At 36.2% G+C, this 144179-nt stretch overlaps 1 protein-coding gene and 1 long non-coding RNA gene across 5 annotated transcripts; one reads left to right on the top strand and one right to left on the bottom strand.

Moving 5' to 3' along the window:
* Positions 1-51070: 51070 nt before the first annotated feature.
* SLC16A7 (solute carrier family 16 member 7) lies at positions 51071-135228 on the bottom strand. Of its 4 annotated transcripts, none has more exons than XM_068998159.1 (5): positions 135035-135228; positions 86231-86474; positions 64170-64313; positions 61910-62722; positions 51071-59560 (listed from the first exon to the last, which is right to left on the bottom strand). In XM_068998159.1, the coding sequence occupies exons 2-5, from the start codon at positions 86442-86444 to the stop codon at positions 59289-59291; spliced, it is 1443 nt and encodes a 480-aa protein (XP_068854260.1). In that variant the 5' UTR covers positions 86445-86474; positions 135035-135228; the 3' UTR covers positions 51071-59288. The 4 variants fall into 4 exon arrangements, with proteins under 4 accessions (XP_068854260.1, XP_068854284.1, XP_068854268.1 ...); XM_068998183.1 differs by lacking the exon at positions 135035-135228 and adding an exon at positions 112962-112980; XM_068998167.1 differs by lacking the exon at positions 135035-135228 and adding an exon at positions 102201-102224.
* LOC138104633 (uncharacterized) lies at positions 123368-130982 on the top strand. The gene is made up of 2 exons (XR_011148178.1): positions 123368-123515; positions 130249-130982. It is a non-coding gene; the product is annotated as an uncharacterized lncRNA (long non-coding RNA).
* Positions 135229-144179: the final 8951 nt, after the last annotated feature.

Raw genomic sequence — 144179 nt, 5'->3', positions numbered from 1 at the left:
GATATTAACACAGGCATATATGCAGTGTCTTTATGGATGAATAATAGGCAAGAATAAAATTTAGAGAATTATGTAAATTTCTTTGAGATATTTTAAGGATGGATGACCATTTCAAGATAAAAAAGAATCTTCCTAGACAAAAGCACATCTGCTTGGAAACACTCTCTCTTGAGAATGCATCTCCTCTTAGCAATTTTAAAAGGTCTGAGCTAAATTTACCTTGAATTCAAATGACCTATAAAAATCTTCAAAAGGAGCTTCCAAAATACATTTTGAATGTTTTTATTTTGCTTGCACTACTTTCAGTTCTAACTAGAAGATATATAGAAGCATGAAGGTGCTTTGGGAAATATTCTCTCACCATTACTTCCTGACATAGTTATAAGCACATGTTTTAATTTACCCAGAAAAGCATATTATTGATTGGTGATGGACCCACAGTCCTTGACCAGCCCATCTTTTGAAGTATGACTATTGGAATTTTTTCATGTTTATCTGATTTTATATGACAGTGAGTACCATAAAGATAATGTTTTGGAGTGACTTGAACATTGCCACAGTAGCGACCTTCACAGTATTCTCTGTAACTAGATCTGCAGCTCAATAATTTTTGATCAAGAGTATGAAACATCACAAAGGATATGTTTGGGCCACAGCATGAAAGAGCTGTTGTGTTCCTCTCTATATGCCTGAATAAAATACCTGGTCCAAACTGGATTTGGTATTGGACAAGGACTAATCTTAACTGTACTAAAGGTCTTTGAGGCTGTAAGCCAGGAACCTTCAGAATGAAAACAGAAAAATATTTACCTCAAACTAAAGAGTTAATTCTGCAGATTGGAATGCAAGCAAACAAGTGCTTTCTCCTTTGTGAAACTGTGTGGAGCCAATTCTATTCTCATATCTAATTATTATGTCTTGACCTTGGTTGTCCACCAAGACATTCTATCACTCCCCTCCTCAGCAGGACAGGAAGGGGACAAAATAAGTTGAAAAAATTTCATAGTTCAAGATAAAGGCAGTTTAATAAAGCAAAACCAAAGGCTGCATATGGAATCGAAGGAAAACAAAGGTTTAGTCTCTACTTTGCATCGCAGGTGATGTACAGCCACTTCCCGGGAAGCAGGGTTTCAGTACATGTAGTGGTTGCTCTGAAAGGCGTCATGGCCCAACCCACCTCCTTTGTTTCCTCCCACACCCATGACACACATTTTCTCTTTGTTTTTATAGCTGAGTGTCACTGTTATACTGAGGACGGCGAGAAGAACAACACAGAATTCAAGTTCAGGAGAAAATGGGCGATTTAATTAATTATAAATCTCGTTATATACCTTGGTTCGCAAGAGTGGCATGACATTATTGGTGCCTTGATCAACCACCCCCAGGATGATTGGCTGAGATTCCACAACACCCATTTCAAAATAACCTTCCAACGTACCATAACAAAAACTGGAAAACAAGTTAGCAGGTGTTAAAGTCTCGCTTTACAAAAACCTCAAACTGTTTCCAGCTAGCTTGCATGAGAAAGGAAAACTTCACAGGATGCTGCAGAAAGCTGGAAAATTCCTCTGCATCTAGCTTTTTAGTATCCACAGCTCAGCAGGCATCACATGGTGTGGAATATTCCTTTGGACAATTTGGGTCAATTATCCTGGCTGTGTTACCTCCCAAGATCTTGCCCATCTCCAGGCTACTGGTGAGGGGGAACATTGGAGACACAGGGCTGCTGCTGTCCCAGTGCTGCTCAGCCAAAGCACTGGTTGTTGTCAACACCTTTCTAGCCACCGATGGAAAGCACAGCACTGTCAGGGCTGCCATGGGGAAAAGTAACTCCATTCACAGCCAGACTCAACACACTGTTTTGCTATCAAAAAGAGGAGAAATATTAGGAGAAGTAAACTCACCTCTATAACAAAAATAGTTGAGGAATTTTGCAGCTATTCACATTACATGAAACACTACCTTATTTTTGGTTACCTGGTTTTAAATTTGCTGATTATCAAGCTGATTGTTTCTTCTGACTTTAGCCCTGGCTGCTTGGTCAAGTCAGCAATATGTATGCTTTGCTAAATGTACTAAGTCAAGGAAGACTCAGTATAAAAATCCACTGACTTCAGCACACATACAAAAACAACCCCTTTCAAAAATAAACCTTATAGAATTATGCTAAAATATTTTATTTAGACAACTGAAATATTTCATTTTTTTCTTGACCTTTCTGTAGTTTCTAAAAACTTAATATATGCAAGGACATAAAATTGGTAATAAATAGAGGCATTTATTAGAATGTGATGAGACTTCAAAGTGCTCTTGATAGCATGGTATTCTTCTCTTAAATAAAATTCCAACAAAGAGAAAACTTTCAAAACATTCAGGATATGGTATTTTTCAGTCATCTGTTCTAAAAGATCCTATTTTACTATGATGTAGAAAAAGTTGTCACATAATAAAAAGTTCATTATTTTTATTTTCTTTTTCATAACTATTTATTCTACCATGACAAGCCAAGTAGTTATGCTGGAAAAAGATGGATGTGGCATTGCCACATAGAAAGATATTACTTCTCCCAATTATTTCTGTTAAGTAGCAACACATGTAACATATGTTTTATTTTCCTGCAGTTAGTCATTTCCAGATGCTTTTATTTACTAGGAGTCATATTCAGAACTCTTAGTTTTGCAATCCAGACAGTGTCCCAGTCCTTAGTCCCAGTAGGGTATAAATCATAAAGCAAAAATATAAATAATACATAATAATATTAGAAGCTAATTTCTCTACCCCAGTCAAATATCAGAATGTTTCTTTATTCTATTAAGATGTTCAAGTTCTATTGATGTAACTTTAAAAAGGTGGTCCCAGGAGTAATTTTTAACTTCCTGATGTCAAGTGGACCTTAGCTATATTTTGACAACATATTGTGCAGAAAACACAGGTGTGCACCAGTACAGGTTTCTTTGGGAGTTGCAAGTGAGCACTGCAACTTAAAACGGATTTCCACGCACTCACTGATAAATAGTGCAACCTCTGGAGCTCTACAAAAGTATTGTATTTTGTAGGTTGTTAACAAGGGAATATTCTTGGGAAGTGAGAGGGTTGAATCTTTACATGGAAAAGAGGGAAATGAATCCATACTTTCACTTTCAGGGTACTCTATCCACTGGTGAATTGTGAAAAAGGTATATGGTGGTGTTACTAAAATCACATATACCAACCAACACATTTATGTCCTTTTACCCTTTAAATGCATAAACTTAAAACTAGGGTGGAAAACAGACCTAAACCCACAAAAGTGTAGTATTCCTCTTTGATGTGGATTATGTTGGTTGGGTTTGCTATATCCTGCAAAAGAACATAAGCGCAGGAGAGCAGAGTGACTGCTGGTTTTGTCTTTTCCACCAGAAAAGATAAATACCCAGCCCAAAATGCAGAAGCTTGAGATAAGCCACTACCTGCTCAGTCTCTGTGGCACCACTGTAGCTGTCAGACTTATTTAAATTTCTCCATACCAGTGCTTGTTTTAGCTTTAGTAGCACTACTGTTTACAAAACACTATATATGAGGCAGATGCAGCTTCAGGTTTTTAAATTACAACAAGCTTAATCCTATTATGCACTGAGGACATACAAAAGGGGTGCTTAGGGCTGTTTTATCCCCTGCCTGTCATGACAGCAGAGGAGCAATTCAGCACCTGAAGAAGCAAAATCACATATAGCTCTATGACTGTTAGTTTGACCTAGAAAATAGCAGACCATACATTTATTTAATATTCAGTTCTACTAAGCAGGATTGCAGTGTGTGGTTACTGATATTCACCCATTCAGCTGCATAAGAAAGGAAATAATTAGATTCAGTAATAATACACAAACTCAGTTCGTGGCCAGAGCTGAGCTGATGCTCTAATTCTACTCCCCTCCATCTGAAATAATTCTGGGACTTCACCTTAAACTAACTGGCACTTGTCAACAAGAGGAGTTCAATTTGCCTGCTTCTATGATGTCTAATTAAAACGCCTTGCTCAAGACTTGTCAAAGGTTGTTAAACAATTGAAGGAGTTGCTGGCATTAACTCCATTTTACTGGGAAATCCTGCTTCAGTTGAAACACTGTAAAATGTTTTTCACAAAAAAACCCAAAAAAAACCTATCAAATCTAAATCTGGAAATTTCTATTAACTTCTGTATTGTTATGTTATCTAAATTTAAATATACCTGTTAATATAACTCTTTACTGTCTGCAAAACACATTATATATTTCCTAATATGCCTGTTAATAAAATTGTTTACTGTCTGCAAAACACATTATAGATTTCTTCAGACAGTTAATTTATTTAATTTCCTACAACTGATATACCTGATCTGAATGTGATCTTATTCCTCTGATAAGTTTTTAGCACAGATTTTCAGATTCCTAATAATTTTAGTTTCCTATACTAGGTGCAATATAGCACTTGTGATTTTCTATGTGATAGTACCGGATCTACTCCAAACATATGGGTTTTGAAATCTGTCCTAACTGTGTGAACACAAGAGATTCCAACAGTTTGCACTGGTAGTCTCAGCTAGATAAATCATTGGTAATTTGTCTTAACCTAAGGGCAAGGCCAAAGTTCAAAAGAAGCATCAAAGAAGTCTAAAAACGCCATCCACAAACCTCCATACCAAAATCTTTCATCATCAGAGGTAACAACTTTTTTTGGATTCTCAATCCCATACTGAAATTACCAGGTCATCACAGTGGTTTGGTCTGCCTATTACATTAATATATATTGAATTCTGCAAAAGACATACCTTTATTTGGCCAATTATTTTTAAAGCTCCTTAGAATATAGAAAGTAATGAAAATAAATGCACTACAGACATGTTGTGCTATTAACAGGTTCCTGTCCCACAGACCCATACCATCCAATATAATATACAGCTCAGAATAATAGAAGACAAAAATTGTCATCACAAAACCTCTCTTCATGATTTTTGAGCCGTCTTGAGAATCCAGAAAGATCCCAACCAACTGGAAGCTGGCAAACATTGATTTTCAAGAAGGGCAAGGACCCCAGGAATTACAGGCCTTTTAGTCTCTTTTCAGTCCCTGGTAAAGAAGATTGAGGAGATTATTCTGGGAGGTACTGAATAACACCTGAAAGACAATGCAGTCATTTGTCACAGCCAGCAGGGCTTCATGAGAGAAAAGTCCTGCTTATCAATCAATCTTTTTATGACAAGGTAATCCACCTAGGTGATCAAGGGAAGCCTTGGATTTCAATAAAGTCTTTGATACTGTCTCTCACAGTAGCCTTCTGGACAAAATGTCCTGCACACAGATGGATAAACACTTAACACAATGGGTGAGCAACAGGATCATGGTTTGGGCACAAAGGGCTATAGTGAATGGAGTGATATCAGACTGGTGACCTGTCACTAGCAGGGTTCCACAGGGCTCTTCACAGGTGACTTGGATGCAGGAATGGAAGGGGTACTAAGCAGGTTCACAGACAATACAAAACTGGGAGAAGCTGTTGACTGCCTTGAAGGCAGGAAGGCGCTACAGACAAACCTCGACAAATTACTTGGACTGCTCAGCCTGGAGAAGACTGAGGGGACAGCTCATTGTGGTCTTCAACATCCTTACCGGGGGAAGAGGAGAGGCAGATGCTGATCTCTGATCTGTGGTGACCAGTGACACACAGAGGGAAGGGCCTGAAGCTGTCAAGGGAGGTCTACGTTGGATATTAGAAAAAGGTTCTTCACCCAGAGGGAGGTGGGGCACTGGAACAGCTCCCCAGGGAAGTGGTCCTTGCACCAAGGTTGACAGACTTCAAGAAATGTTTGGACAATGCTCTCAGGCACATGGTGTGATTCTTTGGGATGATGCTGTGGGTCCTGTCAAGGGACCTTCAAGGAATCCTTGTGGGTCCCTTCCAAATCAGCATATTTTGTGATTCTTTCTTCCTTTTGTCTGAAACAGAACTCTTCTGCTTTTACCTGAATTCTGAAAATTCTTGAAGAGAGCACAATATATCCCAACCAACATCTGATACACATAAATGTAGTTTTCAGCATGGGTAGCAGATAAAATCATAAATATTGTGAAACTGCCTTTCAATCAATTTTTAGACTGTTACCAATACAGCTTCTATATTATGTCCCCTTACTGTTACTGGAAAATAAAATCATAACAATAATGTATGCAAAAAAAGTCTGCTTGAACAATCTTCAACAAAAGAATATATGTCCTTTCATAAGTTTTATTGGAAAAAATGATGTAGAACTAAACATCGAGCTCCATAGTTATTTTTCAAATGCCTCATCTTCCAAATAATGTAACTCATTCACCTAATTCCGTTATAGAGCTAATTTTGATGCCACTGTATGAACCATGAAACAGCATTTCCAAGAAGTCTTCATAGGTACTTTGGCACTGACAATTTTTTTTTTCCTTTTTATTCATGATAACAGATTGAAGTAAATACTTGATTTGGCAGCAGACAGTAGGTATCTCAGCAGTAAATAAATAAAATCCATGAGCAAGTGAGCATCTTTACAGAGAGAATTTTGCTGGACCTTTTTTTACAATTAAATATACAGACATTTTCATTCTAAGATTCCAATTTACTAAGTTAGAACAACTTTTATGGCTATCTTATGTAGAGGAAAATCTGAAGTGAAAATTTAAAAAATTTTTTAAAGTAAAAGCAATGCTACTTTCTATTGCCATATAATTAATTACATGTAATACAGCTAAAATATGTTTATAAATTATGAAATATTTGTAGAAATGTTTTCGTAGGAAACATTATAAAGTAATGGATTATCCTGCCTAATTCTGTACTTGTTTGCTCGTTTAGTTTTTGTTTAAAGAAATGTTTCTTGATGGCACGTTGTAGGGCTGTTGGCAATGCCTAAAATCAGCATAGGACATACCAGGACAAGGAATGCCCAAGAAAGTCAGGCCATTTGGACTTATTCCTACAAAACATTTTAAAAATAATATATTTTTATTGTTTAATTGTTTAATTTGATGACATGAATTCTACTCATTTACTTCTGTAATCTAATTAACCTGTTATTGTGTAATTTTCCAAAGCAGCACAAGTGAAAAATAAATAAGATAGAATAAATACGTAAATTGGTTTATATAAACTAATCACCTTACTACAGATAACATTACACAGTTGAATAATCAACATTTCTGTTTTGGTGGCATACATATTCTTTTTCTTCTATTTGTTACTATTTGAGGAAATTAATACCTTATGCTAAAATTTAGCTTTACTCATAATTTTTATACTAATTTACTGGAGCAACAGCATACAGCTTGCAGACTACAAGTGTGAAAGTGTTATAGCACTTCAGAAAGGTTTAAAAGTCTAAGTCTTAATTGAAGAGTTTAATAAAGGAGAATTTATAAATTCCTGGTTACATTATTTTAAGACTTATAAATCCTGATCCTGGGGCAGTCAGGTCTAAGAGGGATGAAGGGATAGCTAATTATAATCTATATATTTAGACTGTGGCAGCATGACTAAGTGGCCTGGAAGTGGCAGGTATGTCCTTACAGGAACCCCAAATTAGAGGAATAGCAGCCACATAAAACCAAATAATTCCGACTTGAAGATGGATTTGAAAAATTCACCATTTGTGCACCATGGTGACTTCTAAACAGCTGTGGTGTCCCCTGAGGATGTTCCTGGAGCTGCCACCTTCATCGCTTGCCAAGTCTGGTTCTGTTTTATCAGCTTGACACATTGCATGACGATAGTCTTGAGCCTTGGGTGTCTGAATTCCATCTTTCAACATATTGCTTCGGGCCTGTTGTTTCTAACTTCCCATCAGGTGCTGTCATTTTTCAGTAGTCAGTTCTGGAGAAGTACCCTTTGTTCTTACTTAGCACACTATAGTTCCTGCTTGCATTAAATATATCTCCACCACCTACAAGAACAATGACCTGCCCTCCTGGAAGAGTTTTTTATAAAGGTGAGCTGTAGAAATAAAAGCCCACTCTGGAATGAAGGCAAGAGATTACATTAGGTATTTCTACCTAGGAATTTTTATCAATTAGTTTATATGTGTGAGTTCTTACCAGAATATCTGGTTCACTCCTTAACTAATTTTCTGTCATCAAAGATGGATATTACACTACAGTACTGTGCAGTGCAGCTTACTTAATTCCCTGATGAGAAAATGAATAACTTCAAGTTTAAAAATTGAGTGCATAAGCACTGAAAATCAAAAAATATTGCATCACTATTTGTTCTGAAATAATTTATTTTTGATGTGCTTATGAAATTTTAGTAATTTGTAATTTACTGGTATATGCAGACAAGAAGTGTTTGTAAATATTGTAAGTTCTGAGTAATGTGATTTCATTCCTATGAGATCTTCCATTTTTATAGAGTAATAACTTTGCTTTACAACTAAGCATTGGTTTTGAAAACCTATTAGCTGCCATCTCCCTTTGTATACATCTCCAAAATTATAATTTCAGCTTGAAATGGAGAGATGATAAAATGGCTTATATTTTTACACTTGTCTAATTACTACTATGTCTTGATCTTTTAGCCATGTGCTAAGTGAATAGATATATATAAAAGTGCAAACGAATTAAAGAAGTGAACAGAGATCTGCCTGTAGTGGCTATTAAATCCAGTGTCTGGAGATTTACCAAGAGATAAAATTCAGTGCCTGTCTTGCTCTGGAAGGGAAATATTTGGTGAGGTGACCCCTTCTTAGGCCACAACACAGCTTAGACAGATTCTCTTTATTCCTTATTCTGTTCAGTCAAGAAAATATGGATCATCTTCCACATATCTGCTACCTGCCATAGTGGGAAGCTGCACAGCAAATTTGCTGGGGGTTTCATCTCATCTCCTACTTCATTTTTTGCTTATCGGTTCCTCAATGTTCTCTCTAATAGGGTATAAAAGCCCAGGAAAGTTCAAAATTATTTCTTTTGCACACCTCCTTAAACGACTTGGTTCATCTACCTTGGACACTTTAAAGGATTACTGAGACTCTGCATAAATAGCAACGACTAATCTGAAAAATCCTCCACTGATGGGAGTGACCCCAGGCCAAGAAGAAGGACAAAATCAGGGCTTGTTCTCCTGTGGACTTCACTTCTGAAGTAGGTCAACAGTGCCCACACTCACAGGGCTCTGACCTGCATGTCCTCTGGGTTTTCCATGAGACTTCTGTGTCCCTAAAACATAGTTAACAGACATTTAGAATACTGAAGCTCAAAATTCCTGAAATTATGGGAGGATTGTGTTGCTGCCCACATGAGTACTGTTGCAGTCATGGTATCACAGCAAGGCCTCAGCCATGGCATCATGGGGAGTGAAAGTTCTCAAAAGTCCTTGTGAATAATCCTGGAGGATGAGGAATGGCTAAGTAACTCTACCTTTCTCTACTTACACCATGCACAGTCTGTGGTCCCAGAAGCATGCTATGCCACAGGTTGCATCTGGGCTTTGTCTCAAAGGGAAGCACACAATTAATTGCCAAAGAAAATTAAAAGATATGTGAACTTGCAGGATGGACTTCCAAGGACCAATCAGGATTTGGGAGCAAAACAAAAGGCTACATTATTTGGCAAAAGGCACTATCTATTATCTGATTCTCATTAAAAAATACATTGCTAATAATTTCTGAAAAGTCTTACTCTGTATTTTTAGTTTGTGGAAGGTTATTTTTAGCTGCCCTCCAGAAGTTTTGTTGAAATCACAATTGGAGTGCTGATACAGCTTTGAGGATGCAGTTTAACATGTCTGTTGTTGTATTGAATGCAAACCCCATAATTCTTGACTGCTAACATTTTGTTTCCAGATGCACATTTTCTTTCTGCACCGAAATGAATAAAGAAACCTTGGTCATCTGCCTTCTATTCATGCTTTATATGTATACATGTATGTGTTATGAAGAAAGAACCAGTGGAGCAATGAGAATTGCACAATGCTTTTTGTCTGTAAGTCTGAGTCCTCAATAAACAATGAGAGGCAGCAAGACTGATTTAAATCAACATGCTCTCTACTGGGTTTTCTTTGGGTACTGGAAATGAAATATGTAGAATCAGTTTGTTTCTTCTATCCCTTGATGTCCTTCTAACCACAGTTTTTTTTTATTGAAGAAAACCAAACCAAACCAAACCAACCGAACAAAAACCCCCACAAAACAAACCAAACAACAAGAAAAACAATAAACAAACCCACAAACAAAAAAAACTTCGCCAAAAACCCAAACAGAACAGCAGCACTATAAATAATATGTTTTCTAGTTCTGAAGGACATTCCTTAAACAAATCAGAAAAGAGAACATCTAGCCTCTAACTGAGATATTAACTTCTCATTTAGGGATAAGCAGGGTAATTCCTAAATCAGACATCTACCATTTTTAGCTGTCAGGGTTCAGATACTTCGGCCTCCAAAGCTTGCTTGTTTTGTATCTGAATATCTACATATTGTTACTGTTTGAATGACAAACAGTAAATGGAAGCATAACTCTATTTAGAATATGAATTATAATGTTCTGAGATCTAAAATAGAGGGTACTAAAATAAATAGACCAAAAAAGAGACTATGAAGTTGCAATATTTATAATTTTAAAGAAATAACTTTAATAATATGCATTTAAATTAATATTTATAATAAATACAAAATTATATTTTTATATAATGAAGATAATTTAAAGAAATAATAACATATATTAATATATAATTTTATAATATTTGAACAGATATTTATAATTGTAATATATATTCTGAAATAGCAGAGACCTAGAAACAGCTGATGTAGTTGCAAAACAGGTAAGTGAACACTTTCTATTAGAAAAATATAGTCAGATAGGCCAGAAAGTATTTTAAAAATGTTATTAATAATTTCACCTTTTAAGGAAAAAAAGTATTTCATAGCTATACTATGCTACAGAATATATAAAGATTGTTATTTTTTAATGATTCATATTTTCCTCAATATATGGAACAAATTATCAAAAATGCATCTTTTTATTATTCACTGAAAGTGTAAGAAGCACTTTCCCTTACAGAATGGAGCTCTTCACTGGCAAGATGACATAGAATGCCATGGTTTTACATTTCTCACAATTGCTCAGAATTTTAGAATGTCTGGCTCACTTTCTCATGCTATAGAATGATTTTAAGCCTAATCAGGATTGGAGAATAAAACCATCCTTCAGTCAAAGCCCTTCTCCAATCATTCTGACTTTTTGGGTTAGAAATTAGCTCCTAATGTTCTTAAATAAATTGCTTCTGGCTGGTCTTATGTTTGGTTTTGCGTTTTTATTTTTCTTACACAGAACCATCAAAGGTAACATAGATTTCAGGGGATCACAATCCTCATCAAGAGAATCACTACACTAAAGTTATTCTTACATGAGTCAGCTTCATATACCCTCACATTAACTTCCTAAAACATTTAAGGAAGTACATTGATGGCTGAAAAGACTGGGAAACTAATTTTCCTCTTTTATGCAACCTTGTGTGCTGCTTCCCTCTTTCACAATTCCCAGACTTGGAAGAGAGGAAAGGCTGAATGCAACAATATACAATAACAGAGCTTGCATAAGCTAGTTGGGTTTACTTCGTATTTAAGACAGGAACCATTTGTGAAGCCTGGGTCTCTTAGCAACCTTCTAAAGTCAAGAATATTTTTTTTTTAAGCTAGAATAGCCTGTGATCATGCAACAAGAAGTTCCATGAGAAAACAAAACAAAAAAAGACCACCAAGAAAACAAGGAAACAAACAAGAACCTCCTCATCTTTTTGTTCTATTTATGAACAAAGTTGATGCACATGGTGGTAGGATTTACACAGATACACTATAGAGAATATAACACCCAAAGCACCTGAATTTGTTAGAGAAAATTGTTGTCATTTTGAGCAACAAAACAAAAGCTCTACAATTCACAGAATAAAATCTCAAATATAAAAAAATTAAGCAGTAATGTAAAGCCATTTTTATTGTTTTGGGAAAGCCTGTTAAATGTTGAATGAAAGGAGAAAAAGTAGTAGTACTTTGTGAGTAAAAATACAACTTTTTGTTTCTATTAAAAAATTCTAATATAAGGATGTCTAAATTCTTTATCATTTTTTATTAGTAATACTTATACTAATATGCATATTTTGATTTACATAAATTTATAAGAACAACAGCTATTAGTTTTTTTCGGTAGACATTGTCCAATAGACTATTTTCAGTGATCTGGCTAACATTTTATGCTTTACTATTTCGTCCCAGGGCTTAGCAATCCTCTTGAACTGAAGGCCATGCTGGTCTTGTGGAAGAATGTGAAAATGAAGCAGGAAGAATTGCTTGAGCAATTTTGCTGTGTGAGGAAACTCATCAGTGTATAAAACCGGTGGAGAAATGCCACTGTCTCTTAGCTGCTTTCTTCACCAGCCACAGCTCGTGGCAGGAACTCTGCTAACCAGGTAAAAAGAAGAATGCAAGCTGCAGACTGAGGAAGGAGAATGAGAAGATGACATAGAAACACACATCTCTATTGAAACTGGTGAACAAATATGTATCCCTTGGATACAAATCTGGATTTTCAGCTGAAAGGAGTTTGCTAACCTTTCAATTTTTTTAACTGCAGAGAATGGGAGGTTGGGGTGGGTTTTTTGGGTTCTTTGGTAGCAGTTATTTTTGATTGGTTTGTAGGGGTTTTTTCACTATTTGGACATATTTTCTTTCACCTTAGATCCCTAGTAGCAGCTACAGCAGTACAAGAAATATTGATTAATCAAATGGAAGGCGCAGAAAAGAAGTGGCAAGAAGACTGCTGCTTAAATAACATTTTGCCAACAGAGAAATCATAATTCTGGATCACAGTGGAATTTTTTGAATAAAGTGGAAAAGAGAATTTTGCACTTGAAAGAATGAAGTTCTTTCTAGTAGTTTTTCTGACAAATTATGTATTTCTGTAAGGTTAAATAAACAGATTTTTTTTTTAAAGGGGGGAAAACAGCTCATAGGCTTGTCTAGGAGATTCAGAGCACCTCCTTCATGAAAAAGAACCCACCTTGAAATCCTCAGATTCCTCTCCCCACCCCCAAAAGTTCAGGGTAAAAACAAAAGCCAAATACTACCTCAAATATTTGTTTAGAGAGCACTGTAACCACTAACCCATATTCTAGGCTAAAAAGAAATTGAGATTCCATCTTACTTATGGTATATGGACAAAGAGGGAGGTAGATTTTTGGGTTTGATTCTAATAAGGGCTCATTTGCTTCCTTTTATGTCATATAAATTACTCTATTTTGTTTCCTATTCCAAGTTTTGGAAATAAATTAAAAAAAAACAAAAAAAAACAAAACAAAACAAACAAAACAAAACAAAAAAAACCAAACCAAACCAAACCAAACCAAAACAAAAAACACACCCAAAACCCCAGAGATTAATCCTTATTTTCCCTTGTCTTGTGTTATGTGTGGTTGCAAGCTAAAATCAAAGCTCTGCATGCCTTTGAACACGTTCAGTGAGGCAAGTGGGTTATTCTGGCAGTTTGAACCCTCTCCAGTTTATGGCTTCAGAGAACCTCCAGGGTAATATTTTTCTTCTCAGTCATATTGCCCAAAAGGTAATGAAATAGGAACCTTGGGGGGGACAAGAATTTTGCAATCACAATAGCAAAAGTGAAATAAAAATCCTCCTAGAAGAAAACAGGGCAGTAAAGAACAAACCTGCATCCTTAGGCTCCCAGGCAAGCTGGTGAGCCTTGTATTGTGAATTTTTCCCTTTTTATTGTCACTGAATTGCATGACCACAGGGGGAAAATCACTCTTATTAAGGACTTTTTACCACTGTCATTAAAATTAGTGATAAGATTTGACAGAAAATTTCAACAGACTGAGGGCAAGGCTGACATCTGTTAAAAAAGACTTGTCAAACTTACTTGGAAAAGGAGCAGAACCCTGGTGTTCTTGTCAAACTTCTTTTCCTTGTCTTCCAGAGGAAAAAAACCACAAACACACAATCCTCCTATGGCCGCACCCCCCAAAAACCAAACTCACAACCAAATCCATAAAATTGTTCACTATCATACATACAAAATATCTGCAGTTTCTCATAAAAATTATTTTCTCATTTCAAATCTTATTCCATAATTAGGTGATCTAGTGTTACATGTATGAAAAGGCCCCTTGTTTGATATGGTCCTGAAAACCTAGCATACTTTCTCAGAACTCAAGATTTAAATTCATACAGCAGATCAGGAAAAATCATAAGATGCATTTAAAAATCTTCATGGTATTAAAGAATGATGGGAAAGCCTCCACTGGAATTATGTTACTATTAAAGTGGAATGCTATCAGTTTGGTTAAGTCTGGCTTATAGAATTAGTCTTCTCCTGAAATCACTACAGTTTAAGATCCATTTTGCCCATACTCACAATTTTTGGTAGAATTTTTGCCATCTGCAGAAAAAACAAAGTTGAATGTTAGCATGATCTAGATCCCTCAGCAATGCCCATGTGCAAGATTTCGATATGAAAAAATATTTTCCTTCAGAGAAAATGGGTCCTTAATTTTTAATATATATTTAAATTACATAAACCAAAGATTGCCTTCATGCAGTATTTATGGGTAAAAACACTCGACTGATAAATTCACCATAACCTGAAGTTATAAAGTCAAGACCAGATTTCTGGAAGACCTGTTTTTAGTCAAAGGCAACTTATGGGATTTATTAAAGGAGAAAGTGCATTAAATTTTCCAGTTCTGTCATATAAAGTGCAAGGCTAGGTGGTCTAATTGTTGTGTCCAGGGTAAAATATATGAATTTGTTAATGTTATTTGTTAATATGATTTGTAACTAATTTACGCGTGTGCATAAGTGATTTTCTGTACCAGGTTCTAAGTTTTAAAATTATTTTTTTTTGCAAGTGGAAAATTCCAAAGAGAGGGGAACACTATTTTGTGAATCCAAAAAAAAAAAAAAAAAAAAAATTAAAAAAATCCATACCAACAATGCATTTGGTTTTAATCATGGGTAGTAAGGATTTTTAGAACTTATTCTAAAGACTTTTAATTATGGATTCAGTTGTGTGATGGAAATATTTTTACTCAGATTACTTAAAAATAACTTTACAAAGTTAGAAATTCTGCTGAGCAGATAGTTATATAATTGGAAATATGTCAGCAAATATACAGTGAATAAGAGAAAGGACCTAAGAGAGAAAATATCTTCCTTTTATTTGAATTTTATGGGTTTAAAAAAAGTAATCAATAATTTTCTCTTGCGAATAGGTGCTGGGCTTCCTCCCCTGTAATTTATACCAAATTGTCCTCTGACATTTCATTCTGCTGTTTTAAATTGTTGCAACTTTGAATAAAACATTTTTATGCTCTGTGTATTGTAAATTAATTGCTTCTGTCAGATTAATAGCCCTTCTTGGGAATACAGGAAATCATGGTACACTTGACAGTGGTTTTTCAGTGCTCCCATGAAAACTGAAGGAAACTGATGCAAAAGAATAATCCAAAAAAATAAAGCCCTACTCTTCCCTAAACAAATAAAATAATAAGCAGAGCTTATTTCATTTCAGAAAGTGCCTGCAAGCATTGTCATGTCAGATATTGGAGAGTAGAGTACATTCACCCTTCAAGGAAAGGCATTTTAAAATTCATTTCAGTCATTGCTCGTAATTGAGTTTAACAGCTGAAAATCCTTCAGTTGACCTCCTGTCTATCTCTGTTTCTTCTTCTAATACAGTTACTCAGAGAGCAAAATGTCTACCTGAACAATGTGGAATGAAAACAACAGTAAATATATATATATATGCACATAAACATATATACATGTATTTGTTGTATATGCACAACAATTTGTATCTTGTATTGTTTTCATATACATATATATGCACAATATAAGTTGGTGTTGTTAAATGCAAATGACATATTTATATTTATATATATCACCCATACCCCTACATAAAGAATAAAAAAACTGTCAAAGCCATCTGTTTTTGGAATGTTAGAACTGATGCAGGCAAATAATTGCGATTGCTTAAATTGTTTGGGTTTTTTCCATGCACAAAGAAAATTTCAGAGCCACATGGTACAAAAAGATCACATATGGAAACTAATTAAAATCTTGTCAAAGTGAGCCTGTCATCTGAACTGAAGTGAGTGAGCAAGAATATGGAACAACTCTGCTATAAAATTTGGCACAATAAGTTGTTTTTATTTGAAAATACCTTGAAAGAATTTAGAAGCTGAAATATGCTCTTGAAAACACTATTTTAAAGTTGGTATTCTGCTTTTTCCCTACTCTTCCTTCAATACCTTGATTCTAGCTATAAAATCCTACAGCCTGACTGGAACAGTATCCTAGCATCACAGCTTCATCTGGTTTTGACAAAACTTGTATTACCTTGTTCTATAGAAAAAAAGATATGCAAGGAAATAGAGTATGGACAGCACAAACCAGATGAAAATGCCAACAGGGATTCTGGATTTGCTGCCCTTTAAAGGAGGGCCTCCCAGAGGGTCCATCCCACTGCTCCATTAAACCTTTGGAAAAAGTACCAGGAATTATCTAATTGACTAAATGGTTGACAACTCTACCTGTCTAAGGTTTTCTTAATTTATTTTGATAAATTCCTTAACAGTATTGGTTTTGCACGTAGCAAATAATTTCACTTCAGCTTTGTCCCTGTCCTATCAGTATTTGTTCTTGAAATATGACCTGTGTGTTTGACTAAGTTAACAGCTAAACTAAACACTTCTGAGGGAGGCACTTAACACGGCACCACCTTTCAAATATAAAAAGGTGAGGAAAAAGCAGGTTTTACTAATTTTTTACAAATATATTTTCTCAGACAGTGGACAAATTACATTTCTGCTTATCTTGTTGCCTCATTTCTTTCTCAGCTAGAACGGCCAAACTCTTGCTCCTAAGGAAAGACCAAATAAAGTTTGACATCTCTCTATTGATGTTTTAATCATCCTCTGTATACCTCAGATTTGTCCTACTGGAAGAAAAAAAGATTTCTGCCTAGGTTTCCTGTCTGTTCTACTTGAGTACTTCACCCAGCTTCACTTCTCATACAACAACCACCTCTCTAAATATATCTCCACCATAAAGGAATTTAATAACATGAAGTTTCTCTTTCATCAATATTTGTCTCAGGTCCTAAACAGACTCACCTGGAGCTTCCACCCACACCAGTCATCACAGGAGCTCTATTTAACCTCAGCCTGGGGCACACCAGAAAATTGTAGGCTCCAGCTCAGTTATAACTTGCCTATAGGCCTTGCTGATACTGATCCTGACCTACAGACTGCTTTTCTAGCTCTGCCTTGTCACAGTTTATCTGTTAGTAAATTGATGCATCTCATCCTAAACTTGTCCTTCAGACAGACTTAATGGCTTGACTTGGACCTGTGTCATTACCATCAAATAGCCTATTGATTAGAACTCCTGACTGGACCTGACCACGATCTCCAGGTCTGTCCTGCTACCTTGCTTGGATATTTTGGGATGGGCCTTCATTGTTAAGTCCTCTGGCCTAGCATGCTGTGCAATTTCTGTCCCTTAGCCAGTAGCTGGTTCATGGTACTCCCAACAGCTTCTTCCCTCTGATAATCCTAGTTGCATCCCATACATCAAAGTAAGATTGATCTTTTCCTTATAATTTTTATATAGAAATGTACAATATGTTGAGGTATTGCTGTTTCCTCTCTCTTCTTCCAGACACTTGGAAATGTGCTTCCTGATGGTATTCCTGACTGTACTTACAGTCATGTTAGAATTGTGACTAGCTTCAGTACAAAAAGATTGAGATTTTTGTGAGTACCTTCAAAATACATAATTTTTCCTCCTTCCAAGTCACATCCAGGCTTCATCTCTTTAATAACTGGAATTGTCATTATAGATGAGAAAACGTTAATTGTTGCAGCCTCCAGTAGCCACTGGTATGCAGTCCCAGACAAATATATCATTAAATGGTTTGAGTTGGAAGGGACCTTAAAGATAATCTACCTTCAACACCCTTGCCATGGGCAGGGACACCTTCCACTACACAAAGTTGCTCAAAGTCCCATCCAACCTGGCCTTGAACACTTCCAGGGGTGGAGCATCCACAATTTCTCTGGGCAACCCCTTCCAACATCTCAGCATTCTTATATTGAAGAATTTCTTCCTAATATCTAATCTAAACCTACTTTCAGTTTAAAGCCATACCCCCTTGTCCTGTCACAATATGCCCTAGTGAGAAGTCCCTATGTACAAGATGGAATATTTTTTAGTATAACGTCTTATAAACTTCTATGAATCTAAATTTCTTCAAATACAAGGGTCTTCAAATATATTTTCCAATTCTCTGTCTTTATTATAATGATAGCAAATGATCTTACTGCAATTCACTTGTCCATTGCTTCAGTTAGTGACTTGATTTTTTCTCATATTATTCTCTATAGAGTTTCTTCTAATTTCTCTGCTTCCTGAGTGTTGACTCTTCTGGATACCAATTGCTCATGATAATCAGTTTGCCTAAAAATAAAACGATTTTACATCTGCAGACCAATTGCATTTTTTCTGAGATGTTTTCTATAGTATTAAATTGTTTGTGTAACAATACAAAACACAAAAGTTAAGTATTGCTTAATGGTTATTTTCCTGGCACGTTTTCTCTGGATTTTGGTATTCTCTCCATTTTTGCTGCTTGCACTAGTTTCCCTGAGTAAACGTGTCAAGGGAATGACTTGATTCAGTAGCATTGAATTACTAGAGTTTTAATTTGGTGTACCACGCCACATATATTTATTTACAGACTGAAAATTATACCTTGCATTTGAAATCATAATTCTCGGTGCCCAAATGTCCCCAGGATGTTCTATCTCCAAATTCCAAAGCTGTGCTAATTTTATAATTGTTTTATAAGAGTAGCCCTTGAATACCTTAATTTCTGCAGTTCAAGACAAATCTACTTCAGGGCTCAGCATGGCTTGCTATTGACATCATTGCTGCTCTTTTCACTTCAGTTTTGTTGTTTCAATAGTGATGGTCCCCAACACTTCACAGCCAAAGCTTGGACCTGCTCATCTGAGAAATATTTATGAGATATAGCTCTGAATAATTTGGAAAAGCTGTTATAATAAATATTTTTAATGGAAGCAGCTGCAGTATTATAATTTTGATTTCATTAAATTTCAGAAGTACCTTCTAGAACTGAGCCAGAAAGAGGCAGAAAAGATGCAGAGGAAAACATACTCAAAATAAAAAAAAAAAAACAATAAAATGTGCAATAAACTAGTACTCAAGTACCTAGAAACTGATTTTCTGATTAATATTATGATTTTTTTTTTTTACTAGCTTGCACTGACTTTTTTTTTAACTTAGAACATTAAATGTAATATTCCTTGCCTCAATAATTTTCTATTTACAATCATACTGTATTGTCAACTATGTGTTTCAATTAAATAAACAACATTTTTTATTATGTATTTATTTACGTATTTTATTTTAATATTTATTTATTACGTATTTATTATGTTTGAAAGTGGTTTTGTCACAATTTGAGAAAAAAATGGACATGTCAGGGTAGAATAAAAAAATCTTTAAGTACATTTATTTTACTTGCAAGATGGAGAAGTGGGAGGCAATCCTGTGAGAAGAACCAAGTAAAGGAATGCTGTCTCTCCCGTGATTATGTAGGAGAGGATGCTGTAGCAATGCTAACTTCAATTCAATCAAGGTCCAACTTATTCTTAGGTAAGTTTTGCAGGTTTCTGTTTCTTTCATGTTAATAATGAGCACAGAAGGGAAAGTTTTGGTTACTAAACTTTTCAAATTGTGGATTCTATGTGGGTAATTTCTGCATCATGATTTGTTTGCTGACTGAGTAGCAGAGTTTGGAATCTGGCTTTAGTTCCTGCAGAATAGTTGCACATACACTGTTTATGCATAAATACTTTGGACACTGTTTAGAATAGAAGAAAATATATTTTCTTAAATAGTATTGACTTATGAATTGTGACTGGAAATCAATAAGTGTGTGTTTAGATTATTTCATATGTGAAATCTGAATGGTGGGTTTGTTTTTGCAAACTGGGTTCTCTCGTCCCATTTATCTGTTATTAAAAATATGGTAATATTCCATTTTTCTTCCTTGGTTGCAGGGCTTCTGGACACCCCCCTCCTCCCCTCCCCCATTAACATTTTAAGCACTCTTTGTGGTTATAGTAGAAAGTTTACACAACAACATGAAGGATACAGTCATACACTGCTGCCAATGTATTTTTAATGTAAACATTTCAAAACCTGTTTCTAGTAGTTAATATATAAAGCCTGACTATGAGCAGGAGCTCTGGTCTAGAACAAAAATGATTAATTGGTCTGTACAGCCTACACTGAATTTGAATATAGTCCACTGAAAAAACTGTGCGTCCTGCTACCTTGTAAGATTTCTCAGATCCAGACTTTGTTCAGCAGTCGCACCAAAGCAGGACCAAAATAAATCATTGAAGAGTCTCTAAGCCAACAGATCTCATTAGACTTGGAGTTACAAGCTTAGACAGATGTCCTGAGACTGCAGTATGCATCCATCTGTAATCAGTGAGAATGAAGAAGAAAAATTTTACTTGTATCTCTGCAGTGAATACAGACTGAATCCAAAAAGCTGAGGCACTTCTGTCCACCTCTTTTGAGGACCTTTGATATTGCTTTATGCAGTGGATGTAGACCTGTGTTTGCCTATTTACAAGTGATATACAGATATTAATCCAGGAGGACTATTTAGAAATCTGTATCTCACACACAACAGTCATTCAGTACCACCCTCATATTCAGAAAGTGTGAAGGGGAAGGAGAGAAAGAAGATTTTTATCCTTTCATTACTTTGTGACTGCAGAGTATCAGCTGAAACCTTTCAACAGCTGTCAGAGTTTTTCCTCTGTGAAAAATCTTACAAGAAATAAAAGTTCAAGTAGCTTTGGATTTCCAGTTCTTCCAGTAATGGGAACACTGGAAGACCTGCCAAGTCAGTACTTTCATGGCATTTTTATCTGGTTGCAGAACAAAGACACTCAGAGTATAGATACACATATGTAGATTTTGTCCTTCAAATTAAAATTTCAATGCCTTTGAATGTCACCCAATCAGTATTACTGATTTTCAGAGCCTTGCCTTGTAACCTTCCTGTGGCAGTTTCCTGACACCTCTTGCTGTCATCCACATTCAATCAAGATTCAGAGAGAGTGCTTGTAATTTATATTTTAATTTTATTCTTTTGAAAAGTAACTCTGTCTCTCAGAAGGGACTGGCACATTAAGCAAAACAAAAACAAACAAACAATCATTAGAACAACTAGTGAATTTGAATTTCTATCATTTTTATTTTGTTGTATTTGATTTGTTGCCCTCATTTACAGAGTCAGACAACATATCCATAAAATTTTATTCTTGACTCCTCATCAAGGAGCAAGTTATTGCTCCATTCATATGTTAAAAAAGCTTTAGAAAGCTTTCATATCTTTGTAGAAGAATGGATAAATTAACTGACACATTACAGTGAATATATTTATGATGAACTCATCTTGTTGCTGAGTGTATCTGCCCAATAATTGTATTCTTTCACTGGATAGATTAAAACGGTCATTAATTCAATTGCACTATTATAATATTTATACTGCAATCATACCTTTTGCAAATAAAAACAAGCAGCCATTAGAATAGTCTTTCTGGGGAATTGGTAGATTTCCTTAACAGTGGGCACCTTTAAGATTCATCTGGATAGGATGCTGGGTCATTTTGCCTAGACCATGCTTATTGAGATGATCCTTGAGGTACCTTCAGATCTGATATTATATGAATACTAATATTCCATTAATACAATTCTGTAAATTATTTCTGATCCTTGATTGGATGAGAGATCAAGCACCTTCAGCACAAGTGTTAAAATAATTTAACTATGATTTCCATAGCATTCATGCCAATAAACAGCATTTATTTAATGTCTGTGGAAAATAAATATTAAAAAACTTGGAACTTGTCTAAATGATTAATTTATAATACCAAAGAGGTAAAAATGCTCCTAAGAGGTTTTGTATTGTTCACCATATAGTCTTTAATATTAAGAACTGAGGTTGAACCTGGAGATAACGATGCTATACTGGGCAAGGAGACTAAGCTAGAAAGAAGACATCATATTGCATCTTGTGGCCATACCTTTCAGCTTTCATTGCACAGTAAGAATTTTAAATAAACATGAAAAGAAAGAAGTTGTTCCTACAAATGTCTCTGGCAAATCATTCCAAATATTTAGAGCAAACAGACAAAGTTGCATAGATTTTTGGACTTAATATGGTTGTACAGGAATGACATGACATTCCTTTCTGGTATTGAACATTGAATTTCTATACAGATTTTTAGGTTTTTTTCCCTTCTAGTAAACTTTTCTTCAAATAAAATGAAATAAATTAGGTTATTGAAACTTCTTTTTGAAATGTCCTAGGTAGGTTATCTTTCATTTTGATAGTGTTAAACAAGAATTTTCTTCTATAACCTCATGTGAAAGAGAGAACATAGAGTGTGTTGACTAAAAGAGAAATAGGCTTTATTTTTCATGTTTATTGTATTGCTGCTTAATTGATGGATGGAACATATGGCACAGAAAGCATTAAATAAAAATTCTGATACAAACTTTTAGAATTGACACTCCAAGTTTACAAAACTACCTTTAAGAAGGAAGGAACTGGTTAAGGAATGAAATGGTTTCAGTGGTTTTTAGACCGACTCATCAGTATGAATTCTTACTGTTGTTGCAAATCATACTCTTCCAGAGAATTTAAGTCAATGGTTTGTAATTTCCCCATAGAATCAGTAGATGCATACATACCTTTATGTCTCATGCAGTTTAACAGAGTGCAATTCATCTCTTACTTCAAATTGCCTTTCTGCCTCTACTTATAACATTAACAATTCCCAAGCAGACCAGACAGGACTGTAGAAATTAAATGTAGCTCTGAAAGCACTCAGGTGGTTTGTTTTTTTTTTAATTTGGTTTGTTTTCTCCCTTCATCTGAGAGAGTAGACATTTGAATATATCATGGCACTGGAATAAAAGAGGAACAATTTCTGAAGAGAAGTTGTAAGCAGAGCTGGTGATCAGCTGAGGCAGCTGTCAGTTCTTGGAACAGGGAGCAGATAGAAGTACTGAGCAATTGCTGAGATGAATAGCAAACAAAAATGTTAACACGTTAGAGTCAAGAAGAAAAGAAAAACATACTTTGAAAATTACAGTAGAAGAAAAAAACTTCTTATTTACCCAAATTCATTCATGACAGTCTAATTTCCTAAAAGAATAATTCCTGGTTCTTATGTTGCTACTCAAGATTACAGTGGTGTCTATAAATTATCCTGGAGGATGGTATTTCTAAACTCTGCTCTGCTGAACTGGAAGGGTCATGACCTTTCAGTGACAGACATATTTACATATTCACATATATTTTGTCATTTATACAAGAATTTTCATGCACTGCTATAATAGATTTCATAAGCCAATCCATTCCTCCCAGGAGAAAGTTCCTATTCTAGCTCAGTTTTTAATCTGATACAGAACTTGAAAATAGATCAGGTATGGAGATCTGCTCAGAAATCTCAGCAAGCAGTCACATTATCTGCCTAAACAATGCCATCTGACATTCAAAATAAACTGCTTTACTCTGGATATTCTTCCCTTAATCTTAATTTCCTTTTATTGTGTGTTAAATATTTGCATACATATGCCCAGCCCACATGCATATATATGCATATCTAAGGGGTTTTTTGGTTTCCAAGCACTTTGGTTTAAAGAAACACTTGGATGACTGTTATGCTATTTTCATCACATTACTTCTGAAATGTCTGTCAGGCTTGGTTTTGATGATGTCATCTATTTTGTCCTGTGTGCTTCGGGCCAAAATCCAAACAAAACCTGAGAAAACTTTGTCATCAAACAGTCTAAGAATGAAGTAAGTAGTATACAGCAAGACATCCAATGTGGAAGTGGGAAATCAAACCTCCCCGTCAGCTCCTGTTCAGGATCTTTACACGTATACAAGTATAACACTACCTCAGTATTAATCCAGCCTTTAGTCTTGAAGCCTCACGACATTTTTTAAGTATCTGATGCTATTGAATTGACTTAACGACAGTTTTGTAATTTGCTCACTATTGTAAGTTTGCTCTCAACATTATTAGTAAGCAGTTGCATGCAGTATTTTCTAAATTTATCTTAAGAAAGAACCAGAATGTGTGTTACAGAACAGCTTTCTTCATTTTTTCATTAATGAGTTATGCCTCAGATGTTGTATCACAGAGGCTTGAATTTACACTTACCACTTTTGTATCACAGGATCACACCTGCTATTTTTATGAAAACAAAGAGGAAAAAATAAAATAATTTAAAATAATACAGTTCTATTCCTTGCCCCTTCTGCAAAGAAAAAAAAAGCAAAAGATAAAAAAAAGAGGAAAAATTCCTAAGAAAAATCCTGCAGTATAAGTTGTGATATGGTAGTGTAAGAAGCCAATGAGTGAAAGTTGGCTAGTTTTACCTCAATTTAACAAAAATATACATTGTATGTTCTGAGAGAAATCCTTTGAGCTATTCTTGCAGCCTAACATATCTCAGCTTCCCCTGTACATTATTTTTGTCAGTGTAGCTCCCTCTTTTGCTTTGTGTTTTGCTAGTATATGGGGGAAAATGGGGAATTTGCTCTAGAAAATGAAGATACTGTTCTTCCAGTCCTAAGTAGCCCATGATATGACCTATTTTTTCTCACTCAGCTGAGGGCTCTAAGCAAGTACGACTCTGGAACGTGCTAAGAGATTAAATTCTACTCTAGATCTGCAATGAATGACAAGCGACTGGTGAAATACCCTCACTGTATTTCTTACACATAATTAAGTGTTGATTCCATTGGGGAAAGGGAATGTAAATAGATGTATATGCATTTGTGCACCTTACGTATTTTCTCAAGGATCTCTTTTTAGATTACTGAGAAAAAACATGGCTCTACTGTTAATGCTGTTAAGTCAAAACTTGAAAAAAACCCTGAAGCTTTGGTTTTTTTCTCTTCTGACTCATGGAAGCCTAGAACTGCTAAATTCCATTTGGGGAATATATTAGCATATGTAGTGCCTGCCAAAATTGTTTCTGGGACTTCATAATAAACCAGTCTTTTTAAATAAGTTCTTCATACTTCATGTTGAATGGTTGTACAAAAAGAAGGGAAGATACATGAAAAGTGGTACAATAATTAAGAAATGGTTGGGTTTTTTTAACCCTGAGCATTTTTATCATCAGTCTGCCTTGCCATCTCTAAAATTAAGCAGCAATATTAATTAATTAATATCATAAATACATCTAAGACAAAACACATAGTACACAAAATTTCCAAGAAGAATTCCTTCTTCTCCATATTACTAAGTATTCCATTTTTTAGGTATAGTAATAAAGCTGAAACAAAGTATGTAGCAATGGAAAAGTCAATCTGTTAATTTGAGACAAATTTGGTGTTTCATTTTAAAATGCAGAAGGAACTCTGATATAGAGTTTTCATTGAAACTAATAACATTGGTCTCTTCACAGAGATTTCTTAATCTCTTCAAAGTTTAATAAACAGAAGTAATGAAAGAGCTTCAGACAAGTTCATCTTCTTTTAAAAATTCTAGATAACAAAAAATTGTTGAAATTTTTAATTTTCCCATGTTCGGTGGCTGAAATATTGATATCTTTTATTTCAGTGAGATTAGAATTTCATCTGTAAGTTATGAGGTTGCTGCAATAGTACTTCTAGCACACAGATACATTTTGGAGTTCTCCACATACCTACTCTGAACTATTTCCATAGGTTATAAAATCCCAGTCGATGCATATTTAAGAGTTTATATATTTGAAATTTTTATTTGAAATTTTACAAAAATCTGCGATAATAATCTCTTCTAAAAGTTTGTACATACAGCTTTTTAGAACTATAGGCTGCAATTAATACCAGAAAATCTTATAATAAGAAAACAAATTTTGTAACTTTGCAGATCTTACTGGTTTTGCAGTATTCCCAAGTTTATGCCTATTCAATACTATTGTTAGCACACATAGACAGAATAAGATGTAACAGCCATGCATTATTTAAAATTTATACCTTGACAAGTGATGAAAATTGAGCATGACAATTTTGGTGATTCTTATTAAGATTTCACCATAATCACTTCTCAGACTTCTTCCAAAATTCCTGTTGAATAATAGTTTGAAGCAGCTCAGCAACAGTACTTTATTCTATTAAACTAGAAAATTCTTCCCCAAACCATCTGGGCTGGCAGGTGTTCATCATCATATCTAGGTTGCTATGAGACAAGATTTGCTTATACTAATTAGTCACGTAGCATGAAACTCCAATTTTGCTCATTTGAAGCAACTTATGTCTGCAAGGGCGTATTACCAGTGCCTGTAAAGCTCAAAGACCCAAGTTAATAATGTCAGAAAAAGAGAAGACAGGGGCTACTCATACATGTAAAACCTTCCAGGTTTGCCCCTAGCTCTCTGACCCATGGAGAGTAGCTTAATATGAATGATGTGTTTGCCTCTGTGACACAGATTAAGTCACAAGGCCAGCTCAGTCACTGTGTTTAACTAACAGAAATTCGGAGTGTCTCTCTGAGTTAGAGCCCTTGCAGTGTCAAATTTTTCTCCTAAGAACCTTCCTAATGGTTTCAGATCTGCGAGAGGAGAAGACAGGAAATACTATGCAGTTCAAATAAATGAGTTATGACTTTTTTATTATTTGTATTATAATGGAGCCCAGAAGATTAAGGTAAGGTAAATATTGCATTCAGTAGCCAACATTATAAACAGCCAATAGACATGTTACAGAATTTTTCATATTAGAGTTGAGATAACCAAAGGATAAAATTGAGACAATATAAAATCATTATAATTTGAGATAAATTCAGGCAATATACTCTCCCACCCTGGTAGCATTCTAAGTAAAAGAAGATTCCAGTTTTGAATCAAAAACTTCCCCATGCACTTGCTCACAAATACTCCATAAGACCACCTAGCCACTTAGCGAGTGTAAACAACATCAAAATTCAAAGATAGATTGGAAGAGGTACACAAGCACTGATTATGTCCACACAGTTGAAGACTCTGAAAAGGGACTGAGTTAATTCTAAAGAACATTTGTCCAGGATTTCACAGTCATGGTGGTTTCATTCCAGTCTGTGACAACCACAGGAGCCAGCATAATAAATAATTTAATTCAATGGTTTAAAAAACAATTTCTTATCCCTCTGTCCAGGGTAGCATACACCTATTTTTTTTTTTAATACAGTAAACATAAAGGTTTCTAAGAGACTGGAACATAGGGAATCCTCAGGCCACTGGGATATGTTTCAACATGGTCTTCCTTGTCAGTTTTTTTGTCCCATAAATCTTACAGAGCTTGCAGAAGTGCCTTTGACAGGGAAAAGGCAGGTTGTCATAGTTTTATCCATAACTGGACAACACCATAAGTGGGGCTTTGAATTATCTCTGATCCATTGAGTCCCCATTACTCTTACCCAATACCAGTTTCTCTGGGTTTTTTCAAATACTCAAAACCAAGTTATTTTTCCCTTCAATGTTCGTATGCCTGTACTGACACCCAGATAAGAGATTCCTAATCAGCAGCCTTTAATCAATTGTCAAGGCATCAGAAATCACCTTAGACCTGTTCTTCGCCTACCCTTTTGCATTGTATGCTTGTAGCTGCTCTATGCCAAGCCTGCAAGAGCACTGAATCACTCTCAGGATCTTGCTGGATGTTAGAGTACTGACCCTCACATAACTGAAATTGTCAGATCCAGTGGCAACATCTAGATCTCCTGAGGTCAATAATTCCAGGTATGTAATTAGTTCAAATAGTATAACAAAATATTTGGTTTGTAGTTCAAGTCTTTTTTTTTTTTTCTTTTTTTTTCTTTCATTGATGTCCTGTTGAATTTTGGTGTACTCAAGACAACTTGTGTGGACTGACTCCAGGAAGGAGACTCCAGGGAGCTGTAGCTTCCCCAAGGATTAATACTTGGTTATATCTGTTCTAGAAAAAGCATTCATCTGGCTTAATTAGTATATAGGGGCTCAGATTCCATTTTCTTTTCTCTTGATGGCACATCTTGACAATAAAGCAATTAAAAAAAACTTCTGTATTTAATGTGACAGACCACCTTATGATGAGCACGAACATGCATTAGACTTTTAATTCACAGTGCTAATAAGCAACAGACAGCTTTCCACAGGAGCAGTGATTTTTAGTGTGCAGTTTATGCAGTTTTTTATCTTTTTTCCCTGATTTGACATAACCCCTTGTTTTTGTTTTGGTTTTGTTTTTAGGTTTTTGTGGTTGGGTTTTTGGTTTTTTGTTTGGTTTTTTCTTTTTCGGTTTTTGTTTTGTTTGTGGTTTTGTTTTTGCTTTGTTTCAGGTTTTTTTTGTTTTGGTTTTGTCTTTTTTTTTGTCAGAAGAGTCCATGTTTTCATTTGAAACACTTGCAGAATGGTCCAAACCTGAACACGAAACTTTACTGCTAAAAAATATCTTCACTCAGATTAATAGTGCAGGCTGGTATTCATTCAAGATCCTACGGGGGAACCATCTCCAGCTCTGCCTATACTGGCAAGTCATAGGAAAACAGAAGTGGATCCTCAAGAATGAATCACATGACACTGAAGACTTGAAATCCGTACGTGTTTTGGAGGTTGAGATAAGGCTATTAGAAATGGTATATTTTATTTCACAAAGTTATAATAGTTGACTGAGGGTGTAATTTTGGATGTCAGTATATTCCTCAATTTTCATTGTCTCAAAATACTAAATGGCTCAAAACTCCAGTTAACAATGGAGAGAGGAACTATTGGAATTCTTGCAGAGCTTCTCTATTTCAGTTTGAAAAGAAATGGTCCCTCCTGCCTCCCAAACTTTAAAGTTCCCATAATCAAAAAAATGTTGAAAAGAATTTAAAAATACCCCCCCAGCAAAAACGGTTGTGGAAAGAGACAAAGCCATGTAAAGCCATGTTCCACTCCATTGTTGAATGGAATAATTTGCCTGCAATCATTAAATTCTTTTCCATTCATTTAGCAAGCAAACTGAGAAACCTGCTGATTCAAGGGAAATTTGATCATTTCATGGATATCATTCTTCAGCCAATTAAGGAGAAACAAATTCTGGTACTGTCTTGATGTGAGGGACAGGAAAACAGGCATTTAATAGCACAAACTTATAAACTGAAATGAAAAAATATAAAATTAAACCAAATTTATCCTAGCATTTTTTGCTGAACCAATTACTCAATGCTTTTCTTTATAAGGTTAGTGAAATGTAAAAAGCTGCATGGATATTGTGAGATTTACATAAATTATTGATGTGTACCTTCTTATTTTAATTTACCTGCAGTTGTGAGACTGATAGTTATCCCACTGGCATTACAGCATATGCTTTTTGTTCTTTTCACAAGAATATTTAAGGAAAAAAAATTATCTGCAATTTTTACACATCACAGTACAAACACTAGTAATGTTCCTCTATACCTGCCTAGGGTGGTCTGAAATGCATGAGTTACAAAAAGAGAAGGAAGTTAGTTTTCCAAGCCACTGAACAACCAATTAAAATGAGTAAGGAGGAGGAATATAAGGAGTGTCCTTTGCACACAAAGGTCTTTTGCTGGAGAGCATTTGTTCATCAAAAAACAGTCCACCATGTAGCTGGATAATAAGACAATTTGAAAGACTGGACGTTTCTCAACATGAACTCTGTATAACTGCACTCGTGCTGACACAAGGTAATGGGCTTCCTTACGAATCCAACCAGTCAAAGAGTTGATGCAAAGGAGCAATAGCACAAACAGTTCTTTTCTCAGGAAGCACAAAACTAGCAAGAAAAGAAGAAAAGGAGGCATAGAAACAGAATAACACTATTTCTAACTTGTGCAACACCCTTCCAGTAATATGAAGGCTTTTGAATACTTCATCATACTGTCCTCCTGTCTTCTCATTAGCATCTCATCTTCTGAAGTGCAGGTCACTTAATTCCCAAACAGCAATTTTAAAAACAATATTTGTAACTTTTATACAAAGTTTTCAAGTTAGAATGACCACCCTTACAATTTATTTACAGAGATGTGAATACCCATCACTGCAGGCACAAAAACGCAAAGTAGTACTGTCTTTTCTATTGTCTCCTTAGACGTCTTCAGGCAAACATCTTTTCTATCTGTTAAATCAAAGTTAGATGCAGCCATGAAGTTGAGATGCTATGTATGTCCAGAAATAACCTGTCCAGACAGCTGTCAGAAAAGGAACTAAAAAGAAAATCTTTATTTTCATTTTGCAGTATGAATGAATATATAACCTGGGGCTTTTATTCAATCTTTACTAACATAGAACATGACAGTATGTGTATGAAAACACACATACATAACCATGCAAAGTAGGAAGAAAGAGCAGGCAAAATTGTTACAACCACAAAAAGGATGAAGAAGATGCTGTGGTGGGTGTCACAGAGTTTCCACTGGGCATGGAGCACTGATTTTGAATAACTAAGACTTATGAAATGAGAAGGAGAGAGTGGAAAAAAGTTCTGACCTAAAACAGGAAAGAAAAAGAGAGAAAGAGAGAACATTTTATCAGAGAAAAAGAATTCAACGGTGAATTAATAGAGAAGGTCATAAAAATAAATTGCTTTTTATTTATAGCCCTATTAGTAACTGGATAAATTATGCTAAGCTCCCTTAGCCACCACTTCATTGTGGCAATATTTTTATTTAGCATGATTTATTTTATGTTTATCAAATGTTAATAATGGGAACTTGTCTCAGAACTCTCTCTTAAATATTAGTGAGGTTTGGAATTTTAAGCACTCAAAATTGAAGAAGAGAAGACAACTGTTTTCAGATGTTTAAATCTGTGAGATAAACTCAGAAGGTGATTGTTTTCCCCCTTGGTGCTAAATGGAAATGATTGCACTTATTTTTTCTAGATCTTTAACCTAAGTTTTGCTATGGAATTAAACACCAATGAAATTAATAGGTATGAAATTCCAGAAGCTTTTGGGGAGGTAAAAAATGAACAGGAAACTATTACTACATTTTAATTACATTATAATTACATTTTAATTATTGCTATGGTGTTAAAAATGTGAGGGAATCCACCAAAAAAAAAAAACCAAAAAAACCAAAACCAGCAAGATGATAAATGCAACAGAGCTTGTGCTTTATTCTTGCTAATACAATTTTCAGGACATCTCTCTTATTATTAGTACTAGTTCTGTCCCTGGGTAAGATTCTAAAGGAGAAACCAACTTCAGTACAGTATATTTCATTAACAGGACCTGTCATTCATAGCTTTAGAAAACACTTTTGTGTAGCAGATGCTCTCTCAATGTAAAGTCTCCAGAGAGATTAATTAGCAATTGAATGCGTGATTAATGAATGAAATTCAGCCTTCATCTGCCTTAGTTCATGGATAGGTATCAGTACTACAACTTCCTATGGAAATGAACAAGGAAACTTTGTGACCCCATCATCTTTTCTATTTCTGTTTCCCCTTTATATTTTCATCTGGAACTGCTTAGAAAAAAATGATCATAACTATGGACACTCATATATAATTGGCTAATCTGAATGGAATGTTATTTTTTATGTTTAGATTTGGAGAGCCTCTTACAAACCTTAGCAGAATCATATATGGGCTAAGTTCCTTTACCTTATAGTAAATAAACTTTTTAAATAAATAGAAAAAAAATTAACCACATTTATTGGTCAAACATGTACATCTTCTTTATAAAGAAACGTTATCAACACCCAAAGGTAAATCTGAGGTATACTTTCATAAATCATTTTCATGAACAATGTAAGACATAAATATGACAGTCAATGGTTATATCTCTATGGGCTTACACAACATTTGATCTACATGCAAGAGAACTCCCTAGGAAAATGTGCTCATTTCACCCCACTCTAAAGCATGGTGTATTAAATAATAAAAAAAAAAAAACACTAAATCCGTGGGAGAGAAAAATTTCTTAAAAGTATATAATATTTGTTGGGTTTTTTTCTTTTTTTTCTTTTAATACTTACCTGTTGGTTTCATAATTTCACATAAATGTGATTTGGTCAAAATAAAAAAGTTTTCCGTAATTGTGAAAACCAGAATAATGTTCACAGAGAAGGAAATTTTCTAACTAATTTCCCAGTAAAACTTCACAACAGATAGCAGACTTCCATTGTATGCATACAAGTATTTCCAATCTCTCCTAGAGAGCTGCCTTCTCTCATTTTAAAAGTCTTCAGAAGTGTCATCCCATAGGCAGAAGATTGAACAAGTTTCTTGATAACAAGCATGTGGAATGCATTGCTTTGCATTAAAAAAACACAAAGCTTCCCTATTACGTCAAATGCAATTTTCTTCTTCAACTCCTAGGAGGTTTTGAAGATGATTCCATTCCTATAAATTTTACAGACATGTCAAGTTACCATTTTTCAACAAAATAACTGTTTATTCAACTTCAATGCAGCGACTTTCAGGGATCTTTGTTTTTGGCATAATCTGTATCTCTTAAAATTCTACAACAATTAATTAAGCCATATTTAATCACACTTAACCAAGATGTTGCTGATTCTTAATGAAATGAGGTTGCAGGAAAAAGAAGGTTAAGGTAAGAAGGTACTATTTTATTATTATAACTTCTAATGTCAGTGAATTTAAACTGGAATTAAAATTAAATTTCAACAAGTTTGAAAATGCACATTGGCACACAGTGCAAGCATTACTGAAGATAACCACAGGAGTCTGTTTTAGGAACAGGCATGTGATTCATCTTTGGGACACACAGTAAAAGGCTAACATTCACAAATATCTTCTCAGAGTCCTTTCATGTGCCTGTGGGAAATGATTAAGTTGAAAGCACTAATGTCTCTCATTTTCTTTTGAAAACAAAGACAGCCTGTAAACAAAGGCTTTCAGAGATTAAGTGAGATGTATTGACTAATAGCATCATTAGCTCCTCACATTCCACATGCCTGGACTTGAAGAATATATTCCTGATTATAAAAGTGCAGTCTCTTAGAGTAAAAATGTGTAAATATGGTTTACTCAAAAGAGTAGCTCAATAGAGTGAAGGCACTGTAGAATCATTGAGCACTTGGCAAATTGACTCAAGGAAGTTTGCCTTCCATAACTCTCCGTGACAATGGGAAAGAATTTTGATCCCTATGGGATTTTTTCCTGTCACATATTTGTCACAATATTATCACACCCAATTTTGTACTGAGATGTTCATCTAATTCCGTCCATCCTTATTGTCCCATTAGGCAACATGACAAAAGATGGCCCCACACACAAGGGAATGCAGAGGAAAATCATAGTTGTGGGAATCCCAGCACCTGGATGCATAACCTACTCATGGAACTTATGATAGAGACAGCATAGGAGACACCTGGAGAGAGCAAGGAGCCAGATCCACCTGCTGGACAGGCTGAATACCCATGACTTGGAGATGCACGGTGTGTGACTGACTAGACAAGCAAGATCTCACCAAGCTGGCACACACTGGCAATGTGTGCACAACTCATGTTTTTGATATACACCATTGACTCATCTATGGTAATACTAACCAATGAAAGAGAAATTACCAAAATAGGGACTTTTATATTTCAGATTTGAATCTATGTGACAAAAACATAAATGGTGATTAGTGCTGTTTTGCTCTTTTGCCTTTTATAAAGTGATTTCCAACAGTCTAAGAATTATTTGGTAATAGGGAAACTCTTGAAGTAGATTTTGCCTATCTAAGGACTGGATTCAGATAAACCAAACCAGAATATATCTTCTGTTGCTTAGACTTTTAAAAATTCATGAGGAACTTGAAGGTAAAGTGTGGTCTCTTGAAAGAGAAGTGATGGGTTACTATGATATGTGTCTTGGGGTGACTTTATGATGTGGATCCCATATCGCTGCCCTATGCCCAGGAATTAATTTTGTGCCTTTCTATGCCTTTAAACTGAGCCTGAGAGGGGGGAGGAAAACTTGAGCAAAACTTTTTCAAAGCAGTTTGCAGCTTGTTCACGGTCACACAGAGATACAGACTTTTTTTCCCCAGCTGCAGCAGGGGAGCGAGGAAGCACCCGGCTTGCTGCTCCCAGGTCAGTTTCTTGCCAGTTGTTCAGTTTCTTCTTCTCTGGAGAGAGAGACTGAGAGTTGAACTTTTTTTCCTTCCCTGGAATTTCGGATTTTATTATTTAGCATTATTTTCCTTTTCCTGCGTGTTTGTTAAATAAATAGCTTTTATCTCTTTCACTTTCCTTCGAGGAAAATTTATTTTTTCCCAAATCTGGTGGTTTGTAACCTGATTTCTCTCAGAGGATATATTTCTAAATTTGGCCAAACTGGCACATATGTCACCTCACTGCTGAGCCGACCAGGCCTGTTCAGCCTGAGAAGAGAAGGCTTTGAGGGATTCTACCAGCACCCCTTTAGAGCCCATAAGGAGATGTTGAAGAAGATGGAACTGAGGTCTTCACAGTGGTGTGTGGCAGGAGAATGAGGGACAATAAACACAAGCTGAAACAGAAGACCTTGGATCTGAGCAGCCTCGTTCTCCGCCCCCTCATCAAGGAAGTAGCCTCCAGATCTGGGCACAGGAAAACATTTCTCACCATGAGGGCAGGCAGGCAATAGAGCCAGTGGTCCGAGCAGGCTCTGAGGTCTCCAGCCTTGGAAGTTTTCACAGCCTAACTGCATAAAGCCATAAGCAACCTCATATGGTTCCAGAGATGGCAGTCAATGTGTCCCAAAGCCAATGGCACCTGTGGTCTGGCTTTGGTGGGGGAGCAACAGGGGCCCACAGGCTGGGCTGTCCCATTGCCCCAGCCAGGAGCAGGCAGCTGGTATTTAGTAGGAACAATTATGTGCCATTTCCAGGGTTTATTGAAATAATGGATTAATTTGATAAAAAAAAATCAGATTAGATTTCTATCAATCAGCAGTGAAAAACCTTGAGAAGTTAATTGCTTAATAATTTATCTCAGTTTAAGCACTGTTGTTTCTCATAAGCTATCTTTTCCTTGTTAGAAACTCTTTTTTTCCTTGCTTAGTAATCTGTAAGGTTTATCTTGTAACACATTCTGAATAAAAGTGCTAGGCTCTAAGGTCCAACAAAAATAAATCTGGTTATAAAAATAATTTCCATGCTGTGGCCTAATAATTTTGAATACCTATACTCTTCCAGAAGCCTGTCAAAATAACAAAAAACTATTTAATTTTCAGCACTGATCTTGACTATCAACAATTTACAATTGTGACATTAAATTAAACTAATGAAAAATGTGGGATGAATTCTACATAAACATTTTGCAATAAAGACAAAACTGTTCTGTGGTATAGACAATAATTTTTGATCTACAATCTAGCAAGGTAATATTGACCACAGTTTTCTGCATTATTGAAAACTATACTAACTCAGATAAAAATTCCAGAATTTGTTTTGTTTTGTTCAGTTTTAAAGAGCAACTTTCAAGAAGGTGAATTGCAATTCGTGCATCCAATACCAGGTCATTTTCTAAAACAAACAAATAAACAAAAAGAAAAGAAAAAAGAAAGAATGATCCTGTGGTTATACCATTATGTCTACTGGACACGTATACAATATTAATTTATAGAAAAAGAGCAAAATGATTAATTAGGTGACTTACAAAAGTCCAAGTTACCACTGAAATGAAACTGTATACAGCAGCTGCTTACATGCCAAGGTTTTTTGCAGATATTTTTGATGTGAGACTTCCTCTGACTTCTGCACACCTGATTCTGGTGCACGCACCTGGACATGTGAACTTGACTTTTGCCTAAGTATCAGTGAATTCTAAAGACTATAGGAATAACCCAGAGGTCACTTGATTTGTACGCTGAACTCTTTTCCTCATGTCTAGTGACACTAACAGGAATCAAGCATTCATGAATGGAAGGCACAGGTTCTTGATACTACCTAGTCTACTCACCATAGTGATTAGATTCTCAAAGTATTAAGTATATATTTATTTTCCTACTTTAGAGGGAAATGGAGAGTTCTAAAATTATATTTCTGTAATTTCTGTATCTCTTACAGAATAAGGTTTAGTAGGCTGGATAGCCTCCTACTCAGGAAATAGTATTAAAAACTGCAGTTTAATTGTTAGACTACTGACTGTCTTCAGTGTTACTAGGCACAAATCCTCAAGCAATTCTGCTATTGAATGAAACAAAAACAACAACAACAATGTACTGGAAGACCATAATCTAAGAGTCCCTTTGGCAGGGAATTTTTAATACAAATTAATTAATTATATCTATAATCTATAATTAATTATAGATTTTTTTTCTCATCTACTGCCTGCAGAACAAGGATTCAGCATCTCAAGAATTACACAGGAGAGAGATAAAGCATTCTCAGTCACTAGTCTTTCTGCTGGAAGTTAAGGAGCTTTCTTAACAGACAGAACTTTGAATTCTAGTTTCCGCTGCAATGCTGAACCAGAGTATCACTCTCACTGACAGCCCTTTAAGTTATAAGAAAAGTATAAGGAAAACCCTAAACCTCTTGTACCATTGCCATCAAAAAAACCCCCACCAAAACCCAAACAAAAAAACCCAAACAACTCCCCCCCCAACAAACAAACAAACAAACCCAAACCCCCTCACAAAAGCCCCTAGATAAATTCCAAGTAGCAGCAAGTAGCAATCCTCTGAATTTCAGGTTCCAGTTTCTAAGCAGTAGTTTTGATACTTGAGGTACAGTACAGAGTAGTGCTCAGTAGCCTGATGAGTAGCTCAGAGTCTGATGGTAACTCTGGAATGGAAGAATCGTTTAAAGGCACAGTAACTGCCTGTTTAACTTGAAGGCACCTAAACATTTAATTTGATCTAGTCTAAGAAGATATTTTCAGGATTATCTTCTAACATATAACAAGCTCTGCTTACATGTAAGGGAAAACACACACAAAAAAAATTGGTAGTATCTTAACTGATAGGCTGCTCAAATTATTATCCCTTGCTATTTTGAGAAAATTGTTTTTCTTTTCCATTCAATTCAGCACCAAGTGGAGATTACTTCATATTTTGACTCAAAAGAAATGTGTTATTTAATAACTTCCAGAACTGATTTCTCTATCATGCATATTTTCCTTGAGAGTCTCCAGATTGAAGCCTGCACCTTTCCTTCCTTCCACACATTAGTTACAAGATCAGACAGGACCACAATTCACAGTAGTATGGCTGCAGGGCACATACATAAATATTCAACACCTACAAAAGAAATTTATTTTTCATAATAACACTAAATTTTACAATTGCAAGCCAGAGGATTCTGCAGATGCTCCATGGCACAAAAATGAGCTCCTACTCATGTGATGGAACTTACTAATATTTTCTCAAACTGGAAAAACAGTCCTGAGACCAGGACAGGAGCTCCTGTCTGTGATGGGGGCATTGGGATCCCCCCATTGTGGCATTTCTATGCTATTTCTTGGTCAAAAAATGGGTCTTTCAGCACTCCATGAGGTCAGACTGTGGTTAACATAAGCAGGGTTTGCAGAAGCCCTCAAAGAATGCTGGCACAAAATCTCAATTTTTCTTCCACTCCTCCAAACTGAGGGAAGCACAATTATAGGGTAATTGATAAAGGTTTAGGACTCCCTTTTTTCAGAGATTTGAGATCTCATTATCATTCCACAAATCAGTTTGGCTAACAAGTACAGACGTATCTGTGCCTTACCTTTTACACACAACCTTCTTGGATTAGTTCAAAGAAGAAATATGGTTTGTAAATGTAATACTCTTCTGTTTTCATAGTGATTTTCTCTATCCCATAAAATGCAACTAGTGAGACTGCATTTCTCAAAGTAAATCAAGATTTTATATTTTAGAGTGTATGTGGAACCCTGCTGGGACAGAAAAGAATGCTCCAGAAATACTAATGTTCTTTCTGCCTCTATTTACATTAGCCCATTTCCTGAAGTGTCAGATAAGAACAGATATTCTTTATATATTTTCCAGCTAGGACTCTAGGACTTATTTTCTTTTTTTTTTCCTTTCTTTTCTTTTTTTTTTTTTTAATAAACTTTTCACTTCTGGCTTATACATACTTTACTTGTATGCCATGATGTGTCCTTAAAGTGTTTTATGTTCTTCCTAATACTTAAAAGCAAAACCTTTCAGATTCCATTATATATGTATATGTCATTACACTGATCAAAAGTTTCAGGGGCTCATTAGAGTCAATGATAATAATTAAGAAGAGAGAAGAGTTAAAAACTCCACAAAAGAAGCAAAAAGAAAAACAATCTTGAAATATAATTAAAGAATTAAGATTGAGCAAATATGTGAGAGAAGATGAAGCATAAAGCAACAGCCATTTTCATATAACAATAGTTCACTAAATTAAAGCAATTAACCTCATTGCATCTGAGCTGGTTGATCTTTTATTCACTAATTAGCTAATAAAAGGCATTTTTTACTAAAAATTATTTTTGTGTAGGAGATGTTGCTTAGGATTTTTTTGAGAGCAACATCCAAGATAATGTTCCATTATTAATATTAATCATAAACAAATCTCATGTCTCAAGGGGTTATTTAGAAATACTTGTTTCTTTTTAAATAAGCAGTATAGTATAGTTCATTCACATGTTATTCTGTAATAATTTCAGATTTAATTCTTTCTGATTATTACAAAGGGAAAGCAAATTGTACTTTGTAAACATATATTCCCTTAAGAGACACGAGGGTTAATTTATGACTTATATTTTTGTTTTTACTTGGATTAATTATGAGGGGTGATGAAAAGACCAGTGATGGGAAACACTTTTCAACTCTTAATGTAGAGATTTGAGTTCAGTACATGGATGGCAGTTACCCTTGTTCTATTTTCTCTAACCCCACAACCCTTACCCACACTGCAGCCATTTATATGTGCCAGTGACAAGTGAGAAAGAATTAGGAACAAGTGAAAACAAAAGCTTTTTCATTCCCTTTGAATTTGTAAAAGTGGCTGAAGTGAATTCTGTGATTTGTCTCTCATGAAGTCCCGTTGAAAAAAGAAAAGAAGAAACACAAACAACAAATAACCACAGTATCTCCATACCCTATAAACATAACTTACTGCTGAGAAAATAGTTTCAGTGGTATAGAAGATCTAGAAAGAATTTTGTAGTAGAAGTTGCCTAAGAATAAACTGAGAAGAAAATTAGGTACTAGAAAAAAACCTTGAAACTAGAAAATTAAAGATCTTGATTCTGATTTGAAGATGTGTAATGAGTCGATTCCTGTATTATTTTAGATTTATTTGATTATTTTCTTATAATTGGTTCAGCAGAATCTGATTCTTAACAATGACCAGGAGGAAACCATAGTTACCATTACTTCTCTTTCATGTCTGAGATAGTGTAGTAAAAACCAGCACATTCTTGTAGAGTTTTAAAGATGAAGTTCAAAAATAAAGAAAAAAGAAGTGACAGGAAAGCAAAGCAACATGACTGGGAGAGGAGGAAGAATATTTGCAAATTGGAAAAGATTGAAAAATCACACAGATTTTGGTCATTTCTTTAGTGACAAAGAGACTAGATAGGGTGGCAAGCCATTTTGGTTTTCTTTCTGCTCCTCATCAAGGCTGACCCAATCTTACACTTAGTAATTATATCTCTTTTATCACAAAACAAAAGTGCATCTTTGAAGTGAGACTCCAGAAGCCAATTAGGCAGATTAGTTTCAAAATACACAGGATGCAGCAGTTGTCATTTATTGGCCGTTGAATAGCTGAGCTAATGATTTTGTCTCTATATCATCAATGTATTAGCTCACTTGCGACTACTTAGGTTTTAAAAATGTTAGGAACTTGATTAGCTACCCCAGCCTAGCTGGACTATGTGGGCTGATGGTCCACCTGTATCATCTGTTGCTGAGTTTAAAAAAAGAGGACAAAATCAGTGAAGTGGAGTGTCAGATCAAAGTCCAGGTCTAAATGTTCCTAACTGTGAGTGCTTTAATTGGCTTTATCAACAGAAATTTCCTCTGTAAACAAAGTATCGTTTATCTAAGATAGAGCCAGCAACACTGTCAGAAAATGTACATATTTATCTCTTACAACATAAAAGTGATGAATGAATTCTAGTTCAATTTTTTTTTTCAAAGCTTTTATTTTCTCTGTTTTTAATTTCCATATTGTGTTATTTGTAATAAGGTAAGGAATCTACAGTCATCCTTTCCCTGGTAGTTAGGGACAATAGTAAGCTTGCAAACAAATAGTAGAACTTCAGTTTAACATTTCGACAGGAATAAGTCAGTATATCGTCATATCATGTCATATCATATCAGATCATATCACATTTCATATATCATATCTTCTCCAGCCTGTTGAATATTAGTATTGAATCTAGTTAAAACTGAGAAAAAACAAAGAACTGAAACATAATGATCTTCAAGATATACAGAGCAATGTGAAGGTTACTACACCATTTCCATTGTTGTTAATGTTATAGGGAAAAATATCACTAGACCCAATTTCTGTTATCACATTTGTGCTGGTGATCACTGTACTCTGAAATCCATTAGACAGTTCCTGAAGGGAGTAAAAACAGTTCAGGAAGACTCTCCTTTCCAGAACATCATCAGGGTCAGGGTTCTGTGAAAAATAAATTTATGAACCTAAGCCTGACCTAGCCCTATCACAGGGATAAACTGTGTTTATAATACTTAATTTTACTGCTTGATAAATAAATAGGTCTTAAAAGACTTTGATAACTTTGTTGATTTTATTTTGTTGATGACTGATGATACCATTTTTTGTATTTAATGAAATCTGAACACTGTGAAGAAAAACTAAAATTCGCAGAAAGAAAATGAGCTAGGGGGAAGGAAAGAGAGAAAAGAAGGTGAAGGAGAGGGAGAGGGAGAGGGAGAGGGAGAGGGAGAGGGAGAGGGAGAGGGAGAGGGAGAGGGAGAGGGAGAGAGAGAGAGGGAAAGGGAGAGGGAGAGGTATTCCACAGTCACAGTGTGCAGGAAGTGATAGGCATCTTGAAAAGTTAGTAATCTCACCTTACTTAGAGCTCTGAGGACAGCAGAAATCCTCTTCTAGGATTAATGACAACAAAAAGACAAGTGACTTGATGTGTTAAATGGCTGAGGTATCAAACACAAACAGTATACTAGTAGAGAGATATTTCAAATAGTGTAAAACTAGTTCAATTGTACAATACATCCATAAATAACCATTAGGTTTATTGTTAATAGGATTACAACTTCAGATCTATCATGTAGCCAATGCACTTCTAGTGAAAATGTTCAATTTAGTTACCGAGCTCACGGGGATTAGGTGCTCCATTTATTTTTTTGGAATGTTTTCCACTATGACTTCTTCAAACTTCATAAAGCCTGTCCTGTAAACTTTGCTCTTTTTCTTGCTAGCTGGGTGTAATTATTTTGTAGGGAAAAAAAAAAAAGTTAAAAAGAGATACATTGTGCTTGTGCTGCGCAGAATTATAGAAACAGTGTTGATTTCCATCAGGCAAAGGTCTGAGCTCTCAAATGCCATTACTTAATCAAACTATGAATACAGTTTTACTTGGATCTATTTTTACTTAAAACATGAGTTCATCTTTTCCATATATATTCAATCACTTTCACAGTTTAGGCATGTGACACATCAAATCTTCTCATTTTTTCCCAAATTATTTGTGTCAAATTGACAGCTCTTAGCACCAGACTTGTAGTGCTTTATATGATGTATGACTTAAACAGTGAGTTCCTCAAATGGTCAAATATCAGTTGATATAGCTCTTTTATATAGCAGTCAAATCTCATTTAATTCTGGGAAGGTAATCTTAACTATTTCTTGCATTCTGTCAACAATTTATTTTTCCCCCACAGTATTGAATACAAATATGTATGTCAAATACAAATATCTATCAGAAATAAGCCAATAAATGTCATGGAAACTTCTTTGCCTCTGGAGTGGAAAGAAACTCTTACTAGTTGAGAGCCATGGCTATGACATTTTCCATAATGCTGTGGAAATAAACAGATGATTGCTTCCTTTGCACAGGTATTTACTGCAATGCAATGGGCAGCACACCGGAAGACCAGGTTAACAGAGAGGGTGAGAAAGCTGTAGATGGACATAAAATTGAAAATTCTCAGATCCTTACATAAAAAGTTGCTTCAGCACATTAACCTGGCCTTTGATTATTTTTTTTTTTTAATGCATGCAATTTGTTGTACTTTAATGCACCTCTTGAAACTACTTTAAAAGATGTAGAAGCCCAACTGGACTTCTTACAAGAAGATTTGCATCACCCTTTAATGATTTAAAACTAAGTTTCTATTCTCCTGAACTCAATTCTAAGCTGCAGTTTTGAAGTTTGAGAAGGCCAAAGATACCTTTCATTTCTTTTGTAAAAGTATGGATTTCATGAACAGAGCAGCAAGTACGCTTTTTGACTTTACACAACTTTGATTGCCAGAACATTTCAGGGCCATTTCTTTAATCTTCTGAGAAGATTCTCTTGATGACTCAGATTATAAAGATAGATCTCATTTACTGATCCGTGCAAGCAGATGAAGTTTCTGACACTTTCATATATGCTTTTTTTTTAATAATCATCCTAACAGAAGAACTTAAGTAGATGAAATATAAAATAGACAGTTAATTATGAATATAGAAAAACTGCCTGAATTAAATGAGGATTGTTCCCTATGAGCAGGAAAGCTTTAAAAGTTGAAACATGAAACTTTCTTAATGATTAATATTTTAAAATTGAAGGGAATCAAATGGAAATTCAGCTGAAAGTTACCTGGAGAGCTCCATAGAAAGTGTATGTGTAGTATAGCAGATTCTTATGGAACTTTGCACATACATACTAGGGAAAATGAAAGTGAAGTGATAAAAGCAGTATTCAGAATGGAGATTTTAAATTATTTGATTGGGACGAGAATTTTTTATGTTAGTGATGAGTGAACTTGACTGACTCTTTTTACAACCCTATTTTCATTAAATGTAAAGAAATCAGGAAAATAGCTCTGTAAAGTACTTGCTTTCTGAAGCAAATGAATTATTTTTCTGTTTACATTCATCATATACATATACATATACATATACATATACATATACATATACATATATATATACATAATGTTTCTGGGGATTAATTTAAAAATTGCAATTCCCTGCAGTCACAGTCAGTTTCCAGAACTGCTACCTGCATAACAGCTGATAGATTTCAATCGTAAGATTTACCCAAAGAAATATATGGCTGGTGGTTTCAAAGCTACTCCTGACATCTCCAGCTGACAATCATCAACTCATTTAAATCAGACTGCAATTAGGCAAAAAAAATGTTGGACAAGTCTGAAACTTCTGGAGCTCCATGAAGACTCTTGGTTTTCATATGTATTCAGAAATTCAGTAAATCCAATGCTTTGGATAAACATCAGAATTGGCATGTTCATTCTTGCTCTGCATTACAAGGTTAACTGTAGAAGACCACAAACTATGGTCTTAGAGGTCTATTTGTTTCAGCTCTTCTATAATGTATTGAAAATAATATTTTAAATAAAAGGTGACATTCAGAACTGTGTCACAGCAGGCATACATTGAACCTGTAAGTCTCCATCATGTATTGCAACTGAATGCAGGACACTAATTGTGGTCTTCATTAGCTCATAAAATGTTTCAGAAACACTATTGTTAACTGAATCAGAGACTGCTGCACTTTACACTTCGTAAATCAGACATTAACTAAGAAACAGAGCTGATCATGTCCTCTGTGGATTGCATTCATTGTTTCCTTCCTCCCTTCTCCTTTTATTCATGCTATTGAAATCAAGTCTTTGGAGAGCAGCTGATTTCCTAATCCTGAGATGACGTGGACATTTTCATTGTAGTGTCCCAACAGGAGACTCATTTATGATTGTCCCACACACACATGCACAGGCATGTGTAGGTTGGAAAAGCTGAAGCCACCACAACATGTGGATCTAGAAGACCTCCCCATTCTCTCTGCTCACCTCATAGTCTTACTAACAAAGCTTGTTTGAAGTGCTGCTCATCAGTCCATACTCCTCACAGACACATCCTGTTCAGGCCTGCTTTCAGGAAGATGCAAATAGCAAAAATAATGTGGTTTAGAGAGCTATTTGCTTGTTGATATGGACAAGAAAGGTTTAAGAGGAGCAGAACAGAGAGGATGTGAATGATGCCTAAGCAGAAATGTAGGTAATCTGTTTCTTTATCTTGAAGCAAGTGGCTACTGTGACATAAATATTTCACTGAGTAACTACAATATAATATGTGACAACCTGTCAGGCAGTAGTAAAATCGTATTGCAGTAACACTACTCAGCAGTAATCATATATATTTTCAGTTAGAGACCATTTTGAGAGACACAAAATTGCATTTAGAAAGTCCCTGTGACAGAAAAATATGAGAGAACAGCTAGCCAAGTAAAGACCAGCTTCTAGACTCCACTTACCTGCTTTTAGCTTACACATTACTCACATATTAATGGAAAAGCAGAGATTTTCCCCTTTCTTGCATCGTCTCGAGACTAGGAACTATGAGAGAGAATGTCCTATCTTTTGAAATGCAGGAAAAGATGGAAAAAAGTCACCAGTTTAGCAGCATATGGCCTTTTCTTCAACCACTGGCAACAACAAAGGAGTTGTCACAGCAGCTAGGAGTGCTCAAGGGAGTAGGAATCTCTCTGGACCTTTCCTTTGCTCCACATCTTCTGCAGGTCCCCAACACTGCATAATATTACCGACTGATTCAATGTGGGGGGAACCAGATGGATTTACAGATAGTTGTTTTTGTAGTAGAAAAGGAGATATGGTGACTGTAAGATGACTTTTCAGAAAGATTAGATGCTATTCCTGAAATTGGTGCTTGATTTATATTTTTAGCTTCAGAGAGCACAATATGTTCTTTAGCAACTAATCCGTTAGCACTGTTAGAATGTCCATATCTATGCTTTCCTATGGTAATAAACCCCACTTAAAAAAAAAAAAAAAAAGCAGATGAATAGAGAAATATCTTTAAATTTCTCTGAATTTTGATGAACTATCAAGTTCTTTTTAGGCCAGAGGTGTTAGAAAGTGAGTAGCTGTGTTGTACTCTTTCTTCAGGGATGCTAGCTATCTCATGCTGAGAACTTATTGCCTGCAATTCTGTAACAGGGGAAATGGTTCTTCAGCTGCTCAAAGGTGACATGGAAAACAGTATGTGTTCTGAGAACATAAAAATATTAGTAATCATTGGTATTACCCCTTGAATTCATAGGTTTCACCTTTCTTTACTGAGGTCTCTAGCCATGACTTATTGTACACTTAGAAAGGTAGGGAAATAGATCAGGTCCAGAAAACTGCTGGAAATTGCCTGTAATAATCCACAGTACAGATGTGAAACAAATTTCAGTTATCTAGCATTTAAATTCCTTTTTATTTATACTGTGACTCTATTCTAAAAGGACAAGCTTCTAAAGGTATAAACTTTCCCCTAAAGTCTGTGTAAAAGAAGAAAAGTTTTTCAGGAGTGGAAGAGAGATGTGTGGAGGTGTTCTTCCATAATCTTGTTACAGTTGAAACTTGTTTTTTGTTCCTTCCACCCACCCTAAGGTACCTCCAGCATGTGATTACTAAGAATTTTCCCAGTCACATGTGTTGGTCAAAAAATTTTTGACCAAGAATGTATTTTTCCATAAAGTGACTGAACATTTCTTGGCAGAGAAACCCTCCTAGGTACAGAGGTGCAAAAATCTATTCATAAAGATCTTTGATTGATTCATGGGAGTTTTTTCATGGTTTTGGTAAAATCTATCAGAAAGAGAATTCCCTAATTAAAAACTTTACTCTTTTACTTTTTCTTGTCTATTATGTTCATCCACACTGAAGCTTACAAACAGAAAAGAAAGAATGACACAAACCTTTCAGCCTAAAAGTTTTGTGATCATCCCTCCTCACTCTTGGGGCAGAGTGAGGAAGAATCTGGACTGTGTTTAAAACAGATATTTTTTGATGTAACCCAGTGAGACAAGCCCCTGACCTGAGCACCTTGCAGCACGGAAGCAAGGCATTGCTTCGTGGTGTATTGTGGATGCTTAGCTGTATTCTAGAGAATGTGCAAAAAGTGTGAGGCCAGCAATTTCCACTTCAGGCTCTACAGTCAGCTCCCTCGTCAGCACTCCGAGGAAGGTGAGAGAAAGGTTGTCGTGGAGGCCTCTCAGTGACTGTTGCTTCAATAAACAGAAAACACATTGCTGAGTCTGAGGACATAGATGTGGGAATAAGTTATTAACAGATACTCAAAATGGGATTGTAAATGGCTCCAGGGTGTTTCATACTTGTTGTTGGTGCCCTACACCAACTGAAGAACTTAAAGCAGTCCTCTGGCTGCAAACTCCTGTTAATGTCATTCTTAAGGGCAATTAGCTACATCACACTTTCAATACCTAGGACTATATATTTCTGCTAACAGCCCACTTGCAACCCTTTGCCAGATGCACTGAATCTCCAGGTTGCTGCTGCTGCTGCTGTTACGTAGACAGAATTTAAGGAGTTTTTAATATCTTTTCTTTGATTAATTTTAAGAGAAAAATCTTGCTTTAATAAACTTGAGTAGAACCCAGAATTAAGACGATTTGATGACACTGTTACTTGTGGGAATAATATTGCCAGAAAAATTAACTCTCTTAGAAAATAATTGCTACTTTGAAGCATTATTTCTCATTTTCAGTAACCTTTTGTATCCAGACCAAATTTTGTGCCTCTGGGCTTGTGGATGGGAAGAAAACCATTTATTTCTGTAAAGGAGTAATTTTCAATTAGTGCGGCCTGGCAGCCAGGAGGGCCAACCATGCCCTGCAGTGCGTCAGGAACAGCATCCCCATATGGGCAAGTCCTACTTTGCTCTGCACTGGTGTGGCCTCACCTTGAACAGTCTGTGCAGTTTTGGGTACCATAATATAAGAATATAAAGCTATTGGAGAGTGCCCAAAGAAGGGCAACAAATATGGTGAAGTGTCTGGGCAGGAAGCCTTATGAGTAGAGGCTGAGATCACTTCGTCTGTCCCGCCTGGAGAACTGAGGGGAGACTTCATTGCAGTCTGCAACTTCCTCATGAAGGGCAGAGGAGGGGCAGACTCTGACCTCTTCTATGTGGTGACCAGTGACAGGACCCAGAGAAATGGCCTGAAGTTGTCAGGGAATGTTTAGGTTGGATATCAGGAAAAGGTTCTTCACCCAAAGAGTGGCTGGGCACTGGAACAGGCTCCCCAGGGAAGTGGTCATGGCACCAAGCCTGACAGAGTTCAAGAATTGTTTGGATGACACTCTCAGGCACATGGTGCTGGATGTCTTTTCCAGGGCCAGAACTCAATGAGTTGGACTTGATGATCCTTGTGGGTCCCTTTGTGAAATTGTACCTCAAACAAATATAATAAATCCAATGTCAGTGTAAACACAAAACAAATAGCTATGGATTTTATTAATACCCAACAACAAAGCCTTTTATTATTTGCAGTGGACATCAGCTGAGTAAAAAGAAATAGGAGACTATCAATGTCAATCTACTTTTTTTTTCAGTGTTTCAAAAGCTGTGGTTATTGTAAATTTTCAAACCAATGCATTTGCTGTGATACGCCCTAAACACTATTACATAAGGTTTTTTTAGTGTGCAGGTACTAGCAATTAATTTTACTGGTGTTCCTTCACTTTGCATAAAATATTTGATGCTGGAAGACATATAGTCCAGATAGTAGAGTATCACTGTGCAAACTGGAGCGAAAGATGGCCCTCTTCTGTGGCAGTAAAAGATATGACCAGGAGAGAAATTCAGTCCTAAATCCCCAGCAGCTTTAGAAGAGGGAATCATGGGGTCATTCACGTCAGGCAGAAGAACTGAATCTGTCTCTCAATATGTCTGGTGAATAATGTAATCATTGCTAAATTCTGTTGTTTTAAAAATTATATCCAATTTTCCCTTTATGTCCATTTAGAAAATTCAAAATGGAATTGAAAAGCTTTGTTTTGTAATTAAGACAAATAAGCACTTTTTCTGTGAGGGAAAAGAACCTCTTCATTTCAACCTCAACCATTTTCCTCCAATTATTCTGTTCAGTGATTGAACTGAATAATTATAGTGCCTAACTGTTACTCATTTATCATTCAGGCCAAACTGGAATTGCAGTTATTAATCAAAGTATATTATGATGGTTGGCAAAATGAATCACTGTTCCTCCAAAATAAACTCTTTGTCAGTGAAAACTGATACATGTATGATACATCAAAAAATGTTGTCATTTCTTTCGGTAGCCAGCTACAGCTTTAGGGTTCTACAGGACCATTTCCGAAAATATTTATTTTGTGGAAAATATAAGTACAAACAAGTTAGGGATGTCCAAACTAGATTACATAAAATAAATGTTTTCTTTTAGTACTCAGTTGAAACTTATTTTAAAAGAAAGTTTTGAGAGTTTTAATATGTCCGCATAACACATTTTCCTAAATATTTCACATGAATTTTTTCTGAGAATTTAATGACATATAAAAGTTTAATTAAATGCTCATGTAGTTTGTAGGTCTTCACAAACTTTGATGAGGATAATAAAACCAAAACAGATTGTGCTGATGAACTTCTGCTTGTCTTAAATTAAGAAACAAGTAAAGCAGCATTAGCAAATTTTCCATTCCAACTTCACAGACATTAAAAGTGTTTGAATAGATTGCACATATTTCTATCTTATGAAAAATGGTATGAAGGGGAAGTAGGAACAGCAGTAAGAATTGACTTGAACTCTATATAATTGATATAGAAGGCATGAAAACTATTATGCTGTCACAATTATTATATATATAAAAACATATATTGCTTGATTAACTATGGTTACACAATTTCCAGGGGAAAATATTGTAATTGAACTCTGGAAAAAAAAGAGACATATTGAAGAAAGAAAATTAATAGGTGTTTCTAATGAAACAACATAAATGTTAGCTACTACTCTTAAAAGCACTCAGATTTAAATTGACAATTTCCAGGCAAAAAAATCTAATTCAATCTTAAATGGAAATAATATATGCAGGATTTTAGCATGATATCTGCAAATGCTGAGCAGTATCTCCTCCAGGCATGCATTTTGATTCATTTTTTCTTTATGGAAACTTCACCATTTCGAAGAAATTTCTTAGAGGTGCTTTTCGTCATGTTAAGGTCCAAAGAGTTGGAAAAGAAGTTACAAAGTTTTTTTACTTACTGTTGTTGTTGGGAGGTTTTACAACTGAGACAGTTTGTGTATGGGTGTTCATTCCTTCTGTCATACTCCCAAACACTCTCTTCCTCTCCCTCAGCTGCAGGGGGAGTGTGTGCAAACGTGGCCTCAGCGGATGAGCCTGTGGGCTGTGGCCTCTCCCACCCTGAACTCAGCCAGAGATGATTTGTATCACAGCTGCTGAGTTTGGCTTTCCTTGTGGATACATTCTTCTCCCTCAGCCTTGTTTACTTCTCCTTAGACCTGAGATATTTGGACAAAAGTACCACCTTTATCTTATCTCAAGTTTCCATCAGAGTCCAAATTCCTGTCAGGAGGCATATTTGGGAAGGGGTGGGCTTCAGTGGTCAGTAGTCGCTACAATGGACAAAAGTCCTTCGGTGATCTTAATAATGTTTAAGCCAGTAGCCATTTTCAATCTCTCACATTTGCATGACCAGTACCAGTGAAAAAGTTAGGAGAAGAACACATGAAAGAAGGGAAGTAACTTAATTACCTTCCAGGCCCATTTACTCTAAATTTTGACAAAATCCTAAAAAAGAAAATAATCTAAGATTAATATTGGTTTTGACAAATTACTTTATATTTTCATATATTAATGTGAAATACTGGTTTGAGGCAATTTTCACACAACACATGAAATCTGCAATTATAAAATTTTAAACTGAATTCAAGACAGTAGAGTTCCAGATGTTTTAAGATCCATTTGTGCTAATGGATAAAAAGTGGGTAAAATGTCCTTAAAATATCAATCTGACTCCATGTTTCTGACATATTGGGTGTGTCATCTGTTTTTTTATACCTTGTGAGAAAAAACAGTGGAACTTTGGATTTGGTCAAGAGTTCCTTTGTACAGACAAGCCAGCAAGATTGAAGTCTCATGCTAGTCAAAAAAAGAACAGAATCATATTGTCACATATAACTTTTGAGATAAGAACATCATTATGTTATACAATAGGATTCTGTAGGAAGTTTCCATGAGAAAACCAGTAGTTCAAGAAGTGGATATTTTTTAACCAAGACTGACTTTCAGTTTGGGGTCACTGGGCACTGGTAATTAGAGGTCACCTTATGAAATGGAACTACTTATTCAACCAGTGAATCAAAATCATCAATTTTATACATATATATAATTTACTATTCACTATATATATAATTTAATTTTCTTTGACCTATGATTCAGAATTTGTATTTAAAAAACAATGTTGGTATCTCTGATCTCTAGGGCACTGTCTTATCTGTAATATAAGAAGATAGAGCAAGACATAATGTGCTATGGCAAACACAGATGTTTGTCAGCTTCCAGTCAACTGGGTCCTCTTCAGATTCCCAAGACTTTTGAAAAATAATTGATAGAGGTCTTGCCTTGACATCAGCCAGCACTTTGAGTATTCTCAGAGTAATCCCATCAGGTCCCATAGACTTTTAGGGAACCAGCTGGCACAGCAGATCCCACACAAGTTCAAAGTTGAGTGCATTTTATAGATTAGGATCTTCAATGAATCACAATGTTTTTAAAGTCCTGATCAGAGGAATAAAACAGTGGAAGCTATTAATGTTGAGTTGCAATGGCAAATGCAATCTATTTACTCGACCTGGAAAAACCAGTAGAGTTAAAAGGGCTCATTATTAGAATAAAATAACATTTGTTGGAAACAGTAACAGCTGTTACTACAGCTGTTACGACAGACTGAGGTCTCCATTTATCTTGCCACTGCACTATCAAAACACAAAACCTCAGTAATAGAAAGATTTTTCTGAATTCAGTATCTATTTCTCAGCAGTATATTTTAGTCAAGCAATCAGATTCAGTGACACAACATATCCTTAGGCACAAAAGTGATACCAGCTATGTATTTGAGCAGGGTTAAATATCATATCTTGTTTGTTGTTTCAAGGGGACAACTTTACCACCAGATACTTTTAGCTTAAATCTTTTGCTTGGTCAATGCCTGAAAATGGATTTTTATTAATATTAAAATAGTCAGATACGCAACTATTATGAGGGTTCATAATCTAAACAAAATCTAAACAATTTTGGTAGCTGAATCAAAACTTCTGTATCACAAAGATTGTAGGCATAATTCTTTGAAAATAGATTTTACAGCTATTAGAATTATATCGATCATTTGCTTTGAAAAAAAATATTTTTCTCACTCAATAATTCATCTTTTACATCTTTGTTTCCTAGTAGCTTACTATGCATCTGTATGAAAGGTGTGTAGACAGTATCCTAATCCTGTCTTTAACACCCCCATAATATCTTAATTTTAAATATCGAATCACATTCTGTTAAAAAACAACAATTTAACTGGGGCAAGCAATCATAGACTGAAGTCAATTGACAGAAACACAGGAACAGATAAGATTTATAAGGATGATACAAAGTAAGGCTTATCTACATACACTATTTCAAGCCTCTTCTGTAGCAAAATGAATATTGGTGATTAAGCAGTAACACTGCATATACATGGAATATAGAAACACATCCCAGTTTGAGTAATGGGGAAAAAATCTCTGGTGTCCAGATGATATTTGAGTTATGTATGAGAATAAATCCTAATTAGGCTGAAATTAGGAATAGCAAGGGGTTGGTACAATGTTCTGCTACTAGTAGTATCTTTTCTCCACAGGAAATCTTTAAGTTCTGTTTCTGTATGCAACAAGAAGTGATTTTGAGATCTTTGCTACAACTGAATAGTGAATCAATCTATGTATCTATGAATATTTGCACACTCTGAAGGTGTAAATAATTTACTATTAAGGAGCCTAAGAAAACAGAATTTACATCCTTTCAGAAACTTTACATGGAAATTTTATTTTCATTTTTCTTTTTTTTCTTCCCAATTGCTTATTATACACAATTTTCACTGTAATTTCCCATAAATATATATGGACAAACTTGACATATTACACAGTAGTACAAGCCTGGAATAGAAGTTAATGAACAAAAATGCATTTAAATACAATTTAATGCAATGCATAGGCATTTTACAAGGTTAATATACATTATGAACAATGAATTTTGTCAGGTCAAAAAAGGGATTTGGCATCTAGAAAGAGAATGTTATCATTCACTCATATCTTTGGAACATAAATAGCACCTCTATCTAATAAATGGTTGTCCAAAAAAAAAAAAGTCTAGCCAATATATTCAAGTAAAAACCATACAGTATTGCAAAGTACAGAAAGGAAGAAACAGCTTTATTAGTCAAAAACAATGGTTACTGCATGTTTAATTATTAATTATTGCATAGCAATACCAGGTTCTGTTGATAAACTGCAGGTACGGTGAACTTTCCAAGTAGGCTGTAAGTGGAAAATGCAGCTATATCACTTTTCAAGGAAGGGAATTTATGTAAGTGATTTATGTACCACTGTGAAAAAAATCTCCCAGTAATTTCATGGTATAACTTTTTTAAAGAGTGAGAGCCAAATGTAGACTTTTCATGGACTTGCCTACTTGCAGACAAATTAAAACCACCAACACCTGTAAAAGGTATGATAAATTGTCAGTGGTTTTAGTGACTAGTGTTCTGGACAGTTTCACATTAATCTAACAGGAATATTGTTTGCAGACGCCTGAGTATTCTCATTTTCCATACTTGTTACATAAATATCATGTCCACCAATACTTTGTATGAGCTTGTCATACATACCACAGTAGATGAAAACTCAGTCTGTTGGTTGCAGCCTATTCAGAGATCATTTAGTTAATATTTCCACAGCAACAACACCCCACCACCAAGCTCACCAACAATGTAGATTTTGCCGTCTACATCAATGAACATTCTCAGTGATCTTAGGCTGCTTTGAACTGAGTCATAGTTGGAAACCAGTGTTATGTAATACTGCAGCTTTTTGAATGAATTTCTATTGTAAATAAATCTAGCAGAAACTGAAAAATAACATATGCTCTTACAGAAAAGCTTCAAATTTTTCTGTCATTTGTGGAAGTTTTTTATTTGCTTACAATTATGTTTCATTTATCAGGCACAATATGCAACTTACTCTAAAACCTTATATATATTTTATATATACATGAATATATATAATATATATAAATTAGAGTTTTATATATAGGGGAATACGTATATACACACATACCACATCTGCATATATATTCCCTTATATATGCCCATATATACATTCACAGAAGACATAAACCATTTTCTCTGGAAATAAGAAAAATGAAGGTTATAAACTGCTCAAAGAAGGCTTGAAAGGAAATAGATAATTTCCTTTGGGGTTAACAGATGTGTTTGGATATTTATTTAAATATATCCTCTGTATTTTATAATTTACATTCAGAGTGTATGGTGGGATTTTTTAAAAAATTTATTTACATATACTGTTAAAATAATACATACTGTGAGTTAATTTAGGGACTGATTCATTAGGAATATTATGCAGGCATAGCAAATTTGCCAGTTGTAGCAAATCCTGCATTTGCTGTGTTATATCTGACGGTCCTGAGATTTGGAATGGAGAAAATAAGGCTGAAACCTCCACTGAAGCCAGATCACCTCCAGTGTCTGATAAAGCTCTTTGATTGGTATTTTTATGTTGGCTTTAGTGGACTTTGTACTAGGTCCTAGAAGGCAAGAATGATTTGAAGAATATCTTTGAAGGAACAATCATCTCTGGTTTTGTAAAGAGCATGTGAAGAACAGTCATTATTCCTTGGCCCCAACCTAATATTTTGTGAATACCGCCTTCAACTGCCCCATGAAGGGAAAAGCAAGCTAAAATTTGGTATTATTTCTAAATCAGAAACACAATTTTTTTTTCAGGGATGTAAAATGTTCTGTAATACTTTTAAAAGCTGTTTTGACATATGAACTTTGTTAATTTCCCTAACTCAGAAATTGTAAGAAAACAAAAAAGAAAGGAGGGCCAGCATCTCACAGAAAGAAAGCAGACTTCGGATATCTAAATGACACGCTGAGATTTTATACCAGATCAGTGACACAAAAACTTTACAAGTATGTGTTAAGTGTTCAGACATAATAAAGATATGCCAACTGGTACAAAGATGTGGTTAGACATATGCACTGTCTTAAAAGCAGAAGCGTAAGCAGCTTTAAATATTTGGGAGACTTTCTAATAGTCTGTACAGGTTTTACCATTATGCATTTTGTTAACTCTATTCTTCCAGGGTTGTGCAAGTCTCCAAACTTCAACTGAGAGGTAGATGATGAGAAAAATTTGAACTGAAAAACTACAACATGCAAATTATGTTGAAATCACACAGCAATGCTTATGCAAATTCTGACCAAAAATATGATAGTACAGGCAAGCACTTTCATTATATATATATTTGCACAAATATCAGAAGTTCCCCCACCCCCAAAAAAATCCAAACAGCCTTATTAAAACTGGCATGCCATCTCTGAAAATAATTATTTTTAAATTCCCTTTATATTCCTCTCTGTGAGTAGAAAAATAGTCATCTATATAGAAACTAACAAAAATTGCCTGATTCAATTTTGTTATAGGCAAAATTGTCAGTGTCATTTATAGCATGTTCATCTATAAAAGTGGTGATTGGCTTTGTTTAGTGAAATCCAGATAGCAGCCCAAAATCTGGCTGCATGTGGTATCTGTATCTTATGTATCCCAGTAATACCTCTCCACTAATATTCACAACCAGACATGAAAGAAGCAAGTCAAAAATGTTGCTTTTGGCAACATGGCTAATGTGGCATTTCAGGAAAAACAACAAGAAAGAATTAAAAATAAGTCCCTACATACCCAGTCCAAATTTTTTGTGTTACATCAAAATGAAGTATGGCATGGTGGAGATGGGGAAATTTTACGAGGAACGAGAATTCTCTGGGACGAACAATCATGTACACATTTCCAAATGTTTTTTTTAAGCACAATGGATACTGATATGCAACACTACCATTAAAATGCATGTGAATTTTGAATCAAAAATCAGTAAAATTGCTGCACTTCACTTCAGCAGTAAGTAAAGCTGAACTTCCTCTCATAAGGACAGCATTACTTAAAAAAATCTATTTAAAGATGAAGTCAGATTTCCCCTAGCTCTGTCAAAACAGCTCACAAATCATGCTCCTGAAATCATTGTAGTCTCCCATATAAAAATATGCTTTTCTGAACTTCATGGAAATACAGAACTAACTGCAATCACAGTTAAATGGGGAGAGATGGGAGGGTGTGAAATTTTGATACGTTCCTGAAATAGTACTGAGAATTATTAGTGATGAGTCTTTCTCTGGAGTTGGAAAGGGCAATACAGGATAACTTCCCACCTAATAAAGTGTATGACATAAAAAACCCAAAAGAGAGAGGATGTGTACTTTAAAACAACTTTAAATTTAACCCTGATATTAAATAGGGAAAAATGTTACTGATGCTATCCCACCTTCCTACTAATTTTCAAATTTTGGCATTATTTTTTCTAGAGAGAAAGAGGATAATTAGGCTTAGTGATACTATGGCAGAGAAATTGAAAGAATGAAGCATACATGAGTATAAATGAGAATAAGACCAATTAAGGATTTGCTTGCACTGACTGATTCTTATAGTGCATAAGAGACTCATGTGCTATGAAGTTTGAGAACATTTCTTCATCACTGATCAGAGGAATGTCTTAGTCCTTACCCTTCAGTGTTTCAGACTGAGGGTGAGGTAATTAAGAGAAACCAGAAGAATTTAGAGAGATGATGTATATACCCAGGTCTAATCTTGAAAGCAGAAATGTAATCTTGAAATGATTTACAGTACAAATTACAGGTCAGTGCAAGTAAGAGTGATATTCAGGAGTTTGAAGGCAAGGTATACTCATTTTGCTACTTTGATGCTCAGAATAAAGATGATTCAAGGCAATTTGTTTTCATCATTACTTTTAGAAATAAGAGCTACCTATACTAGGCAATTGCCCCTTTAGGACCTGTTATTTGGAAGACACAGGTTTTTAATTTGAGGCAGTTTTTGCATAGATATGGTTCCAATTTTCTTCCCTCATCTCTGGATTTTAACTTATTTAATATTCAGTAGTATCAAGAGTATGCTGACGGGTTTTATTTTGTTGCTATTATTAAGAGGGAGAGTAATGAAAGAGGTGTAAGTAAATGTTTCACTTGACTCTTCTTACTTTATATTGCTCCATTTGCCTGCCACATAATTTTGCTTTATGGGATTAGAAATTGCACATTGGTGAGTGGTGGTAAAGCAGCTCTTGCACTCCTGTTATCTTTTAACATAATTGACCAGAGAAGAAAGAGTAGCATCTCTGTAGAGTGTTTATAGAAATTTTTTATCTCTTCTGAGATAGTAACATAATTTTTGCTACTGGTGGTCAGGTGTGTCTATGGCTCGAGGAACCTTGTTTTTCCCTTATTTCCTATGCCATGTTGTTTTGTATTCTGAGATCCTGCATAGAACAGGCAAGTTGCCTGCATATTTCCTGAGAGACTTTTTTTATCATCATTTTTCTGAATCCTTTATTTACTCAACAGCAACTTTTAACAGCCTTCAGTCAAAAGTTGACCCTTGTTGTCTTCTACCCTGTATTCTTAATCATGCTGGTTTTTTGCAAAGAAATAATAAGCACCTACAGTGCTGCCTCTGACGTTTTGGTTCAGCTCCTCTATTAATCTCTTTTCAAATAATCTCTGCCTTTCTATCAGTGGCTGTCAAGAGCAGAGTGATGTTCCTGATGACTACTCTTCAGCTAAAATTTCAGTTCATCTTTCACAATCCAGTATTTATAACTGATATTCCCCACTGCATGAAAGCTTAGTGTCTGTGAAACTCATCACTTTCTGGCTATGGGCGTGCAGGGCCTTCACAGATCCTGGAATTCGCTCAGTATATTTGCACAGCCAAAAAGAGAGCAATGCTTTCATGCCATGGGGTGCTAGCAAGGCTAAGGTTCAGAGGGAGGTGCAATGTATTTATTTCCTCTCTGAAGCTGGGGGCTGGGAGAGGAGCTGTAATTTTACTGGGACTGAATCATTCCCCTTTACACAGTACACTACTCAAATCTGAACATGTAACCCGTATTTTCTCCCAAAACCCTGAAATGCATATATTTTGTTTCTGGTGCTCCTAAAAAACTACAGGATTTGTTGGAGAAGTTTGGTTTTCCTGAATGTAATTAGGTAAAAAGTAGGTATTAAATTCTGTACCATGCTGAGAGTAGATTCATGATGTTTCTCCCCAAAAGAGTGATGAGAACATTAAAGAATTCAGCACTAATGTGGAACTTTATAAGATGATAAACCAGCAAAACAAAAGCAAGTACTACCAACATTTTTAAAAGAAAAATTAAAATAATATTGAACATGATAATATTAAGAAACAACTTTCTTAAAAGCCCTCCCATATCTACTAGATTTTACCATTAATTTTTAAATTTTGTTATTGGCACTACAGAGTGCATTTATCACAGCTCTCTGTCCAATGTATTTCCAACTTTTTTGAGATTTAGAAGACTAAAATGAATGATATTCTTTTCCTGGAATTGAGTGTAGGTGTATCCTGCATAAACAGTGCCTAAATGTTTTATGAATCAGACCCTTAATTTTCACAATTTCTAAAGGCATTAATAAGCATCCCTCCAAAATGAATAGCACTTTTCCTTACCTAGAAATAGAACAGAAATAATTTCACATATTTCCTTCAGAAGCTTGCACTTTTAACTTTCAAATGCAATACTAAATGTTTTCTGTAAAGTCAGATTTGTAGGTTTATGTTTTCTTTTGTCTAAAGGAAGCGGAACAAATGTGTACATTTTAATTTATATGAGTGTCTGCATGAAATTGTAGACACAAGACTAAACATCCTGCATAAAGCAGATATGTCAATACAAAGCTTCCAGACTGCCATTGTCAAGGTGCTTTACAGCATTTTTGCTCAAAGCAGCATTACAAAAAAAGAAGTAGCTTTTTACTAAATTCCTGGGAAAGGGAAGTGAGCAGTGGTATGAAGCTACCTATCTGCAAAGATCTGAAGTTAGATCTTAAATCTCCTCTCAGGAAACCATCAAACAACTAACGACTTGTCAATAAAGCCAAGCATCTACTTTGAAGTCATTGTCATGAAGCTGATTAAGGCCACAAAAGCCAAGGGTTAGTATCCTTTTGACATCAGCACATTCTGAATCTAGTCCCTTTAGGAAAATGGCTTCACAGTCCGATCCGGATCCTTCAGCTACACAGGAATACATAATCAAACAAACGAATTGCCACTCTTGTTAGAAATGTAAATCTTGGGTTTAAATCTTCTATGTACAGGCAGATTTTAGCTTGAATTAGCAAGGTCTGAAGGTACTTTTTATTCAAATGTATATATTGAATTACAATGTAATCAGCTATCACTGGAGGAAACTACTTCTAGAATATATTATAAATCAGCTTTTTGATGTATTTTAGAGATATGCTCACCAATTATTTAACTCCTACCCTTAACTTTTATATCCATAAATGGTTATGGCTTATGCAGCCATATTTTTCATCCAGTGGGCATACAAAAGAGAAGAATGTTTCTGTGTGTTTCAGTCAGGTATTATGTCTCTTTGACTTTATGTTCTCTTTAATATTAGTGGTAAGTAAAATTTGGGCAGATTATTTCAACAGCCTTTAACCACATCCTAAAGAAGAATGCAAGCATCTTCCCAAATAAGAGTAGGAAATACTTTTGCATTAGATATACTTTTGAAACAAAACTGTTTGTCATTGGAAGGCTTTATAGCCTGGTTTACCTGTCTTTTGATTGTCCAGAGACAAAAATTAATGGACTCATTTGCATTGAGTCACTACCTCTGTAATCGTAATTTTGTATCGCTGAAATAAATAAACTATAGATGGTAATTTAGCTTAGAGTCTTGCCATAGGGCAAAAATCTGTTCCCATCCAATATTGTGACTGATAATTATTACCACAAAACCTGGCCTGTGTCTTGAAGACAGATTCCTAATGGAAGTCATAAACGTTGCCTTCTGAGCTATATTTCAGATTAAATATTGGTTTCTCTTTCTGATGGATCTTCAAGAGCTTTATCAGCTCTGCTGGAAGCATCTTCATTCTCATTGTTTGTTAATGGTTCTGCTTCCTTTGGGTCAGCATTCTTCTGTGCTTTCTGCTTCTCATCTTCTAACTTCTTCTCTTTTGCCAAAAGCCTGTAGTTGATGGCATTGCCAATGAACAACCAGATACTGGCCACAGTCACAATCACTCCGCAGACAAAATACATGTACTGATATTCACCAGTAACATCTACTAACCAACCTGAAAGACAAGAGGAGAGAAAAAGAGTATTTAGATTAGGATACCAAATATAATCCACATATTTCCTTTGGAGAAATATCTATATATTTCTTGGTTTTGAAGTTGGAGCAGAAACACATTTTCAACATGTTAAAGTTGTCTAACAGTGGAACTCTTAAAAAAACCCTGTATTAGTCAGGATAGCAATTGTCATTGAAGACACTGACAATAAAAAAATATTGAAGAACAAAGTAAGTAAAGCTTAATGAATAATGACAGACAGTTTTTCAGCTCTTTCATTTTCATTCTTTCATTGCCGTATTATTTTATTCACCTCCTAATTGTGTTTCCTATTGTTTGGAGTGACAGTCTGACACTCACTGAGGCTGCATAAAGACAGTAGGATGAAGAGGTATGTGCCTTTTTCGGCTGCTGTCTCCTTGCATCAGCTGCCTGCTTTTTACATTTGCTTTCCTGTGACTGGTGAAAGAGATAGAAAGGTTTTTCCCTTCAGCCATCACGCTCAACTGCTGAGTTTCAAACTCTGAGCCCTCTACCTAAAACTTACATTCAGACCTCTGAGATTAATTTCTTCAGGACAGGGAGAATAAAGATAACAGTTCTTCCAATTTATGAGCCATTCCTTTTAAATTTTCCCAACTCCCAAATTAACATTTACTCATATCCAAGTATTTAGCTCTGAACTTTCCTACAGTATAATTGAAACTCACAAGGTAACCTGGACACTTCAATTTAGTACCTATTTAGATGCTTTTACTGAGTTGAAACCATAATGCCAGCCTATTCACCTGACACACATTTATAAGCCAGCAAATTATTCCAGACTTTTCTTTTTTTTCACAAACCTCATATTAGGAAAAGCTTGAATAGCACTGCCAGTGTACAATTCACCTATTAGTGTAAATAGTGCAGTCTGCTGGTTTTTATCAATAAGCAGTCTCATAAAAAATGTTTAAAAAACAAAATTCTAAATTAGCATTGCTTCAGCATACTAGTTTAAAGGATATGAAGTAGTCAAAACTGGAGCTTAGCTTTTCCATGTGTTCATCCCCTTTGTTGCCTCTGTTTAACAAGTTAAATCAATTGTTCATAGTGTTATAGCACAAAAAAATGTTTTCCAAAACTCCAGAAAACCTAATATACTGAAAAATAAATAACTGTGGAAGCTACTGCTCCATAAATATTAGATTTGAGTTGACGCTGAACCTGACTGAAAAGGTTGGACTCCAGTGGTTACAGGCTCAGACCCCCCACTAGGTGGCATAGAAAGAGCCTGTGTGAGAATATATTTTGCTCTACCTTTACCAGACTGGATCTGTATGTTAAATGATGAGAAAACTATGGAATGCCTTTAGAAGTATTAAAAATTTATTTGCAAAAACATTATTGTACTGAAGTGAGTGGAATTGTTTTGGCATATTTAGAATTGCACACAAAAATGTTATTTTTGTAGAAATACTGAGAGTGATTTGAAGTACTTCTGTGTGTTTAAATGATTTTAGGCACACATAATCTTGCTGACTTCTGAGGCAGTGCTAATGTGAGCATAGTATATGTTCATAAGGCTGCCAATCTCACTATCTTTATATTCTCGTATTGTTGGGCTTATACTGCAACACATACACACCAAGATACACACCAATGCTTCTCAACAAAATTTGAGCATCTATTTTTTAATATCTTATATCATCAGAAATGTCAATAATACAAAGCTTACTATCAGCTTAATACTGACTAAAAAGCTAGCAAACAGAAAATACTTTCTGTACTTCATCATTTTTGTTGCTAGAAACCCAAGTGTTACGAATATAGTCTAAGCTATACAGCTAGGCTCCCTTTAAGCTCCCTTTACACTTGAAAGACAGAGGCTGGCAACACTGATCTTTCAGCCAGTTCACACTCTGAATTGCCTTGCCTGTATCTTTTGGCTACAGAAACAGGCTAAAGGACTGGCTGTGAGCAGAGATAGGGTGGGAAATCATGCCAGGGCGCAATGCTCCACAGCACCATGATGGAATCCACTGTGTGAGCACCCTGCCTGAACAACTGAGCATGCCTGTGTTCCTTCTGACACCTTTCTGCTATTTTTTTCTCTCTGGAAATGGCAATTCTCTCTGTTTAGACAAATTAAAGTTGTTTAAGCAAGCGTAAATGAGCACTCTTCAAGCTGCCCCTAGGTTGGAGAAAAGTAACTGATGCAGTTACGTTTTACTATCAGGCTGTTACAGTACATTTCTAGTCACAGTGAAACCATTAAATAACATAAAGAACAGTGTTTATATTAATTCAATGTTACATTGCAAGTTTATGCTGTAATGTCTGAAAAAACAGGAAGAAATAGATTCTTACCTCCTAGAGGAGGGCCTATGAGCACAGGACAACATTCCACAATGGTGACGAGTCCCACTGCACTGGAAAATCTGGCAGCTCCAACAAGGTCCATCAATGTCTCAAAAAGAACACTGCTAACCATTCCAAATGCAAACCCAAAAAACACAGCATATATCACCAAGCCAGTGTAATTTTTTGCCAGAGGGCACAAGATATGACAGACGCCATTGTACAAGACAGCAAAACTAAAAAAATACTGAATCTTTGGCCGGATAAACCTGGAGTTTGCTACAAGTCCCATGGAAGGCCTAGCAAACATGTCTACAAAGGCTAAGATCGAGAGCAAAAATGCAGCAGAATATTCATCAATTCCCTTGTGCTTGGCATAAGGAGCCAAGAATACTATTGGAGCAAAGAAACCAATAAACATAATGACATTTCCTGACAAATATATCAGAAACCCTCTGTGTTTGAAGAGGGACAGATCTAGATACTTATTCATAGTTTGCCAACAAGACTTCTTGTTGTTTTTGTGCAAGGCAGAATCTCCTGTGCCTTTTTCAACATCTTTTTTCACAGGAGGGACTTTTTTTGGTCCAACAGGTCTCATAAGTGACCCAGCCACACAGCAGTTCAAAAGAAGTCCTCCCAGAATAAGAAAGCTTCCTTTCCAGCCAAAAGCATTAAAGAGGAATTGATTGAGAGGTGCCAATGTGCTCAGAAACACTGGACTTCCAGCCATCGCCAATCCATTAGCGATGGGACGCTTCTTATAGAAATACTTGCCAATCATGGTCAAGGCAGGCTGTAAGTTGAATGCTAAACCCAGACCTAAACAACACATAAAAGACAATATTATTGCAGGTCATGCAGTGAAAAGCATACCCCACCTCTTTCAAATTATTTTTAAAATGACCAATATCCAATCCAGTGATTCTCAGTACAGAAACCAACTAGCATCAGAGAATGAAATACAGCCTCTGTGAGTGTTTAAACCAAGGCTATGTAAGGGTGGCATTTGGTCATTTTTCCCCTGTAGCACTGCATTGAAAGCCAAAACTCCTTGCTCTGTTTCAGCAGTAATAGAGACGGAAGAATCACATACAGATGAATGATGGTATCAGTGCCTTGACTCACCATTTTTATATTTGCTAAGGTATAATACAATTCTCTCTTGGCTCATTTGACAAAAGCTATTAAATGTCACCTCAGCTACAATGAATGCAGGGTTTATTTAAATGCATAAATCTCCTAATTTCTTATTTCCAACCCTAATTAAGATCCAACTTGTCTGCAAAACTGGAACATAAAATGGCAAATTATTTTCCAGCACATTCAGTTCCCCTTCCCCAGGTCACTATTAAGGAATTGTAAAGGACATACATGGGAGCAGGCCACCCATCCATATCAGCTGAGTGTATAAACAACCCTAAGCTGAACCTCTAGGCCTTCTCTCTGTATTAAGACATCTAAGCTATAAGCTCTAATATGGATCTGCTTGATGGTACAGGAGAGATGCTTTCTTCCCTAATAGGCCCATTCCTGGACTCTGACTTTACTCTTTCAATAGGTACAAGGTTTAGGATGTCAAAAATAAGAGATTTAAGGATTAATCACTGAAGAAAGAAGGACTCCTTTAGTTCCAACATAAAGGAAGATGAGCCCAAATATTCAAATATTATCTCATTCATTTATTACCTGCCCATATGCACCTCTCCTTCCTTATTCTGTGATGGGAATTTTTAAAAAATCCACAACTTTTGATAAGGAGATTCTTTAATTTACTGGCATGACAATAACTTTACTTCATTGCTTCAGACCTTTGATAGATGATTATGAATAATTTTATTTGGTGATTGACCCTGGGTGATTTTAAACAGAAAACTATTGAACTGAAAGTTGTTATACTTTTCTGTGACAGTATGTGTATGTACAGACCTACAGGAAGCTGGTACAAGCTTTCACAATTCTACTAGAATTTGGCTAGCCTCTGCCACTCTGTTTGCAGTGCAACATGATTGAAAGCTAAAACAATGAATGTGAATTCATATATGCAGTATTTATTGAATAAATTCATCAGTTTTTTCTGTATTATCCTACAAAAAATTCAACATCATACCAGTTAATTTCAGGTAGCTGAAATTAACAGATCTTACTGCCTTCTTGGATTGCATCTGTACACAAAAAGCTCTTGATCAGTGAGGCTTATTTGTAGAACAATATTAGAAATAGTTCAATTGAACATAATATAATGTAACCTTTTATACAGGACTCTTACCTCCAACCACACCGATACATATGTAGAGTTCAAGGACACTATTGCAGAAAGAGGATGCAATCATTCCAAATGAACACAGGATACCCCCTGCTATCATCACAGGCCGGCTACCATACTTATTCACCAAAATGCTGCTTATGGGACCTGGTAGAAAGAAAATGCAATTTCAGGTAACAGGTAACTCTATCTTTGTATTTACAACGTGTTGAAATGCTTTCCTCTTCCATCTGGAAAAATGTTAAATTGTTTCTATACCAATCTGTCTTATAAACAAACTTTGTGAGTTTGCAGACACAAGACTAGATGTGGATATACTGCCTCCACGACAATATAAATATTGATTAGTTATGGAGATGGATAAAAAGATTAAAGACATCAGACAAGCAAGAGGGATTGTTACAGCTCACAAACAATCAATACCGAGATTGGTCAATGGAAGTTTTGAAAGTGCAAGGACTGAAGAATTTCAAGTATGAGACTGGTATCAAAACTCCACAGAGCAGGAGGAAGCTTCTGGCAAGCCGACTAAAATTACTTAATACTGTAGCATGTCCTGCACCTGCACTTAGAACCACACACAGGCTTAAAAATATTGTCAAACCAGAACATAAATCTCTGGCCCCTGAGACTTGTTTTCCCTTGCCTCATCAAGAGGGGAGTGTTAATGGCAGTAAGATGACTATAGGCTGTCTGAGAAAATCTAAAATGTGGTTTAGCATAAAGACCTATAAACTTTTAAAATATTGCTGCAGGTTCATTTTTCAGTTTCAATTGCAATTCAGTTTATGGCATAATTACATCCATACTAACCAAACAGCTAACGTGCAATTTAGCATGACATACATTATATGTTTTTGAACAACCATGGCTAGAATAGATGGTGTGCTACATATCAAGATTAAGAGGTTGTCAAAGCTCTTTAGGTAAACCTGCATAGCATCTGATTACACTATATTTGGCCCAAACCACTACGAATAGTCTTACTTTTGCAATAATGAAACTTATCCAATACAAAAATTTTTAAAAATAAAAACAAACAAACAAACAAACAAAAAAAAAAAAACCCAACATCATAAAAAGCAAAGCATTTCAAACTTAAGATAGAGCTGGCGCCTAGCATGAAGTCGAACACCTTGATTTGCATCTGAGTCCACTGCAAGTTATTCACTGTACTGGTGACAGTTTTAAGTATCTGTTTTTATAAATATCTGAAGGAATAAACTTCACGCTGTGAAAAGCCAAATCCAATGAAATTTAAGTGTGCTTTCATAGGCACAGTTATATTTTGGACTTCACTCTTCAAATTACTTTAAATGTATTACAGTATTATTATTGATAGACTGCAAATGTTAATTACTATTTGCATATCCACAACAGAAGTCTTAAGGATATGCCAAATGATCAATTTTTAGCTTCCTTCCTTAAGGAAATAAGCTTCTACAATAGAACTGGCCTGTGCTTGTCTGTCTTTTCTAACAGCTCATGAATACAGAAATCAACTTGAAATTAACTTGACTGGAAAGCAAAGATTTGAGTGATGTTTGGATCTCAGTTTGTATATTCATCAAATAGCTTGAGTCCCCAGGAGTCTTAGGCATAACTGTATATTGAAGCCAACAGACTTAAATATCCACAGCATGGAATGGACACCCTAACCGACAACAGCCCTGTGATTTTTTAAAAGACTTTAGAACACTTATGAAGCACTAAAACATTAACTGACAGCTTATATGATGACATACCTAACATTTCTTCATTTCCATTTGAGGGAATCACTAAGCAGAACTGTGACAAGCAAGACTTTCCCTTTGAGACCACATGAAGAAAGCAGTGAAACACATTTTTATTTATAGAGCTACGTTTGGAAAATCAGTGGTTGGGCTCATGTTTGAGTTAGAAAGCAAGCCCTTTTGCAATATGTAAACAATATAAATAATTCCTCTGACTCAAAAAAAAAAAAACCCTTTTAACTGGAAATCTCTTTTTAACTCAAAGTTTCATTCCAATATCAAGTAACAGCTATAATTTTGAAAATAAATTACATCTAAGGCAATTAAAAAAAATAATTGTTATTGCTAAACACAGTAACAGTATTCACTTAAGAGATATCAAAATAATGATTTTTAAAATTATTTTTAAAATGATTTTCCAGTTCTTCTTCCTGTGATGAAATGGAAGTATTTGCAAAATTGAAAATGAAAAATTTGTTTAGTATTTGTTAACAGACAGTTGCTCATCAGGAACAAGAAAACTGCATCTCTGCAGATCTTCACTGTGGCAGTTAGACCGGCACTGTAAGTTACAGCTTTCCAGATCAATGCACCTAATGTTAGCTTCACCTACAAGACCCAATAGCTGAGCTCAAATATGGATGTATTAATGTAGGTAGGTAGTAGATACAGACACCAGAGGAAAGGCAAAGATGTCTGAGACTGACTCTATACTTCCAAATGACATAAATCTGGAATATATGATGAATTTAAAAACCCTTAAACACAATACTGTCTTTGAGATATTTTCTTTAAGTTAATTATGTGTATTTACAACGAAATTAATCTCCACTTAATTTGAGGTTTTCTTTATGGCTATTCCAGTATTTTGATTTAAAATTTGTGCATGTGAGAAATATTAATTGTTCTATAAGCCAGAAAGCAAGTTTAAGCTCCCTGAGTGTCTAGGAACTCTTCCAATGTGATAAGTAGGTTAAACATTTTATTCTGACATCTGTGCATACACTTGGTTTTAAAGTCTCATAAAATAATGCATATTCATACCTTAACATAGAATCGACATAAATTCTAGCTGTTTGCCTGCCATCTTATTTTTTATAACCTTGTACAAATTTCAGTCACATTTAACATCTCGTACTATTATTTAAGCAATGCTCAAGTGCCAGCATGGGTCTATATTCCTTGTGTATTTTTTCTTTTTAGACAAAGGAAGATTAAGCTGTTTAAATACTATTAAACTGCCAAAATCTTGCTATACATTAATGTATGTTAATGCACTAAAGGATCTCTGTATCTGCTTTCCTGAAGCCTGAAGTAACTGCATAACAGATGTTAAGTCAGGAGACCCACAAGAATATTTACTCTGATCTCTCCCTTAACACCTACAAACCATCAGCCACAAAAGATTGCATACTCCCTAAACCAAATTTAAGACCATTATCATAATATGCTAACACTCTCACAGCTGTATTTTTGTTTTCTATCTTTTTGTTTCAGGCAAATGACCAGGCTGTGAGAAGGTATAAGACAGCAACTGTGACCAGTGCCACTGAAAAACAGTCTCAGGAAGGGCTGTGCTTCAGAAGAAAAGAAAAGATAGCCACTTTTCACATTGTTTGTCATTATGCCAAAGGAAAGATGGCAAAAGTCATTTCAGCTGTGTGAGCAGAGATGGGAACATGCATTTTGGAGCTGTTTATGATGTTTCATACAAAGTCTATAATAGTGTGACACCTAAGTTCTGTCTCAATGGCTCAAGAGAGCATTTACTTGCACTTGTGCACAGAGAAATTGTGGATGTAGGCAGTACATTTAGATTAGATGTAGGGAAGAAAATCTTCCCTGTGAGGCTGGTGAGGCACTGGACGGAGTTGCCCAGAGAAGCTGTGGATGCCCCCTCCCCATGAGTGTTCTAGGCCAGGTTGGATGCGGCTCTGAATAATCTGGTCTAGTGGCAGGTGTCCTGCCCGTGGCAGGGGGGCTGGAACTAAATCATACCATCAGAGTCATAGAATGGCCTGGGTTGGAAGGGACTTTAAAAGTCATCTCGTTTCAGACCCTTTAAGGTAATTTTTAAAAAGTCTCTCCCAATCTTTCTTGTAGGTTCCCTTCAGGCACTGGAAGGCCACAATTAGGCCACCCCACAGGCCTCTTTTCCCTATTCTCTCAGTCTTTCCTCACAGGAGAGATGCTCCAACCCTCTAATCATCTTGGTGGTCTCCTCTGGACTTGATCCAACAGGTCGATGTCCTTTCTGTGCTGGGGGCCCCAGAGCTGGGTGCAGCACTGCAGGTTGCAGAGTATAGGGGCAGAGCAGAGCAGAGCAGAGCAGAGGGGCAGAAGGGCAGAATCCCCTTCCTCGCCATGCTGGCCGCACTTCTTCTGATGCAGCCCAAGACACAAGTGACTTTCTATGCTGCAAGCACACAGGGCTGGGTCATGTCCAGCCTCTCCTCCACCAGCACCCCCGAGTCCTTCTCAGCAGGGCTGCTCTGATCTGTTCATCCCCAGCCTGTGTTGATACCGGGGTTGCTCCGACCCAGGTGCAGCACCTTGCACTTGGCCTTGCCAAACCACATGAGATTCCCAGGGGCCCACTGCTCCAGCTTGTCCAGGTCCCTCTGGATGGCATCCTGTGCTTCAGGTGTGTCAACTGCACCACTCAGCTCAGTGTCATCTGCAAACTTGCTGAGGGTGCACTTGATCCCTTCATCCCTGTCATTAATGAATATATTAAATATTATAATTTACTATAATATTAAATAAGGTCCTAGTGCAGACACCTGAGGGACAGCATGGGTCACAGTTGTCCATCAGGGCTCTGAGCCATTGACCCTGAGCCTTCAGGACGTGGCTGTCCAACCAATTCCTTATCTATCTAAGAGTCCACTCATCATCTCTCTCCAATTTAGAGACAAGGATGTTGTGGGGGATCGGGTCAAAGACTTTACAGAAATCCAGGGAGATTACATCTGTAAACCTTCCCTTGTCCACAGATAAAGTCACTCCTTCATAGAAGGCCAACAGGTTGGTCAGGCAGGACTTGCCTTTTGTGCAGCCATGCTGGCTGTCCTGAATCACCTCCCTGTTCTCCATGTGCCTTAGCTTCTAGGAGGAGCTGTTCCATTTGTCCTAGTTTGATTTCTCACTGTTGTAATACAGTGATAGAATTAAAGATCATTCTGTTGCTCATTTTGCATATTACCAGTGCATTTATGCTTTTTATTTTGCTACCTCCATGAATTTTAGTATGGAACTAGAGATAAACTTTCCTGATAAAAAGGTAATTTTTTTTATCATATATTGACAATGTCATTACAGTGTTCATAGTGTCATCAACCCAAAGCAACATGAGATGACTCAGTCTGAACACTATGACATTTATTTAAATCAAGTGAATTGCTGAAAGAAGTTGCAAATATATTTAATAATATTTCAAATTGCACTAATGTTACATTGTAGATTGCATCCTGTCAAGTCAAGTGGTTTAAACACATTTTCAGCCATCTGCTCTGCAGAGTCAATGCAGCTGTCTTTCCAGTCAAGGTTTATCTTTTATTTCTGTTTCCTAGAAGGCTAGAAAAGCCCAAGGAGCTCCAAGAATTAATATTAGTATAAACTATTTGCTAAGATCAGCCCAACTTTCTTTTTCTCTTTCCTTTTTTATTTTTTTAATAAAATACAAAGCCTTCTAACAAAAACTCCTCCAATCACAAAGGCTTTAAGCAAGTACTTAGTACTACTATTGGAATCCTATCTCTGGTATTCAGAGGAAAAGGAACTCAAAATGCTTAAAACCCGTTCATTAACTTGGAAAATACTTACAAAATATGCTGTTTTTCTCAAGGAGGACCAAGTCAAAATATTATGCATTCTGTGGCAATACTATCTCTCATTCAAAAACCTTTGGCTAAATTCTATCAGTACTCTTGGACAGGCTTTAGGCAGAAAAAAAATATTAAAATGTCATTCAACTATTTTTGTATTATTTTGTATATTTGTATTTATCATGTTTCTGGGAATGACAACCTTGCATTTCTGACACATCCTATGTATTTGTGTAACAGCAATGAAGGTAAATTAGTTGAAGAATTGTTGGAAAGTTTTCTCTGTAGTTCTTCTGTGCATTTGGCTGTATTTTTTTTTCCATTTCATATAACATTTACAACTGGCTGCACCGATTCCATAAACCTAGATAACACAGAAACCCTGACAAACACTAACAACGAGAAAAAATGCACTTGCAGCAAATACCACCAAACAGAAATGTGTAACACTGAGTTAGGGTTATTAATCTATGAGTTGGGAGAGCTCAGCAGCTAAAAGCTCAACCTGCCAGGGACGATACAGTCACTCATTCAACTATCCATCAAACCTTGCTCTCCACTTCCCCTGCTCTCAGTGTCATTACCCTGAATGCTCACATTCTCACTTGTGTCCTGAAGAGGCCTTGTATTCTATCAAGTTTTTATCTTTTAATCTCTAAAAGATTAATTTGACCTTCATCTATTCCTTAGGAGAAATGCAGTAATTGTGTGTGGGGTTACACATAGGAGCTTGACTGATGGAAGAATGCTAAGCACTCCAGCTGCTTCCTCATGGTTCCTCCTCTTAAAAAGGTTATGTCTCCAAGTTTTGAAGTGAAGTGCTCAAGTCAGAAACACATATGTCTGACTACAAATATCAGCTGTTTTTTTCCTGAAATGTTCAGGAGAAACAAAATTAGCAATCAGTGGTGCTGGTACTTGCTCTTGCATGTATTGCTTTTATGGAGGAATCACAAACCCTTGATCTGCTTTGGTATTTTGTTTTTTTTCTAGCAATACATCAGAGACATGAATCAAGGGCTTTACATATTTTGATTAAAGCTCTTGTTTGGCTTGCAGGATTTTTCTTGTTCATTAGGGCGCAAATATGTATGGAGTTATGGACCACGTAATTTAGAAAATGTCTTCAAGTTAGCAAATTGCTCTAGATCCGTGAATTTTAAAAAGTTGGGAAAATGCCCAGTTTTTAATCAAGGAGTAGCCATGCTGATTATTATTTACATGGATATGCATCAATGCTTTATATTAATTATGTTTTGCATGCTGCGCTGCAGAATTTTTTTCATGAAAGACTAAAACACTTGATCAAAATGCAGAAGACTTTAAGATAAATTATGACATTTTTTTGAAACGAGAAGTATGAAACTTCATCATATTTAGTAGGAAATAAGTGTAATTCTATGAGCTACTGAACACTCAGCAGATTTCAGAAACATATATATGGTCATTGGCTAAAAAAGTACTGTCACAAAATTAACTGCCCAAATTTCACATTGACATCTTTATTATTAACAGAAATCAGATGCAGAAAAACCTTTCAGTATTTTTTAAAGCTTTCCTTGTATTTGGTTTCCTGTTACCTTCAATATCACTGAGTAGAGAGTGAAGCCCATGCATACATATTTTCAAAAACTAGTCTTTCAACTTAGAAAAGGGTAAGAAACAAGAAAGAAGAAAGCAGAGAACAAGCTAATGATGAGATGGAACAAAAGCACCTATAAGAGAGTGATAAACAGAGACACTGTAACACCAAGTACATATTATTCCAACAATGGCCTGCATGCCTCTGTAAAGGGGATAGCAGGAAATAGCATCAGTGCATGATATGTGCATTGCAAATAATCTTCTCAGAAAAAAGTTAATTTCTCCACAGAAAACCAAAGCAACCAGCTTGTAACTTGAGCATGTAATGTATCAACGTGAACATTAGAAAATTGGAAAGTGGCAAGTAATGAGGTACTGGGAAAAATTAATGAAAATTTTCTGCAGAAGAAAAGACAATGAATTTTAAAGCTTAGTATTTAACAGCAATTAAGTCCTCAAGATGTCATAGGCTTGCATGATTCTAAATTTAAAATAGCTTTTCTGACTCAAAAAATGTGTGGGCATTTCACTTAAATAATGTTACTGTTAAATGCACAATGAACCTGTGCCATTAAAAGCTACTTCTCCTTCAAATGAAAAACCAAACAAGGACTTATTCACTATTCCCTCCTGGAAATACAGAAAAGATAATAATACTAATATATAAATATTAGTAAATGTAATTATCTACAGCAATATACACTACAGAAGGTAATAATAAATTAAATTTCCATTTCTTTCAGGGATTCATTAGGAATGTCATGAGGCATGACTCTAAGGTATTTCATGAGTCATAACTCAAATGTTCTCATGAAAATGTGCAGTTGGGTTTTTTTAGAGGTATCATCTTTGGAGTGTTATTCTTTGTGGATGGCTGATATGAAAGCCTAAGTTCAATTCTGTGTTTGAGCACATGAACAGAAAGCATCCCATTTTTTGAATATTTAAAAAAAATCCTACTAGGTCTACTTTCAGGGAACAAAGGGAAATTAGTACTAATCAGAAACTAGAGGTTTCCAGAGGTTTACTAATCAGAAACTAGGCTAACCAGTATTTCTATCTAATAGTTTTTCTGTCTCAAAAACAATCTTATTAAAGAACTGCTGTGGTCAGACATGGAGACAACATGCTCACACAAAGACACTCATAAAACCAAAAATACCCAATGCTTTCCCTCATCTGATTGATGGACTCAATGATAAAAATGGGTTGTTTTTTTCCAGGGATAATAGAAGGCACTTAGCCCATATATAAGTATTTTTCACCCAAAACCTTCTGAACTCATTCTTTCACTTTCAAAGAACTTGGAAATTTCTCATCGAAGACTTAGTATTCAGTACTTTGTGCCTTTCCAAAGCAGGTTACAATTTTTAGCTATCAAACTTGTCTTTACAGCTTGCTAACTGTGAACCAGATTGCCAAACAAGTTCTGTATATTCTGCTGTTACAAAGGCGGGGTGATTTTCTGAAGATTATGAAACTGAAAAAAAAAGGCAGAGGTTACACTCTACCACTGTAACAATTATAAATATAGCAACTTGAAAATAAGAGACATGTAGTTAATCTAAGAGACAACTGTTGGGAATCAGTTGTCTGAATCAAAGAATCAAAATAAAACAAAAAAAAAGACAGAATAACCAAACTGAAGAGTTCATGCAAATATTTATTTTAATTCCTCATAGACACTTTTCGTAAACCATGTTATTGCATAGTTACAAAGGTTTTCATTTTCTTCTTACTTCCTTCCTCTTTGAGGAATTACTGTCTTCTAAAAATCTGTGTATGCACATGTGAACACAATATTTGTAAATGTTCGTTAATCACCACTTCCTATTTAGTATTCCCTATTATCAGTCATTATTTTTATACCCCTACTTAAAAATCCCTGGCTACTTTTCCTGAAAGCAGAATAATCAACTTTGTCAATTCTGCCTAGCAGAATTTTAGAGAGCAAAAAGTCGTAACAAATACAATAGCCCAGGCTATTGAATAGTTCTTTGGAATATAGGGTATATTGTCTCCAACTCAAATCAGTACATTTTTCAGATAATGCATTCATTATCTGAACTGAAAAGTTCAGCCAGCTTCAGTTAAGATTAATATTGTCATTTGGATTTCTCTGTCTTCTACAAGTTGCCCATCATAATAAAGTTCATACAATATCTCATTTTCATCCTGCACCTCATCCTACAGTTTATTTGTTTTCTTCTAGAATAATATTATAACTAACTCAACTTGGAAATGATTCCTTATATACTGTTACAGGCAATAATATGTAATTTCAGAGAAAGCACCAAACACTTGCTTTTTCTCAGTTGTTCTTCTATCATATTCCTTTCTGGTCCCAATTTTGCCCTGTATAATTAAACTTCAAATTGAAAATACTGAATCTACTACCTATGATGTTTCTGTGGACCACTTACTGGGAATTATGGATCATGAGTGGATCATTAAATCTCATCTACATACTTAGAATAAATGTGATGAGAAGTATAAATCTGGATGTATTCATAACATGGAAGTGTCCAGAGAAGTCATCAAATTTAGGCCATTGTCAATAACATTGTAAGATTATTTCCAAATGCATTTAACACATTAGTATCATCGGGCTTAAACACTATTTTTTAGAAAAAAAAGGTAAATCATTATTTAATCTTTTAAACTATATTCTTTTAATAATATCCAATAAAATTTGGTGGCTTTCAGTGCTAACATTTAGAAGCCTAAGTGAGACAATTTCCCAAATTCCTTTACAAACCATAAATTAGAACATTTCTAAATATTTTGATAATATTATATTTAGTAATATAATAAATGTTTAATAATATGTATTTCCCTATGTGCTGAGGGAATGGGAACAGGGAGGGAAAGGGGAAATGGGAAGAGTGAGGGGAAGAGAAATGACGAAAAAAACCCAGTAAAACGGAAGGGGGAAGAGAATTTATTTGGTTTTTGGCACCTATTTAGAGTGTAAGTGCAGACAGTAGTAGTGTATTAATGGGATCATAATAGACACAGAAATTACATTTTTCCCACTATTTTTCAAAATACATTCAGTTGCCAATTAAAACTGGGAATCTTTGTGAAGCTTCATTTGCTTTGGTTTTTCCCCTGTTTTCAAACAAATGAAAAAATAACGTGTTTATATTGAGAAAAATCTGTTAAATTATAGAATAATATGTAAACTAACGCCGAATAATTGTCTTCCTGATCAAAAAGACTAAAAGTAATATAAACTTTTAAATGCCTAGAAACATGATAAAAAAAAAAAATCAAAATTAGAATAATGAGCAGCCAAAAGTTGTCAAAATAACTCTTGATCCAAAACAGTAACACGATTTATGTGATGTTTTTCATTTTTCAATGCATTGTCATTGGAAATGTGCTCAAATTAGTAGCCTTTATTACATCCTAAAAGAAGTGGAAACTTTGAGGACAACTCAGTCAACACATACAAAATTCTCAAAGACTTCCAACCCAACCATTTTATGAGCCTACTATTTCCAATTTACTTAAATTTAAGACAACCCAAATTTAACTGCCTTCTAAAAATAATATTCAGGAAAATATTTACTGATTAATCAATAATTTAAGAGTGGCTTCTAATTTCTTCTCATTCTATTTTCCTTGCATCTCTCTAGCCTTCTTACAGCCAAATACATGACTCAGAATAACTCTATCCAGTAAAACTGAAGGAGAAATCAGATACATTTTTTAAATCTTTACATCTGAGTAGTTCAGTTTATCTCTGCATATTCCCATACCCACCTCACATATTTTTTTCTCATCAGAGTTGAATTTGCCATTGAGCTGTCACTTCTAGATTTCCTACATTAGAATCTACATTAGAAAGAGCTTTACTTGATGATCTTTCAAATTTTTAGATGTTCTCTGTGTATTGTCACTTGTCATTTACTTTGTAGACTCAATCAAAATTATCATGAATTATGACCAAGTTAAGAGTCAAAGAGTCATGAAAAACTAGTAGAAGAAGCCTGGGGCTTGGACAATGGAAAAGAAATATATTATGAGGGACTTGAACAAAGGCCTTTATGGCATTTGCATTTTGGCTGGACTAGAGAGGAAACAATGTTTATAACATTCTCTACATGGTCCTTTCTCTTGTAGCAGCAGAGGATACACCTCCATAGACAAGGTTTTCTGAAAATGTGTGGGTGGGGAAGTCTAGGTTGGGTCTGCTTACATGAACAAGGAGTATTTTAGCTCTGCTTCAAAAAGCAATATGAAGTGGCTTGGTGACCTAGTCCCACCCTGTTGCACTTGAAGATAGTATTTGCATGGCTTTTGAACAAGGGAGGTTTTTTTTACCTGCTGTGAAGAAATAAAACAACCTGCCACTGGCAGAAACCTCATTCTCCACCTAGTAATGTGAAGCAGCTTCCTTCTAATGATTGTGATACATCATAAATTCAGAATAAATTAGTGCCCATTAAAATACAGGCTTCTCATGATTTGTATTACAGATACTGCCTAAGCATTGTGCATTTCTGGAGCCACCTTTCAACTAAAGAATTATCTTGACATCCTTCAGCAAGAACACATTAAAATAATCCAGTGAAATATACCTACTTCTGCAAAGATTTACCTTGTGTGCCTGTGAGGAGAATATTACTTAGGTTTACTGAGGAAAGTAATACTTTCTTCCTACAGGAGGAAATATGTTTCTTTAGCAATTTTTAATACATCTTACTGGAAAGCAATTAGCCAGAACTTTGATCTAGGCAATGTGTATATCCGAACACCTTGTCAGGTAATTTTTTTATGACATCAGGTGAAATAATCTGGAAGAAATTCCATGATACAAATTTGTTCTTGTCTTAATCCCATTTTCCACTTCAGCTCTGTTTCTCTGAGCACAGGGTCAAGTGCTTTGCACTCAAGTTACTGTTTACATTTGAGTAAGTAAATATGAAGAGCTTCTAAATCAGAATGGCAAATGCAGCCTTGCACACTCTTTGCACAGGTATAAACTATGATGCTGTGTGAAAGACAAGAGAAGCACTCCCACATATAGTGTGTGACATGTTAGCTGATTTTTAAGGAATAATATAGAAAATTAAAACAATCATTGCATGAACCAACTTTATGCTTTAACATCCATTTTATTCCCAATCTGAAATAAAAATTTCAAGCCTCAAAATTTCCAGTTAAATTAAAACTCTTCAAAAAAGTCACTCTGAAATATCTCAAATGTCTTCTGCCATATAAATAAACAAATTAAAAATATAACCATGGGGCATTACAATGAACTAATTCTCCCTCTTAGCTCAAAATAATTACAAACATTTTGTTCAAGGTTATTAGGTATCATATTGCATTTCATTACCAAACAGTCTTAGAAAACTTGCAACTCTACACTTTCTTATTTTAGTATAAGCCCAATTTCTGGACTGTGCTTTTCATTACTGTATATGCAGTCACCTAATACACACTGAACCTTTCTCTGAGATGAACTGCAGCATGTCATTCTGTGAGGTGTAGTCCTCCAAGTCTAGCCCATAGGACACAGCGGCTTGTGGGCATTTTTTGTTGGGTTTTTGTTTGTTTATTTGTTTTGTCAAACTTTTTTTTTTTTTGGTTTTCTGTACCTTTCTATTCCAACAGAAACATGTTAAGCCAAAGTGGTTGTTCATGCAAGGGAACATGAGCTCCTTAGAATCATCTCCCATGTTGACTACTTTCTGTTCCCATGTTAGAGTCATACAATTTAAGGTCACTATCTGGAAGTGTTTTGTTACAGAATCTGTTGCTTCAATGAATAACCAGAATAATCCTCATAGTCACAAGTGTCTGATTCTTGACTCCACAGTGCACTTTGCAGCACCAGAACTCTATGGAATCCAATAAAATAAAACTGAATTTAAGAGACTCATACTTAAGGTGAAATTCTACTGTGTCCTTAGATTTTTGCTTTCCATTTACAAAGCAGAGATAAGCTTACTAACAAATAAGTCAAAAGTTTTATCAAACGATTACTTCAATAAAGTGAATACCACCAGCTTTGCTTAAATGCTGTAAATTTTTAAAGCTAGTATTCTATATTTTATTTATATTTTATTTGGGGAAAAAGATATGAATCATTTATGGATCATGTCTTTTTAAGGTGAATATAAAGAAAAATGAGATTTTAATGAATGCCTCTGCGATCACTTAAGTAATTGAAGGGACACTGTCAAGAAATCTTGATGTTGCAAACACCTAAGGATGAACATATTGGCATAAATATATTAACATACTTATATGTTGACTTTAGGTAGGTAAAAAAAAAACCTTTGAATTTTATGAAATAGCTAAGGTATTTAAAATGAAGTATTTCTTGCAGGATAAGCACCAATGCCCATACTTGGAATGGAGTTCCAGTCAGTTGTTTTAGATGTCCCTGATAAGAGCGTAACATCATCAGTGAAAATGTTCCTTCTCTCCATCTTTAAACCTTTATGTTCCTTAATTAAATGTTTCATGATAACAGTTATGGATTCTTGGATTCTTATGGATTTTATAGTTCCTCTAAAGACAGTCTTTAAGTTAAATATCCAGAAGGAAAACCTCCTGCACTTTGTTCATTTACTTGCTGCTCTGAAAATTACAACTATTCTGATGAGGCAAGTAATAGCAGATTCATACACTCTATTACATACAGTTAGCAATGCCACAATATGGAGAGATTAATTCTGCCAGTTGTTTATATGCCAATAATTCAAACAATTTAGACCAGAACTGCTCTAGAAGCTTTTCTGAATGAAATTTTACTTCCAAGAACATAAGATAACTCCACCTTCTAGGGAAGGCCAAATAGGACATCTGCTGCCTTCTCTTGTGCCAGTCCTATCTTGAAAGCTGGTGCAGAGTTCCTAGGAAATCCTGCAAATCTGGAAGAAATATGTGTGGGACAGAGAACCTTATCCTTGTAAAAGAACTAAAAATTTCAGCCAAGTAAGTTCTGTTCCAGGAAGAGCAAAGGATTCCTCCATAGGAGAGCAGTATAAGCAAGGTTTGTATAATGACAAAATTGGTGCTGCCAGCTGATACTGGTAAGTGTTTGGGGATCTTGTTACAAAGAGATTGAACTGTATTTAACTTTTAAATCATTCACAGAACATAAGAAAATATAACAGATCCATAGATTTCTATCAGCTTATAATCAGCTACAGAAGAATGCAAACCTGGCCAATTATTTATTAGACAAGCCAGTTATTCTCCTAGTAGTGTTTTTTCTCAGCTGGTTATGGAAGAAAGTGAATTACAGGTATGAGGAAAGTCATTGCAAGATAAGAGACAATTTACAAACTAAAAAGGTGGTCTTAAAATTACCAGGTATTTTTAAGCACATCAAAACTAATGCAACTGAGTCTGTGTCACTGGAACTTGGGAGAATTGCAACAACCTAAGCAACATACAAGAACAAGATAAAAGAAGAAAATCAAACCTTTAACACAACAAGCTCAAAATCACTAACCATGGGTGTTTATCTCTAATAAGAATGTTCTTAGATTTCAAGGTCTCTAGGTAGCAAAATATAATGTATTAGTATAGGGCAAAAACCATGTAGGATGGCATCAGCTCAGATTTGTGCAAAATGGACATCTGAACTTGACCTCTAGATTCTTTTAGCTCTCAAATACAAAGACGTCTTTAAAGTACAGTTTATTTGATGTGTTTTGGACATTTAACTTAGGAAGGAATGAATTAGAAATTCTCATCTTTATTGACTGACAACAGAAGTTGTCTAGACAACTGGATCAGATGTAGGTGCCTATGCTGAGGAAGACTAAACACACGAATCCTGTTCATCTTATCTGCAGCTACTATTGATAAAAGCCTGTAAGGATACCACTACTTTCTTCAAAGTTTTCTAAAAGCTAAAGCTCTTAATGGTATTTCAAAGCATTACACATAGAAAACCAAACAGGGCACACATTCCCATCATCAGTGAGAATGTTGCAAGAAGTGTTTGAACGATATGAGGAAATCAACATCTTAGCTCATAACACAGTTCCTGTATTTAATTATATTAATATAATACAGTTCCTGTATTTTAATCACATTCTTTCATTTGGATGTCTAGTCATAGTAGATATTTCCCCAAATAAAATCAGGCACAACTGATATGCAAATACTTAACTGTTTCTTGACAATGAAAAAACACCTGCCAAAATTTGTGGAAAAGAAAGCTAGGCTTTTCTTTGGCTTGTATACACCAATAAAACATGTATAACCTACTAAAGGTGCATTTTTTTGTATTCTTTGACACACAGAATCTTAATAGAATATCACTATTAGATGAAAAGCTTCTGACTCCTCAAAAACTCTTCATATTGTTTATACATTTAAATACATGGTCTTTGCAAAAATCTTCAGAACCAGTAAATCAATTAAAAGATTGCTTAATACAATCATAGAATACATTCTAAACCACCTCATTTTTTGATTTCTGTCGTTCCTCTGGCATCACCATAAACCTGTCACTAAGTCCCTGGCCCACTTACCTCTTTTAATGACTACAGAACTACATATCTTTATGAATCATGGTACGTCTCAGCTGTTGCCATTTGATACTGGCTTAGAATATCTTCTAAACATATCAGTACAACTCTGTTTTCCTTGAATATACTCTCCAAAATAAACAAGGGGATAGTTCTTAGACATTCCAAAACAATGGACCAGCAAAATTCTATAATAAGTTCTTTGTAAAATCTTGGGTTTATTATTTCATTTGAAGTGCTGAGTGACTACAATGGTATACACAGACTTTTCCTTCCCCACAGTTCTCTGGTATCTGCTTGAATATCTCATGATTCCCAGTTGCACTAGACCATTGTTTCATTACCTTTGAATTACCCAACACACATCAGGAACACAACCATTGTATGATCCAGTGAAAAACTATATGGGAACTAATCCAACATTTGCAGTACACACAAAATAAGCATTCTTTCGTCAAAGTTTTACAAGCTCAATGAACATATCAAAGGCCTCAGTTTCTCCCTTGATACCTTTTTTAAACAAACCCAAAGTTTTAGCCCCTTAGAAAATGATGCATGTTATTTATTATTGTTAGACTTTGACCTATTACTTGAAACTAAGTGGGAATCAAAAAAAGAATCATCTTTGCAGATAAAAAAGCTATCAATATTGATTTAGTTATAGAAATCCCTGTCTATAAAACCAAATTAAGATCAAGACAAATATAAAGTCTTACAAAGGGAAGGAGGGATTAATAAATGTTCATCATGTAATCCACATTTCCTACTTGTATGTAAATGAGACCTGTTTCAGAAAAAGGCTCAAGTTAATTAAACTTAAGTTACCAGTAATATTTCTACAGAATCATGGAATTTTTAAGTTTGGAGAAGACCTTTAATATCATCAAGTACAACCATTAACCCAGCACTGCCATGTTCACCACTAAACCATGTCCCCAGGGGATCATATGTATCAAACCATTACTAATAGCTTATGGCCGGAACACTGAAAGAGGTTAGTAGAAGCACAGTGGGAACTCTGTATCATGTAATGTCTTTCTGACAATTACTCAAAATTAACACAAGCATACAACAAAAGACAAAAATTCCTTATTTCTCTCAGTAGAAGCATGTCCTTAACTTTGAGACTGGCTTCCTGAGTATATCTCAGTAGATCCCAGCAAAACTTTTGTTTCATAAAAACTTGACAAAATCAGATCCCCGAAAGGCACTGAATATTTAGCAATTTGATCTTTTCTGTTCAGCTAAATGTAACAAGTTGCAGAGTAAAAAAACCAGCTTGTTCCTGTACAAGGATGACAAACCTGTTTGAAAAGAAAATGTATAATACCATCTACAACAGATATGCTTTTTTTTTTCCCACCTTTCTTCCCATGACCATTTTAAAGTGTTTTCTAAATATCTAGGAAGGTCTCTGTTTAAAACATTCATTGCTACTGCAGAAGATTTCTCTACAAAGTCCAGTTTTACTACAACTCAAAGCCATCCAAGAAATGTAAGACCTGGCTCTATTACCCTTCACAGGCTTTAGCATTCCGGTCTTTTTTTTTTAAGAACTTCTGAACTAGTTTACTAGTTACTCTTACCTCCATTTGCTAGTAAGATTCAGAATGCTCTGTTCTTGTGAAACCTCATTATGAATCCTTTTTCTTTATCTATGAGTCTCAAATTAACTTGACATAGAAGTTTTACATGTATCTTAGGCTAAAAGTGAAGTATTCCCTTATGCCCATGAGGTACTCAGAAAGTTGGTAAGTTCTGCTTTCAAGGACACTCTAAATGAGGTTATTAAAATTCAACACTTTGCATATTTTGATGGGGAAAAACACTTGCCCCTAACAACAAGGAGATAGGTCAATTCAAGAAAGCTTCTCAATCTCCATATGGATAGCCACTGAATTCCTTGTGCCAGTATGTGGAAAACCAAAATTAGAAAATGTTTTCAGGGAGGAAGAAAAGTGTAGGAAACCAGGTCCTGCCCAAAAGTAAAAATCCATAACCATCTGTTGTTTGTGTTACATGGATTTCACAACTGTCATCTCCACTGTGCACGCCATTTCATCTTCACAGCAATATCACCAAAACACCCACTGAGATAAAATCACAAATATTTTGAACATACCATATGATACATTATTTTCCAAATTAATATTAGACAAAGTCAAAATGAGGACTTGTCTATAGATTACTTTTGTGCTGTCACATGAAAAATCCTTTAAGGGTTTGCTACTGTTTGGAAATACTTAACTTCAACCTTGACTAACTTAACCAGTACAGAAGAGAAAGGAAGATATTAAATGCTGCATTTTTAAAGTATAAGCATGTTTTGAAAAATTATATTGGCCACTCCATACATTTATATAGCATCTTTCTTCAAAAGCAGTCTAAAGATGACTTTTAAATTATTTACTTAGAAATATCCAGAATTTAAATGAACCATTTATGTTTTCTGAACTCCAGACCTGCAAGACTGTCCCACATTTCACAGCTGGGTATGGCTTGAAGGATTTATCAGCTCTCAAGGTAATCTTTATAACCCAATGTTATACCCAAAGAGTTCTTTTTGAGAAAAAACAGACAAACAAAAGAAACAAAAACCCCTAACTGAAACTGTCCTTGAAAAAATGACAGAAAATGAGTTAAGGACCATGAGTAAACAATCTACTTTTTCCCTGAGGAAATCTAATACTCAAGGTCAGCTCTGTCTGAAATCACTGGACCTGTCACATGGCTTTCATAGCTGCCACTATGGCTCCTATCAAACCCACACTAAAGCAATGAAAACATTTTTACTGGAAACAGATCGAGGTCTGATAAGAAGTTCCCTAATCACCTTTGGCTGATAACTTCGCACAAAGTGAGAGGTGAAGTTTGGAAAAAGTGAAGAATGAACTAAGAGAACTTGAGGTCAAATGTATTTGATCTTTTTCTTTAATTCCTTAATGTCTCTGTGTGTTGGAGCAGAAATATGACTCTGAAGGTGTATGGATACATATATAGTTTGTATACATAAGAATACATACATGCACATGCACTTTATATACATATCTGTTTACACATGTACAGGAACACAGATTGTGCTGTCAGGATAACTCAACTAATTCCATTTTATCCCAGATTCTGTCCTCCAGTAACAAAAGTCTGGTGGTCCCAATCTCAGCCCCTTGGGTGTAGGAATCTATCACAAAACCATCACCCTTAATTTAATGCAATTGACAGTCTCTGCTCAAGAGAGGCAAAAGAATGAGTTACCATGGAGACTGAACTGCTGCCCTTCTCCAGAGGATGCTTTTATCAAGCATGGCCTGAACAGTAGAGACTGTGCAATACTTGTAGCCTTAATCACATCACTGGATCTGCTTTTTGGGATGCCTTCCTAGTAAACTCTAACAAACATCAAAAGGTTGGGGGGTAGGGGAAGAAGGAAGAGAGAGCTTAACAAAACAAACAAACTAACCCCCTAAAACACAACAAAAAACAGTATGAAACTGCACGTTGTGCCAGATTGAGAGAGAAAGGAGTTTCATATTGATTTGATTTATCAGATTTGTCACCTCTGCCTGGTGCTTTCCTAACATGGTGAATGCTGTGCTTGACCTATTTGCTGGAATTAACCAGGACTGCAGGAGACCATATGGATTGCCAGATGGTCTGCTATAATTTAATGCCATTTATTCTAAGTATGAAGTAAGTGATAAATATAATTAACATTCTTTTAGCTCCTTACTGGAGCTTTTTTCTCAGGCATTGAAAGGTAAGTTAATACCTTGTTGCAGAAACACAGATGCCAGCTAATTACTGCAAGAGGCTGCAGCCTCCAAAGCAAAAAGTATCTGGACAGATTCTAACTTATCCACTGACCCCACTGTGATGATTAATAGGTCGAATGCTAAGCTGTAATGAGGATGACAGATCTTAGATGTTTTCAGGTTACCTTGATTAGTAGTATGATGAACATCGTTTATTGCAGATGTATGTATCACATTTCATAGTAAACAATACACCTTGTACTTGCAGCCTGAATGTGTATTTCACATGACAGTACATCAAATATGAAGGAAGAATCAAACCACCCTCAGACAGTAAAAACAACGAAGTGATTTCCTTCAGAAATGTTTTTCCGGATTGCTATTTCATATTCTGCCAGTGATTGTCTAAATGGCCTATTTTTTAGGAAGTGGTCCTAGAGAAGCTTCGGCTTCAAAGAGTGTTTATACCAGGCAGGGTTGTCATTCTCAGCATTTTAAAACCACGAGTCTGTAACAAGATATCCAAACAACTTTGGCCACTGTTCCTGTGCTGATAATCTTTGTAGTAAATGGGGTAGGTGTTGACAGAATGAATTGCAAACAATTTTGTAGTTTTTAATGTCAATATACAAGTGGACTTAGTATCTGGTAATCAGAACAGTCAAAGAAGTATTAGAAAGGGAAGAAATATGGAATCTTTTATATTTAACATGAAAAGTTGTGCATGTTGAACCTTGCAGATAAAAATGACCACAGCTAAATGTCCTGAGATTTTCATGTGTACCATTAATAAAACCTGGGGGAACTTTGACCTGATATAAATGGCATAAATTAAATGCTGTGCAGAGAATGCAACATAACAGCACCTGCACTAAAGAGCAAACCTTCTTCACATTGTTAAAGGAGCCCAGTGTCAGCAAGTCACAACATATGGAAAGCAGAAAAAATCCAGCTTTTCGGCACCTGGGTTCTTCCCATGCTCCAGATAGATTCAACACTTGTTCAGAGACCTCCACAGTTACACAGGTACACTCCATCGTGCAGGTGCTGATGCACCTTTAAGGAAGCACTACTTTAGAGGGGACCTGAACATGATGAGACATATCCTCTTTCACTTCACTCTTGATTGCATCAAGTTATTTCTTCACCTGGTGAATTTTGGTGAATCACTTGACTACTGTCACTGGTCCTATGAAATCCTTTATACTTCTCCACTGACATATGAATAACTTATAATTTTCTATTTGTACCTGGATAAAAAAGTATCAAAATGTCTGAACAGTATGCTTCTGTTGATATTGATACCATTTGTCAAGATGTCTTCATAAGGTCTCTGTAACTGCCAGTACTGGAAAAAAAAACCCATTTTTCCCTCCCATCAACTTTATTTACCTGAGGTGCTAAAGCTAATGCTATGATGGCTCCAGCTTCCTTATTATACTCAGAGGGGAAAAAGAGGTAGTTGGAGAGAGCAATCCAGGTAGCCTGATTTTCTTTGTAGGCAAGCTCCTCACTTCCCTGACTGCTAAATAAGCTATGGCCATTCATGTGTCAAAATTTACGGAGACTGAAATAAGAGATAAAAAACTACCATGCTAAAAATGAGACTTCATGCATCCTTCAATAGATCATTTGTTGGACCTGATAACACTGTACTTTACTATTACACAGATGCCACTTCTGAAAAATCCTGGAGTGATACTCTTCAGTGACTAAAGAGTTTCAGTATCAGTACAGTATCGGCACAATGTTTTCAGTCTCTATATATATACACTCACACACATGTACATATTCATAAACACACACGTGTTTATAAATCTATGCATTTAATTGCTCCATCAGTGCAAATAGTTAGATGTTCCAGGTGGTCACCTCTTAACACTAAAAGAAAGGGAAATACCAGATGTGTTGCCTGAATTAATGTAATTTACACTTCTGAACTAAGTGTTTTGCCTAAGCAGCAGCTAGCTCTCACCAATAGTTAAAAAAGAAAAAAAAACTGAAAAAAAGAAGAAACCATGCAGAATTTAACAAGTTAGTCCTTTGGGGTTGATAGACACAAAGCCTGTCAAAGCAGATTTGACACTTAGTTCTTAAACACAGTTTTATACTTTAAAATCCCTTTTCATCTGTCTTGTTCTTTACTTGCTTGCTTACAAGAGAAAAGGTATCAGAGAATATATGTTCACTGTTCAGTCCAAAGAATAAGATTGTCTGCATCTTAAGTGTCATACAGATGGCATGTTTGAAACATCACTCTTGACCTAAATGGAAAATAGGAATTTAGGACAAATAAGGACAGGATATAAACCCCCCGTCTACAGAGGAATACCTGTGTCTCACTAATGAACTCTCATTGCCATAATAATTTTCTGTGATTAAGCTTCATCATTGGATTTGCTGAGAGATCTCACCAAGGCAGTGGAAACTGACTAAATTTACCCCTAGACCCAGAAGAAATTTGGGCACTGATTTGTTGGAAAATCGTACTCTCAAAAATTGTGACTTTAGGGAAAGATTGCAAAATCTTTTTTTACATAAATTACCTAAATCACCTAAATCTTAGGTAGAGGAACAAAGAAAAGGCCATAAGGGGAAAATTGCTTTAGGATCATATGAAAAAAACCAACCAAACAATGTTATTTGCTAATTTCACAAATGTCTTACCTCCTGCATACATGACAGCCAACATTATCGATGATATCCAAGCTATCTCACTATATGATGTGTGGAAGATCTCTTGTATTTCTTTGAAGAATACTGTGATGGCTTTGGGGAAGGCATAGGAAAATCCAATGGAGATAAAAGCCCCAAAGACCACAACCCATCCCCAGCCTCCATCAGGAGGTGGGTAATCTGGCGCTCCTGTTGCAGGTGGCATTTTTTGGTCTCTGTCTCTTCTCCAACTAGACTGAAAAACAAGGAAAGAAAAAGGATATCAATTTTTTTCCCCTTTTTCTCCATATCAAACTACAGTATTCAAAAGTCATCTGCAGGGATCATAAAGAATCCTCAGAGCAAAGACCAATTTCCAGCTTTCATGGGACCACAGAATGAGAGTAGCTGCTTCTAGAAGCAAAAGCTGTTCTGCAAAAAAACTTGTGGCAAGAATATTTCCAATAGCCTAGTCAATATGTGGCAACTGTTACAAATCACTGATCTCAGTCACTGAATCTGTATTTGCAGTTAGTCACTTACTGCAAAGTGACTAGTTTGTGTGGGTTGATTTACGTAGCTCTACCATCTACAGTGTGGAGAGGAAACAATAGAAAAAAGTTACACCTAAATTATAACTAAATGCTATAAATAAGTGTTAGTGAGATTTATTGGTACCACAGCAAAATCATCAGCAACAACAGAAAGGAACAAATTGCAAATATCTGAAAAGCATGTTCTAAGCAGAGATTTTTCAGCTAAAATTCCCTGTGTACCCATAAAATAAATACACAATACTAAAATTCCATGTTGTACTCTTAAGATTTTGATATTTTAATGATGATAGTACTTGCAGGAACAAGGTGGAGCTTGATGGTACTAATTTTGCTCTTTCCACATGTCCGAAGACATCAGGAAGCCTTTCACTAATAAACCTCACAAGCTTTCCACAGCTCTTCTCTAATTTAGAGCTGGCCATAAGAGCTGCCACCAGAATAATACCTTACAGAGGTTCTGAGAGGTGTAGCCAACACATTCAGGCAGCTCAAGAAATCATAGGAAATTCACATAAAAGGCCTGAAATAAATTTTGTATTGCTAATATCAGCCTCATATCTAAAACTCTAAGTTTTTTACATTCTGCATTGCCTTTTTAGAAAATATGTAGACGTGAAAATGCATTTTTTTATTTCTGAGATTTTTTTTCCACTATCAAATCCCTTTTTTATTAAATGCTGAACTGGAGTCTGCTGTGGTTTTTTCTGTGTAATCCAGCCTACACAGACAGTATCAACTGCAAATTCTTCTTTCTTCCCTGTTTCTTTCTTGGGCATTTAGGCAACTCATTACTCTATTGGTCTCCTGCCATACTAGTATTGAAAACTGTGGATGATAACAGTGAGTAGGTTACTGTTATGCTTATGATTACCAGCAAGTCTCTACATGATTTCTTCTGTGCCACTTACAGCATATTCCAATTTCTCACAGTAAACTGCATTAGCAGTGGGAGTGAGATGATTACCTTAAAAAAACCAAAAAAACCAACTCTGTCAGCTTATACTTATCTCTTGGGATAGTGCCTGGAGTACTTTCAGGGTAAATGCTATGTAGCACTGCATGCAATATATTCCACAAAACAAGCAAAATGTTGTTTTTAACATAACCTATCACTAGGTTATCCCTGTAATAGAAACCCAGTGTACTTATGATTCTCCACTTCACTGAAGCTGACTGTAGACATCAGCTACAATCTCATGTAGCTGCCACACCTCTAGGGAAAGCTAAATCAATGACTAAAACATCTGGCTTTTAGGCAAAATTTTAAAAACCCAGATAGTTTGGCTTCTGCACATATAACAGAGATTTCCTGCTGGCAGAATTAGGTATCTATTGCTCTGTACACAGAGCATATATATCTTTTTACATGCATGTCCAGAAAGAACTTCTGTTATGTACTTTGTTTCTGCTTATTCTAGTCTCAGTTTAATATTAGTTCACAGAGAAAACAGAGAGGAAAACCTGGGCCTGCCACTAGAACAAGTTGGACAAACAGAAACAATTCTGGTCGCTGAGACTTAACTTTGTCAAATGTGTTAAATGCTACTTTGTTTTTGCTAATCAGGATCCATTAGAAGAAAAGAGTATCTCAGAAAGCCCACGATCACATAGAGCACAAATAAAAATGATCAATTTCATGTTCAAGAGCACAAACCCTCAAATTTGCCATAAAAAGCAGAATTCTGTTTCTGTGAGTTAAGTGGAAGTAAACAACAAAGTTTGCTATCTATCCCAGAAAAGCTGTTGTTCCACTCATCTGAGAATACTTTTGGTTGTTTCATGAACAAAAGGTTAACTATTGTTTTCTTACACTTCAAGGGCTTGAGCATATTTGTTTTCATACTTAATATTCACATGACAACACTTCTATCGCTATTACAAATTTTTGTAATGGCAAACAACATCAACATACTGCTCTTCATAAAAATGGAAGGGGTTTATCAATTTACTGAGGAAGCACTCCTTTTCCTAAAAATAATACAAAAGCACTTTGAAAAATCACAGCCACCACATTAGTCAAAAGAATGTTGAAGGTTCCTGAATGTCACTAATGAATGGTTTGGAGAGATCCCGCTATATCCATCCCTTTAGGGTAGAAGAACAGGCTCTGACAGTTCAGTGCTTTCCTCCCTTCAAAAGCTTCACAGTAAATTACAGGAGCATTAAGGAGAGAAGCAAAGGGGCATTGGCTGCTCCTGTGCCTTAGCCTAGAGGCAAACTGGTGCAAAGGCCACTGCATGGTCCTGTCTGCCAACCTACACTGGGCATTACGCTGTCACAAAGAGACTGGATCATTGTATCTCACACCTCCTGCTATCCCATGAAGTAGAGCTAAGAATAGTTTCCCTGATATTCCCTTATGATCATCATAGCAAATATTAGCTCCAGTTAATAAAAGGTGAAGAGGAAAAGAATGATAAATATATGTTTGTACCAAGATGAAAATAAGTATTAATTTTCTCACAAACATTAAATCCAGCATCTCAAACATTCCATATATGCTATGGAGCTATAGCAGTATTCTCCTGTAAAATCTGCACTTAATATCCTTGAAAGTGAATCCTCTAAAGAAGTCTAATCCATTAATAAACCCAGCTCTAACCTAAGCCTAACTAGTAAGATTTGGGTAGTATAGGTAGTATTAAGACAAGGGTAAAATCCATTAGCAACCAAAAAAACCCAGGATTTTACATGAGTAGATACAAATGTTGATAAAGGAAGAAGCAAAAGATGAAGGAATGAAGCAAAGACAAGCAAAATGCCTTTTCAGAACTTTTAGAGGTTATTATGGGCTGTGAAGAATAAAAAAATATATGGTAGAAATCATAAAAATAAATATGCGTGATGATGTTCACGTGAAGGACACAGTACCAGACCAAGATAAGAAAAAAAGAAACAGCACTTGAGTAAATAAAAGTCACCACCAGTGTTTTTAGTCAGTCACATGAATTCCATCATGTGCCTAAAACTAGCAAGGGAGCATTGCTTGTACCTATGCCTTTCTAGGCCAGCAGTGGGTGAGGAGCACTGCCTGCCCTCTCCCAGGGAACCAGCAGGGGAATAGTGACTGGAGTGGGTCCTGAGTGAAGCCATCAATCTCACTTCTCGCTGTCAAATATACAGAGATTGCTCAGCCCTTACATACCCTGAGTCAGATGTGCACAAGGATTTTCTAAGCTCCCTCTAGTTCCCATGTATAAATCCCATTTATGTAAGCAGTGAACAAGAACGCAGCTTACTGTAATAAGAGCTGCATGTGTCTGCTAACAAATAGGGGAGAAACAAGACGAGAGCACTTTTATAACATCTGATACACAACATTTTTATTGCAGTTTTCAGCAGATTTGAATTTAATTAGGCATATGAAAACTAGTGAACAAAAGAGAGAAAGAGAAAAAAGGAAGGAAGGAGGAAGGAAGGGAGAAAGGAAAGGAGTGAAAGGAAGGAAAAAAAGGAGAAAGAAAAAAGGAAAAAAAGCAGCAAGCAAGCAATAAGTTTAAACTAAGAGCAAATGCTACAAACAAATAATGTATCTTGATATTATGCATTGCAGACTTTAGTCAGGTATAATCAACCTGTTCAAACTGCTCATGTACCTACCAATACCTCATTAATATTCTGCGGTTGCCAGCTGCCAGAATCAGCTATCAACACAACAGCTTGTCAAAGACCCTTCTGAGAAGGGTTTATGTTGTTCTCTTTTTTACTGAGACTCTCATTTTACTGTGAGTTTTAGTTTTGTTTTTCTGCAACGTTAGAGTAACTTTGTTTTTCTGCTTGCATTTTGCCTGCCTTGTCCTCAATGTGCCCCATCATCACTTGATTCAGCAGCCACTTGTCCCAGAGTAACAGAACTGGCGTGTGAAAACTCTGTCCCCAGTTGCTGTAGGAGAGTAGGAATAATTGGCATTTGTGTACTGTCCTCCAGTTCCACTCAGTAAGCCAGGAACTGCAAAAACCTTTACAAACTTGAGCACAGTTATAACACCCCTGTGAGGTGACTGAGAAGTGACTTTTAGACATGAGAAACAAATGTGATAACAGACTGAGTAACCCTAAGTCTTGTCCCAGATCAGAGCTGGCATATGGACTAATGTCCAAATAAGATGTGAGTTATGACTGAGATTTTTAACTGTGTTTTTTAGAATCTCATTAAGTAGCAAATGCAGATTATTTGTACCTCTTAATACTAGAACTAGGAGCTCAGGTGGGGTACAATGTTTGCTTTATAGGTTTGAATAGTCTGCTGCTCCAACTTAGCCTTAACACATGTTAATTACACTGCTGTATTTGAAATAAATGCATTAGAAAATAATGAGTTAAATAAGAATTATAGTCTTATAAAAGGTCCTTGCTTAAATGCTGAAAATTTTTCAATTTTCATGAACCGCTATTTTAATGAGTTCTAAGCAGGATGGCAGAACAGCAGGTACCATCTCATCAAATGGCATTGCCTCACCAACATTTTATAAGCTATTGTCATGATTCTGGGAACAACTTTCAGCCTTTGAAGAAACACATATCTTGTTAGTTTTGTGAGAAGGCTTTGCTCCTACTTGAGACTTTTTTGCTTTTGGAGAAAGGGAGGATGCGTAAAGACTCTTGACTGTAAGGTAACAAGAGAGTCTGTTCTCTGCTTTTAGCTCTAACTACTCAGATCTGGAGGCAGTGCAGATCCTAAGGAGCTCTGGTACCTAGCCTTAAAGAACAGGCTAATTGTCCTGAAAGGGGAAAATAGTCTTCTTTTTGTCTATATTCAGAGACTAAGGGTTGTGTGATAAATAAAACCCAGGTAGATGAAAGATGCACTCACAGTCTGATTTCACTTCCTTTTTTCCACTAGGGTCTAATCTTCAGGACAAATACACCCTGTGTGAGACAAAAACAACTAAAAATGCCCAGGCTAGATAGCATTTTAGAAAGATGCTGGGTTTTGTAAAGTATCTTCAACAGGCTTGGATCTAAGGGTCATGTCTGTAAATGCTTTCCAGACCACTGTATGACAATAACTTACATATAATATATTAAATTGCGTTTATGGGGCTTATATTAGGATTTGCTACTCTTGCTAGAAGTCTAAACAAAAATAATCCCAAAAATCACCATTCTTACTTAAAGCCTATTTCACTTCATTCTTTAACAGCACAATATCCAACATTATAAAAAATATATCTACAGGTATTTTAAGTCTAAATCTCCAGCTTATTGAGAAAAAAACCTTTTTTTTTCTTGAAGAAAAGATGAAGGAACTAGTTCTAAATATTCATATTTATGAAACAAATATGGAGTTATTTACAGTTAAGAATCAGTGCAGTGCAGTGTACTTGTCATCCCATTGCAGCAGTAACAAAACAAGTGTTTGAAGCAGTGTGGGAAAGTAAGAGCCCCTCACACATCCAGGGCAGACATATTCATATCACTGTTCCAATTGTCTAGGAGGTTGCCAGAGGCAGGCTTCATGAAGGGAAGCAGAGAAGAGTGAGAGGCTCATGCTGTAAGATAAAATTAAATGAACAATCCCCATAACTCTTTTTTCTTTGGGTCTAGAATTTTAATGGACTGATTCTTAGGGACAGCATCAACTGGGCAGATAATTGGATGTTAAATCAAAAACTGTTTGCTGAGCTATACAAGGATGATTACAGATGTGAGTTCCTGATGGCTGTGGGAATATTCACAGAATCACAGAATATGCTGAGTTGGAAGGGACCCACAAGGATCACTGAGTCCAGCTCTTACCCCTGCACAGGATACTCCAAGAGTCACACCATGCACCTTAGAGAATTGTGCAAACGTTTCTTGAACTCTGTCAGGCTGGTGCTGCAACCACTTCCCCAGGGAGCCTGCTCTAGTGTTCAACCACCATCAGGGTGAAGAATATTCTTTGTAATACCCAACCTAAACATCCCCTGAAACAACTTCAGGCCCTTCCTGCTGTCTGTCACTGGGCACCACAGAGAAGAGATCAGTGCCTGCCCCTCCTCTTCCTCACAAGGAAGTTGAAACTGCAGTGAGGTCTCTCCTCAGTCTCCTCCAGGCTGAACAGACCAAGTGACCTCGGCCACTCCTCACACAGCTTGCCCTCAAGGCCCTTCACCATCTTTGTTACCCTCCTTTGGGTGCTCTCTAATAGTTTAATGTCTTTTTTATATTGTGGTGATCAAAACTTCACACAATATTCCAGCTGAGGCCACACCAGTGCAGAGTGTATGTAGAGGTCTAGTTCACTTTTACAAAGAAGACTGAAATAAAGGCACATAATCTAATTTCTTTCTTCCTCTTAGAGGACTCAAAATACAGTTACTGACACAGGAGTCTTATAAGATACAGCCCTATAAAAAGCAAAAACATATAAATTATGCTGTTAGTGTAATTAAAATTTCATTTGCACTAAGGCCAAAGCTATTACTAAGTCAGTAACTAAAGTGAGTTTTTTACAGTACTGGAACCTCCATCTGAGAAAATTATATTCTAAATATATTGGAATTGTTACATCACTGAAATCAGATCTGCAGCATTGCTGAGTCAGTAGTGAGGTGACAATGTAATTTGTCAAAACTAATATTAATACAGTATTTATAATTAATTTGATTTTTGTTAATGGGTTTGGTTTTTTATTTGTTTTTTATTTTAAACTTCTTTTGTCGTGCTGCCACATTCTCCTGGGAAACCATTATCTGTATTCACAGTCACAGTCACGAGTTGGACTTCCATTCATCATGTCTTTTGTTATTACCTTTTTTCATTGATTTTAAGGGAAACCTATATGACTGGCTTACTCTGGATAACTCAATACCTAGACGACTAGAGTTAAGTGAAATGAATTCCAACCAAAGTGATTACAGTTCTGTTTTAATTACTGCGCAAAGACAGTCAATAGAATATCTAACCTAAAGAGGTTGTCACTCCACCCAAATTGAAGGGCACTGAAATGAACTGCTGATGGCTAAATTTAAAATGCCAGTGATCCAGTCTGAAGAATTAATCAGATATAACAATAAGTTGATTGAAGTTGATGAAAAATTCTGCAGACCTGAAAAAAAACAAACCACCAAACTAATCAACCTTTCAACAAAATGCAACCCAGAACTTTCTTCTGCCATTAAAGAACTAGTTTTAATAAGCTTAGCTAAACTTTCCTTTATAAGTCAAAGTCTTAGCTCCCTACATTGCAACAGTATTGATAAACTTATTAATTAATTTCTAACCACTTGTACCATCTCTCACATTCTAGCACTACTCTCTCATATTTAAGTATGGTAGTTACCAGCTTTAAAACTTACAGATCCTTGGTATTTTAACTCTTTTTACACCAATATTGAACATTTTTTTGGTAATATTAGCCTTTCAACTACATCAGCACACTCATCTTCCCCAAAACTCACACTGAATAAATGTTTTAAAAAGAAGACTTCCCAGAATAACAGAAGTCATGTAAATTTGGAGTTGTATGCTTGATATATATTTTGAAGAGTTCTGATGTTTGGAAGCAGGGAGTTATATATTCATACATTTGTAATATTTTATAAATGGAAGAACTAAGGTTTCAAGTCAGTGTCAATGGAGTTGTCTGCACAGCTGTTGCATATTTTTTGATAAACAAACAGCAAAATCTTTCTAAAGCAGCAGATTTTCCATTATCAATAATAACAGATACTCATTTTAATACCATTCTCTCAATACTAAGTTGCAGAAAAAAATATCAGTTATGGGAAAAGATAACCTATACTTAGGCTGCACCATTAGTTAATATTTTAAAAATCTAAATTTGCATCTTTTTACATAAACTTGTAATTTGGAGGTGGCAATATTTAATTCATTTATTGCTGAAGATAATATTCACATTCATCTCTGAGCTGAATATTTGACATTAGGAAGACTGAATAGATTCCAATTGAAATTCTGCTGACATTAATTTCTGTACATTTTATGAAAGTTACTCTGGACTCTTGCACTTAGAATCCAGCCCTTGGCTGTCGTCTCTGCTCCAGCATTATGGCCCGGTGGGTTTTTTGTATATGTCCCACCACTTGTCTAAATCCTGGCCTGAAAGAATCATCTCACACATACTGGGAAAATATTCTTCTTCTATTCTCGTGCAACACATGACTCCCATGGGTGGAAATAGTTACTAATGCTTAAGTCTCAGTGACAACTACTTAGATTATATAATAGGAAGTAAACTGATCTGGATTTTTTTCCTAAGAGCATATGACGGGGACTATATAACAGGCCAAGGCTGGAAAACAACTCCAGACTGCAAAAGTTTATACAGGGGTCACATTTCATTTATTCCGGCCAGTGTGGAAATTGTTACTAGTTTAAGAAATTTTTCTCTATTACTAGTAAAATGGGCAAACTTAGGAATGATTCTGATGACATAGTCTTTTAGAAATGTGAACTGGGAAAGCTAATGAATTATAAATCATCTTTTAGCAAAGTTACAGTTATCTTATGTACTTTATAGAAATATAAGTAAATCAGGCAAAAATGAAAAGGGCGGAACTACCAAAATTTACAATGAGGAAAATATCTTTTAAAAAAGAAATTACTTGGGGACCACTGCATCTTGAAAAAGCAGCAAAATTTCTGCTATTCTGAGTACCCAGTTTAAAAACCTCCCCAGGAGTTAGGTCATAAGAAGCTGTTCAGTTAATATAGATTTTAAAAGTTTTATTAGAGTAGAGGAAGTAAGCCATCTATTTGTATAAAATAAAACTAAAAATAATTGAAACTGAAAAATCCAATTGATTCAGCTGTGCCTGTAAAGGCTTAATGTGTGACCTCTTTCTGCCAGTGAAAGTTAAAATGTGAGCCACTGATTCCAAACAAAATATAGCCAAAAAGTAGATTAATCCAAAAGTTGTTCTGGAATTACTAAAACATATTAGGTTACATATTTGGTCAGCAGCAAGAAAGGCAGGCAGGCAGGCAGGCAGGCAGAAGAAAGAAAGAAAGAAAGAAAGAAAGAAAGAAAGAAAGAAAGAAAGAAAGAAAGAAAGAAAGAAAGAAAGAAAGAAAGATGGAAAGAAAGAAAGAAAAGCATTTTCCCCCCAGAATTTAGCAGAGATGAGAGTTTTTATGCATTTATAAAAAAGCATTTTTGGTACTAACTCAATGTGGCTTTGCAAATCAAAGCAGAAGAATTGTACAACGTCAACATTTTCCTCACAGAAATGTCTAACTGAAAGTTTTTTCAAGCCAGAGACACCAATTTTCATTAATTTTCATCTCATGACCAGTGATAGCCATGGCTCTGAAAAAGCAAAACATGACAGCAAGGTATGCTCCCCTCTCCAACTGTTTCCAGTTCCTGGCAAATAGATAATCACACAGGTATGCTAACATGGTGCTCATGCTTGGGACCAACTGGGAGCCAGCCCTGAAGATGTAGCTGCCATTTCTTCAGTGCAGAAATCAGATGGTAATAGCTAGCACCTTGAGGACTGTGCAGGGGAATCTAACTTCTCTAACCACCTATCATCGAAGTTAACAGCTATGTCCAGCCCACTCAACTTTCAGCCTGTCTTATGCTGACATTTATGCTGGTAAGAGATCATAAAAGAAAGTCTACTCCTATTTAATAACCAACAACTTTGAGCAAACTGCTAAACAAATGGGGAGGCATACATTTACATGGGACAGTGTAGTATACACAGATACCAGATACACTTGCCATCTCTTGATGACTGAATATGGCTAGTAGAAACAGAAAAGCTGTGTTAGCTCAGTATCCCATTGATGCAACTTGGCTCTGTTTGAGTATCATGGCATGGTGCTACACAAAATAAGTACACATATGATGTTTATTTGTCCAGTCTGCAACACGATGATAAAAATATTCATTTGAAGTATGTACCAAAACTAATATAATTTAGGTAGTGGCAATATTATAACATAAATAAATACAGGGAAGGAAGAAGTTATGATTGTATTTGATTTCCATGGGAAGGAAGAGGATGTTTAATTACAAACTTACTATGTACTTTGTCCAAGTGTTAATGAGATGACCTGCTGATATATATACAAAACAACTTTAAAGACCAAGATGGTTTGATCAAATTCTGACACGTACTCCTCCACCCATTGTAAGAAATTGAACATGGGGAGATCAAAAAACCTCTCTTGATTATTAAAGAGGACACTTTTTCCTAACACAGAAAGTACACAACACCCAAAGAGTACAACACACTGCTGCACCTCTTAGAGAACAGTTCTACAATGCTACAGCAAAAATAACCTTCAACTAATTTTCAACAAGCTTTAGAATTTATCAAGGATTTTATGTAAATCATATTGTTTATACACGTATAATTTGCAATGTTTTTACTCTGCCATTTACTAACTCCTCATAGAATACCCAGAACATATGCATGAAGGCCATGGTTCTGCTCTGGCACAATGGCACTGAAAAGTTGTTTGGTGCTTGTCAATACACTCAAAGAGATGACCAACCACTGAAGGATGCATGAGAAGTGCTAGATCTTTCTCAAAACCCTCCCTTTTCATGCTGACATCAAGAATTTCTGAAGAACTTAGAAATCGATTTTTTCCTGATTTTTTGGTCATATTTTCCATATTCAAATCTCTCTGGGATTAGATTTTCCATTTAATCCCAGCACCACTGATTTAAGTTGATACCACCTATTTTCCATTTCATTTACAATGAGAAACATAAGCCTTTTGGAACATAAGCTTATTGACCAGCTATCTCAGGCTGGTAGGAAAGTGCTCTTTTCAAACGTTAAGAGGAACTCTTTTTCTTACCATGCACAATCCAAACAGGCTACTGCCTGGGTTGCAGACCCAAAAGGTAGACCTGAAAGCTGAAGTCCTGAAGTGCAACAGCCTGTTAGTTACAGGATATGAACTTGCTAATGCATTAGCTGTGTTTTAGCTAGCAAATTTCTCATTTTGCTTGACAGAGAATATGGGGTAGCATTGCTTCATTGCTCAAAAGCAACCTGCTAAATCTGCTACAAGATTCATTGTTGTTGAGTTATGCTGGACTCTTAACTGTGAAACTTCTCCCATGTACCAAAATGCTTTGCTCTACATAACCCCTCTTTGCCAAAGTCATACCTATGTAAACAGACTCACAAGCATCAGCTTTTACATTTCTGCATCATCACAAGAAAAGCTTTACACTTCAGATTATTTTTCTGCAAACTGAGATAACATAACACTCCTTATTCTCATTATTGAGAATCTAGAATAGAATTAAAATCCTCAAAAATTGACTATAATAGCTATGTAGAAACAGTAGTAGAGTTTACAAAAATATCAAATGAGACAAGAAATAAAAAGATCTCTGTGGCATTTGCATCCTCCCAATTAGCAAAAGGGCACAGGAAAAAATGTTCATAGAAGACACTAGTTAAGCCATATTTATCTGGAAGCTTAATAAATCAAGAGCAAACCATATCCACTGTAGGGCAACGAGCACATCAATATAAGAAATGAGTCTATTGTCCCCTTCAGGACAGAAGATCCATCAGTTCAGAGGCAAAACACTGAGTTGTGTTTTTCCTTGTAAAAAAGCAGATATATATACATTTGGTTGTTCATGAGTTCTACTGAAGGCCAATGGACTCATAAGAGTTTAGCCAAACTTTCTATATACAAAATTATTTGTAACGCATAAAAACATGTACAGCACACTCCACACACCTATTCATTTTGTCTTGATAACAAGAAAAAGAAGTGGAAGTGGAATTGTCTAAATCTCGAGGTTTTTCCTTGAGAAAGCAATACAATGCTGGGATTCAGAGCCCAAGCATTATAGTCCCCTGAAGACCACTTTCAGTCTTCAAGACAATAATATTCTTCTTTGTGTACAAAACAACCCTGGAGTTTATGTGTTTTGCTAAAGTCTTTAAAGACACTTCTTTTACTTATTTTCACTGAAGTGTTAAACTGTTATCTACCTATGCATAAATATGCATAGACTATGCATACACTTCCTATACATAAACTTGCACACACAGCCCAACTGACTTCAAAGGGGAATAAATGGATTTGAACTCCATTCAAGTTTTATTTAGCTAGATCCTTTCTCAGTCAATAGCTGCAGATGAAACAATCACTACCTTCTGGGATGACCGGGTTTAACTACAACTTTGTTTCTTTGCAGATTCTTCTCCAAACAAAATTTTCAATATTTCTCTTACCTCTCAAAATATTACTAGATACACTATGAGGTGTTCCTGTGAGGAAGTTGGTATTGTTGTAATCTGATTCAAGCATAATATCTATTTGCTATTCAATCTATTCCATTTTCATGATATTTTGCAATTTGAATATTAAACATGGAATTTGGGTCTGTCCTTTTTCTTTTCTTCCCCTGAAGTTAAGCACTGTGAGATTCATCAGTCTACAAAATGTTTATATGAGAAAAGAACCATTATGTAAAACAAACTCTGCCCTAATGAGGCCCAAATAAATCTGTATGGCTTTTATGTACAGAAAAAGCATGGGTTGTTTCTTTCCTTTTTCCCTAATATAACTATTGATCCAAAAACCATGTCTGTAAAACACCACATGCATTTATTGCACCCTTTACATGATGAAAGAAGCATGTGATGGAAAAACATATTTAAGTTGAGGGTTTGTGCCTGTGCATCTCAGGAAATGGTAAAAAGCATGTAGATGATAACACCTATGGAATGAAATTTCAATGCCCAGAGTTTTTCATTTGGCCTTTGTAGAAAAAAGTGTGATTGGCCCCTGCATAATAAAGATGTCTGTTAAAAGATACAGCATTGATAAATCTTGAATTTTTAGGAAGCGAAAAAGGACAGTAACAGAATGCACCTGTTCAGACTTCCAGAGAAAATGTCAGAGAGCAAAAAGATGAAGTAAAGAGTGTTGTTTTCACCTTCAAAATGTGAGTAAAGCTGCAACTCCTCTGCAAAACAAAACAGGATTTTGAGGGGGGAGTGCATGAGATGTCATCTAGCTCTGGCTATTTATGAGTCTTTCAATTGGCTCTAGCTTCTATCTGTTCTGCATCAGACTCAAACCTGCTTTGCAGGGTTAGCTGTATTCTTGCATACATTCCCAGTCAATATGCATAACAAAATAGGTATTATTACTACCCATGATAGCTGAGAATATTTTAAATGGTAAATTAACACAAAGTACTGTTTAATTTCCACCAATCAAAAGAAAACCATCACTTTTTTCTAGCACCATCCCTAAATAAATCTATTTTTTCATATGCCAGTTCATAGATTTTTTTATAACTATTAAAAGGAAAAAAAATAGAAATGTAAAGATGATGTACAAATTCTGAATGTAAGTGAATAAAATGTTTTCTAATACAGACTTCTTCAGTCTTATTTCTAGAAAAGACAGAGTGGGGATTCTATACCTTACACACCAGTACAATAACAGAGCAGAAAAACATGTAATGCAAAAATCTGATTTTGAATGATGGTGAACTTTTAAGTACTTTTGACACTTTTCACACCCCACATTTGAACATGCAGGTAGGTGGTGGTTTCTAACAAGTGGATGTTTATGTATCTACTTCCTTCAAAATAAAACATGAGTGCTCACTGAAGTAAAAAAAAAAAGCTCCATTGAACTTCATTTGGATTTGAAAATTATTTCTGATCTGGAAGGTTGTCCCACAAAAACAAAGATTAAACGTTTTTAAACAGAAGAGGTACTCTAATGATTGAATTGTTCTTAGATATAAAATAGAATGCACTTAGAATATTTGTTCTGTTATACTGAATTTGTACTATTAGAAAAGCCAAAAACAGACCTACAATATAGTTCTTAGGAAGAGTACTTGACCAAAATTGTGACCAGAAGCACTGCAAGAAAACATAAATACAAAACCAATCAAACCAGCACTCCTGTCATATGAAGTTGCATGCCTTCTGTGATCCAGGAAAAAAATATATAAAACAAAGCAGTCACCTCCTTTGAGGCACATAGGATAAAATTACATGTAAAGCTAAAGCAATGCTTCAGTAGATTCAAGGTTAAGACTGAGTGATTACTCATTAATTCATGCTAAGCAGACGTGTTTCAGACCAGTGGCAGGATCACCTAATATAAATTGTTTTTTTTAAAAAAGCTCTTGTTTATCCTTGTTGCTGTGAGCCATCCGACTGCGGGGCTGGGGCAGTGTGATGCCAATCAATCCCAGCCCACCCCCTGGATCGAGTTTCCCGAAGAGGCAGGCTCCGAGGGTGGGTCGAGGGGCGGCTCAGAAGCCTCAGCCGCACCCCCTGGGCGGTGCCCGGGTCCAAGCCGCCTCCCCCGGTTCGGGAAAATTCCCGGTTACTCGGTTGTTCACTGGTTCTCTGTTATAACCCCCGCCTCTCGGTTTCCCCCAGTGGTTCTTGTTAAATTGTATCCTCCCCCTGGCGTGTAACTCATTGGTTGTTTTCCCCTTTCACCGGGGTTTTAAAACTCTCTGTAACACTGAGGACAAGCCTCGGGAGAGGATCCCATCGCGTTCCATCCCTTCCGAGCTCGTTCGGGTTGTGAAACTTCTAACAATAAACCTGTTGGGAGGCAGACCAGAACAGCCTCTCTCTTCCTTTGTCTCTGAGCTAACGTGAGCCGATCCCATCGGCTCCTGCCGTGTTCCCTCTGCAGAGAAGCCAGCGAGCTGGCTCAGCCAGCAGCTCTTTTCCTGATGCCGAAGTCGCTTCAGCGATGCACAGAAGTAACGCAGCTGGACCCTCTCTGACCTGGGGCACGCCAGAGCTCGTGCCTCCAGCACAAGTACTGCGTTATATCCTGATTTCTTAAATATCAAGAAAAAAACACCTTCTAGAAGAAAATACTACGTCTGTCTGCATTTCTCATTGCTATGGGTTGTTTCTAAGTAAGTGTTGTAAAAGGCTATTCTGTCCATTATCTGAGCCGTGAATCCCCCATGGTCACCCTCGTCAACACTTTTATATCATTCACTGAAATTCACTGTGTTTTGGCTTCTGCATGAGGAATACCTCCAAGGTTCATTGGAAAATAAGTTAATGCAAATACTGTGGAATTATTTAGTCTCTTGTTTTTTTGATGATTATGATAAAAACATATTTACAAGTTAACGCAGTTTGAAAGAAAATCTTTATAAACAGTATCTTTGTCTAAAAACCTAAGACAGTGAAATAGGACAATATCCTTTGTCAATAATGATTATAAAATGTCAAAAATCATTCAAAATTGTGAAAATTACTCAGCCATAGTAATGATGTTGACATAAGCTAAACAAAAAGGTTGTACTCAGGCTTCTCTCACAATCACATAAGAAAAAACCCCCAAACTTATCATTATGTATTTCACATACTCAATATATCTACAAGTCTTTATGATGAAGTTATGCATACACCTTACTCTAAGAATTATTTTGCCTGTTAACAGAGCAAAGTGATGGTTTATTCACTATAATATATCCTACATACCTGCTCTGATGTAAAATAATGCAGTGTCACACTGCCATTTGCTGCCAAGTAACTACAGAATCATTGGTAATTGCCAATAAAGCACTTGAAATAAAGTGCTTATTTAAGCACAGCAAAGATGGCTCTAGGGTATATTTGCATCATGGGACTGACATAAAATGGCTCCCATACAATTTGAGATGGAGTCTTTATCCATATCAATGACAAAGAAAGATGCATTTTACTAACAAATCATTACCCGAAATAGAATTATTACCTCGATTCCAGGATATTACACCTCACAGAAGAATGTACAGAAAGATAAATTTAAATATAATAATTGGTTGTAGATTTTTGTTTTATCTGGATATCAATGCTGAGTAGCTGAAAGTGAAAAATATGCAGCCTTTCTGAATAACAATGTTTATTTTATTAATAGGCCGATGTACCCAGCACAGGAAACACGGAGCGGAGAGATGTACTGAGTCTTTGAAGGTGTACATCAGCTCTTTCTTTCTGTTTGTAATATAATTACACTCTGGTATGAGTTGATTCATTTGTATCAAGTTGACTGACACATTTAATTCCTCCTTTTCTGAAAATTCTTGCTTTTTCATAAATTCCACTTCATTTATTCTTTCATCTTAATAATGAATTTCTCCTCATCTGTACTTGTGAGTGTACCAATAATATTAAGTATACACCTGACTATTTTTAACTGTACCTAACATATAAGCACAGTCTTCCAGTCAAGGCAATGACTTAGGTTTCTGGTGACGTGGACCCATTCTCTCATTCTGCATCAAACTTTTCTTGTACATTTAGGCAAGACTTTCATGTATCAATTTAACAAAGACCTTAATAACATGTATACATCCATTTGTATTTCAAACAAAACATTTAGGCTCAAGACCTTTGCAAGCTTGTTGGTTGCAGTTGTCTAACACCTGTAGAGGAAAGGCAATCCCTTCAGGAAAACCTAAAGTCTACATATCCTCCAAAGCGGCAATTTTTCCTGCTCAGTGTACATTTTGCTAGTACTTGTATTTTCAGCAGCCAAGGAATATGAGAGTATTTTCTTCAAAATAGAACAATTTTATCAAGATCAACTGAGAATGTCCTCCCGAATAGTCTCTGAATTAAAATTCTCTCCTGAAAGGTGTTGCGATGTCCCCTTTTTTCCCATACATGATTTGTTCCAAATTAAAACGTTGTCAATCAGATTGTTGTTTCCCCTCCCCTTTTAGCATTGTATATGCCCTGCTCAGTTTGTCAATCCTCCGTATATACCACCCCTTTCTCCTCCCCTTTTCTAGAAAGCTCTTCACCCCTCAATGTCCCATTGGTCCCTTTGAATTTCTCCCCTCCCCAAGCTCACTCTCATTGGGTAGCTGTGTACAGCCCCGCCTGTGACCCCTCCCCTTCACTTCTTCTATTGGCCCTGAAGTTGTTCCTGCCCCTTGCCCCACCTCCCTTTAGAATCCTGTGTAACTGGCCGTTTGGAGCTTTTCAGTCCTTGGTTCCCCCGGGGTTGATGAACGGCCTTGGATCCTATACTGGAGCCTCCTCTTCCTTCTTGGCCCTGCCTTTGCGCACGGACCACCTAGTGGGTCAAGAGCTTTGCCCAGCGCAGTGAGACCTTTACCATCCAGATCTTAGGAAGCTGACGCTGCGGGCTACCGGGCAACTCCCACTGCTACAGAAAGGGAAGAGATACTGGCTAGAATCTTCTTGCATAGAAAGCAAACATTAAGAAATGTCCTAATTATTGTGCAAGTGCCTAAAAAAGAAGTACCAGTGTCACTTAAAAAGTCCAACAGTGTCTTGGTACCCTATTAGGCAGGTAGTCTCTAAAATGCAGAACAGTCCAGACCTAAACAATGACCTCGTTCTTTACGTAACAGACCCAACAGGAGCAAGATATCCAGTATAATTAAAGCTGGGGCATTTCTGACCATGCTAGAAGCAGAACTTTAGCCCTGTAAGTCAACTAGGAAAAAAAATGTAAGGACCCTCACAGCAATTTTTTGAAGTTTTGATTACTAGAGTTTACATGTATTTTTTTTTTTATTACCATGTATGTATGTATGAAACATATACCAAGCTTACATATAAAACTTATACTCCTTTCTGTATCAAACTTTATTGTAGTGAATTAAAGGATCATGAGATTATGAGATCTGGTTAAATACATGTCTCCAATGCAAATAACAAAAAAGACCATTTTCCCCAACTGTGAAAACCTCACAGTTTAAGTGTGTATATATATATATATATAAAATTGGTGTGGTTATCTTTGTTTTGGCCATTGTGGGAATTCAGTGATGAGGGGGGCTGTTATAGAATGTATTGTCTATCAGCTTCTTCTTTCCTCATTCAGTTTTAGGTGTGGGAGCCTATGTATTCTACTCAATGCAGGGTCTGTATTATTTTTTGCCCGTTGAAGCTGCCTTTTGCACATATCACTGTCAAAGCTTACTTAATTTATCTGCATTTTTAAAGCATTTATTGCTGTGGCACTGCCACCAGAGTGGTGTCAAAGATTAAAAAACAACAGGCAGGCTGTCTGCAGGTAGGCAGGGGAATCTATGTGTTCAGAATGCTGTAATACAATGAAGTTTCTCTTGAACAATCAAGGGAAACATAAAAAAAATAGTATCTGCATAAAACTTTCCAAAATGAGAGTGGTAGTGGGGAATCCCAAAATTCACATTTTTGTAATGTATTTATTTTCCCTTATTCATGAAAAGCCATCAATAGTTTGTTTATACAAATAACCTTACCTCAATGGAGAAAAGGTTATTTCAGAAACTGCTTTCTCTCTTCCAAATGAAATCAGATAAAATAAAATAAAATAAAACAAAATAAAATAAAAGCTACAAAAAGCATACAAACTTCCCCCCCAGCCGCCCCAAAATCATAAAACTCCTGTATTTTTTAATGCAACTTTCTTATTTGGACTAGTACACTCAATTCAAGATTTATAGATGCATAAACTTTGCAGGGTAAACAAGTCTGGGTTTAACTGAAAAAGAGACAAGAAGCATTAAAGCCAACATTTCAGGTGAGAACTTTTAGTGATATGTGAAACCATCACAGATTAAAGCCAGTACTTTAGTCTTTGAAAAAATATTCCCCTTTGTCTTCAGTAAAAACTTGGCAATTTCAATGCCAATCACACTTTTAATTGCAAGTGAGTGAAGCCTAGTAGCGGTGTTAATTTGATTGTATGCTAGCAACAGTCAGTCTGCAGTTCATCCCATCTTATTTTTCCTAGGCAAAGTAATATATATTCTTGATTATTCTGAACAAAACAGATTCCATCTTCAGTGGGTCATGTGGAAATCCAATATTCAAGTTGTTCTACTAGAAAAATATGACATCTTGATTTTGAAAATCTGGAATGGTAAAGTAGCAAGAACCTTTTCCTTTTATTTATTGCATATGAAAGAAGAAATCTGTAAAAAAAGTCCAGTTTCACATTCATCCTGAAATGTACTGAATGACTGGAAAAATTGAAATCAATGCTGGCTTTTGTGTTACACATCACTTAGCTGAAACCATACATGCAAAGTCCACATATTCAGCACTAGTCAAGCTAGTGCCTGTTTGCATTCTGCAGCATGAGCAAGTCCTTGTTTAAAAGACACATACAGAAAGAGGAGCAGATTAGCATTTTTCTGCGCAAAGTTGAATCTACTCATAAAAAAGAAAAAAAACTGCCATGAACAAAACAGGAAAGCATTCTGAGGTATTAGCAATGCATTCATAACAATTTTTGAAGGCTTGATTTCATCATCACATTTTTCTTATTTAAACAGTCCCTTATTTCTCTTAATATTTTAGTATTTGTGCTCACAACTCAAGGATCTCTCAGGAGGCCTCAGCTGAGATTTGACATCATAGCATAACAAGGTCACCTTTTAGCCTCATGACCAGAGCTTTTGGTTCACCCTCATTGACCCTGCCTGTACTATATTCTGAGTTAAGTCATGCAAGAAGGTGGAAAGTATTATGCAAGAAAATGTGGGCAGGCTCAGTAACATGTATAACCTCACACACTTCATAGAAAAGGAGTACTCGACTCTCCCCTCTCAGCAGGGTTTGCATCTCTCTGTGGTGTTCAGTTGCCTTTTTCTTTCTGTGCTTTTCTAGTCAAGCCAGGTATAAATTCTATGCTTTCACACAAAATTAAAGGCATCTTTCTTTTGCACACTATGGCACAGTCATAGGTATTTTAGAAAACTATTTGTGGCTTGCTGACACCCTGAAGCACTTTTTCCAATAGCCATTCTCACCTCAGCTGACCAGCACAGAACAACATGCCATTTCTGGAGAAGAACTGCCATGCCGAAAAGCTTTCAACTGTGAAATCATTCAACAGATTTAGGAAACAATATAGCCAACTGGGCAAAACTGGTGGGTTTTATTTGAAAAAAATTATCAACACAGAATTTCAGGGATATTTAATAGCAGATACTTTCTTCATCAAGCAGTCTAATTAAACACTAGATTTAGGAGCAAATATAAACTAATTTTTATTCTCTGTAATGGTTTTCTTACTCTTTAGTTTGTTTCCTGGCATCCAGCATAAACCCAGTTCCTTCTTTGCAATTATCAGATTCCTTATTGCCTGCGAGAAATACAGATGCATGGGCATCTCCAAAATACTGATGGGCAACAGACTAGTATGAGCACAGCCACAGATCAGCTACAATGAAGGAAACACAGCAGCAAAGTTGGATTTTACCTTGAACAATCAGATCCTGAACCAAATTAGGGAGGAATATCAGAGGAATTAATAACTAGGGTCAGAGCATAGGAATATCTACCATAAACCCTTTTGTCTTTCCCCAATTTCAGAAGTGTTACACATGGCAGAGGGAGACGAAGGTAAAAAAACAACCAGTCTTTATAATTGGAACAAAATTATGCAAAACTTTTCACAGATTCTTTTAATAGCAGTTTCCAGCAATTAAATCTATATGAGACTTGGGCATTGGATTTGTTTTTTCCCCAACATTTTTGTATGAGACAAAAGTCATATGAAATATTAATGTTGATGCCAAAGTTGTTGAAGAAAAAATACTGCTTGAAACAGGTAAACAAACAAAATCAATATGATTTTAAAACCTGTTGAATTAATTCTCCAGATTCATTCTCTGTTTGAAGCATGCCTGTCTCATCTGTGCATGCAAATGTTTAAAGAAGTTTCTCTAGAAAAAAAAAAAATGCTTACAACTGTTTAGCTTTCAATGAGGACTCAGAAATTATTTTTTAAATTAACTAGTTATTTAACGAATCTCAATATCCGAGTGTTCAACTCATGTCATGACAAAAAAAAGACTTATTTTCAGAAACTGTAGAAAACACATTCTGCAAAGTAACATGGTGTAGTTAGGATGTAAGGCAATAGAAACGTGATTCCATGTATGCAAGGCACACTGACCAAGTATTTAAAAATTATCTCTTAAATCAGAAATTTTTAAGTAGCCATTATGTTCATTTCACTTTTCAATTTCAAAACTGAAATTTTCCTTTCAAGTAAATATATGAAACTTCACCTTGATAATGCAAATGAAGAATAGGATCAGAGTATTTGATACCCAAGGCACTGGTTTACTTGTAGCAAAACCAATTTAAGCATGTCACACATGGTATGTAGTATTTTATGAAACACAAGCAACAAGGCAAATAAAGCACAGTGAGAAACATTGAAAATTATGTTAAAAGGTATAAAAGAAAGCCAAAACCAGACTTATTTTAGTTCTATTCCACATAAGCTCAGCAATAACTCTACATCCTACAAAACCTGTTGCAGGACTTAAAACTACAAAACCATTTGCTTCTACCTGACAAGAGTAATTAATGATCCATCAAAAATGACACAGAAGTAAATTTTATACTAACAGAAAACGTGCTGAACCACCCTCAGCTACCTGAATCCAGATAAATGAACCAAGGCATGCTGTACTACAGCATGGCTTAAGTACAATTTTCCTACTGCATGGTATGCCTGTGACAAATACAGCCTGAGGTTTCCAACAACATACATGCTGTTATTATGGCAACTGCACAAAAAGAAACCTTGTGAAAACCACACATGACAAAAGTTGAAAGGAAAGTCACAGTAAATAATTGCTTCCCTGAAGCTGGGCCTACTGCTTTTCTTTTAATTATTTTCACCACTGTTTGTTATTCTGTAGATTACACTAATTCAGCAATGAAATTATTTTTATTAGCAATACAGGTATGCACATCATGTTAAATGCTGAAACGAGGAATTTGTAAAGCAAGCTTGAGGCTTGAAAAATGTATTGATATTTGATTATTATATCATGATCGCATCAATCCATTATCTTTAATGGACTTCATCCTCACTTACAGGGCATAGGAAAGAAAAAAAGTTGGTTGTCTATTCATAAATATGTTAGGATGATCATAAACTGAAAAAGTTGTATATGCCTTTGAGACTTCCATGAAACACTTTATCCCAATACCTGTTTAAACAGGTAAGGCATTTCTGATTTTTATATAGAAATGTGCAAATTTGATGGAAGAGAAATCAAGGTGAAAATAAATCAGTAAAGAATAGGAGATAAAAAGATTAAAATAAGTACAAAGAATTTTGAGGAAATGTGCTGCTATAACAACAGGTAGCTTTGCAGCAATATTAAAGTAATGCAAATTATTTTTATAACTTGTAATGCTGTCAAGAGTTCTTCCTGACATCTCCTCCCAGAAATACTGTCTATGAAAATCTAGCACTTCTAATGTTGGACATACCTTTTCAGTTCTGAGGAGGCAGAATCACATTTGTACTGTTCATACTGTACAACAAAAGAAAAGATTAACAAGTGGCTAAATGTCAGTACTTAGGCACTTCTAAATCAGGCTACAGGTTAAGAAAAATCCTCTTTCCAGTTCATTATAGAGTCAAACATGCTTCAGAAATTGTAGTACTCACCATGAAAAATAAACAAGCAGTGCTTTCAAAGCAAGTTCTGACACTGGCCTCATAAGAAATGAGGAAATAGTGGAAGTAAGCCTCTATGCAAAAGAACACCTCTTGCTCGCCTGCCATTTTGAGATACCACAGCAAGGTATCTCAGAAGCCAAGAGCTAACTCCGTAGTTTAAAATTACCCTCAGATCCATCAACAATGTTTTTTCATCTGTTTTTCCTGGCCCGTACATGTAGCCATCATGATACAGACATGAGGAGAGTTATTTACAAGGAAAAACATTTTCAACTTCTTAAATATTATGGGTAGCAGGGAAAGAAGGATGAGGAATTTATATTTAGCTAAAAAATACATTTCCCTAGTATCATAAGGAAATTAATGCATATGTACTTTTCTGTGAACTTATAAATTGCCCTTCAGCAACCTGCTAGAAAATAAATGTTCCCCAAGAATAGATAGCAACTGTTACCCCTGGTTTTAGAATCAATTTGGTGACTCATCTGATATAGATGCAATAACTGATGAAGCTGCACTTCTGTCATTGTTCTATTTCTGTTTTCTGTGGTATGTAGAATGCTTCTATTTGTGAAGGACTTGCTTCTGTAATTTCTCTTCAAATCTTCTATTTCAATCCTACAATACCCAAATCATGAGCTTTACAGCATGATTTGATTGCACACAGGGCTTGCAGCACTATTTTCCTCTGTTTGCACCAACTGCTTGAATTACAGTAACTTTTATTTTGGAACTAATGGTATTTTCCCATACCTAAAATGTTTCTGCTTTGTCAGTCTGTTTAATCAGCATTACACAAGAATACTGGGCCCTTGAGCCTAAAATTATGTATATTTCTATGCCATTTTCTTCTCTTACTGCTATCACACAACTAATTCAGCTGCACTATGTGGCCAGATGTTAGTACATACTGTTGATCTATATCATTCTTGCCAAATCAAAAATTAATATCATGGGATCATTTGGAACAAATAAAATACTTACTGAGGGACAGGAAACAATGTGTTCTATGTGAAGGATGCAATGCATCCCACAATGCTTTTTTTTATAGACTGTAATTAACTTTAATATTTTCATACATTATAAAAAGTCTTCCTCATAAGTCAGAGATAAAATATTAAACAAAAAATTTCACTGTTTTTTCCAATGGTGTGTTTCATACTGTTTCCTAATAATACGTGAAGAGCATACCTTGCTAAAGCAAAAATTTCTAGTCTACAGAATTACATCCCTGTTCACCTCTTCTCTTATTTACATGTTAAAAATTACTCATTTTAAAATGAGTAATTTACCTCAATTTAAAATTGAGGATATACCAGCAATTTTATATATTGCAGTGATACTAAAATTCAGTTACTAATCTCTGAAAAGTGAAAAGATAAATAAAAAAGAAAAAAAAAAAAGAAAAGAAAAGAAAGAAAAGAGAAGAGAAGAGAAAAGAAAAGAAAAGAAAAGAAAAGAAAAGAAAAGAAAAGAAAAGAAAAGAAAAGAAAAGAAAAAAAAGAAAAGAAAAGAAAAGAAAAGAAAAGAAAAGAAAAGAAAAGAAAAGAAAAGAAAAGAAAAGAAAAGAAAAGAAAAGAAAAGAAAAGAAAAGAAAAGAAAAGAAAAGAAAAGAAAAAAAAGAAAATGAATTCAAGCCATTTAACATACAGAAGTAGACACCCAAAATCCCAAACAGCCCTAAAGGGTTGTTTTATTATATCCCTATTTTAGTACCGCAATGGTCTGCTTGTGATTAGTGATTTAAAGTGTCTGCAATGCCATCTTTGGTTAAAATACTTTTTAAAGATTACCAATTCCATTAGGTGGGATTTCTTCTCTCTTTTCCATTTTTCTTTATTTCTCAATTCAATATCTTAAAGTGCCTCTTTTGTGGGCATGAAGGTGCATTAAAAAAAAATTGCTTCCTCCTCATACTATGCTTATTCTTCTGATTTGCAGAAAGTGTAATTTTGTCCTCCTTCAAATAAATTTTATCAAGTGTTGGTTTTCAGTCTTTAAATTAGTGATTTTAATAACGGGGAGAAGGGTGATGGCTTTCCCTCTTGCAGCTTAAGGACTTCTGCATTGAAGTAGATAAACTTAGCTAACCGTGACCCAAAACAGCTGATTTTTTATCTTGTAGTCCCATCCCTTTGTCCTAATCCAGAAAACACCAAAAGGAAGGGGATTTTGGCTGCTTCTCATGGAGACTTCTTCATAACACATAATTTAGTTCATATCAGATACTTCCCCAGTTCTTTTGCCTTTCAACTGCATGTTTCAAGATTCCGCCTGGCTTTGCATCTGCCATCATTCCCTTTATGCAAAAGAGCCAATCCTGAGGGGCTCAGGAAGACTTTCTTTCCCAGATCAGCTGCTCTAGTTTTGTTTTTCTACCTCATTCTCTTGACCTAATGCACTCTCAGCACATACTGCTTGAGTTGCACACCACCATCAGGCTGTCAGCTGAAGTTACAATGACCTCAGGCTGAAGTTATATCAACCTGCCATTTCCAGTTTAGATTAAGTTTTTCTGGTGCCCAAATTCAGATGCCTTCAGGCAAGGGCTAGCCAGCAGCAGAGACGTGTGTGAGTTACCTCCTAAGTTCTAGAAGTGCTGGCTGCAGTGCACAGCCTGCCAGGAGCTTCCCTTCCACCACAAGCCTTGGTACCCAGGCTACACCAGCATGTCTCCATCTCTGCATTCCCAAGGAAGTGTAGGCTCCAAAGCAAACACACAAGACAAACCCACTATGTTATCTAATGAGTATCCTTTTTTTTTGCAGTATCTATTTATGCCATACTCTTCTTTCACACATACCTGGCTTTTACTGTCAACCAGGGAAAGCGCTTCAGCTTTAATGAATCTGACAGCAGTGAGGGAGGGTGGAAAAATGAATTAACACTTGATACAGCCACCACAGATAGACACCCAGAATGAAGTGAAATACATGAAAAGGCTCCTCACACTCAATCTAAAGATGATGTAATGACATCAATCACATATTCTTGCTGCTCTATGTCTGTGACACAGTAAAAACAAAATTATGTAGAGAAGGATAGTAGGTGACAACTACGTGCTGTTTCTCTCAATACAAGGATGATGAGCTACTCAAATAAATGATAAAGCATATTCTTTAATGATGCATGTTTTTAGGCAAATCTACAAGGAGTGAATTGTATTTAATTATACTTCCCTAAATAGACTTTGAACCTTGTTTGAAACCTGAGGTGGGGGAAGGCGGGATGAAATAACAAACACAAAACTATCCTTTCCTTAGAAATCCTATTCTTCAAATAATCCTTACAGCCATGTCACCATCCCTTTATCTCAAAACAAACATTAAAGAGGTATTTTCTTGGCATTTTATCCTGCTTCCACAGGTTTAGATTTCAGAAGACACTGTGAATTGCCACATTTTCAGTTACTGTCAGAGCATTTCCTAATTACATTGCAAAATTAATAATTTTGAAAAAGGGAGAGTAATTATTATTTGTGAATGTGGGAGTGATGAGAGCTCTCTTGACACAAGACAATGGTATATTTGATGAAATATAAAACAGTTCGTTAGTTACCAAGCATTGTAAACCAGTGGTTACCTGGAAAGCACTTTCTTCCAACAATATTCCCCATAACAAACCTCAATAAAAATCTCATTATCAAGTCCTAACAAGGCCTTTAACCTTCTGTCTAGGAAAAGACTTCTCAGTTATTTAGTGACACAAACACACGCTAAATATTTTTCTGGGTCAAAGCTAGAAAGCCCAACACACCCAAGAACTAAATTTTAGACAGGAAAGTGACTGTGAAGTGCACCTACCCCTTGTGATTCATGTTTGCAGCTCAGCTGCATGATGGCTCAAGAGCATAACTACTGCTGTCAGGCTGATCTCATGAAAAGGAGGGGGATGTACAGGACAGCTGGCCAGCAACAGATGGGAATATGCTGCTCCATCTCACAGGTTGGTAGACTTCCTGTTGCAGCACATACTGTCCAGAAGGAATTCTAATTCTAATGCAGCACCCATCTTCCAAAGGAGGCCTGGCTTTAAGCCACAGTCAAGTCCTAGAATTCAAAGAACTTCTTAAATTGTCTATCAACTCCTTAAACAGTTCAGTCATTTATAGCTCAGATCTGTTATTTGTGTTGAGAATTAATTAGTTGGTCCTTTTAATTCTTTTTGTTTGTTTGTTTAAGATAAGGTGAAAGGTTTTATGAGCAGAACTTGATATACCTGTTGACAGCTTAAAATGTTTTGTCCTTGAAGAAAAAAATTATTTAATTTTCTAATAACATGATAGGTGCAAAAACATCATCATCAGTTGCAGTCACCACAAGGATCATTGCTTTCACTCATTCTTCTTTAGGGTAACATTAGCTTTGACTATCAATTGACTTCTAAAACAGGTAAGCTGCATTAAAATTAGACTATTGTTTTTGCAATTTACAATGAAATGGATTTATCTTTTATTCATTCTCTTAACTTTGTATAGACACCAAGAATTTAATTTTATTCTTTTGATTTTTCAAATTAAATATCACATAAAAGTGAAAAGGTAAAACTCATTTGAAAACTTAGAGAAACAGAAATTAAAACTTAGAGAAACAGAAATTAAAACTTAGAAAAACAGTTCATTTTCACCTGAGTGGAAAGAAATGAATAAATGAAACATTCATGCCACTTCTCATTATCAAGGTGTCTGGACACAACTGTAGGGAGCTCATTCCACTATGCAAACTCACCCTGACCCAACTAGTCATTGTGTGTCAATATAAAGAATTATCATCTCATCTCCTAAAAATAGAGATACTGTTGTGGATAAGGTTATCTATACAAAGACAGTATTCATTTGTAGTGCTAGATTCACACCAGGGGTTAAATTACAAGACACTAATATAAATTAATGGAAAAGCAGGTTAAAGGGGATTACAAAATAGGATTTGGCTGAGAAATACTGCTTTTTTGCATTATCATCTGTAACACTGTGTACAAAGAGTGTTACGACTTCACAGGATGCGAGAAGACACCTTGAGCTCATACTTGGCAGATAATTAGAATTTCTATGTAAACAACGCCTGTACAATTCTATACACATACATAATTGTTCAATAGGACGATTTTTTCCTTCATGCATTTTTTTCTCTTTTCAAAAGGCTTTCAAGTAAAATTTGTAATATATTAACAGTGATTTATAAAGACAACTCAGTAATAAATCCTTTTTAAGCACACAAATTACAAATTAGAAAAATTGATATGGTCTAATATTCATTAAATACCATTTTTGTATTATGTATTTCCCTTCTTTTAAACTCAGAGATCATTTCACAGAAATACAGTCTGACATTCTGAAATGCCTCCTGACATCAAAGAATATCTGCCTAAGAACAAGAACCTATGTTTTACAGCTTCTACCTCATTATCAACAAGTATTTCAGTATTCAAACTAAAGGAGGAAGTCTTGTGAATACTTACAGCATTTTAGTAATTGTGCATATTCTTACTAGACCCCACAGCATTATATTTCACTCTGATGAGCTTTTTAAAGAGGGTTTTGATGAAAAAGACCCATAACTTTGTATAATACGCCCTACAAAAAAAAAAAAAGCAACTGGATACTCTGAGTACTCACACAAATAAAACTAATATTCAGTCTAAATGTTTACAAATATGAACCTTAAACAAATGCAGCAAGCTAGAATTGAGTTTACCTCACTCTCTAAGCCACTAATTCATCCTCACCACAAACCAGAACATTATTATGATATGATTCTACTCAGAAATAGAAGTTGAACTTGCTGAATGAAATAATGCTAGTTTAATGTTTTCTCATTTTCTGCAACCTCAGAACCAACCCTTTTCCTTTTTATGGTCTATCTGCTCTTAAATTTGAGACCTATGGAGCACCATCAGCTTATCAACTGTCAAATATTTTAAAATTTTTATTAAAAGAGTTAAAATTATTCTAACCTGTTATTTTCTCTAGTTTCTTCCCATATCAGATGTTATTGGTATTGTTTTACACCCAAGAGCTAAAATATGACAAATCATGTATGAGAGTTCAAAATCTCATGTAAAAGGACAAACACACATAATTTCCATCATTCATATAGTTGGTGCATATAGTGTATACTGCTTTTGTGTCAGCAGACATCATATACACTGACATTTTTGTGGTTACTGTAATGCATTAATTATGATTTACTGTTTCTAGATATATAATATTAATTTGCTGCAGTATAATGAAAGAATAAAAATTTAAATGGAAATCCAGAGATAGTGGAGTGTTTTGTCAGTTTTAAGGATCTTCAGGACCAAACATCGCATATGGCAATTTTATCTGAGGTTGATGACCACTTCCATTTGTCATCTCCTAGAAGTTGATTCCATCAATTTTGTATTGTTTTGAATCACCAGATGGCACTTCTGCCTGTTCTGAAGATTTACCATCTGAGCATGAAGGAGTTAGATCTGAGACAAACATTTCCAGCTGAACTGAGATGCTGTATAGATGTTGAGATCCTTACCAGTAAAGAAGCACTTGTCTTGTTCCAATCCCTCTCTTTAACTGAAAATATCCTTTCTCAAATTAGTTGCTGTAGACAAGCTATGTCTACAGAAGTGGAAAAAAAAAGTATCAAACCCACACACACACTTTTGTCAACACATATGCACTGCCCAGGGAGATTTTTAAAAGCATTCTTTCACATTCTCCACAAGATTATATTTAAAGCTGCACTTCTAGCTTGAATAAAATAATATTGACAACACAAAATGAAACTCTGTTGAAAAGTTTGTCCATTTCTAAGCAGCATTGTAATTTTGTGGCTTCTGTTCTGGTAATGTTCTTCAAATAATTTCTCTCCCTTGTTTCCATGTGCAATCCACAGGAGAAGAAAAAAATCAGAAAAGTATGTAGTCATGGCAAGAGTTCTCAGTGAAGTACAACCATGATTCATTATCATCACATACTAATGGAATATCTCGGTGGAAACACCATAAAACAATGTTTAAACATCATGCAGTGATTGTTTTATAATGTCTGTAACTACACTGCACACACATCTTTCACTCTCCTGCTTTCCTCTGTTATGTGGGTCAGGCACAGTTCTTCCTTTTCTCTGGGACTTTGGGCAGAAAAGACAGGCTGATTTAGATTCCCCCCCGCCCCCCCCCCATTCCTTTCCTTCTTGTAGCTGTTTAAGGGGATAGGGAGGTGTACCGATAAATAAATTTTGTGTGAAAATCTGAAAAAACCCCCCAGGGTTTTAGGAAGTAAGTTAAAGGAATTTTGCTCATATTGAAATTTCACTAAAGTTGCATGCAGCATCATGAAAAGTTGTTCAAGCACAACTCCTTTACATAAGGACTTGGGGACCTCTCTACTATTACCTTGTAGAAATACCTTTCTGTTATCTCCTATGTGTCCTATGTTGTTAGTCAAGGCAATATTTTTAGTGTTGGAGAGCTAGAATACATCAGTTCTTCATGAGAGTGGGACTTTGAGAATATACACTGAAGTTTCAATCACTGGTGAAAAACAAAGTATTACATACTTTTCGAACTTCCAACTACTTTATTTTTAGAAACAATTTATGAATAATATTTCATGTAGATTTATTGAGAATCATATCATAAGCAAATACAAATGAAAAACTATAAAGAAAGGTATAAAATATCCATTGGAAATGTTTGAAGACTCCATTGAGGAGTTTTAGCTTTTTTTCTTTTTTAGAGTTTGACCCACTTAAGTCTACAACCTTACTGTGTGATAAGCCCCTACAGTGCTTCTGACGTCAGAAGAATTGTGAAGATGACAGCCAAAACTCTGGCCTCTAAGCCACCAGCCTACTCTGGTGAAATCAAAGACAGCTTTAAACTCAGTTTTGAGCTCAGTAAACAAAGATTTAAACTTTTAAGCTTTCATGACAGGGATGACAAAATCACCAGGTTATCTCCATGAAATAAACTTGGCAAACTTTTCTCCAAAATTATGTTTCATCAGCCATTTTAAAACTGCTAGTAGACTAACTATTTGCAAAACTGTTTAGGTTGGCTGGAGATTTTAGAGGGGTTGTTTTGATGAAAAAAACACTAATTGGAACTTTTGCACTTGATTCTAAGGAATTTAGTAATATTTAAGTGCCTATATCTGAAACGGGGCATAGGACACTAAGTTCTGACATTGCAAAAGACTGACAGTTACTTGTGTCAGTAAAATACACCCCCATGTTGCTTGCTTTAAAGCAACCCCTCCTCCTTTGTTATAGAAATCTCTGGTGTTGCAGAAGAACTGTCTGTGTAAGTGCTCAGCAAGGATGAATAACCTTCATTCCAACACTTGGTTTCATGCAGGGGAATTATGTTATTGCTTCCCTCCCAAATCCTTATGAAAATAATATGTTTATCAAGAAGACTTCCCTTGTAAATAAAATTGATGTGGCATTTATAAATTATATGTTACTTCAGAACACATGGCATTAATTCTTCCTATCTGACCTGAGCTACACTGATGCTTCCCTTTCTTTAAAGTTTCTCTTTAGAAGACTCATTTTTGAGGTCTTTATTTTTTCAGAAATTTTGACAACCTATATGAACAAAATATGTCCATCAAATCCATGGAGTTTGGTTAGACTGGGAATTGTCACCATTCAGTTGTTAATCCTTGTTAAAACTTTTTACGGCTTGACAGAGTATAATAATATTTAAAGTACTTCACACTGTTTCAGCAATACATGTTAGATAATCATTAAAAAGCCAACAGCAAATACTGTGCAACATGTGCTGGTGCACTGACTTGTCTTGCATTTAATTAGTCAATTAGTTTTGCATGGATTACCACAGTAATCTGAAACTACCTATTGCTACTAAATAAAGCTAAAAGGAAATAGAAAAACAGCACATTACCTGGCAGAGAGCTGCTGTCCAAGACAATAATCGGAACTTGAGAGATACAGAGCCTTTGTTCAGTGAGAACATTTAAAGACTCTTTGGAGACCTGATTGGCTGATTATCACACATGATGTTTGGACAGTTTATTTTGTGTGACCAATTGCCAAACCAACAAGCATCTCAAATTACTGAGGTGCAAGAGGTTGTGGTGAAGCTCAATATCCAGAACACAATCCCACAGAAGGACATTCTTGGTTTATGAACATTACATCACCTCTTTAGACTTTCTTTCACAGCTTCTTTGTCTGGCATGCAGGATTTTTCCTTATCATCCTCTGTTCACTTTTGAAATTTTATTTAGATGCTATAGCCTTTAAAATGAGTGCTAATATCTGGGAACATCTGAACATAGTTTGTGTCTAATGCTCTAGGAGTTCACCCTACATGGTGAGGCTGGTTGGGAAACTGCCTTTTATAACATACACTAAGTTAAGATCAACATTAATATTATTTCGCTGAGTGAATAAAAAGTATAATAAAAATGCTCTTAAGATCATCAGTAAAAGCTTAAAAGGAAAATTAGAGGCACTTAATGCAACTAACATGTTGCAAAAGTCCAATTTTTTTCTCATTTGGACAAAATTGTCCAGCAATTAACAGTAACTGTGCAATTAACTTAGATGTTTTTAGACTGCTCAATTAACAGTCAAAGTATAAAATACTGCATTAGGCTTTATAGAGTAATTAGAAACTTTCTATTAATAAGCAATGTTAGCCATGAGAATATCTAAAAAGCTCTGTTTTGCTGGAGATAATGCAGAATTTGCTACAGAGCTCCAAAAATTATTTTCCATTATTTCTTAAATTTTACAAAAACTCACTAATTTTGTATAGGAAAAAAAAAATGAATCATCTGAAAAAGTGATGACAGAATAAATATATTAGAACCAAACCACTACATATACTTAGAAGGTATGTTGTACCTAAGACCAGATCACACCTTCACTCAAAAATTTTGAGTAAAATGCTTTTTAAAGTTCACATCAAAAGACTTTTCTTTTTAATTGCAAAAATGGTCTTAACTATTTTGCTGGAAAACCAAGCAACAAGGTGTGAATGCCCTCACAACTGTTATTTTTTATCAGTCTCACACACCATACTTGCCCTGACCCAAAAATTGCTGGAAAGGATGAAACTGCCTGGCCAAAAGAAACAGAAAAACATTGTGATGACTCAGGCTGGAAAAATATTAAAACCTTCTCTTGTCCTAGATATTAACTAAGCTACTGATATTAAAGCCTCAAAGCTCTTAGAAATGCTTTGTTTGGGAATTTTAGGCCACCTCTGGGACAGATTTTATGGGCAAACTGCTGTTACTTTCACTTCTCACCTCTTTGAATGTTCATAGGCAAGAAAGCGAATCTCAGAATAAATTTCTTAATTTATCTGAAAATACTGATGCTAATGATGATCTGCATTTCTAAGATGTGTGGCATTCTCACATGAAAAGTGAGACAAGGTCTAGAATTACTGGAAACTAACCCAATAGGAGACGTGCTTAAAGAAAAAGACCAGCCTAATAATGAGAAAGTATTATCATTTAATTGATCTCTGTATTGTCTAAAACTTTAATTTGAATCTGAAACAGTTCTTTCAGGAAGTATGAAATATACTGGAGATAATGCATGGCAGTGATAGGTGAGGCGCTGATGCCAAACTGTGAGGAGGGTACTTGCAAGGGGTGTTCATCTCAGCACTGAGGACAATAGCAGGAAGGGAATGTGTTTGCTGACACAAGCACACAAGAGGACAACAAAGGAAATAAACATGGGTTGCTGAACTCTGACAAACACCCTGCAGTGACAACAATACCACATTTCCTATTATTGGAGAGAAGTAGGAAGGGAGGTATTGTTGTTGCTGGACACCTTCTGTTACATTTTGACAACTCGTGTTTAGTCCCAGGTACAGCTTCTCACTTGTGTCAGCAAAGCTGGTCTCCCCCACTGTGCCCTTCGGTGCCAGGCCCTTCCTTCCACAGGATCCCCATCCCACCCCAGACCGGGGAAGAGAAAATCACCACTGGCCCCAAGATTTCTGTATCCGTGAGAAATAGCCAGAGAAAGATGGATTAACAGCAGGTACCACTGCAATGTCTCTAGGGATGATGACCACAAAGTCCAAATGAGCAAGCACAGCCCAGCATCACGGTGGGGGATCACAGCTGCCTTTTGCCCACTGACTTCAGAGAGCAATGAAAACTAAAATCTGTGCCTATCCTGTGTCTGAGCTTCTAAATTCAGGGAACTGAGCATGAGGTAGAAGGTCAGAACTAACACTAAAGTGTACTTCTAAGTGACAGAGCTAATTGGCACAGGCATGCCAATGGCAGGCAGCTGGCCTGCAGTCTACCATCAGCTTGAACTTGACAAAAACAAAAGTTAATACAGTCTTGGACCACTGTCTTTAAAAACATATCGATACCAAGAGGGCTATTGCTCAACTCACCATATGAGACTGTATCTGGCAGTGTATTTTGTGAATAGTAATGGCAGTGGAGTTTTACATAAAATACAAATCCAGCTACTCAAGAGCTCCTCTGAGACAGGGTGCCTAGATCTGGCTCATTTATTGCACCTTGCTGCCCCCTCACACATAGGCACCTATTAGATGTAACTATTCCTCCCTGGAGGAAAGCCAGACACCAGGAGGAGACTGAGAATTTCTTTTGGGATCATAAGATTAAACTGTTAAAATTGAAGTAAACTCATCATAACCATTTAGTCTGGCTGCTGATCTGAACTTCAGCTCAGGTTTCCTATACACTAACATCTGTTTCACTATGTCTTTTTATCAATAGACACTTGAAAAGGAAAAATCTTTGCTGCATACAGTCGAGTGCTACCATTAATATTGCAGCATAATTTTTTCTTCTATCTCAGTCCAAGTCTTCTTGAGAGAATGCCCTATGTTAGCAGAGGCAATAATACCTAAAGCTATATAGCAGTTTGTTCTAATAATGGAGGTTTCATCACAGACTATTTTCTTTTGGTGTGAATTTTTACTTTTTTTTTTTGGTATCACTCCCTGCAAGACCTCAGGTATTGGGTGATAATCTTCTTCTCTCCTACTAGTATATACTCTAGATTTACACACTTTAGAGAAGATTTAAGCTTTTAATACAGATCTGCAGGTATTCTTTGACTTACACACAGTTTGACTTTTTCTCAAGTAAGGGAGCAATCCATCACAACCATATTTTGACATTGAGAGTGCTGACATCTGCATGTGATTAAGGTTTCACTTATAATCAATGGGCAGAAACAAAGTTCTGAGACATCTCTCCCCAACTTGTTTTAGACATCTGAGCTATAACGTAATGATATGTGGGCTACCAGTGCCTATATCTCTCCAGTAATTAAAGAAATATGGTACATCTGGAAAAGCTGTTCAATTATAGATGCATATGCTACTGAACTCTGTGTTTGGATGAACCCAGCCATATATATATAGCTGTAATACAGTTTCTTGGTACTGCAGTGGACTGAAAATAGTGACCCAGTCCTTTTTTCCAGTTCAATGCTCTTGAATCTTAAGTGTTTGGGGAAGGTAGGACAAGGGTTATCCTGTTGGCTTGTTTAGCTCTTACAAAATAAGAAAGTGAAAAACGTATGCTCTAGATTCTAAAAATGCTCTTTTTGTCTTCTTTGAAACAGATCCACAGCTTAACAACATGATGTCGAAATCTGAAATTCTGCAATCTTTTCTGTACTGTTGAGAAAACTATGTCCAGTTTAGCTGAGTATTGTCTCTGAAAAGCATGTGCTGCAATACCTATATTTTGTCTCTGTGTTTGCAAAATGTGAAACTCAGAACTGTTGCATCACAAACATTTTTGTGGTTATCATGGGTTCATAGAAGAAAATTTATGGAAGGTGCAGATAAACTATCTTGTGCTTTGCATACCACAGACAACTACCTTTTTGAAAGTAAATATTCAAGTCAAGTCTTATGCAAAAAAGCATAAGAAAGAAAATCACTGCTATGTTAAACAAAAAAGTGAAGAATTTTAAATGTGCAATCTTAATTGACAATTTACTCAACTAAGTCACTGAATAAACCATTCCACTAAAACTTGAAACGATGTTCAGTGCCTTATAGAAAAACATAGAGGACAGCTTACCTTATGTAAAGGCTGGGTACTTGCCCTGAGCTGTAGAATTGGAGAGGCAGCATTTTTAGAGCCAATTTGTGACTGCATTGATTAAATTTCTAACAAGACATCCATTTTTATAATGCATAAATACTTTGTCTCATATTTTTATGTAATTTTGTGAGATTGTATTTCATAATATCTGAATATGTGGCATTCTACAATTCTATAAAAGTACCTGGTATTAAACACAATTTCTTCCAAATGTGGAATAGAGGCAGCAGAAAATATTTCATTCAGGCAACAAAATAGTTAGGGCTGTCTCTGACGATGTAGATACTGAATATGGATCAAGGACTGCTCAAAACTTAACAAAAAAACCAGTAACTTTGCCCAAGATACTGCCAAGTCTTTTTGAATAAACACAAGAAGTCCATAGCAGATCCATCTGCAGAACAAAAAAAAAACATAAAAAAACCCAAAAAAAACCAACACCAAAACAAAAAAACAACAACAGCAAAACCACCCCCCCACAAAAAAAAAAAAAAAAAAAAGAAAAAGAAAAAAAGGCTATGTTAATTTCAAAACTACTCTCTGTGAATTATTTGAAAAGTATTATCATGCAGCTTGAAGTTTTGTGGGCTTAGATAACTGCAGATAACTGCAGATCCACAAGAGCTTGAGTAATAAGATATGCCATACAGTACACAGTTTGAATGTGTTAGGTACGAAGGAAGTACAAATCTGAAAGCTATGTCATAAGTCACATTGCCCAACATCCCAGCCTTTGGGTTGCTTCTGGTCTCTTTCTGTGTAAGCATTCTTTTTCAGTGGGTAGACTCAAGGGATATTAAGGAGTGAATGGAGAATACAATCAGGAACCATGAATAGAGAACAGCAGGACAAGACCTGCTGTAGCTGGGCAATGTGAAACACAGATTTTCTCATCAGTCTCCAAAATGGCAGTAACTCTCACCTCTTGTACACCACCCTTTAGAATGAGCCACACACACTGATGGGTTAAAAATCACCAGTCCAAAATTTATGAACACAGAGGTTAAAGAGAAATATCAGTGGTTTCCGCCTCACCAACCAGTACATAAACACTCATTTCAATGGTATGGTAATGAAAACACACTCCCCCACCAGCTCCTTATTCTGCCAGCCTTCTCCAGTCTGTCAGCCCTCTCCAGTGGCAGACATTGCTTCAGTCTGCTCCACAGATGGTCCACTGCCCTCCCTCCACTCTTCCTCCCTAATCCCCCAGCTTCACCTGGCTGTCTCACCCCTCCTTGCTCTAACAGCTCTATGCCAGCATACAAAGTCCAAGGTAAGGAAAAACTACTCCACAAATGGCTTACAGCTTCTTCATCACAAAACTGATATTTTAGGTTTCCCCTGGTTTCTTGATTTCCCTTCAGTTGTCCTCACTATCTTGTCTTTAAATGTATCTGTATGAATGCATAGATAATATGCACAAAATAAAAGAATGCAATACCTTAGAAGTAACTTTTAAGGCTAATCTATCAGGGCAGAGTTTAGCTGTGATTATTTGAATATCACTTTCTGCCTTAAATAAAGAAGTATAAACTCGGCCACTAACATTCTTACTTTTTTAAAACACTGCAGTAGTTCATGAAGACCAAATATGTTCAAGTCATTAATACATGATGGTAACTTTTCCCTTTTGTTCAGATCACTTTAGATGCTTATATGAAATCCATTTCTTTGTGTTTTATAAATCACTTGTGGGCCAGTGTATTTTTTTGGGTATAAAATCTTTTTCTAGTCAGATTAGATAATGTATGTGAGCCTAATTCAGTGGAACTGAGTGTGTACGAGACTGAATATTAAAAACTAAAGGGTTTTTTCAGAGGTGAGAGGGTGATATGAGGACATTGCAAAAAGAGGATAAAGAGCTTGAATGCAATAGTCCTACTGCCTTTACTAGCATCTTAATTTTAATGGTATATGTCTTGTGAAAGCTTGTGCCTCTTACTTTTAACTTATCAATCTTTGTCATTGCACAATTATGTTGTTAGGCAAAAAATACTTGTTTCTCACCTGTAAGAAAATGCAAGATGTTATCCAGCTTGAAAGTTTATGATTTATGTACAGATATATAAGTTGCTAAATATGTGTTATATTTGTTGGAGGTACACTCAGATTTTCATCTGGGTTTGGACCATGATTAAACAGGCATTTAAAACAAGTAAGCAGTAAGTATAGGCGTATGCTACAGAGCAAAAATGACAGTTGTCCTTGGGTATGTACTACTTAAACAGACAAGCATAGTGATAAAAATATTCAGCAATTGATGAAGTCATTTTGTTTGAAGACAAGAAGGAGACACAACCCAAACTGATTAAAGGGTGTAGTATTTAATGTATTTCTACTTTGCCTCGAAGGGCAGCTATGCTGGCAGAAGTTTTCACCCCTGCAGGATCAGCTCTTGACTGTAGCAGCTACAAGGCTAAAGCAGGTTTCTTTTTACGGGTAGAAATGCACAGGAATCCTGCCAGCTGAGGGTCCTTGGAAGTCAGATACATTTTATGCAACTCCCAGCAGGCCTGAACACTGCAACAACAGCACCTTTCCCTTGCAGCTCACTGGTTTTGCCTCTGGACTGATCAGTTTCTTCCAAGCCACCCTGAGTAGGTCTATTTGAGAAAAATACAACATTTTTAGCTGCCACAGGTGAAAGATGCAGATCAATGTACAGTTTCACTGTAGCTCTACAGCAGCAGGTTATTTTAGAGATGGTAACCTTATCAGTAACACAAACCACCTCTCACAGGCCAGCCCAATGTCCGCAGCAGAACTGCTCCATCTATTCTACCTATGCTGCTGCATTTTAGGATTGAAATTAAAGCCAGTGCTTTGACAGCCTCCACTCTGAGGCACAGTGGGCTTTTTAGGTAGCTCATGCTTTCCTCAAAAGCAGGGCAGTGCATTGCTGGACTGCCCAAGGATTAAAGATCAGTAGCCTGATAGTTTATATCATGTACCCTTCCTTCCTTCTTCCTCTACCTTCAAGACCTTCTGTCTTCTCACTGCTGTCACCAGCCTTCCTACTCCTGCTTAAAGAATCACTGCAACACCCTCTGGATATTATCTGTTCTCTGAAGGAGAAAAAAAAATAATTATAAAACCTCTTGGATATGCTTTTCTCTCTTTAGGACAAGAGTCTCTCATGGTTCCTGTTTGCAGCAGAAAGTAGGCAGCCCATTTCTATCCTCAGCAGGGCCCAGATAAATAGTTCTATCAAACCAAGAAACAAACAGGGATTCCCTCTGTCAAAGTCACAAAAGCAGAGTAAAATGCACCTGGGAGCATGAGTTCAACCAAATATAAAAGGTTCTGTGCTCAGTGGGGTTTGGTTAAATAAATCAGGTCCAAACTTTTAGGAACACAAACACAAACCATTCTCTTCTCAATGGGGTAACAGAAACAAACACACCAAGTTAATGAACGCAGCAGGGATTGACCAAACAGTTCAAACTTTTGCCCTTTGGAGCAATGCAAACAGCTGAGAAGCAAACAGCCTTAGCCACTTGGCACAGGAAAACAGAACCTGCTCTGCTTTGGTTGGATGAGTAAAAACTTCCTTGATTACATGGAGTCCTTCATTCTAAAATGAGGGGATAAATTTACTATTAACTGCTGACTAAAGAATCATCCATTCAACTCTGACAGTTCACATGCCAAGTCCAAGTATTGGCACTGATATGCCTCCTCCAAGCATTTGATTCTGCTGTTTTCATATCTGGCCCAAATTCTCCATCTCCTCACACTCCTGTACTGCCAACATCACCCATCAGTACCCACTACTCTGTCCACTCACCTGGTCATAGAACTGTTCTGAAGAGGTCAGCAGGATCATGTGGAAAATACATACACATGTGCATATGGTATTTATGGTTACTCACTACAGGTTATAAATACCATACTGCAACGCTAGAACTTCCCACAACATCAAAGAAATATATCTGTACTCTTCCAGGGCTCTCTTAATTTCCCCACTTCACCTCCTAGTAAGCACTATGTTATATATTTTTTCCTATTTTCATATCATCTTGTGTATTTGTATATACACATACAATTATTACTATTAGAAAACTATCTGCTCACTTTTGTATATTCAGCTGCCATATTGAAAAGTAAATGCTTCCAAGAATGCAAGATGCTCTGCATATAAAACAGCTATAACTGCTGTTCAAAGTACTTATAAAATAGGCTGTTCAGCATACAGTTATAACTTCTCATTTCAACCAGTTTGTTAGTAGAGGGGATTGATTTAAAAGTAGGATTTAAGCTCCAGTTATTAACAGACAACAACCTACTTGTTACCTACTTGTTGATCCTACAGGATCCAGTAACACAGAAATTAGAGGTCATAATTTAGGTAGCTAATTTAGGTATCACAAGAGTATAGCCCTGCATACAAAAATTCTTGCATTTATACATCTGGGATAAAACTGGCAAATGGGGAGAAAGACAAAAAACAATAAGGAAGAAATTTGTAACTAGCTCATTAAAGTTAAGAACATATCTTGCATACTTAATAAAACATTATTACTCAGTGCAATTAAGCTATCAATTTAATAATTCCAAAGTAAGCTTGGATATAACAGCTACAATAGCTTTGCTAATTTTTCAGGAAATACATACAAGAAAAAAAAATCATGGCTTCATAGCTAAAATACATTTGCATTGAGAACAATACAATTTAAGTCACCATTTTATGTATACAATATTTCAGCAATGTTAAAGTGTATCCAGAAGTGCAAGCTCATTACCCAATTAAGCAACAACATCTTGTTTCATTAACACCTGTCTATGCTACTACATTCAGAAGAAGAATCTATTTCAATTGTGGAAAGGACAGGCTTTTGTATCCTATTATGGTACTATTCATCAACAACAAAAACCTTCCTATGGCCTACAATTAGAATAAAGAAATCATAAAAGCAAAGGCCAATATTCTCTGTACTCCTTTCTCAAAAAAAAAAAAAAAAAAAAAAAAATCAGAAGACAACTAAAACCTGCTTTGACTGAAAATAGGACGTGTCATTCTACTTCTGCTAGGTTGAAGATATCTGCCTCTATGAAACTCCTCGAAACAATATTTCCTCAGGTTAATGTGTTCTTCCATCTACTCTGTTTTCACCTTCTACATGTGTCATTCTTCCAAGGCTACATTTTTTCTGTACCCTAATAACGACACTTTAAAGGCAGAATTAAAAGCCAGAAGGATAAAGAATGTAAACATTTGTGACTCTAAATATAAAAATTAGCATGGTAAATCATCAGTACTTGTTGCTATGGAGGAGCATCATCTGTGCCATATAAAAGCTGCCCTACAAGTGACAACTGCCTCTGACAGTTTCCAATTTTAGTGTGGAAAACCCATTATGCCAGTAGGATGAGCAGAGCAGAATACTAACTCGCTACTGTATCTTGAGGTTTTTTGTTCTAATAAATGGGGAGAAGGACAAAGTTCTCACCAAAATAAAGACAGGAGTGGCAAAGAAGATAGACACATTAAAGCATTTATTTGGAAACAGAGACATCATTTTGATAATTATTATACCATTAGAAGAAATAATTTCCATTTAACTAATCAGGAAAGTCAAAGAATGCAATCCAAAAGACTAAGTAATGGAGTCTTAAGAAGCAGTCAAAGACTCTCCATTGCTGGGTGTAAACCATGAGTAATCCCTAATAACCCAGTAGAACTACACCACAGGAAGGGAGCTCAAGTGTGGACCTGGAGTCACAGAAAGAGAGGAAATGCCAATCGAGCAACAGGGGACGTATTAATTGACTGAGAGAAAACACCATAGTGCTTTTAGGTGTCACTTAAAAATCCCCTTCCTCTAGATTTCTCTACCTCATGTGAGCTTGGCACTTACATTCATTAGCTTATAAACCACTTCCATTATTTCATAGAGCTAAAACTGAAACAGACCACAGGCCATGCATGGCATTCAAAATGTTCTAGTGTTGTTACGTATGAATGAGGAAATAAACTAAATTGAAATAATTCACCCCTATTTCCAGCATAACTACAACAAAACATCTCTTTTTGAATAACTACATAAGAAAAACATGAGAAAAAACCTTACCTCTAGCCAACATTATTATATCTGCACAAGAACAAGAAAACAGGTTCTCTTTTTTTTATTCTTCACAAATATAAAGCATACTTCATGCTTTGTAAATACAGGCTATTATGGCGTATTCTTTTCTACCTATTTTCTTTATATATATGACTCAGAGGTCAAAAAATAAAAAAGCTTTTTTCATTCCTTGCTAAAATATGTTGTTGTGGTTTCTAATCATGGGCTATTGAGTCCCCTGATTTGCCTTTTGTAATGTTGGTGGGAAGAAAGGAAAGAGGCTGCCTAATGGAAGATAAGGAGTTAGGATCCCTATGTGATAAAATGAGTAGAGATTTTACAAATTCCTCAGGGCAGAAAGGAATCTTTTAGTTTGGCACTATGTACAAATTATTATAAAGACGCACATCCTAAAAGGGGGCTGGTAATAGGATGATAGGCCCATTGCCGCCTTCAGCTTCCAGCAGCGATTTCCTTCTATAGTCTATTTGGTTCTCTCCACCTGTTCCCACATGCAACCCCCTTGCTCAGCCTGCTTGAGTCTGTCCTAGGCACACTTTCTTCTGTTTTTGAAACCAGTCTTCAGTTCTAGTTTGCAGTATATCTCAACAATTTTCATTTCTAACATCAGCAGGCGGCACTGCTGAGAGCACAGGGTCCACTATCCAGATTCAGACCCAAATCCATCTCTAGCAGAGCATGCAAAAGCAATTAAATTCTAGAAAGGATCTGTTCAGTGGAAAGTATACTCAGCAAAGGCTGAATGTCAAGGAATTTAGCACATAAAATTTCAATTGTTGAGAAATCGGACAGCTACATTACCAAGGGGAGTTTATTTGTATCATTATGTTGTTCTTTTCTTGGTTTCTTCTGTGAACCTATCCTGAGGGCCATATTAAGAATGCAAACTATAGGAGCTCATTCTAGTAATGACAACTCCTATGGCATTTTAATTCAGTAGCACAGGTAACAGTTGAAACATCCCATATTTTTAGGTTCTAATTTCCATCTCTCAATAAGGTTAGCAGAGAAAAGCAGGTATGTCTCTCAGAAGCCAAATTGTTAAAGCTGGTAGATTGAACATAGTCTTGTATCACTTCAAAAATCCTCATCTTCACTGCCAAATATTTATATTGTTATCCCAGTGATTTGGAATGAATACTTCACAGCATCTAATTTTAATGTTTGAAAAACCACTCTAATACAATTAATTACAAAAGCATATGCTGGAAGTGAGTACATTGCTCTGTCTGAAATACTAATCAAATACGTTGCAGTAGGAACTAGCTATATTTTAAAAAAATCAAATACGCATTTTGCATATATGCTTTCTCCATTTTTGTCAGCACAAAAATGGGGAGTTCTTTTTCGCTTCTTTCTTCACAAGATTTTAGTACTTTAAAATACATACTTGTTCTCAGTATTTCTTGATTTCATAACACAAGCACTGAAAAGTACAGTTCTGATGACACTCTGAGATCGAAACTCACACAAGAGACAAACTGAGATTTCATCTCTTTCTGTCTCTTTTTTGCTTGTACCATACACTCCAAGAGATTCTAAGTGCTGGGTGGCAAGCATGAATGTTAAAGCCTTAATTAACCTATTTCTAAGGAAAAAAAAATCTATCTTTTGGGATGATGCACTGCTGTTTTGTGACTGATTTTACTAATTTTTATTAGGAAAACTGTAGAACATATGGAAGAGGCAATGTACCTCATTGCACTTCACAAATACAAAGCATACTTCATGCTTTGTAAATACAGACTATTATGGCATATTCTTCTCTACCTATTTTCTTTATATATACGACTCAGAGGTCAAAAAATACAAAAGCTTTTTTCATTACCACCACTGCAGTGACAGCAAATGCTAAAGTTCTTTGATGCCAAACACATTTTGAACACCATTACAACTCTTTGTTTTATGTGCTATCCCTAGGTGCCAAACTTGGGAGTTTTGCCAACAGCTTGCTAATCCTGAGGCCACATGATGGAAGGGCACTACACAATGGTCATGCCTGAAGCTGCAGTAGGTCTGCTTGCAGGTGTGGGAAGATCAGCTGCTCTAAAGGACCAGAACTTTTAAAATATATAAGTAAGAAAAGCTATGAAATACAGTTGTTCTGAGCTGCCTTCTGTGCAACATGCTTTCTGAACCTTGATCATCACCTACACCTGAATCTTCCACTGGAAAACCTTAAAGAAAGATAAAAGTGAAATAACTACCAAGCTTGCTATCAAAAAAACTGGGAAGTGTTCTTTTGGAGGATACAAACATTCACACTGAAAGAGAACAAACACTGTTTAAACAATCTTGCATGTTTGGGCAACTCTACTCTGCAGAGTTGTATACTTTGACTGGTTTTTGTGGAGTTTGATGCTTTCTTTATCTTTCATAGTAACCATATGAAAATAATGTCAAATCCACCTATTCTCAAATATTCCAACTCCTCCAATGTTTGGGCATCCTGTGGTTTGTTGACAGGTGACTTAAAAGTACAAGTTTCCTACAGTCTAAAGTTCTTAGCCAATTTTATATGATTTACACTATTATTCAAAGCACTGCTTTCTTGTTGGGTGGAACTGAAATACATTCAATAGTTAACATTCAATAATCATGACACCAAGTTGAAAGAAAATGTATCAGCACTAAATAAAAATAAACTGGCTTAAGTTTGTTCTCTAGTGCTTCCTGCTTTTATGAATTAACATTAATTCCATTTCTTAAGATCTTAAGTATTACAACTACAAAGGAGAAGAGTATATTGTGGTAAGGCTCAATTCTTTCCCATTATTTTCCTCCTTCACTTTTGGGAAGCTTTTAAAGTGGCCTAGTCATGTTCCTATTCTCTTGGAAATGCTTATTCATTTTTATTAGCAAATTCTCTTTATGTAAACCTCAGATGACATATTACTATAAGTGTCATAAGACAGAAAAGCACTGTGGCCCAAAAATAAAAAAATATTAGCATGGAACTGGAAGCTTGACCTTGAAAAGGTACAAATAAAATAACCACTTAAAGACAATACATAAACCAAAACTAAGATCTATGAAAGGAGCTGGGGATGATCACTCTGCCCCCTCACCACCACCTCTCCCCACCTCCCCAAAACAAATATTATGAATTAAAAATCTTTCTAGTTTGTCAGCCACTGTGACCTAGTTAGATAGCCCTTTGCTCTTCAATAAGAGTTTAGCAATATTTTGATTGCTTGACCTTAAGACCAAGAAATATAAAAAATATTGGATAGATTGTAAAGCCAAATAGAGCTCTGCAGTCAGTTTGTCCAACATCTTCTACTCCTTAAGTCATGGAATATTGTCTCCTTACTCCTGTAGCCAAATTACTTTTGTTTGAATGCTGCAAACTTTTCTTCAAATATTCCAAGATTCACAATAAAATCAGGAAAGTTGGCCCAACAAATCACAAATACATGCAAGTCAAGGAATGCGGGTCTGGACTGAGATGCATATGTGGGACTCGGCCAGTTTCTCGTACTCATTTGACACATAAAACAGTTGGTCAATGACATCATGTTTTCCTATCTAACCTCCTCCTTGGTGCTGTGCAAACATTATGCCATATATATATTACACAGACACAGAAACTGGTAACATTCTCTATCAATGATTTATAGCTATGACCTAACCATTTTAATAAAACTCAAAAGATAATTACATTTGTGCAATTATACCAACTTTGAAACATAAAATTAATTTAACAACACAGATTATTAGCATGGACCAAGAACCTCCTTCTTGATTCTCACACAAGAAAACTGACAGCTTTAATTTTGGCGATGATGTTAAGGGATACAATTAATTGAGAATTATATTCAGACACCATCTTTGCTAAAGCAAACTTCTCCTCAAGAAAAAGGTAACTCTTCAAAAGCCTCATGTGATTCTGCAATGGGAAATAATATAAAATGAGGCATAGCCTCTTTCCTTGAAATAAAATGGGTCCAATGGTAACCATATTTACTGGAAATAAGACCACCTGCTCATTGCAAAAAGAGGAAAAGATAATTTACTTAAGAATCAAAGGATGCCAGAGAGGACTTTTTTCTAAAATGAAGAAAAAAGAAAAGCAATGTATGCCAGAAAAAAAAAATATATAAAGAAATAGAAGTATGATGTAGTGAACCACATCCAAGAAAGAAGAGTAATGAAAGAAAAATTCTTTTTAAAACACCAGCTAATGATTCAAGAAATGTTCTTTTCTCTCATTTAACTTGCCTGACCATAAATTTAGGCTGCCCAAAGATCTCCTGCACTGATAAAACTTGGATTGTAGAATGAGAATTCTGTCATAGCAAGAACTGATTGAGCTTAAATGTATACTACAGAGAAATGACAGATAGAATTATGTTAAAGACTTGGAAAGAAACTTTTAAATATACTATTAACAATGCATTTATTTACAATGAAAATTGCTGAAAAGGAATTCCTTCACTCCTTACTGTAGCTTAGTAGTAAAATAGCTTAGTTAAATACTGTAGTATTTAACTACACTCTGGGGGCTTTTCGATATTTCCTTTTGTAATATTTCAAAGTCTCCCCCTTTACATGTAACATACCTGTTCAGATCAGTGTATCACTACACAATCCAAAGAGTTTTCCTATCTATAAAATGTGTGAATTTGGTTTTCCACCATCCATGAAGACCTTCCATGAAGACCACAGTTTGTATTTAGGCTATTCTACATCTCCATCATATAGATAAAATTAGGTTGTCTTTATTAACCAAAATTATTTAAAGCTGCAATAAAATAAAACCCATAACCTCCAGCCACCCCTCTGCCTATTCAAAAGCTGTTTTGGCTTTGAAGCCACTTACACTGTAAACACTATGCTGCAAACTAAGATAGCTGGGCCCTTCCACATACATGGACTTACAGTTCTGTAATGAATTGCACAAATAATAGAAACATCTGGAGTATAATCTCTTCTCTAAATTTATTCCATCATGGAGAAGTTCAGCACTCAGGCTTGAGTACAATACTCAAAGTTAGCAGACAATAATGCAAGAAGAGAGGAGAGAGCTGATTTAAAAATAAGAAAGTAATCACTTATGTATTATTCCCATATTTAATAATTGTACATAAAAGTATATATCACTTTTATTGAATTATTGGTCTGTTTTCTCTTTTTAAATATAAGTCTACATCCCTCTGTGTCAATGACTAACTTTTCTGTCATGATTCATCTAGACAGAGCTAAGGCTCTCAAGTTGTTGGCTCAATTGGTGTGTGATTAAGTTTATGGCCTCATTCCTGCAGTGGAAGCTGCAAGCACCTATTTCATTACTATTTGAACAGTAACATGAGAGCCACAGATGGGTGCCACTATGGAAACACGAGCGATTATTATGGAGATCAACAAAACAAGAATGGACACCTTCATGAGGCATCAGCTTTCTTTAGCTTCTCTCTTTTTCCCAAAACAGCTTTCAACAACAATTTCAGTAAGACTCCTTTACCGAAAGCTCAGGCTGGCACTGGAAAATCCAGGTATTGGCAAATGTTTTTCTGTTTTATTTTGTTTTCCTACCGACCTCACTGGAAAAGCAGTGGAGAACTTGTGCCAGTTCTGTGACCCTGCAGGACTGAAAGGTAATGTGCTTTCCCAGGAGTACCAGGGGACACTTTGGTCTCTGACATGTGAACAGGGCCAACTTCTTGGTCCCTCCTAAGACTTACTGCCTTTTAGGGGCCACTTCAACAATGATGAACCCTGGACGATTGCTGCTTGCCAGGGAGACTCTTCAGACCATTCCCTTCAAGGACTGTGTACTAGCAGAGGTCAAGTAAAGAGAATGATGGAGGACTATTTTCCTGGCTCTGGTATTACTTACACCAGGACCTCTGTACACAACCATTAACTCATTCCAGCAGTGTTTCGAGATAATAATGCAGGAATTGTGGTACTCGGAGCAGCCCAGAGCAGGGAACTGCAGCTGGCATGGAGCAATGGTGGCTCCATCCAGATCCACCTTCCCCAAGGTCACCTCGACCGCAGAGTTTCTTGCAGGCCCGTGTCTGATGACGGCAAGCGCGGCGGCACGGTTTGCGCTCCGCCGCTCTCCGCCCACGTTTCCCGGAGGAGCTCCGCAGGGCGGGGGCCCCGGCCCGCGGCTCCGCTCCGAGTGGGCGCTGCCTCAGGGCGCGGTGGCAGGCTGGCCGCCCCGCGGGGATGCGCGCAGCGGCGCGGGGGCGGGATCGCGCCTCGCTCCCCCCAGAGCTGCGGCCTCAGCCCGGCCCCGCCGCCCGCCTCCCTCCCTGCCCCGCTGTCAGAGCCAGCCGCCCGCCCGCGTGGCAGCGGGGCACGGAGCGGCGTGCGGAGTCTCCCTGCGGTGGCTGCTTTGGTGCCGGGGGACGACAGCTGCGTCCCACGCGGCGTCTGTCCATTCGTCCGTCCGTCCATCCGTCCATCCATCAGTCCATCCATCCATCCGTCCATCCATCCATCCATCCATCCATCCATCCATCCATCCACCCATCCATCCATCCCTGCGTGGGCGGCGGCTCGTGTGTGTGTGTGACTGATAGTGAGGCGCGCACAGCGCGGGGGCAGCCGCTCGCACGCAGCCCGCCCGGCCACGCCGGCGCGCCCCGGCTGCGGCAGCCACTTCTCCGTCCCCCGGAGCCCTCCCCGGTGGGGACAACCTCAGCGGTCTCGCTGCTCGTCCTCCTCCTCCCTCCTGGCGGGTAGGTTACATTACCTGGTCTCTAGCTCGGACTGGATCTAATGCCGCGGCCGCCGCCGGCTCCTCTCCCGGCCGCGGGAGTGAGTGGGGGAATTAATTTATTTATTTTCCATGAGGTGTCCTCGGCAGCGGCGGGAGAGCCCGGGCCAGGCGGCAGGGTGGGAGGCCCGGGTGCTGCTGTCCCGGGGGTGCTGCCGGGGAGCGGCCGAAGCGCTTCAGCACCGGCGCGGGGGGGCGGGGGCTGCGGCGGAGACGCCTCCCGGGCTGCCCAACCCGGCTCCGCGGGGCTGGCGGGGGCGCGGCGCCCGGCCCGGGGAGAAGGGGATGGAGCCAGCGCCAGCGCGGGAGGTGTGACAGGACGGGATGGACCGCGCCGTACAGGGCTGGGGCGGGCAGTGCCGGGCCCCCGAGGCCCCTGGGGCCAGGCGTGAGCGCTCCCCGCCCGCGGCTCCCCGCCCACCTTCCCGCCCCGCCGCACCCGGAGCCCCCTTGCGCGGAGTTGCGGCCGGGGGACAGGAGGGCACCGGGAGCCCTGATGGCCGCGGGGAGCGCGCTTCACCTCCCTTCTGGCAGCGCAAAACGTGTCCATCCCCGCGTTCCACCGGGATCGCCTCCTCTTCAGGACTGAGGGTGCCAAGTATTTCACACTAAAGGCAGTTCGCACTCCCTGTCCACCGAAAGGTTAGAAAACGATGTATCAGTTTCCTCGTGTTAGGGGAAAAATAAAAGTGAATTAACAGAATTCGTTTTGTGCTCAACGCAGGACCTTCGTCTTCTGAATCCGTAACTAAAATTTGGCCAGTCAGCAATGAGTTGCTGATGAAAATTTGGTTAGTCACCTCAGCATTTGCTGCCTTTCTGTCTCCTTAAGGAAAAAAGTTATGAGAACATATGTGAACATATTTATGAAAGTGACCGCTAAATTATCCAGAAATCCTGTCCTTAGGGCTAAAATCCTGTAGGGAAAGAGATAAACATAATCATATAATTACATAATTAAAGCCTTTACCATCATGCCTATTCTTGTGTAAAGGTTTCACATTATGTGCAATACTTAAGTACTGGGAGGAGACTGGATTAATTCTAGTTGTTGACATTGTGTTGCAAGACGTACAAAAGGAAATGTTAATATCAAAAATTTTAAAAAATTTGATTGCAAGCACCTTGTTAGAGCCTTATGAACAGGATATTTACAGGCATGTTAGGAACTGACACTGCCTGTGTATGGACAGGAGGAGAACTTGGGTAGTAGCTGGGAGTGTTCTAGTGTGCTGACCTGCTAGTAAAGGAAGGAAAGACTTGCAGTTTATTTTTGTCTGTTTATTTTCCGTTAATAACATATGAATCCCTTAGCTAACATCAGCCACAATGAACAAAAAGTTTTGAAAAATAATCTGGAAAGGAGCATATCAGCCCTCAAAAAACCAGCAGCATGAATGGCAATACCTATTACATTGAAGAATCCATCCATGGAGGATTGCTCTCTGAAGCACAAATTAATAGAAACCAGCTTTCTTTGTTTCCTTTTATTATGAATTGATTTGCTTTTATGTGAGAAGTATTAGGAACTTTTCTGTGTTTTAAACTGTAACCATAAAATCAGAAGACACAGACCGGGCAATATCAGTAATGTAACATTTTAGCATTCCTTCATTCTTTAGGATGTTATGTATCATCCATTTCCAGGGCAAGTTTTCCAGATTCAGGAGGGAATACTTTGTCACGTGTTTGCAAAGCAGCCAGGTCTCTACAGTCTCTGGGCAGATTCTATCACTGTACTCATAAGGAACAGTAAGTAGTTCACTGGTAGAGACAGCAAACACTGTTCTTCCTGAAACAAACTCAACAGTGTGGAGTCATTTTTGTGACATTGCATAAGCTAAGTAGTACTTGAGCCATGTATCTTGAGTCCAAGGGCATTTTTAGGAGCAAACATGGTGACTGCCAGGGCGGCTAGTGGAAGTCACAGTTGCATTAATTTAGGCAGCAATATCTTGTGCAAGTTTGTCAAAGGAGCCTGTGCCCGGCATCCTCACAATCACAGTGTCTGTCCTGGCAGCAGATTGCACTACAGGCTTTGGAAGAAAAAAGGATCCACGAGGGGCCCTCTAAGGCTATTGGAGGGAAGAACAGACACTAAGCCATGACTCTTGGGCATGCAAGCAAAGAAAGCTTGGGTACTGATGCCCGTGGTCAAACTCTTCCAGGCAGGCCCACAATGACAGGGTTAAAAATGTTGAAATTAGGATGAAATCCAATGTAAAGTATTTTGTTTAAAAAGCTGCTAGTGCTGAAATCAAAGTTGTACACTTGGCATTACTGTAGTCTAAAGCTCTCTTCACTATTCAAACACTTTTCATGCCTTGAAGAAAATTGTGGGCCATATAGGACCTCAGTTCCTGTAGAATGCAAAGCATGTCTATGTTGCTCTTTACAGTGAAATAGTACAGTTTACATGCTGTTTTATATAGTGTTAGAAAAGTCATTTTCTAAGGAAACTGAAAATTGAATACATGAAGATAGAAATGATACCTTTTTCTTTGCATAGTTCTGTTTCCTCCACTGATATGCCCTAACTAAAATAAATATGTATTTATATAGATACAAATATATATTTTTGATTTATAAATGTATCCTATATGTTAGACAAAATAAATTGTACACAGCTATATATGTGATAAGGTATATCACTTACACAGTATTTGTTGTACTACATAGTACATGCTGCAAGCTGTATGTAACATAGTGCTACATACAGTACAAGTTGATGTACTCTGTGCTTATAAATAAATTTGCATTTATATTATACTGCATATAGTAACATCCATATAGAAATAGCATATTATATTATCCTATGTTAGCCATTACAGGCATATACATCTTCTGTATATACCTATGTACCTCATGCAGCTTCTTTCAATACCTCTTTTCAGAGCACCCTCTGTAGGAAAGGTGATCTTAATTGACTTACTGTTGCTGTGTGCTTCATTGCATGGGTGTTTTCTAGTCCAAGGCAGAGGCAGATCATAAACTAGCTGCAGTTGTAACAGTGTGGGATTCTGGCCTGCAGACTGCACAAGTTCATACACAGGCTGTTAAGTGCCTGTGACCTGCTTAAAGACACAAAAATTGCCATGAGCCCTCAGACTAGAAGTTGATATATGAATTAATTTTTTATTCTGACTTTTATTGCAGTGATATCATGTTTTTAAGTGAATACACTCCTCTGTGAGTGTCTGTAGAGTGAAGGCACTGAAATAACTTGGTTCTCAGTTGCAGATTGAAAAAAACCCTGTTGTCATTCTGCATCTTTCCAGTCTTGGTGCACCTTTGCTATAGGAAGCCCATTACTCAAAGTAAAAATGTCCATACCTACCTCTAAGGGTAAGAATTAAAAACGTTTGAGTGATAGCAATTAATAATTTCTGAGTGAGTTTTAAGAAGCTACTAAAGGTTCAGAGCTCTGTGTGCACGTCCTTGTGTCTGTGTATGGGAGTGAGGCATTCTGTATTTTTCCGTGAACTAATTGTTAAAAAGAAATTAAATCAACTTATCTACCATATATGTCTGAGAAGAGTGACCTGTCTGGTTGTCAGTTTTGTGTCCAGTTGATAGATAGATTTTTGTGAGGTTGCATGTTAAACACTATTCTGTTTTGTTTGTAACAGATTGACATTTTTTAGTGATATTAACATAAAAGATTTTTAAGTATTATTTTTTACTAAAGAAAAAGAAAATGCTACAAATGTTGAACACCTGATGGTATTTTCTGTAAGTCTCTACAGTAACTGTTTGGGTAAGTCCCCTACTGGAACAGTCCCTTTTTCCCACATGCCACTTGTCACACAGTTTTAGCTGAATCCAGAATCCAGGTCCTCTTCTAAGCTTAGATCTTTTCTGCTACATCACAGGTTGTGTCTTCTTGTCACAGAGTCTGAATCTAAAGGGTGCATGTTTATGACCATGTGTCGTTCTGGCCTACATTGGATTACATTCTGATTATGTTCTATTTTTCCTCGGCTGATTTCGGTTTTCCCTAAATACACAACTCAAACTTCTCTCATGTCCATAAGCAGGCTGGTGTGGTGCACATTCTTCTCATCTCCAAGTGATACACAGGATAATATAATGAATACTATGTTGGCAAATCATCTAGGCTACCTTCAGTAAGCTTTATATCAACAGCTAATAATTGTTAGCCTCTCATTCCACCCTCATTCATACACACAAATAGCTCTGTCACTAGCATAAAATTTAATCCTACTCCTGTTAGTGAAAGAGATACATGTACTTCAAGTTTTGTGACAAAATTTGTATAAATATGATTAGAATGTAGAATTCTATGATAATATATAGACAAATCATGTCTTTCCAGAGGTTAGTTTTTTTCTGTAACCATCAACAATGTCTATTCTAGGCCAAATCAAATTCTTTTCTTTTACAGCTCACGGTGACACAGAACACAGCACGTTGTAACTCCAGGAACAGACTCAACTGTGAAAGATCTCTATCAGGCATCACAGAGAATTTGAGGCAGCTGGCAGTTATCAGCTGAAGCAGTTAGTCAGTAGAACTGTACAAGATAAATAGGTAATTGCAAAGCCATCTGGAAACCTAAGAGAGATAATAAGCCTCTCTTCTAGAAAGGGGTAACAACTCAGGTAGGTCACTGATGAACTCAACTCCCAGATCAGTGCTAATATCACTTAAAATACAGTGGTGATTCATGCCTGTCAGCTCTGAAGTAATATTCAAGTTGTTGTTGGAAATGCAGTTTGGCACATTCAGTTATACAAATCATTATTGCAACAGAGTGAAGAAGGATTGTACTGCTGAAAGACAGGTGACCAATATCCCAGGAGCAACATGGCCCTTTGTTAAATTACAGTTGCCAAAATAGAAAACTAGTAACATTCCCTTTTTACCTTCCATGCTACTTTGTTTATACTGCCATGTAACCAGTAGTATTCCTGCCGCATTGACCACGGTTGTCAGTGGGGTGAGTGAGTTCTTTTTTGTGTAATTTATTTTTGTATTAAAATAATGGAACTATTCTGGTTTCTCTACCATGAGCACAGAGAAGGGAGGGAAAAGGCCAATGTCTATATGTAAAAGAATGTGTTGATCTTAGTAGCTTCATTTTAAAAGAGTCCTAAAATCATCTTCCTGTTCAAGTCACTCTCATGATTCTCAAATTTCTGACTACAGAAAGTGTGAAATCTTGCATGAACATGCAAGGAAACTGATACCGTTTGGTAACTCTTCTTGCTGGGTTCTGATCTCTTGTAGATCTATACTGGTTGTAGGGAGATAGCATGAGATATTTTTGTGAGAGTGGGCACAGAAAAGAAGTTTCTGGCCTTTTTCAAAAAAGGAAGTGGCATCTTTCCACCAGAGAAGTGCTTGAATTGATCCACTGACATCTGTCTACTTTGTTAAACCACTCAGTTGGACCACAGGAATAACTGATGCTAGTGTAATATTAATTCTTGTGAAGCTGAACAAAACAGAAAAAAAAAACAGAAAAAAACCCAACAAAACAAAAAACAATAAATACTTTGCTGCTCAATTTACTTTGAAAGATGCTTTTAAAAATCTGTCTGCAAGAATTCAGTCTAAAAATTCTCTGCATTTACACTGAAAGAACATAAAGAAAAACACATCAAATATTTTTGAGAGTATTAATTGCTACAGTTATAGTACTAACTAGGCAAGCAACATATTACATTCACAAAATCCATTAAGAAAGTTTGCATGTGTTCGTGTTGCTGGTTGCAGAAATAATGTGAGTCATATGAACAGTCTCTGTAAATCTTAAAAAGTAACTGCTGTTTTTATTTTTTATGTATTGTTTTAATATTTGTTTTACTATGATACTGGACATTAATTAGTTGTGTGCCTCTGTAAATTCTGCTTGAGTATGTCTTTCCTTTGATATCTCATTCTATGACTGCCAGAACAAAAAGAGGCAAAGTTTTAAATCTTAGAAATGCACCAAAAGTTTTAAATTACCATTTGCTATTTTGAAGCCTGATTCATCTTTCCATTATAGTCCTAGTGATAGAATTCAGGTGAGTCTAGATCCATTTTTTATATCACTTTCTCGGTTTAGATACAATTGTACAATTGTAAATTACCATTGCGTTATAAGATATGCCTAACTTCATTAGATTACAAAATTTCTTAGGTAGCAGGAGAATTTTCTTTCTGACTTATGTATTTTTATTTGCTTTTAAAAGAAGATGAAATGAAGTAGCCAAAAAGATTGCTTTTTAGATAAAATTCCAGAGTCTGCCTAAATATTCTATAAGAATCCTGTATATCAATAATTGCAATCTAAAAAGATGTTGACAACATGCTGTTGTAAACAGTGCAAATAATACTTAGAATAATATACCCAGCCAGAAGTGAGAAAGCATCACTCCCAGGGAAACATCCTTACAATTAGGATAGACACAAATCTGTTTTACTTTTTTCTCTCCCTTATGAATCCTTTGAGTATTTCAGTCTTTTTCTGTGCTGTGATCCAGATTCAACAGGAAAAGTGGAGAATAAATAGTTCAGCTCAGGCTCATGCGATATAACTCTCTGCGATTTAGGTACTACTACAAGAGGTCTGAACAGGGGAAGTACTTAGACACTCTTTGTGGTCAAGTTCACTAACTGCATGAAGGGAGACATCTTTCATTATCTTTTGTGTTTTATGTGTGTGGTTCTAAAGTGAAGTCTGAGGAAGGAGAAGTCAACTTTCTATTTGGGGAAGGTCTCAGACTGCTAATCCAAACCCCAAAAATTTTCCCCCAAAATTATGTAGCATGGCAATGTGTTTGCAGGTGTTCGCATGTCCTCTTACTTTCTGGTGACTTTCTTATACTTTAACAATTAGGCCTGATGGAGCTTCTGCTGGTGCCCCAGGATCACACTATTCTGTTTTGTTTATTCCACAAAATTAGTAATAATAATTTCTTTTTTAAAGTTTCCCTTTTATTGTCAGTCATTGTCTCATCATCAGTAATGTCTTTGGAGACACAAGTCTGATACTGAAGTGGTATTCAAATATCTACTTCTTGTCAAATAACTTGAATTCTGTAGAAACTTATTGTGTTCTAGGGTGAGACTTACATGGGGATTGAGACATCTTAGAAATCTATATGGAAGGGCTCAGGCATAAACTATGTGTGTAACCTCTTGCTCTAGACAACAGAGTCAATATGTGGACCCTTCTCGGTGCCTTGTCTGCTGATGAACTGCTTTGCATATGTTTCAGAGGGAGCTGAGTTGCTCTCTAAGCTCCATATGAACACAGAGAAAAATTATGGCACTGTGTGAAATGTACTGTCAGTTTCTCTCTTGCAGCTCTCCACAGGATGAAATTCCCAGAAACTGGAGAAATACTATACTGTTATCACTAAGTTCCTGACAAAAATAGTGAAAAGAACTTTCTTGAGTTTCTCCCAAAGACGAATCAGGATTCCGTAAAATTGTTGGATCTTTGCTTGTCATTTGCTGTCGCTCATGGACATCATACAACACTACTTGAAGCTATTGGCCAGGTAAAGCAATCTTGGATATCTTCATGTGCCTTTATTCTGAAAATCTGTATCAAAGTAATGACAGTTCTTGGACCTCTCAGGCTTATTCAATGCATTTAAAATACTAACAGGATTGTTTGAGTTGGTAACCTGAAATAATCTAACATTGCATTTATTGATGCAGAAGGTTATTCTGAATTTTGTGTCCAAATGTCTTACTTACTTACTTACTTTGCTTACAGTTCCATGTGAATAAAATACTTTGCTATAAACAGTTTTTCGTTTCCTTTGTAGTGATTCTGTCTACTGTGGAAAGTCATTCGTCCCTTATCCTAGAGACTTTTGCTTCTCATAGCACCACCACCACAGGGTTTTTTAGAGCATTGGGTTAATCTGAAGATCTCCAGCTAATATACAACCGAGCAGGTTGGAATCCAACCATAAAATACGATCAGAAAGCAATAGCAAAGGACACAATCCAAGTTGTGGTCAAACTAAGGTTACACAGTGTGGCTACTGCCCCAGCTACAGAGACAGAGCCTCAACAGCTGCAGAGCAGTGGCAGCCAGCCAGCATGCCTGAATAGATGAAGATGAGGCCAAAAGGAGGAGGACTTAGATATTAGCTGCTCTAATATAGAACTAACAAGCTATATAAGAACCTCACATACCCAAAAAAGAACTAGAACAGCTAGTTGAAAACAAAGCCCTTGAAGTTTCTTGTGCAACTTTTCAAATAGAAATTATCACAGCCAAAGTATTTTAAAAATATTAGCTTTTAAGATGATTTAGTTCTAAAAAATTGTTTATACTAGGTACATCATAAACAATCTTTGCCTTCAAATATATCATATACCCCATAATTTTATTTTTTTGTAAATGTGAGGCCATTAAATTGAGGCTGTGTCTTCATAGGTGCATTACAGTTTATGCAAAGGTAATCCTGGATTACCTTCATTGGCTGGAAATTAGAAGCTGTTATCCTAATTATACTGTTTTTAGTATCCAAACTAACCCACTCTTCATGTGGGGTAGTTAGGATACTCTGCTGTGTCTTGTGAACTTTAATTGTTTTTGAACAAACAAAAACTATTTATGAAAGCCCTGTTTCTCTATAAAAACTGCGTTTTTCAGATGTAATGTGTAAACTGTGTTATCTCTGCTGGCTGAAAAGATTATTTTTCCCATTCTCTTTATAAAGGATATTAATGCTTTACAGAATAGTTGCAGACTGTGACACAAAGATCTGGCAAATGAAAAACAGTCCATTAAATAGCTCAAAAAGGAGGAAAAGAAATGCAAGACAAAAAGACCTATGCAGAGAACCCATAGCTGTTTGCAGCCCTCCCCGTAATTCTGTGTAGGACGTACTCAGGATTAGCTATGGATACAGATGATGTCAGAACTAGTCCTCTAAACATTTTCAATTTTCCAATATGAAAATATGCTGTAGAAAATATATGGTGTGGTATCAGATATGAAAAAAACACTTTGGGATTTTTTTTTTATGTCAATATAATTTCTTTTCAGTAATTTTTAGTTCATCTGTGCTGTATACTTTTTTCCTATTGAATAAAAAATCTTTCCTGATAAGGACATCTTTTCTGCAAGCACTTCTTAAAATAGACT

Source organism: Aphelocoma coerulescens, chromosome 1A (assembly GCF_041296385.1).
Source record: "Aphelocoma coerulescens isolate FSJ_1873_10779 chromosome 1A, UR_Acoe_1.0, whole genome shotgun sequence".
In the NCBI taxonomy this organism is placed as follows: Eukaryota; Metazoa; Chordata; class Aves; order Passeriformes; family Corvidae; genus Aphelocoma; species Aphelocoma coerulescens.
This window is presented reverse-complemented; position numbering and strand designations above follow the sequence as displayed.

What these genes read in the sequence shown, in the direction of transcription:
- SLC16A7 (XM_068998159.1), bottom strand. Translation starts at nt 86,444, where the DNA reads ATGCCACCTGCAACAGGAGCGCCAGATTACCCACCTCCTGATGGAGGC. An exon ending in GGCTGTCATGTATGCAGGAG is followed by an intron (nt 64,314 to 86,230) that starts GTAAGACATTTG and finishes TCTTTCTACCAG; the next exon opens with GTCCCATAAGCAGCATTTTG. An exon ending in CATAGGCCCTCCTCTAGGAG is followed by an intron (nt 59,561 to 61,909) that starts GTAAGAATCTAT and finishes CTTGTCTTTCAG; the next exon opens with GTTGGTTAGTAGATGTTACT.